General features: G+C 38.3%; 3 protein-coding genes across 3 annotated transcripts; 2 read left to right on the top strand and 1 right to left on the bottom strand.

Moving 5' to 3' along the window:
• The first annotated feature begins 25,190 nt into the window (after positions 1-25,190).
• On the top strand, positions 25,191-63,519 carry SUZ12 (SUZ12 polycomb repressive complex 2 subunit). Its single transcript, XM_068531194.1, has 16 exons — positions 25,191-25,700; positions 28,031-28,077; positions 28,162-28,226; positions 32,556-32,624; positions 41,501-41,550; positions 44,726-44,811; positions 46,577-46,808; positions 47,929-48,022; positions 52,196-52,301; positions 55,725-55,902; positions 57,349-57,440; positions 57,665-57,808; positions 58,289-58,446; positions 58,827-59,025; positions 59,519-59,598; positions 61,254-63,519. The coding sequence occupies exons 1-16, from the start codon at positions 25,427-25,429 to the stop codon at positions 61,597-61,599; spliced, it is 2,220 nt and encodes a 739-aa protein (XP_068387295.1). The 5' UTR covers positions 25,191-25,426; the 3' UTR covers positions 61,600-63,519.
• A 6,049-nt stretch (positions 63,520-69,568) lies between these two features.
• On the bottom strand, positions 69,569-106,473 carry CRLF3 (cytokine receptor like factor 3). Its single transcript, XM_068531201.1, has 8 exons — positions 106,274-106,473; positions 93,266-93,473; positions 89,994-90,081; positions 88,907-89,084; positions 86,865-87,087; positions 86,059-86,191; positions 71,933-72,045; positions 69,569-71,056 (listed from the first exon to the last, which is right to left on the bottom strand). The coding sequence occupies exons 1-8, from the start codon at positions 106,388-106,390 to the stop codon at positions 70,800-70,802; spliced, it is 1,317 nt and encodes a 438-aa protein (XP_068387302.1). The 5' UTR covers positions 106,391-106,473; the 3' UTR covers positions 69,569-70,799.
• LOC137755002 (small ribosomal subunit protein eS27-like) lies at positions 84,505-84,846 on the top strand. The gene has a single exon (XM_068530947.1). It carries the CDS (start codon positions 84,523-84,525, stop codon positions 84,775-84,777), a length of 255 nt encoding a protein of 84 aa, XP_068387048.1. The 5' UTR covers positions 84,505-84,522; the 3' UTR covers positions 84,778-84,846.
• Positions 106,474-109,233: the final 2,760 nt, after the last annotated feature.

Genomic DNA, 109,233 nt, shown 5'->3' with positions numbered 1-109,233 from the left:
ATGCATTTTCTGCAAGATATTGTCTCCTTTTATTCTGCTTTCCAACACCAAGAACCAAAATACAACCAAACCAGGACCTCCCTGGTGGCACAGTGGTTAAGACGCCGCTCTCCCAATGCAGGGGACCTAGGTTCCATCCCTGGTCAGGGAACTAGATCCCACATGCGTGCCGCAACTAAGAATTTGCATACCACAACTAAGGAGGCTGCCTGCTGCAACAAAAACCCAGCGCAACTAAATAAATAAATAAATATTTTTAAAAAAATACAAACAAGCCAAAGGGAAAGGATAGAGGATATTGTAAAATCATAGTAAACATTTCAATGAGGCGTAATGAAAATTGTAGGGGGTGCTAAAATGGATCAGGCTGTCCCAAACACTATGCTTTCAACTAGATTTAGTAAACCAGTGTGATACTGGTTTTCCATGTGCCAATTAGACGGCTGGTTAATTTTTAAATGGGGAGACATTTTTATTACTTAAAAAACTATACTGGCTTTGTGGACGCAATCTTTCAAAATATGGCCCTGGGTGGGTATCAGAAACTGTATTTTTTTTAGAAGAGGGAATCTTGGTATTGAAAAGTTTGGGAGTTACCCAAAGAAGAATCAATAAGATGTAGACCCTCCTTAAACCTTTGCCCAAGCAACTTAGCATTTCTAAGAGAACCGTCAGACAACCGAGCTTGAAAGCGACATTGCTGGTGTAATTACTAAACCTAAAATATTAACTACATGGCTCAGTTCTTTTTAAGTTCTGGAAGATGATTTAAAAAACCCAAGCGGGAGTTCTTGCTAGACCTGTTTACTTCAACATTGGCATTAGCACCTTGATCCTCCGTGTGATTTATTAAAGAGGAATATATACTTAGCAAGAGTTCCACCCTTGACCCTTGAGCCTTTCCTTTCCACTGGTCTCAGAATTTAGGCTAAGGTTGGCTTGATTCTTGATTCCCTCAGCTCTAAGACAAGAGGGAAGTGGATGTAAAACAAAGATGGAATTTCTTTGTAATAGGAAAGTCTTCAGGGGCCTGTGTTAACAGTAAGAGCAGGAATGCCACTAGAAAGTAAGGTCCATGTGGGCAGGGGATTTTTGTTTGTTTTGTCTACTTCGATACCTGGGTGCTTAGAACAATGCCTAAAATATAATAAGCGCTCAATTAGTAAAATCATGACAGAATAAGAAAATGTACTAAATGTTCTTTAGTTCCAAAGGAGTCAGCAAGCTCTGAGAGATTGTAATCTTTCCTTTCAAGGCAAATTTGATGGATAACTACATCAAATCAACCCAACTATAAACACTTTCCTCCCTTATTTTCAAATTTAGCTTCTATGTTTATCTTGCTCTAGGAATTATCATAACGATAATGGCAAAGCCTTCTTGTGTCTCTTCTGTATCTCATAATAATAGCTATCACTTATTTAGGACGTACTATGTGCCCAGCTCCTATGTGCACTGTTCTAAGTTTCTTATATATTAACTCTTTACTCCTATCACAAACATTTTAAAATATCAACACAAGAAGGAGCTCTTGAAGAGGTAAAAAGCACCTAATAGAGAAAGGCCAATACAGCAGAAGAAACTGTGTTTGCATAATGGCCACTAGGTCTCAGAATCCTTAGCTGAGCACACCTTCTAAGTAAGGAACCCAAGGGCCTGAGAAAAAGTGCTCTTGAGTCTGGAGTTCTAAGGTGTACCTCAGAAAGCTTGACATATCTTTAGTCCTTTATTTGACCTTTAAAATTCACCATAGATGTCAGATTAGTAAGCAGGTACGGACTGGTAGGGGGCACAAGGGAGCCTTCTGGGTGCTGGAAATTTCTATATCTGATCTAGGTGGCCATTATATGAATGTATATGAATATAAAAGTCCATCCATTGAGGTATACACTTAAGATTCATGCACTTGGGGCTTCCCTGGTGGCACAGCGGTTAAGAATCCGCCTGCCAATGCAGGGGATACAGGTTCGAGCCCTGGTCCGGGAAGATCCCACATGCTGTGGAGCAGCTAAGCCCGTGCGTCACAACTACTGAGCCTGCACTCTAGAGCCTGCAAGCCACAACTACTGAAGCCCACGTGCCACAGCTACTGAAGCCCGCACACCTAGAGCCCATGCTCCACATCAAGAGAAGCCACCGCAATGAGAAGCCCGCGCACCGCAGCGAAGAGTAGCCCCCGCTCGCCGCAGCTAAAAGAAAGCCCGTCCGCAGCAACAAGGACCCAACGCAGCCAAAAATAAAATTAATTAATTAATTATTTTTAAGTTATAAAAATTATTAAAAAAAAGATTCGTGCATTTTATGAAAATTATGCTTTAAAAGAAAAAATTAATGACCAGCTCTCTCTTTGAGGATATTGTTCTCTTCAAGAGCTTCAACTATTATTTTTAGGAGTGTGGCAGGGTCAAAATACTGAAACACAAAAGACCAAAGCCTTCTGCCTCTCTGAAAGACTTCATTTGAATTTTGCATTCTAGCCCACAATAGATTAGTATTTGTTCGAATATAAATTATTGTGGGTTTTTTCCCAGCTTGTCAAGTAAGATTAATCCCACAAAGATGTACCCTGCTCACCCCACGTTAGAGAAACACTTGGCCCCATTGCAATGCTCGCGAGACAGTTTGGAAAATAGTAAAGAGGGGTCTCAGTTAGGGTCCCAAGACAATCTTTTAAGGAGTCTGGCAGATGAACAATAGCCAGATGTTTGCAAATCAAGTTAAAATTTCTATTATGGCCTTCAAATTATTTAAGTGTTAATTTCAAAGTAAACTTGAACTCTTCCCTAGAGTATTCATTGTCACCTCTGAAGATTAAGTTCACCAACAGCTCAGTGGTTAAAAACAGCAGAAAAGGGCTTCCCTGGTGGTGCAGTGGCTAAGAATCCGCCTGCCAATACAGGGGACACGGGTTCGAGCCCTGGTCCGGGAAGATCCCACATGCCGCGGAGCAACTAAGCCCGTGCATCACAACTACTGAGCCTGCGCGCCACAACTACTGAAGCCTGCGCGCCTAGAGCCCATGCTCCACAACAAGAGAAGCCACCGCTATGAGAAGCCTGCACACCGCAACGAAGAACAGCCCCCACTCACCGCAACTAGAGAAAAGCCGGCGCACAGCAACGAAGACCCAACGCAGCCAAAAATAAATAAATTAATAAATTAAAAAAAAAAGAAAAAAGAAAACCAGCAGAAAAGGGAATTCCTTGGCAGTCCAGTGGTTAGGACTCGGCACTTTCACTGCTGGGGCCTGGGTTCAACCCCTGGTTGGGAAACTAAGATCCCAGAAGCTGAGTGGGGCAGCCAAAAAAAAAAAAAAAAAAAAAGCAACAACAGCAGAAAAAGAAACGTTCCTCTCTTTTTTTCATTATTATTATTGTTATCATTATTAGGTAAAGAGAAGTACCTACTTTCAGTGATAATGAGAGGAGAGACACCTGGAATCCCATCCCCCTACCTTGTTCAAAGTCCCCTGCCTGCTTCTCCCGCACAGAGAACCCTGGTAGACTTCAAAGTCAGAGCAGAAGTGATAGACAAGAGTCTGGTCTTTGATGCCTAAGAACATCGTATCCCTCAGTCTGATGTGAATGCAAAGCATCTGTACCTTTCAAACCTTTCATGTTACCTCACGTTACTAACAACAAAGCTGATAAGTTTGAGGTGACACACACTACACACATTAAAATATTTGGAACCAGGAACTTTTCATTTCTTTTTTTTTTTTTTTTTTCATTTCTTTTTCTATCATATATAGCTTCTTTTACTTTGTGAACCACACTGGATAGTAAATTACTCTGGCACGCAGCCTTGTCAGCTTGCCAAATTTCAGCCGGAGCAAGTTTTTACAGCCGGGCTAATAAGCCCTGAAAATTAGGAGGTAAGTATAATGGAAATAATGACATGGTCTTTAACTGCAGGAGCCTAGAATGACAACGTGAGAGTCTAATAGATTCTACTTTTCAAAGTTTTTTTTTTATTCTAGTGAAATCCTTTTTAAAAATTTTAGGTTCTTCTAGTTCAAAACACATGTAAATGGAAAGAGTTTCTTTTAATTGGTGAAAAGCATTTTTGTGGTTTTTTTCCCCTGTGGCTTAAGTTATTGCTTTTTGCAAACTCGAATAAAACAAAAACAAAAAGAAAACCAAGAATATGGTAGTCTGAGGATAACAACCTACTATTAAAACAAACTAACATCTTGAAAAAACATGTTCGGAAATGATTGGCTTCCAGGATGGGGCCTGGCGATTGTTTGTGTATGAATACATTTCATCAAAACCATAGCTGATTAGTTACATCAAATTTTTTTTCAGTTTGCCCCCAATCCAGATAGAAACCCCAGTCCCTGCTAAGTAACTTTCAGGTCTTTATGGAACAAATCTTCAAAAGATGGAAAATTAATATCACATTTAATTTTTATCGCTGAAAGAAACAGGTAGTATCTATTGCAAGGTAGTATCCATTTCTCTAAATTTAATTCTTACATCCATTCCCCTTCACAGTTTACAAATGACAAGGAAAATTCTTTTTCCCCTTCTCGTTCTGCCCTCCAATTAGACCTGGACTGATTAGCTTCAGCATTACATGCTCAGTCCCAAACTGTTTAAGCCAAGAAGAGTTTTGGAGTTGTGTTGTGTGTATGTGTTTTTTTTTTTGACTATACTAAAATAATATGGCCTTGCTCCAAAACTGCCAGCTCTCTTATAGTTCCCCAACTATACTGTGCTGTTTTTTTTTGTTTGTTTGTTTTTTAAATTTATTTATTTATTTATTTTTGGCTATGTTGGGTCTTCATTTCTGTGCGAGGGCTTTCTCCAGTTGCGGCAAGCAGGGGCCACTCTTCATCGCGGTGCGCGGGCCTCTCACCGTCGCGGCCTCTCCCATTGCAGAGCACAGGCTCCAGACGCGCAGGCTCAGCAGCCGTGGCTCACGGGCCTAGCCGCTCCGCGGCACGCGGGATCCTCCCAGACCTAGGGCTCAAACCCATGCCCCCCGCACCGGCAGGCAGACTCCCAACCACTGCGCCACCAGGGAAGCCCACTGTGCTGTTTTATACTTCCATTAACACCCACTATTCCCTGTGCCTGGGATGTCTTTGTCCCCTTATCCACTCGGCAAATTTAGTTCATGAAAAAAAAAAAAAGGAAGCCTGCCCTTAATGCCCCACCATCCCATCATCACCACCAATTTGTGTACTTATGTATATACATTTATATAAAGGGCTCAGTCTTCCTGTTTTGTTTTGTTTTGTTTTTGGCTGCACCGTGAGGCTTGCGGGATCTTAGTTCCTTGACCAGGGATTGAACCCAGGCTCCAGCAGTGAAAGTGCCAAGTCCTCACCACTGGACCGCAGGGAATTCTACTAAAGGGTTCAATCTTTGAATCTCTTTTTCTCCGTTCTCACTAATTCTCTAGGTCCATAAAACAAGAAATTTATCCAGGTCCGTAACATCAGATGTCATCTTTCAGTGCTGTCCAGTAGAACTCCAGTGATCATGGGAATGTTCAACATCTGCACAGTCCAATACAAGAACCTCAAGCCTCATGTGGCTGTTGAGTACGTGAAATGTGGCTAGAGCAACTGAGAAACTGAATTTTTAATATCATTTAATTTAAATTTAAATTGCCACATGTAGCTAGTGGCTGTCATATTGGACAGCATAGATCTATGTGACTTCCATATTTCTAACACCAGTTCATAACTGTCGCCTGAACTCCAGACTCATGCCAGTATACCCAACTGCCTACTCAGTATCTCCACTTGCAGATCTTACAGGCATTTCAAAATTAGTACATTCAAAAGCAAGCTACTGATGTTCTCCCCCAGTATCTGCTCTTGCTGTAAACTTCTCCATCTTGGTTAATGGCAATTCCATTCTTCTAGTTTCTCAGACCACAAACCTTGGAGTTGTCCCTGACTCCACATCTAATTCGTCAGCAATTCTCTCTGTTCTACAGAATATAGCCAGAATATGACCTCTCCCCAGCATTACTACTGCAATCATCCTAGCGTACACCGCCATTATCCCTCACCTGGATTATTGCTAAAGCCTCCGACTCTTGTCTCCCTGCTTTCTTCCTGGCCCTCTTGAGTCTGTTCTTAACAGGAGTCTATTCTTAAGAACAGCCAACGTTATTTTGTTAGAATATAAGTTGGACCACATCACTCCTCTGCTCAAAGCTCTGCAGTGGCTTCTTGACTCAGTGAAAACTAAAACTCTTTCACAAGCCTAGAAACTTCCTACGATCTGGTTCCCTGCCCCTCCCTTACCTTTCTGACCTTATTTCTCACCCGCTCTAGTTTCCTCCACTGCAGATACATTAGCTTCCTTGGTATCCCTCCACAGGGCAATGCAGGGCCTTTGCACTGGCTATTCTCACTGCCTGGAATTCTCTTATGCAGATAAATTCTTGGCTCATTCTTTCACCTCCGTCAGATCTTTCTCAAATATCACTCTCTTGGGGAAACTTTTCGTATTTAAAATTGCAGCGCCTATCCTCAACAATCCTTAATTCTACCTTCTTGCTTTTTTTCCCTCCATATCACTGATCACCATCCAACATATTACAGTAGTGTTTATTATTTGTGTCTCCTCAAGCTGACACTGAAACAGAAGCTCCATGGGGCTGACATTTTTTGCTGTTCAATCTCCAGGGTTAGGCACATAGTAAGTGCTCATTACCTCTTTGTTGAATAAATGAATGAATATTTGTGTGGTTTACTACTTAGTTTGTGCTGTAACTTTTTTCTTTAATCTACGTCTACCCTTTGTAATACTGTGACTTCCATGACAAAGAGAACAAATATTTTATTTATCTTTGAAGTTCCTAAAACCTAGCATTGGAAAACATTAGGTACTCAGTAAACATTCGCTGAAAAGAAACAACTGTACTAACACATACTATCTAAGAGTCACTCGCAGAGTTTAATATGCCCAAAACCCTTCCTGCAGGAAACTGATCTACCCACAGCCCCTTTTTTCTTACCACCTGACCCTGGGCAATTTGCCACTACTGCTCAGACCACAAGTAAGCTCCTGACTCAAGAACAACCCATCCATTGGCTGGCCAAAAACCTATAATGTACCCTGGCATGAAAAGATGAACTGAACTAACTTAACTCTCCCTCTCTGGATTCTGAATTAAGAAGTAAAAAGAGAATTATGTGATGGGAACGTGTGAGTTAAAACAAAAGAGAATCCAAGAATTAAAGATAGGAGCTTGAGGAGCCTGGCAAGGCAAAGTTGTAAGGAAGCAGAAACTGCATTAAGTAGAAACTATGAAATATAGAAAAGGTATACAGAATAAAAGGGGATGGGGGAAGGAACACAGTACCTAGGAAAGAGTCACTGAATCACATTAATAAGAGCGCCCTGGAATGAGGATCCACAGACTCCGGCAATTGAAGTCCCATTTGAACTGTTTTGAGTCCAGCACTCTTGAAATTCTGGGCCCCTTCTCGCTCTCTGTGTCACTTACGATAATGCCCAATTGCTTGAGGTGCCTTAAAGAGATTGTCTCTGTAATTTACAACCCTCAACCTAACTAAAATGCCATTCTTGGTTCATACAGTTGCTGTCACCTGTCAAAGAGTGAGAGTATTGCGTTTTCGTATTTTTTACCAAATGATACACTTGAGATGTTCTTCAGAGCCTTTGGCAATTGACCCTTTGAGCTTTGAACCTTTATTAGGAGGCACGGGGACGAATGTTCTCTTCAGAGCCGTTTGGTTTCCCTTAAAGTCACCCTCCTGTGGCAAGCCAGGATCCACTTACACTGTGAATGTACCTTGCTTTAAACAGATTTGAAATTCTGGATTTACCGCAATAGATTATTATGGGGTCACTTTTAACAATCTTTTATTTATTTATTTTATCAGAAAAGTCACGTACTGTTAGAAATTCAAAGGCCATATTCTTCTCAATAGTGAGGATTTATGAACCACAAGAGAGCCACAAACCTCAAGTTCCCTTGCTACATTTCAGGGACTACCATTGGCTTGGGTACACACAAAGCACCCAAGGAAAGGCGCTTTCTGCTTCAAAGACTTGGTCACAATCTTTCTCTTTTTCCTTCTCCATGAGTAGCCCTCCCCCATGGGTTCACACACCTGCCACTACCCAAGGAAGCCAGCTATTTCAAAATGCATTCGCTACTTTGCTCAAGGGGCAGTGGGGCATAACCGTTAAGACAACCAGCTTTATTTTGAGTACATTTTGGCAGTATCTACCAACATTTTAAACATGCATGCTTAAGGCCCAGCCATTCTGACATCTACAAATCTATCCTACAGAAACACTAACGAAAACGCACGAACATATACATATAAGCAGGGTCACTGAAGCAATGTTTGTAATAGCAAAACATTGGAAAGATCCTACATTGTCTATCAGGGAAGTGGTTAAATGAATTAGAATACGTCCATACAATGGCATACTATGCAACTATGAAAGAGAATGAGGAGGGTGTTATGTAATGAGATGGAAATAGGCCTATGACACGTTGTTAAATCTAAAAAAGGCAAGTTGGGCTTCCCTGGTGGCGCAGTGGTTAAGAATCTGCCTGCCAATGCAGGGGACATGGGTTCGAGCCCTGGTCCGGGAAGATTCCACATGCCGTGGAGCAACTAAGCCCGTGCACCATAACTACTATGCCTGTGCTCTAGAGCTCGCGAGCCACAACTACTGAGCCCGCGTGCCACAACTACTGAAGCCCGTGCACCTAGAGCCCGTGCTCCACAATGAGAGAAGCCACTGCAATGAGAAGCCTGCGCACTGCTAGAGAAAGCCTGAGCGCAGCGATGAAGACCCAATGCAGCCAAAAATAAATAAATAAATAATTTATTTATTTTTAAAAATAAATAAATAAAAAATAAAAATAAAAAAGGCAAGTTGCAGGGCTTCCCTGGTGGCGCAGTGGTTGAGAATCTGCCTGTCAATGCGGGGGACACAGGTTCGAGCCCTGGTCTGGGAGGATCCCACATGCCGCGGAGCAACTGGGCCCGTGAGCCACAGCTACTGAGCCTGCGCATCTGGAGCCTGTGCTCCACAACAAGAGAGGCCACGGCAGTGGGAAGCCCGCGCACCGTGATGAAGAGTGGCCCCCGCTTGCCGCAACTAGAGAAAGCCCTCGCACAGAAACGAAGACCCAACACAGCCATAAGTAAATAAATAAATAATTTTTTTAAAAAAAAGGCAAGTTGCAGAACACCAGTTATTGTATAATCCATTTTAAATGTGTGTATGTGCGTGTTTGGAGCAAAATAGAAAGTTAGGAGGATTGCCCACAAAACCATTCACACATTGGTTACCTCTGAGAAGTGGAATGGGGACTTTCTACCTTACTATATTATTGAGCAATATAACAAAGGTGTATTATTTTTGTCATTTTTATTTAAATAAAACATTTCAATAGAGAGAAAAGAAAAATGAAAGAAGAGGCTTCAGAATCAAACTCTGGTTCAAATTCCAGCTGTATCATCTTTTTCGGGTTATTTGGGATATTAAAACAAAAACGTGCTTTATCTGATTGGCTTCACAGCAATGGCTTGAAATACCTCAACTTTTACTTTACACATTGTTGTTTTTAAACACCAGAGAAGATTCTGCCTTAAGGGACTTAGGATCCGTTTTTCATGTGAGGAATACTTTTTGTAAGGTGAGTAATTTCACTCCTTAAGTTATCTGTTTGCTAATAAGGTACTCATAATAAAGAGGGCATATTCTGTCGCTTTCGAAAATCCAGCTCCCTTTTCTCCCCTTCTCACCCCAAGCCTCCACAACCTGGGAGCTGTCCAGGTACAAATTAACATGTAAAAAGACCTCTAGTTGTTCACACAAGCAGCTCTATTATTGCTCTCTCCTTTACAGCCTTGGTCTGCTCAAAAACCCACATTCAAATTGGATCACATCCACTCCAGCCCTTCCGCACACAGGTATTGTGGCAGAGAGGCTGCTTTTGGCTACAAACCCCTTTATTCATTCTAAAATAACTTCATTCATAAGGTTCATTGAACAACTAGCTTGTGCCCATCACAGAGTCTGACAAAGCATTTTTGCCTACCTGTCACACTAATCCTTACTGAAACTCTGTGGGTGGGTGAAGCTTCATTTCACAGATGAGCAAACCAAGGTTCCAGAAGGTGAAGTGACTTGCCCAAGTTCACACAGCTAGTAAGTGGGGGAGTCTGCTGGGAAATCTAGGCTTACTAAAGGTCACCAATGGTTCTTTATCTTTTTTCTTTTTTTGAACTAACTAGTTTTAAAAGTCAAATAGTACTCTAAAACATGTAAAGGAAAACAGCCTTCCCCTACCCCACACGTCCCCTCTCTCCTATTCTAACGCGCCTGTGCAACCACGTGCAACTTTTTCAGCTCTGCCTACTGGTTTACCGCCAGATTTCTAAATAAACGCATGACCCGTGTGTTGCTCAGATTTAACCACGGTGTAACCAAAACGCCACTCTACCGTCCACTCCCTCTGCTCGCTCTTGGTTCCCGGGGTCACCCACCCCGCCCAGCTTGGAAATTCGATCGGGGCCCCTCTCTTCGCTCACTTAGTCTCCAGCACCTCCGCTGCGGTAACTAGGCTGGCCAGGGCCAAGGGACCACCATCGGGACCCGGACCGGGATGCGGGCTGAGCTGTCAGCCTCCTCTGGCCCCGCCCGGGCTCACCCCAGACCCCTCGAGGGCTGCGGACTGCGCTCCGGGCGGTGGTCGGTGTCTGTGAGCGAGAATCGGGCGGGGGCGAGGGCTGGGGTCGCAGGAGAGGGTCAGGGTCGGAGGCCCAGGGCCTGGCCCGGGGGACGAGGATCCGGGTCAGCGGGCGAAATAGGTCTGGGTGGGGGGCCGAGGGCCGGGGTCAGGGGACAAGGATCAGAGTCAGGGATGGAGGGCCCGGCGGGCGCGGCGGCAGAGGCGGGCGCTGGAAGCGAGGCGGAGCGGAGCGGGCGCCTCCCCGCCCGGCCGCGGTGGTCCTCGGGGGGATCCTGCCGGCCGTCGATAGCGCGGCCGCAGCCCCGCGGACAGGACGCCGCCCTCCGCTCCCGTCCGGTCCCCGCGGCTACTCGGCGCCGCAGCCCGGGCCCAACTCGCCAGCCCTCCCCTGCCGCCCGCAGGCCGTTGTCCTCCCAGGCCACGGATTCCCCGCGGGAGGCGGCCCGGGTCGCAGCCGGCGCGGGGCAGGCACCGGGGCTCCGGGTTTCCCGGCCACTCGGGCCGAAGGCCGCCCCTGAGTTCGGAGTCGAGGGTTGCACCCCTGTCCCTTCCTCGGGGGACGAGGGTGTCCACAATCCCGCAGCCTTGCTCCAAACAACCAAGCCCTCCATTTTTCCATTCTGGCCCCGTTTGTATGTCCTTTCTCAGACTGAGGGGGTCCAAGACTTGAGCAGTTTCTGAGGAAATGTCCTTTGTTTATGGAGGGGGCAGTCTGTTTCCCGTTCAATGTGGTATCCTCTTACCGGTCTCTCACCAACTCTGTCCCCTTTTCTCCACACCCACTCATCCTCTCCACACCGTGGGTTAAAGAAATTTTTAATTTACTTTATTATACATTGAAAATACTTCTCACAGTGGGTCTGAGTAATATACTATGATTGTATCTCCTGTCTAGTCCCTGGAGTTAATCACTGTCTCAGTTCTTTGTTAAGCATTCTACATGCCTATCTCACTCATTTTTCCCCAAACTGTAAATCCCCATTCATTCATCAGGTTAAATACGTCTATTTTGTTTTTTCTCGGGAATCTTCCCCCCATTCCAATATTAACTGTTGCTCACTAAGCCAATTGCACAGCTGTTGTTCTGGGCTTTCCCTTCATCGTCATCCTGGGAATTTTCCTTACCTTTTTGTCTGAGTCCCCTGTGTCCTGGATCCCATGTCTTGTTTTTCTCCCTCGTTTTGGTGCAGCACATCTTCTGCTAGCTTCCTGAGAAGGAGTGTAAAGGAGGTAAATTTTTTTTGAGATCTTGCATGCCTGAAAATATCTGTATTTGACCTCCTCACTTGATTGAAGTGATAATTTGTCTGGGTATATAATTCTAGGTTGGAATTCATTTTTCCTTACAACTATGAATTGTCTTCTAGCTTCCAGTTATCTCAACAGTTATTGTTGAGAAGTCTAATGAAATTCTTACTTTTGTACATGACCCATAGTCCTTTGTGTATTACTGTATTTTATTTCTGGAAGCTTTGATTATCTTCTATCTTTGGTGTTCTGAAAATGCCCAATGATATACCTTGATATACATCTTTTCATTCATTGTGTTAAACACTCAAGGGCCCTTTCAATTTAGAAATTCTTACCCTTTAGTTCTGGAAAATTTCTCACTTAACTTTTTTTTTTTTCCTTGCATTACTCATTAGATCTCTCCCCTCCACACACACATACTCTGCTCCACTCCATCCACATGTCTTCTCTGTTCTTACTTTCTCACATTTCTGTTATCTGTACATCAGAATCTCCAAATAATTCTAATTCTCTCATCTTTTCTCTTCCACTTCTCATGTCTTTTTTTTCCCTACTGTCTGCAGATTTCTTCAACTCTATTTTCCAAACTTTTCATTACCCCTTGGTCAAGTTTGCCTTCTAAACAATGGTGTGCTAGTAAATGACTAACAACCAACTCTCCAAAGGCAGGGTGTGTGTGTGGGGGGCGGTGGAGCCTTGATTGGTAGTGCTTGCCCATTTTCAAAGTGTAAGTATTTGCACGGTGGCTGATTTTAAGCTACCAACATTATACCACTGAATGCAGAATTGGGAAGAGAAGCACAATAGTATATCATTATACTAGTATTTCTATAATATAGATACAAGAGACAATCTCAAGAGCATAGGTGATAATAAAATATCAATAATAAAATAATTTGGAAGTGATGGGTTTTGAGTATTACTTTTATTTTTAATATCTATAATTTTAACCTTATATAACCTAATTTTAAATAACAACTGTGTTTAACAAATGGCTTACAAAATTCCTCAAGATCCACCACTTGGCTCTTGCAAGCTGGTATGAGCCAGTTCCTGCAAAAAAAAAACTAACACAGCATTGTAAAGCAACTACACTCCAATAAAAACTAATTTTTAAAAAAGGATGAATAATATACATTTCCTTTCTTTGATGTACTCCCAGTGTAGTAGGAGAAGCAGAAACCTGAATACATTCTACAGAATGTGATAAGTACCTTTAAAAAGGTATGTACACAGTACTATAGGAATGTCTAGCAAATGACTAATTCAGCCTAGGGGATCTACCAAGAAAAAACTCAGCGTGTTTTTCCTTGTCTTCTAGGTCTACTAGTGGGTCAGGTTTTTAAATTTTATTCAGCATTATATACTTTTCTCATCACAAGCCCTAAAGGTAAAGTGGAGTTTTCATTTTGAAAAGTGCTAGTGTATTTTTTTTTTTTTTTTTTTTTTTAGCTACAAGAGATGTCCTCAGAATAAACTGCTGGTTAATTCAGTTAAGTGCACAAATTTTAGACTGAACTAATAGAGGATTTTTTAAAGCTATCTATGTATGGGAAAGATAGGAATATTAAAGTATGTGATGCTAAGTTTCTGGACCATATTTACATGTATGAATAGAAGAAATGTCATAGAAATAATGTAAAACATAAATGGAAGTAATAGAATATAAGGCAGTGAATGAAATAAACTTAAAAGTTGTAACTGAGCTATAAGAAGCTTTCCAGAAATCATACAGGTAGAATTTCATAGGACTAGCAATCTTCTTATCAGAGGATCACAAAGATTTGTCTGACCCAAAATATTTGAGGCTATGATCTCATGCCAGACTGAGAATAACTGATCCAGCGGAATCTTCTAATTGTGTAAAGAAATAGGCCCAGAAAGTTGAAGCGACTTTTCTAAGGCTATGTAGATGTTGGTTGAGCTAGGATCAGAGAAGCTAGGTGACTTGGCTCCCACTTCAGTGTATCTTTCCCTTTAAATACTTTCAATATTTACCTAGGGGCAAGCTCTGATGTCCACCAAGCAGCGCTGAAGCAACTTTATGTAGATATATTCATTTTTTGTTAATTAGTTCAACAAACATTTATTGAATGCCTTTTCGGCAATAGGCTTTAAAGATACACAGATGAATTAGATGTTAGCTAATAGGGTAGACAAGCACATACACTATGGGTAATTTATTCTATCTGGCAAGATTAGGCAGTATTTTCATGTCAGAGATGACATCTAAGTGAAAATGATAAATGTGCAGAACTTTGATGAGGGAAGGGGGGAAAGCATTCCAAGCATAGTAAGAAAGTATAGAAGTGCTCATGGAATAATGCTGAAACCAGTATGACTGGAGAGCAGGCAGTATAGCCAGGAATAGAAAGAGATGAAATATGAAAGTAGGAAGTGTTACAGGCCAGGGTTCTTGGCCTACCCCAATCAACAAAAATTGACCAGAGGCCAGACAAGAAATTCAGGCAAGGCTTTACTGGGGCCCCTGCTGCACCAGGGGGGAGTGAAAACAAGTAACAGTTTCCCTTGCTTGCTGGCTCCCTGAGTGGGGGCAAGCTTGTTCCTTATACACGGTGAGGGTAGGGGTGTGTCCATGAGTCGGGCCAGAGGGGTGGCTTAGGTGTTTTGCTCACCCCTTAAGTGGTGTTGTGTGCAGAGGGCATGCACAGTACCTGGCTTTTGCTCCCAAACCTGTTTTTGCTCTAGGCTCTTCAAAAGTGGTAGTTGGGTTTTTTGGTCTCTTTGTATCTTTTGGATCCAGAATTTGCCCCAGCTGGGCTGCATGCAGTCCCATATAGTTTCTTTGTATTTTATTGCTCGAGGAGAGGTGTGTCCATGTGCAAGCACTGCAGCACTGCAGCAAAAGGTCCCAGGTCCCAGCCTGTCTCAGAAGGACTCTGATTTTGCAAGCCGTTTTCCTGAGAAATTAGGGATATTTATTAACTTTGCAAAAGGCTCTATCATAGTGTTGTTTGAAGCAGGATTCAGTAGCTTGGGCACTTGAAAAAGTCTTCAAGACTCATGACTTTCCAGACCACTTGCTATATGCCATACTCCTCGCTGAGATACTCTTGAATTCACAGTGTCAGGAAACATTTATCCCAGAATAAAACAAGTTCCCCAGCTCTGTTTGGGGTTTCATGGTGAAGTTCCCTCTGTTCAAGATATATTTTTTTCTCCCTTCTTCTGCTCAGACACTTCAGTAAAATTTTAAGATTTCCAAGAAATGAAAGCTAGCTTCTAATGAGAAAAAAAAGGAACTCTTGAGTATATAATTGAGTATATAAGAAACATAATTAGAATCAGAAAGATATAACTGATACTTCAATTTTCCAGGAGCCCTTAACGTGAGAAACCTGAAACATGCCCCTTATGATGCGGACTCACGTTAAAGTAAAGAGGAAGCCCCCAGTCTGGAGAGTGAGCTCTGCCAGGAAAGAGGAAGGATAACTGAGAAGTAGAACTTCAACTAGTTTGCTGTCCCCATTGCCTCTTTCTCTCAGTGTTTGCTGGGAAGGGCAATGAGCTGTGCCACCCTTCCTTTTACTGGGGGATTTGGTTGTCATCTCTCTCTTCTGTAACATTTCAAGTTTCCCGGGAAAATGAAATTAGTTCTTTCTAGAGCATATGGCTGATTCGCTTTCTTGTGCAACAGAAACTAACACAGTATTGTGAAGCAATTATACTCCAATAAAGATCTATTTTAAAAAATGAATATAATGTTATATGTCAATTATAACTCAATTAAAAAATAAATTAAAACCTGCATATTGCAAAAAAAAAAAGGTGGTAACACCTGTTAAACACATAAGTAATTATATTAACAGTACCATCTGGGGCTTCTTGGGGTAAGTGCTCAGGAAAGGGAGAGAGATTGAAAAGAACATGACTACTACTATTGGAAAGCAAACATTAAAATAAAAGAGGGACTTCCCTGGTGGCGCAGTGGTTGAGAATCTGCCTGCCAATGCAGGGGACACGGGTTCGAGCCCTGGTCTGGGAAGATCCCACATTCCGCGGAGCAACTAGGCCCGTGAGCCACAATTACTGAGCCTGCGCGTCTGGAGCCTGTGCTCCGCAACAAGAGAGGCCGCGATAGTGAGAGGCCCGCGCACCGCGATGAAGAGTGGCCCCCACTTGCCGCAACTGGAGAAAGCCCTCGCACAGAAACGAAGACCCAACACAGCCATAAATAAATAAATAAATAAATAAAAGAAATAGAGTCAGAGACATCAGTACAAACTCAAGTTTAGCTTAATGTAATAGAGATGACAGGCAGAAATAATTACAGATTTGTGTGTATGCACGTGCTAGAATACATACACATATATCCTATCCACTGAGAGGGCCTAGAAGAAATGACACCTCAAAAGCTATGAGCACGCCCAGCACCCACATCTTGGTTTCTCCATCATTTATCATAATGAAAGGAACCAGAGCTCCTTGGAGAAATGGCTGCTCTAGGACTGGGGTAGGGAATATACAAGATGAGGCTGGCACTTTGTCAGAGTACAAGAAAGTAAGAAATTGCTAAAAGCAAAACACAAATGATGGTGCTATGTCAAAGGGGCAGATCTCCCCAATGGCCAAAGCAGCAACGATCTGAACAACAAATTAAATGATATAGTACTAGATATAGCCCAAAGTATCCAAGTAAATATCCATAAATAAATGATTGAATAAATACAGAAATGAGGGAGAAGAGTCTTCTATACAGAGGAATTGTATATAACTTACAAAGCTACTCCCCCATCAAGGAAGTGGAGCTTAATTCACCACCACAACCTCTATCACCACACCTGAGTGTGGGCTTCACGTGGGGACTTGCTTCCAAAGAGTAGAGTGGAGAAGACTGTGAAATACTTAGTTGGTCTGGTGGCTAAGGTTAACATCACCAATGACAATCATGTTGATAGCAGGTACCCTGGATATGAAGTGGTGAAAATGGCACTTCATCTCTGGAATCTTCCTCCCCAAGACCCATAACCCCACTCTATTAGAAAAACATCAGACAAATCCAAACTGAGGAACATTATACAAAATACCAGTACTCTTTAAAACTGTCAAGGTCATCAAAAACAAGGAGAGTCTGAGAGCTGTCACAGGCCACAGACCAGAGGAGACTAAGGAGCATGAGGACCAAAAGTAATGCGGCTTCTTGGAGGATGATAGTTGGATTGATAGGTAGACAGACATAGATGATTAACTTTGTGTGTGTGTGTTTTCTTTTCTTTTTCTTTCTATCTTTTCTTTCTTTTTTTTTTTTGCCGCGAGTGGCTTGCGGGGATCTTAGTTCCCCAACCAGGGATTGAACCCAGGCCCCTGCAGTGAAAGCGTTGAGTCCTAACCACTGGACAGCCAGGGAATTCCCTAGATGATTAACTTTGTACACAACAGAAAATATCCATATTATTGAAACATCCATGGAACATTAAAAATAATTGACCATTTGGGGCCCTGAAAAAAAGACTGGGGACTTCCCTGGTGGCACAGTGGTTAAGAATTTGCCTGCCAATGCAGGGGACATGTGTTCCATCCCTGGTCCGGGAAGATCGCACATGCCATCATGGGGCAACTAAGCCCGCGTGCCCTAGAGCCCACGTGCCGCAACTACTGAGCTCGTGTGCTGCAACTACTGAGGCCTGCGTGCTGCAACTACTGAAGCCCGTGCGCCTGGAGCCCGTGCTCTGCAACAAGAGAAGCCACTGCAATGAGAAGCCTGAGCACCGCAACGAAGAGTAGCCCCCGCTCACCACAGCTAGAGAAAGCTTGTGCGCAGCAACAAAGACCTAACACAGCCAAAAAAATAATTAATTAATTAATTTAAAAAATAAAAAGAGTAAAGGTAATTAAAAAAAAAAAAGACTGAACAAATTCCCAAAAGCAATTTATACAGGCCTTTTTTTTTCTTCTTACCATAGTGTAACACAGAATTAATAGAAGATTGGTTGAATAAATTATTGAATATTTTTTAAAAGGCCTAACAACTTATTTTTTAACATTCCTGTCTGTGGGCAATTCAGACTGTTCAGATCCTTCTGTACTCTCAGCGTTTTTTCAGATATTTTTGTTTTAATCTGTGAAAGAGGATTTTTATATTCTTGCATGATAAGTACAATATAAACTTTCCTTTTTCATTTCCCATTCTAAATATTGTGCAGTTCACCTTCTTACCGGGCACTCTTCTACATCATTTGACATGTTTTGAGCTGAATTTGTAACCCTTTTTTGCTCCATTGGAGAAAAGATAACACTATTTGCCTTTTGTTTATTGATCATTTAGGAACCAAAAGTAGAACCCAAGTTTTATGATTTTTACAGAAAAGGAACATTAGGATGAATTTAACTTTGGTATAGCACACTAGAAGGTGATTTCTGTGATTTTCTTAGAATTAAAGAACGGGGATAACTTTAACAATAACCTATATCAGTGTTTCTTGATTTTTTTTCCTCGATATCTAATTTGATTTTTAAAAAATTCCTATTCCCCTACCCCTGTAACCCATGTCTATCTTTCTAGGGAGATGTGCCTTAAGAACACTGATATATGGAAAACTGTCTATCTCTTCATGTACCCACTGATAAAGAACTTTATTTTCACTGATTATAGGGTAAAAACTGCAGATAGCTTTGTTTTTGCTTTCCAAAAATAAAATTATAATGTGGAACATGATTTTCCACATTACACATGATCTACCTTCAACTTCCAGGGATTCTGTTATAGACAAAAATCACTGGTCTAAATCAATCCTTAATTTTATATTTGAGAAAAGAAAGACCAGAGAACTTAAATAACTTTCTCAAACTCACACTGTGAAATAATGACCAAGTCAAGTCTCCATTGATAGTATAATGTTCTTTCTCCTAAGTTTGTTGCAAAGTGGAACTTGAGGAAAACAACAGATTTTAAAAATAGAAATAGAGCCAGAAGCATTTCTCTCCTATTAAGAAAACTCTCTTTGAAGAGTACTCTCTGAAGAAAGCCCAACCAAATTAAAATTCGCCTCTGTGTGTTAATTTTGATCCTGATACACTAAAAGTACAGAAACACTTTACCTTGATATGAAGTTGAAGTGCTACTCCCCCAATCGCTCTCTCTCATCACTTACAATGCCTCTGTGATAGAAAATGGTTACAGAATTCTGAAATCTATTGTCAAGTGCTTTTCTGATCTCAAGGAATTTTTTCCAGGCACGTAGAGTACTAACTATCCCAGTGGCAACATGTAAGGTCTGTGTTGTTCTATCAAAAAACAGCTGCTAAAGCACTCTGTGGTCTCTTCAGGACACCTCTCTTATTCAGCTCAACCATGAGGGTGGCAACTTTCTCAAATTAGTCATGTGAATAAGTTATTGTAGGAAGCCATGAGTATGAAGAAAAAAAGTAGTTCAACCAGGAATAATAGCAATGTTTCCCCAGGGTCTAGTTCCACTGAATAGTGTGCAAGCAGAAGTAAAATTCTGAGTAGAGTAAGGTGGATGAGGACTTTTTTTTATGAAGTACATAAAAAACATCCTAAAGAATACTGAATGTATAAGCTAAGAGGCAGCTTTTCCACAAATATTTAGCCCTATAGATTCTCTCTCAGCATACACTTAAACCTCCTGTGTGATCTTGGCAAATTAAACTGTGGAACTCAGTTTCCTCAGGTGTATAAAAAGAGGCTTAAGCTAGATACTATCTAAGTTTCCTCTAGCTATAAAATTTGTTTTCATATAATAAATTAATTTATAAACAGTAATTGCTAAATGTATCCTTCAAACAAAAACCATACCATGGAAAGAAGAACAATATTTGTAAAATGACAACTAGCTAAAAATAAAGACCTGTATCTCTTAATTTGTTCTGATTAAAAGTAGTAATCAGCAATTGTAAAATGAAGGTGAACTTATAAACTTTAAATGGAAATCCAGACTATACCATTATTATGGAAGTGGTATAATACCTACTTTGTTGATATTATTTATGAAGAATGGTGACATAGTAATGCTCTTTTTTCCTCAGAAAATGAAGGAAACATTTAGTTTGGAAACAATCAGTTCACACAAAGATAAGGGGTAACAACAGCAAGACTGAATTTTTTTTTTCTGGGCAGGGCATGCGTGAGATATACACAGATTTTTTTTCATCTATATTTCATTACTATTAAAGTAATCTTCATTACTCTTAGCATACTCTTGTTTTTAATGGTGTCAAATTTTGAGGTGAGTATAGCCCAGAATACATTATTAGTGTCATTTTAGCTCATTGTTTCTCATTATCAGGCTTGGGAAGGTAGCTGAGTGTAATGCGGTGGTTTTCAAAAAATATTTTTTCAGCAAGTAGATCCATTATCTTCAAACAAATTATACAACACATAGAAGCAGAACAGCTGATTGAAGATGAACGAAAGGGGAAGCAGAGTCCACACTGTTTCCCTTGAGGTAGCTTTTTGAAACTCTGGGGCTTCCAAAATGCTTCCTAGATACCTTTGTTATACTGGAAAACACATGGGGTTTTGAGTCCCCTGTAACTGGGTTCAAATCTCAGCTCACCCACTTAAAAGCTGTGAGATGGGGAGAGAGTTACTGAATCTCTCTGAGATTCAGTTACTCGTGTGTGAGAGGCTAACAATAGTAAATAACATAACTGTTTATGATTGTTGTATGGATAGAATGCTCAATAAATATCAATTCACTCCTGCTTTTGTTTAAAATTAAAGATAAAACCACCTGTCCTATAGTTTTAAAAATGGGCATAGTAGCTATCTCCAAATGTAGGCCTCCCAAAATTCAGGTTTAGATATTTCCAATTTGTCTCAGGTGGTTTTTCCTCCCTCAAGTTATTAGTGTCAAGTTTCTTTTTGTCCCAGGGGTTCTAACTATGCCTTACTAGCACCCTTATTATATCTAGTTAAACCTAGATAAACACACACACACAAATCAGGGGTTTATTATGAAAACCCCATAATACACAGTGAACGTTCCATGGTTCTCATGTTTTTCTTTTCTAGACAAAGGAAACAAAAATGTGCAAGCTTTTGATTTTAAATTTCAAATAGAACTGTTAAAATTGCTCTTTCACACTAACTTTTATTAGTAGGTTATTAGTATTTTTACTTTGGAGGCCGTTCCTTTTTAAAAATCAAATTTGATTATATCTCTCCAAGAATTTATCAGCAAATATAACTTCAGTTCCCTCAAAGCAAGACTTAAACATATATTTTTTTCTGATATGGCTTTTGCTGGCTTAGACTCAGTGCTTAATCTTAAGGTGATGGGAGTGGATGGAGGATAGAAAGACACTATACAAGTAAAAAGGAAAACTGAAACCTAGGTTATTTTTCAGCAAATGCATTCAATACTGATGATCATTCATTCCAGTACATCAGAGGCAATATTTATTAATCTTTCTTGACCTAGAAATGACACGTGCAGTATTTTATATCTCTAAAGCTCTCCAGTTTCATGGCATGATGGTCAAGAGTGGGCTCTGGAAGCAGATTGTTTGGGTTAGAATACCAGCTCCATTACTTATCTTGTGCAAGTTACTTAACAAGGCTTGCCTTTGTTTCTTCATCTATAAAATGGGAAAAATAATAGTTACTAACATCAGAAGGTTGGTGGGAGGTCTGAATGAGTTGGAATTGTTAAAAGCTTAAAATACTGCCTGGCACATAGTAAGTACTTAATTATTATTATCAGTATTTATATTTATGCACTGGTGTCCATTCCTATTTATCAAAACTCACTGGATGAGCCCCTATTCTATGCCAGGCACAGTGACAGACACCTCAGTTGCTAAAACAAATCACCCATCATCCCTGCCCCCAAGAGCTTACAGCCAAGTAGAAAGAAAAAGACTTGATGCTGTGACACCAAGTTGTAAATCTGTATCAAATTCAGGGGGTCCCTGAATTTAGAGGAGAAAATAAATTACATCTTTATGTACATTAACCTCTAACTGAAATTTAGCATTTCCTTCAGCTACTAATATAGGTGACAAATCACAGTAGTGTTAGCAATGCCTGCGGCTTTGTTTCCAAGAGAAGTTAGATATTTTCATATCACATTACACTTCTTGTAGGTATCTCAAAATATTATTTGCCCTCATCACTGCTTTGAAATTATGATAGTCATAAGACTGACCTGCTGCTAGATCTTATTTAGGAAATTTAAAAAGAAGCATCTATATTAACACATCACAACTTTTTTGGTTTCCCTTATAATCCAATACATTTTATATTTGTGCATTTACAAAAGAAGCTTTCATAGGCTTCATCAGACTGCCAAAGGGGTCCATGGCACAAGAAAGGTTAAAAATCCCAGCACAGAAGTCTGTGTAAGGCCAAGTGGGGACACTGATGAAAAAGGGCACAATAGGAAGGAGTATAAAATGATTTTTTTTTTGGTAAGAGAAGCTAAGTGGTTCTCAGTTTTTAAAACATACTTAGAAACAGTCAACTTGAGGTACTAAGGATAACTTTATTCTGATTGCAAAAGTGCATAGAAATTGAATTTTTAAAACCTGGGTCCAGGGACTTCCCTGGTGGTCCAGGGAAGCGGTTAAGACTCCGTGCTCCCAATGCAGGGGGCACGGATTCGATCCCTGGTCAGGGAACTAAGATCCCCTATGCTGCATGGTGCAGCCAAAACCAAAAAAAAACAAAAACCTGGGTCCAGCTCACGGCTCTGCCACTAAATGAGCAAATCACTTAACCTCTCTGAGACTATTTTCTCTTCTGTAAAATGAAAATAGTGCCAATTTCATAGGATCATTATGACAAAGTGAGGTAATATACATAAAAGCATACTCACAACTATAAAGGTCAAAACGATTGCTCTTCTTCTTTCCTTGCACGTGTATCTAGTCCTGTGCTAGGAAATATAAAAGAAATGAACAGTTGCCTTTGCTTTTTAGGAGTTTACCAATTCCAAATATGCATGAAGGCAGAAACAAACAAAACCCTGGAAAGCAATTCAAATTCAGTGTGAGTTAGGGGACTAAACATACACCTGTCTTTGACAGTGAATTGGCATTGAAAGTCTCAAAAACTGTTGCCCCACCAAACTTAAAAATAACAACACAAAATAAATAAGCTGGCCACAGAAGTGACCAATACTGAGGTGATATACAGACATTTTACCTATAGGACAGAGTCTGATTAAGAATACTGTAATGTAACCAAGAAAACCCCTCAATTAATTCTAATTTGTCCGAGGGTATAAGGATTTTTTTTTAGTGTTCTACATACATTCTCCACAAAGGAGAATACAAAAAGGGAGAATTTGTTACTATGCCCCTCGCATAGAATGGATGGCTTTGATTCTCACGACCAGTACTGGTAAGCGACTGTACGTTAAAACCATGTCCATGCTGAAGCCTAGAACGCTACCATGGCATTCCTAAAGGAAATACCCTTTAAGAACCTCCCAACTCCTTTGGCTCCATTTTTCTGTTCATCAAAGATTTATGATAACCTGTGACTCGGTCTTTTTCTTTGACTGCACCTGTATCTCCACCCTCCCCCCACCCCAAAGAAGAACCCTGTATCAATGATGAAGACTGGTAGTTCTGCCAGTTACATTTACTGTTAATTAATAAATTAGCATTCTGGTTTATAATTTGATATCTTGTGATTTGCTTAAGTGCGCTTTAGTTCTCCAGACCCTGACTGAACTGATGAAACTTCATTTTCTAACCCTGTAAAGCTAAAGATGAGCACTTTAGCAAGATCTAAAACCCCACAAGCCTCTAGGGGTGGCACTAATCAGAGAAGGCTTATTTGAGAAGTCTAAAGAACAAAACAAAACCTCTTTTTTTTTTTTCTTGGTAGGGGGAGATTTTTTTTTAAATACTGAGTACAGACAGTATAACAAACAAGAGAGCATTCTGAACTTTTTGTCCGACTAAAAATATAGACTGTACTTAAAAATCAGCAACAGGTATACCGAATTTCAGATGTGTTCCTGAAATGCCAAATTTTTTACTACATGCATCATTTGTAGAGCTCACTTTCTTAAGTAGCAAATGCATTGTAAAATCAGCACTTTGGTTATTTAAATAACCATTCCAAAGGTGCTTGCTTTGTAAACAGAGTTTTGAAGTGAACTATAAAGGGCTCAAAGCAGGCATTTAAAAAATATTATTGAAAGTATGAAACGGCTCTGTGTTTACAGATTGGAATTTTTGAAGATAATGTTTCATTTTAATGTAACACAAGATTACAGGATTTGATTTGGAAGAACATCCTTAGAGATCATCTTGTCCGACCTGAAATTCAAATCTTGAAGAGTATTAGCTCAACTCCAAACCCGTCCGGGCCTATGCATCTCTCTTTTTAAGCGAGACCGGCTAAACACCGGATCCCCTCTCCAGTTTTTGAGCGCAAAATGAGCAGGTTCTCAAGATGGGTGTAGGTACTTCTAAGAAATCATCCAGTTTGTCCCTCTGGCCACTCCTGTGGTGTCCGGGAATCAAATATCTAAGGTTTGCTTCCAACACGTTGAGAAGCCACAGCCGCTCTCAGTAACGATCCTGATGCCTCACCGCACCTACAGAAAATCCTTTTCCTCATTTGGTAGGACATTCCTGCTCCCTAGAAATCGCTCCCTTTGGTGGAGCCCAGCGGCGTCCGAGAGCAGCAGCCGCAACCGCTTGGCTGCCCCCAGTCCTCTCCAGGGCTCGCTGGGTGGGATTCGGCCAAGGGTGGCTTGAGGCACGTGGTGGCGAGGGGACCGGGGAAGAGATCCTCGCCCTGCGAGCCCCTCAGACCAGAAGCGACCCGACCAACCCCCAAGCAGGCCCCTTCCTGTGAAGTTAGAGACTCGGTGATCCGGCATGGATCTCAGTTCATTTAACAAGCCCCTCGACCCCCCAGCACCCGCCCCCCCGTTCCTCAGAGGCCCGCCTCTCCTCAGGGGTCCTGTATCCCCCGGGGGCGGCGACTGACGACGCTCAGAAGGCGAGAAACGGCTCCCTAAGCCGCTCGCTGGGTCCCTCTCTCCCCACAATGCACCGGGGCCAGCAGGAAGGCCGCTCCGACCCCTAATTTTCCCGCGAATTCAGTTCAAAGAGGCGGCCGGGCCCGCGATCGGCAGCGCGCACGGGCCAACCAAGCCGCGCCTCCGCGAGAAGCGCCTCCGCGTGACTGACGGGGGAATCCGCGGGCCAACAGGCTGGGCGGCCGGGCGGCGCGCGCTCCCGCCGGCCAATCAGAGCGCCGGGCGGGGGAAGTGGGCGGAGCGAGGCCAGGCTAGGGTGAGCGGTCTCCCGAGCGGAGCGGGGCTCTCAGGAGGAGACACTTTTTTTTCCTCCCTCCTTCCCTCCTCTCCTCCTCCCTTCCCTTCCCCTCTCCTCCCCTCTCTCCTCCTTCCCCCCTCGGTCCGCCGGAGCCTGCTGGGGCGAGCGATTGGTATTGCCGGCGCTTACTCTCCGGGGCCGCCCGGCGGGTAGCTGGCGGGGGGAGGAGGCAGGAACCGCGATGGCGCCTCAGAAGCACGGCGGTGGGGGAGGGGGCGGCTCGGGGCCCAGCGCGGGGTCCGGGGGAGGCGGCTTCGGGGGTTCGGCGGCGGTGGCGGCGGCGACGGCATCGGGCGGCAAATCCAGCGGCGGGGGCTGTGGAGGCGGCGGCAGTTACTCGGCCTCCTCCTCCTCCTCCGTGGCGGCAGCGGCGGGGGCCGCGGTGTTACCGGTGAAGAAGCCGAAAATGGAGCACGTCCAGGCTGACCACGAGCTTTTCCTCCAGGCCTTTGAGAGTGAGTGTGTTGAAGGCTTTGAGGGCAGGAATCCCCCCTCTTGCAGCGTTAGGGGGCCGGGACACTCGTGCTGGGACCCCCTTCCTCACCGGGAGTCGGTTTGATTCGGGAGTGGAGGGCGAAATTGAGGGGGCCGTTCCGCCTTCCGGGGTTACGGCTCGAGGGGGCCCGAAGTCTAGGGCCTTGGGGGGAGGTGGACTAGGGGGTCCAGGTGAGGTTCGTGCCTCCCCGAAGATGTACACGCGAGCTGAGGCATGGGGCCCCGCGTTGAGAGCAGGCTGCTTTTTAGGTGGGGAGGTCACAGTTGGACTGTGCAGTTGGATCTACCGTCAGATCCCAGGACTAGTTCTTGCTTTCTTTCATGCCTTCCGTACTCTGGAAGTACAAGGCTGTCGGTTGTAGGTTTAGAGGAGCAAAATTAAGCCTGTGAAGAGAGGAGTGCAGTAAAATCGACCAAATTGTCAGTAGTCTGAAATGCCTTCGCACTAACTTGGTGCATTAACATGGCACCTTTTGATGCTCTACACCTTTCACATCTTTCCACCCGTTTCATGGGTACGTAAACTGAGACAGGCAGTGTTTAAGCATCTTATTTCTCTCTAGACGATCTCGGAATTCTGCCCGTTTGTAGTTGTCTTAATTTCGGGACATTTTTCTGATGTCAGTTTCTGTTTTTAAGGTCTGTTTCGAGGGCAGAGCTACGACTTAATTTGGGAAGGGGGGCAAGGTGTCTGGAAAGAAACAATAGAATATATAAGAAATATCATGACTATGAGTAATCTGAACTGTTCTTTAATGAATATTACATCCTGATTGTTTTCCTCTTTGCTTTTGTATGGATGTTGTAATTTGGATGACCTTTAATAGCTAGATATCTTACAGAGAGACTTGAATAAACTCAGCTCTACCACTCAAGGTCTTTATTTACAATTTTTTTGTGGCATATGTTAAGGGCATGGTATCAGCTGTTCTTGGAAAGATGTATTACGTTGTTTAATACCCTTTCATTCTCTCTCATTAGTGCTTCATGAAATTCTAATTGGAATTTAATACAAGGAATTTCGGTTTTTATTGAAATTAGTATTGAACCTGCTTGAGAAAGATTCACATTATTCTAGCCTTTGCTCAATATACTTTCAGAAATCTGGAGAGGCTTTCAGTTGGAAATATGGTGGAGAACTAAAGCATAGTGATGACAGTAAACATACATGTTTGCAGCCTTTCTAAAACATCTCATCTCCTTTTAGTTTATTTGAAACTAAAACTAAACTAACTGAAGATTAAGTGGAAATTTAAAAAATTCTTTCCAAACGTTGTGAGAAGACGAATCCTGCAAGAAAGTTTTAGCTGTTTTGCTTTTTTGATGAGTCTACTTTTAGAGAGATGAACTGTCATTAAGAGTTAGATATGGTCACAAAACAACTTGATTCTTCTCTAATATTGATCTTAGTTTCTGAGAAGTTTATATGCTTTGATGTATTTACTAATATAGTTAGTCATATTAGGTCATTTTTATACTGCTTTATTTAAAGAAACATAATACTAACAGGTCATTAATGTAACTGGTATTATGGTACTTGTATATAAAATATTTTCTATCTGTAACCTAAGTCCTTTATAACAGATTTTAACTAAACAGCATTAAAAACACTTTGGGAATCTATTACTTTAAAAATATGTGTTGAGGTAGTATTTACATACTGAGGTAATATTTACACTGAGCAAAATAGAAACTTGAACTATAACTAGCAATATTCATCGAAAATTTTAGCTAATTTATGTCTTGGATTTCACTTTGATTATATCTGTATTAGGACATCTATCTAGGTAACGGTTTTATTCCATTTCGGCTGACTACTGTACAGACTTTTGAAAAGACCAGTTAAAAAGTGAACATTTTATTTTGTTATTTGGCTTCAATAAAGAGTTCTTTTACTGAATCCAACTACCTCATTTTAGCTACTTTTTAGAAGATGGGCTATAAATAGTTTAAATTAACTAAGCTAAATGAATATAACTACTTCTTTTCAGTTCTGCATACAGACTAGTTTAAAAATAGCTACCTTAGAAATGCAAGGTTTAAGAACTAGATTGTAGAGAAACTTAAGTTTAAAGTAAATGTAGATGCATTTTGTGAATGTATGCTATAGATTGAATGTCTTTTGATCTAATTGTGCATACTTATTTTCTTGATGTAAATATTCACTACATAGTTTCCATAATAGGTTATTGGTTTATATTGGTTATAACATGGGCTGGGTTGGTATTTTCTTAACAGCTTAAGTAATGAGTAAATTTAGATAACTTTGGATTTTGTTTCTGTTACCTAGAACCAACGCAGATCTATAGGTTTCTTCGAACGCGAAATCTTATAGCGGTAAGTAATCAACAAAATTTACGGATACTATTTTTTTGCTAGAATTTCACCTATTTAATTTTAATATTTTAACTTTTTTTATAGCCAATATTTTTGCATAGAACTCTTACTTACATGTCTCATCGAAACTCCAGAACAAACATCAAAAGGTACATTTTATGACTCTTATTTCAAGTTGTTCAAACCATGTTAAAATTTTGTTTGAAAGTATGATTTCTAATGAAAGATTAAATATGAAAACTGAGGTGAAAGAGTGAATTGGTTGCAAAGTGATTTTTAATAGTATCATTTTTGTAAATCCCAGTTGATTGCCTGTTTTTTCCTAACAAATGATTTGTTAGTGGAGTAAATGAAGTGATTTTACTGACTAATGTTTTTTACTCTGTGCTGATAGTTATTTTCAAGTTTGGTAGAAGTTGAGGATTTAAATATTTACTAAAGGGCTCATGGGAACTATCTTTGATACATAAATTTAACAGTTAATGTCTGAATATTTCTTATATTTTCTAACAATAAAGAATTCACTTCTATGATGATAGGTTCAGAAAGTCTCATTTTATATCTTTGGTGGTTGTCTTATTAAAAGGGAAATACTTTTGCAGTCAGTAGGAGGAATGTCTTTAAAAACTTCTTAATCACCTAGTCTTAAAGTGGAATCTGAAGGTGTCGGAGAGCTTGTTTTTGCTTTGTAACATTTAACCATATATAATTATAGAATGGTAGTTTCTTGTTCTGCACCCGTGATTATTTACTGAGCATATCATGTGAACAACTTTAAATTAAGGGAGAGAACCTCTACTAAGCATTTGGTATTGTTATAGTCTTGACTTAGTAAAACCATTAAGCTTTTCAATAAACTTTGAAACTAAACTCCTTTGGAGACTCCTACTGGTTATTAAATAAGCACCGTGTTTTTTACAGCGAGACATAGTTTAGCTTTGTAGATATATCTAGATGTATTTTGAAGGATTGAAACGTTAAAACTATTTGTCATCTGGTAATCTTTCTGAATCTAGAGAGAGAGAGAGAGAGAGAGAGTGAGTGCATTGCATTTAACGGGTGAAACCTGCCAGGTGCCTAAATAACTAGGAAGAAGGTGATGGATTAGGCAGCAGAATTATGTCAGCTCTTTACCTGTCTACTCTATGCCAGGATTCAGGAAACTTTTTCTCTAAAGGACCAGATAGTACATATTTTAGGCTTTGTAGTCCAGAAAACGGAATTGAGGATATTAGGTAGTATGTAGGTACTTATACAGAAAGAGAAAACGAATATCAACAAATTTTTTTATTGAAGTGAAATTCAAAACATAATAATTGAGTGCAGTGTTTTCTTTTTTTTTTTCCTTTTCTTTTTGGGGGGGTGGGGTTGCTGCGCGGCTTTCGGGATCTTAGTTCCTTGACCAGGGATTGAACCTCGGCCCTGGCAGTGAGAGCGCCAAGTCCTAACCACTGGAGCCAGGGAGTACAGTGTTTTATAATACGTGCCTACGAGTGAGAAATGTGGGATTCTTTTATTTTTGCTGGGTGGGGTGGGAGGGATAACATTTAGCTTAATTGGGATTTACAGTTAGTATTCTCTGCTATCAAATCACTTGCAAATGTTTTATCTGTAAAAACCATTCTTAGCTTATGGGCTGTGCAGAAACAGACAGCAGGCTGGATTTGGCCAATGGTCCATAATTTGCAGACCCTTGATTTACTCTGTAAAACTAGGAGAATTTGATTAAGTAGTAAACTTTTTCTTTTAGTATTTTTAATATGGAAGATCAGTTACCATCTAGAGGGCTTCCCTGGCGGTCCAGTGGTTAAGACTCTGTGCTTCCACTGCAGGGGGCGCAGGTTCGATCCCTGGTCAGGGAACTAAGATCCTACATGCTGAGGTGCGGCCAAAAAAAAATTTTTTTTAAGTACTGCAGTTGTCATCTACAGTGCTGCCCGATTTTAATTTTAAAGTGATAAAAGTTTTTACAGAATAAATTTGAGTTTAATCCATAAGTGGATTAAAATATATACATCATGTTTGTTTATTAGACTATTTGACTGCCTCGTTGTGGGATACATTTCTGTTGTCTGCTAATGAGTGGAGGCAATTTTAAAAGCATGGCAGTAGAAATGAACTTTCTTAATTTAGTACCCCTTAGGTAAAAAATTGTCCTTTGGGACAGTTTCGAAGCAGTTTGCCAGCCAAGAAACGTATACATTCCATTGAGTTTACTTCCATGTAAAAATGCATTAGGAATCACTTAATTCTTTTGTTGTATGCCTGGCGTATATAAAACAATAAGACTGATTTTTAACAAATTATACTACAACTTAATATCTTCAGATGAGTGCTGTCCTTTTCAAAGTAGTTGCTGAATTTGGAAGGTGATGAATTCAGCCCAGTGATTGTGGTCTTTGTTCCAAATGTTTTTGGAACTGCTTTTACAGAATTGCCTTTAGTCCAATCCCTTTGCTCAGAATGTTTTTGGAACTCCTTTTGTACTGTTACACAACAACATAATATTCATTGTTGGAGTACACTTATCACTCCTTTTGAAGTTGTACAAGCAGGTGTAACATTAAATCTGATATATTTGTTAAACTTGCCTTTTACTTTAGTTGCACTTCATAGAGGTATTCAGCTTCTGTAGGCTGACACTCACTACACTGGCAAAGTGGAAATACTGGTGAGGACAACGGCATCTTTTATTGAATCCATTTTAGTAGGTTTTATGTAAGCTGTTTCTGAATCCTCCCCAAAAAATTTCTTGAATTTTAAGAATATTCTCCTTTATGATGACCTTTTGATAACTATTTCCCTTGTTAAATCTGAGCTACAGTAGCAGTACCTTTCTAAAGAACCAGAAATACTTGGTGTTGGGAGGTGGGGCTGCTTTTGTATAGTTGCCTATACAGTTTGTTTTGTTTTTCCTAAGGAACGCTGGGTTACCTGTATGATCTATTCAAATGGTTGTTAATACTCAAGTTTTCCTATGTACAACTCCACAAAGTTGGAAGAGGTGAACCTTGTGACCTACAGTCTTAACTTTTCTTCCTACAGACAGGGTTTCTTCTTAATCGTTACACAAAGATAAACATATTATTCTAAAAAGTTTTCAGTAACTTTACAGCCCTCCTCAGTAGTACATTTCAGTATTTATACCGAAAAGTTCTTTGTAACTAGCCTAAAAGAATCCTACATTTTTCTTCTTTCTTCTCTCTTATCTATGGAGATTGAAAATGTATTGCCTGCCATCCTTCATAAAGAACTCCTTACTATGCTTTATTGGGTGAAACTTTAATATTGAGGTTTTCAGTAACTCTAAAGGTAAAGAGAGAAGCTTTTTTATAAAAAAGATCTTTTGTTAATGGAGGCTCTTTATTCACCTGAAATATAGATCATATCAATTCTGCTCTTCCTATCAGTGTTTTACTACAATGTATTTAAATTAACATTTTTCTACTGATAATTTTTATTATAGCAGTTGAGTACAATAGCTGTTTTTGAGGAATGAGCATATTAGTAATTTCTAATATCTGAATTCAAGTTTTACAAGAATACATGAATCTTTCCAAGTTCTAAATTTGAAGAAAATATATGAGTATAAATAGAAATATTTGTTTCCAGTTAACATATATGGGTCTAGTTTTTCAGCCTCTAGAAAATGTATATAGTAGAGCACCTTAAGAACTAAGATGAGGCTTGTTTTAGAATCCATTCATTCTTAAATTGCTTGCTAGGGGTGTGGTTATTCTTAATATAAGCTTCTATTTTATTGGAAATTACTTTTTTCTCTTAAAGTTGTTAAGTTAAAAGCTGATAATTTTGTTACGATTTGATGGGTATGTCCTTTAAACTTCAAATTTTTTTCATGATGGTGACAACCATCTCTTTAAAATGACATACTTAACTTTAGCCATTGCTGCTAATCTTTGAGGGTGTTTTACTAACTTCATATTTGTTTTATGGAATATCCATATTTGTCAGGTTACTTAATGGAAATATGAGTGTTTCAAAATATACATAATTTGCATTTGTTTGGCTCAGTCCAACAGATGCTTGAACACCTACCAAGTATAAGGCAATATGCCAAGGACTATGTGGCTTTCCTTGAAGAAAACAAATCTCTGCCCTTCAGGAGCTAATAATCTAGTAGAAATAAAATATTTATGCAAGTTTCACATTGAGGAGACTAAATGTCAAAATAAATGTAAACCAAGTGCCATAGGTAGGGAGAAATCACTCTGGTTTGGGAATAATTACAAAAGGTTTTGTGGAAAAGTTAGCATTTGAGATGGGACTTGAAGGCTTGTTTGCTGTATTACAACATACACTGTCTCGATAGTATTCATTGTTACGGCTAACCATCCCATAATTTATCTTATTATAAATAAAATCAGATCTCCAACTTGCCTATTATAGTGACAATAAAGTGTAATCTGTTTGTTTTTCCCAGTTGAGAAGTGATTATTTTGTTTATCTGTTTCTTCCAGGAAAACATTTAAAGTTGATGATATGTTATCAAAAGTAGAGAAAATGAAAGGAGAGCAAGAATCTCATAGGTAAGATAACCTGTAAGTTTACATTAAGTGACATACTTGAGGAAAGAGGAAAAAGTACAGTGATCATTTTCCTAGTGATCACCTCAATATTGTAAGGAGTTAGAATGAACCTTAGATGTCAGTTTGTCCAAACTCATACACAAATCAGGGATTACTTCTTCTGTAGCATCCCTGGCAGAGAATCAGTTCTTAAGCCTCATCTTGAATATCTCTAATGCTGGGAACTCACTGTTTTCTAAGACATTTCTGTTCATTATTGTTTTTCTCTACTACCAATTTCTTGCATTCTGAATCAAAGTTTCTGTAACTTCTGAGTTAGTATTAATCCTACTACCTCATCTAAAGAATGATGGAGACTCATTTTTATGGTATACTCAGTGTATACGCTAGGTGCTGTGCCAGGTGCTTCACAACATCACATCTCTTCTAAGTAATCATCTACAATTCTGAGAGAGGCTGTCTCTTTTTTTTTCCCATCTTGTCCTTGCTCTTATTTATATCTTTCAGGCAAAATATTCTTAACTTTAGTTTATATTTGAAATATGTTTATCACATGATAGTTTCAGAAACCTGGCCCTTTGGATGGAATCTTCTTATTGTCTGTTTTCACATATGTTACCCAGAACTAATCCCTAAATGTTCTGACTAGCCTAATATCTGCCTAGGCTACACAGTATGCTTCTATTTATTCTTTCATACATAAACTAAAGAAAGTTGAATATTATTCTAAAGAGAAACAGGGACTTGGGTGGTATTTGTTTATTCATTGACTACTTTTAGGAAGAATGTAGAACTAAAAATACTAGATTTGAAAAAAAATGGAATTAGGAAAATTGCCACATGGATTTTTCTTTTTCTCTTGAAGTTTTAAATCATATCTTACCAACTTAGATAGGATGTACACTGACTTAATGATGCTTCATTTATACTTTCTCATTTTTGTGACTAGTATAAGATGTCATTTTTTCAATTGCTTTTATTTTAAGTTCGCCTTTTCAATTAGGTTATTTTGTTACTGGAATTTTTTTATTGCATTTTAAAATTTTTGTATCAGTATCTCGCAGTCTTGTAGGACTGAAGTGTAATTTATATTTCCATATCTAGGCAATCTTGATTTGTAAATAAACTTTGATAATCCATTCTAGAGGCTGAGATCCCAAATCTTTACCTAATCTATTATTGCCCAAGGAATACCTTACAATACAGGTTTATAAAGACTGAGAATATTCCCAGCGCATGCACTCTCTATTCTTTTCTTGAATTTCTATTCCAGATATTTGGCTGTTCACCTACCCTGGACAGAGCTTTTGGGATCCTCAGGGCCTTTTTAACTTAAAGTATAAAGCTGTAGTCAGAGCCTGATCTGACATCCTCACTTCTTTTCTCCTAAACACCTTAATAGTTTGCCCTCCAGGTCTTTCAGGGCTCATGTGAGAAGGAAGAATGAACCAAGAAGAAGAAAACTTGACCCTTTTCTTCATCTTCCCCATCAAGGTTCCACCTTCATCACTGCAAAACCTTACTACTATCTCATTGTGACACTGGCTTTGATAAATATTACAGAACTTCCTTTATAGTGTGTGTTGTGAGGAAGATAGATTATACTGGTCAGTTCTCTCTGAATAATCACTCACCCAATAATTATATTTCTTTCGACCCAATGGGTTCAATAGCTGGGCCAGTACTATAACAGGGGTATTGTTAACCAACTCACAGAAACATCAGAGGGTTGCGTAGAATTTCTGCTTGTCATTTTGAAAAACAACTTTTTCATTCTTTAGGATCTAGCTGGGACCAGTGAGTTGGTCATTTCAACACCCAAGATCTCTTTTTTTTTTTTTTTTGAGACAGACCTAACTCTGTTGGAGCTGACCATGCTTATTTAATACCCAGCGAGGCACTTTAGACCCAGGAGGTACTGAGTTACCGTACTAGGTGCTTCAACCGCCCACATCTTTTGAATGTCTCATTGTTGCTCCCCGAGTCACTAAAATTAATTGAGAAATTGCCTCATTTTAAGTTTACCCCCAAGGCCCTATATTCTTAAATTTCTTCAGTGTATTTCTCATCTCAAATTAGGCATAATTGGTTTAGTAGACCAATACGTCTACTAAACTTATCACATAGGATTGTAAGAAGTTCTCTAGACACCAGTATATAATGCCAGCATTGTAAAACTTTACTTGTAAAATCTATGGGCAAATTCTCTGAGAGAACAAAATAAACCTTTGTTGTTCCATGTCGTTAATTAGTAGAGATTAAAATCTTAAATCATATACAAAAAGGTATTTCCATCTATATTTTTATTCTTTACCATCTCAAACATAGAGATCTTGTTCAGTTTAATTGGATCCTGGGTCTGTTCAGTAGCTACTGTCTGGATGTCTTCCACTGGAACTCATGTTCTTTTAGTACTTCCACAGTTTTAATGTCTCCACTCTCAGACCCAATGTATTTCATTCTCAAAGTTCCAGGAGAATATCAGGATACCCCAAATTACTGTAGTACTACGGCCCAAAGCTTAGAACAGTCAAATGCCTGACCTGTTTATGACAGTTGTAGTGACTTACAAATAAAACCAAATTCCTGGCATTGTCTGTGCAAAATAAAGTTGGTGTTCCAGGATCTTTTTTGTGTTTTATACTCTAGATCTATATTTGTCTTACTTGTCGCAAATAATGGCAGAAATTTATTAGGGGAAGGAGCTGATAGAAAAAAGAAACATGGGACATTTCATGGTTTTCACTTCTTCAAGGTATCCATTTGTGACCATAGACCAGAATTGCATTTGTAACCTTAAAACTCAACCATAACACCCACCAACTATGAAGATTGTTTCTTTTCTTGAACAGTGGCTTCTGAAAACTCCACAGCAATTAGCAAATTTTAGAAATTCATAGTGGTCACACTATTTGACCAGGTTTTTCACATACTCTAGTGACCAGACCTCTAGTCTCCAGGTTTTTCCTAATCTTTCTCCTTGCTCTTTTGGTGTGGTTATGTATATTTAAAATATTTTTATTTTCTTTTTAGAATTTCTGATATCATGCCTTATATTCTATCTTCTCCGTCTCTTGTTTCTGGCATGCCAATATATTGTGGGTTTTTAATTTATTTTGAGTTTTGACCAAGCACCATGGTTTATTGGTATAAATCTCTGATCTTTCTGTAGTTTTCTGTTCTAGCAGGATCCCAGGGGGTCTCTTGGGCTATTAATCCTACCAATTTTGGAATTCTCTAGTCATAACTCTTGTCTTCTAAGTGCATCTCCACTGACTGAAAGGTATCATGAAAAGATTTCCAAATTGGAATTGCTTCCAAAAGTATTTCCTGTGGTCAAATTAGAAGCATTTCCACTTAATTATTTTCTGTTCCTGGTCCACTGTTAGTAGCTGGAGAAATCCCCTCCAAAGGTAGCTGAACTAGAATATCTACTAGATATATTTTCAAACCTATGTTTTTAGTAGGTTGATAAGGTAAAGTACCTTTCATCACTTTTTGTTGTTGTTATTACAACCTAAACTTTTTTTTATTTTAATAAATTTATTTATTGATTGATTGATTGATGTGTTGGGTCTTCGTTTCTGTGTGAGGGCTTTCTCCAGTTGCGGCAAGCGGGGGCCACTCTTCATCGCGGTGCGCGGGCCTCTCACCGTCACGGCCTCTCCCGTTGTGGAGCACAGGCTCCAGACGCGCAGGCTCAGCAGTTGTGGCTCACGGGCCTAGCTGCTCCGCAGCATGTGGGATCCTCCCAGACCAGGGCTCGAACCCGTGTCCCCTGCATTGGCAGGCAGACTCCCAACCACTGCGCCACCAGGGAAGCCCCCAACAACCTAAACTTTTGAATTAGTAATCTTCCTTTTATCGTCTTTTTGTACTGTAACAAAGTCTTGGATTTTTTTCTGGGATTCCCATTTCCTTAGTGTACCATGTCCCAGACACTATACTAAGTCCTAGGGGATATAATGATGAGCAAAACAGATGAAGACCTTGCCTGTATGGAACTTATCGGCATTTAGGAGAAAAAGACATAATTGTATAATAAATATAATTATAAAATAAGTGCTGGGAAAGAAAAGTACACATAGGGAAACTATGGATGTATAAAGCAGGAGAATCAGCTCTTGTTTGAGAGTTGGATTTGGGAATAGTGATGTTCAATGAGGGCTTCCCTGAAGAAATGAGCTGAGATTTGAAACATGAATATAGGAGTAAAATGGGGATAGAGGGTGAGCAGATAGGTGATTCTCGATAAAGCGAATATTATACATAACCTCATTTGAGGCCAGAGTAGCTGACTAGAGAGAGTAGGGAGAGTGACATTTGATGAGGCTAGAGCAGATGGCCATGACCAGATAATGCAGAGCCTCGTAGGCTATTTAAGGATGTTGGTCTTTATCCTAAGAAAGCCATAAATTATTTTAAATAGATATATTGCATTAATGGTGTTTCCCTAGCCACCTCTTTTGTAGATTTAGCTGCATTTTTAAAACTTCAAGCTGCTTTTTAAGTTGATTGTATGTCTTTTCCACCATAATAAGATCTGATGTCTTCCTCCCCTTTCTCTTTTTTTTTTCTTAACAGTTCTGTCTTGATTGGAAGTTTTGAAGTTGTTTTCAAATCAGCATCTTTTCAAACTTAAGTTTTGTTCGTTTTTCAGAATCTGGGCCATAGATTTCTTTGTACATACCTACTCCTGAAGATGCCTTATCATTCACCACTGAACGTATAGGATCCTTAAAATCTAAGTATTTAAGAACAAATTTTTTTTCCCCAAAACAATCATATCTTTATTGACTTTCTTTTTTCCTGAATGCAGTGGCTGTTTTTTTTACTCTTAAAGAAAATAAACATCTTTTAGAAACAACTCGATACATACAGTCTTCAGTATGAAGCAATGTACTAATAAGAACACTAGTCATCTTAACATTCACAGTTTTCATATATATTATGTATATGTATACATATATACACTGTATAATGAGGCCAGATATAACACGGCCAGATAGGAACAAATTTTTAAAATGTTCCTTCTTGTATAATCTTTGGCTTTACAATAATCCCTTTATGTTGTGTCTACAATACTTCTGGGAGGTGATTCATTTATATGTAATGGACTCCCACCCCTCATTCAACTTTATCTTCTCACTACAAAGTGTTCTCATCCTTAGGTCTGAACCTGGAAAGAGACATTGGATTCCAGAATAATGGGCTTGATGCAGTCACCAATTCCTCAGCTTTCTAATACATCGTAGCATGAAATGTAACACACTGTTATTAGATGCCAAATAGCTTATCATCACACTTGGGCTATTTTGAGGTGATACAGCCATGACCCTAGAAATGAAGCCTTACACCTGCCACTATCAGATTAATGTGTACAAATTCAAGGCACTAATCTTGGTTTCTTTCCTGCATAAAAATGTTGGTCCTTCTGTGGGATCTGGCTGTTCTTAAAATTTGAGTTTCCTACATGAATCTCATCTCAAAATGTTAGTCCCTTATGAATTTAAATTTACTTAACCTTATTCTGCAGACTTCTTTAGAATTGTCAGGTACTTGTGTTTAGAATCTTATCCCCAAATTTCACATTCCTCCTCTAGTTTCCTATTGCCATGTTGCTTGCTTCCTAAGATACAGATAGGGAACACATCACAAAGATGAACCAAATCCTTATCTGATATCTTACCTTGATCATCTAAGCTAGATCCTTTGCTGCCTAAAACTAAATAGGCCTGACCATGTTTCTTTCTTCCCTTCTTCTCATTCCCTTCTTCTGATCCAGTTTAACCAATTAAGATGTAGACACAGTAGCCACAAGAGAGGGAAGAGGGTAAATCAGAAAGGGAAAGAAAACTGCCCTTTTTCCTTGGATTCAGCCATCAACTAGGCCTCATTGTTACATTTTATTCTAGATACATATCAAGAGTGTTTACTTTTGGGGAGGGAAGGAGGAGGGGAAATTGTGCATAGCAAATCACATTCCCATGTTTGTTTTTTAAGTTGGTTAATTGAAATTTGGAATTCCTTTTCTCAAAGAAACTTTATAATGGTGGCTGAATGTGCTTGCCATCTTATTTAACTTACAATGTAGCATTTAAAACTGTGTCTCAGACCATCCTTTGGTGACCTTTCTGTTTGTTTTTAATTTCCAGTCCTTTGTAGATGGATACTTTTGTAAATGTACTGATCACATACTTGGATGTTGTGGCCATGTTAAATTTTTATGAAAGTGGTTAAAGTCTTATTCTCAACTTCTTGCCTTGTTGTGGAATGGTAACAGTTTCCCGAATGACCTCAGTTTGCAGACCACGTTTTGAATAACACTAATTTAAAATATTTTCTGGGGTAGATCAATGCAAGGTATTTCTGTCATTTCACAGTTGGAACTTAGAATCGCATTCCCTATAAAAACAATATAAATAATATTATAAGTACTACAGTATAATGGGTCCTGATCCCTGACCTTAAAAATCTTATTACTCTAGGGAGGACATCATTATCCTTTTGAAAATCATTTGTTGAGTGCCTTTCTGTAAGACACTGCTAGGTGCTAAGGACACTGATATGTCAAAAGAGAATGTGTGTGAAAAAATTGTGACAAAGTGGTAAATACAAGTGCTTGTAAAGGAAATTAAGCTCTGGGATGTTTGGGGATGGGTCTTTGTAGAAGAGGGAGAGGGTATTTTGATGGATTGTTTAGTGTTTTATCCAAGCCTCACAATCTTGAGAGAGGTTATCTCCTCATTTTATAGATATCAGGTCACAGCTAATAACTGGAGCCAGAATTCAAACTTGGATTTTGTCATCCTATTCTACTTTCCTATATATGGCTTTAGTAGAGGTAAAAAGGAATGGGAACCGTATTACGGACAGCAGTTAGACGAAAGATTTCACAGTTGGGGACCCATTAGAAAATTGGAGAAAGGAATGATTCATACAAAACCATTTTAAGAAAATTTACCTGGCCTTAGTATGTAGGTTTAACTGAAGCAACTAAGAATAGGATAGACTGGTTGTGACTAATGGATTATCTTCTAACATGGAAACTGTAGAATATTTCTCTCTTTCAGTTTTGTTTTGGAGTTTCACCAATTCTGCATTGTGAGGTTACATTTATGGAACAGTTTTGATAGGAAAATGCTAATTATCTTTTAGTAAAATGGCACGTAGATTTCATAGATGGTAGATATACTTTTTAAAAATCAACTTTGGGTATAATTAACATTCAATAAAATACACTCACCCTAAGTATATAGTTTGAGTTTTGACAAATGTATGCATTCGCACAAGCATAACCACGATTAAGATATAGAACATTTTCATTACGTTGAAAAAGTCCTTTGAGCTCCTTTACAGTTGATCCCCTTAATGTACTTTTTTTTTTGAGGTATAAATTATATGCAGTCCAGTTCACTCTTTGGTATATAGTTCTGATGCATTCAGTCAGGTAACAACCACTACAATTAAGATAAACCCTACAGATTCCCTCATGCCCCATTTATAGTCAACCCTCCCCCTCCCCACTCCCGCTGTGTTTCTGAAATGTATCTGATACGTGTCAGAAAGTAATATACATGAATTACCTGTTTTCAAGAATCCCATTTTATTTTCTTGATACTTAAGTTATAATTGCTATTCTTAGTTTTTCCTTTCTATGTTTATGCTTTCTAACTCCGCTTGGACCCTTACACTTCTACTCCGCCATAGTCATTTTGTTCTCTACTGATATCCTAGCATACTTTTCTTAGTACTGTTCTAGAAATGCCCTTCAGGACCCCCACCCTGTAGTTTTTTTAGCATACACTTTCATAGATTACCTCACTAAGAAAATAGAGGCATCCTCACATCTTCTGTTGAAATATCTCACTTACCTCCTGTTTCTCTAAGAAGAAGAGTCCTGGGCAAAGTTACAAAGCTAACCTCTTTATAATATGTCCTCATTTCCAGTCATTACTTGTTCCTTAACGCTCTCTTGCCTCAAAGTCTTTACATAACTCTTCCCCTCTGATTATAAGAATGTATAGATTGTCACCATCATTTAAAAAAAAAACAAAAACATACCCTTTATTGATCCTTATTGCCCTTTTACTGCTATTTACTTTGATTCTTTAGTAAATTTCTTGAGTAAAAGTACTGCTTCCCTTTTCCCAACATCTGTTCTGGAAAGTTATGAATGGCTCCTGATCACGAGATAGATTGCTCTTTTTCCAGTTTAAAGGTACTACAAAAGCCTGTTGATGTTTTTGTTTATTCTATCCCAACTTAATAGTTTTTCCATTGGTAGTAAATATTTTTCAAAACAAAAGGATCATTATAGTTTATGCTTCCTTTTCATTGCTTCTAAAACTAAAAGTGAAAATGACAAGTTGAAACAGTAAATTACAAATCTATAGCAGATTTGTAATTGTATATTTCATCCCTAATTGAAGTAGAAGTGATGGTTCTGCATCATTTGTTAGGAGGTTGAAATTCCATAGCTTGAAAATACTCAAACACTTTTGCCTGGATTCAGCTACCGTTTGACGGGTGGGAAGGGAAACCTGTCCCCATTTTATAGGTAGAACACTAAAGCACAGTAAATTATCTTGCCTCTTATTTGGTGGTCTGTTATTTTCTGCTTTGCTTCTTTGGTGTTTGTGTGTGTGTGTGTGTGTGTATGTATGTGTGTGTTTTTAATGTGTATAGACACACTATTTTGGATGTCATACTTAACAGGGAGAGCATGGAGTCATGGGCTTGAACAGAGTTAAGAATTAGACAGCCAAATATTTATAAATTAGCTGAAGTAGCTTTGATTTCAGTGTTATATTTTAAAGTTGAGGTTATTTTTATTATAGAATATTAAAGTGATAAAATTTTTTTGTTCTGTTTAGCTTGTCAGCTCATCTGCAGCTTACATTCACTGGTTTCTTCCACAAAAATGGTATGTACTTAAACATATTGGCATTCTAACAACAAAACACCTTTGTGACTGAAAAAAAAATTTGCATGTAAATTCATAAAATTATATTTAATGGAAAAGATGTTGATGTTGATAATTTAATTTCTCTTTAGTGGATTTCTCCAACAGTTTCAATTATTGCTTTATTTGGTCAGTGGTGGGATGTGGAGGAGGTAACTTGCAACTCATTAAACTTTAAAAGTAGTAGTTCTTAAATTTTAGTGTGTGTAGAAACGTTTTGACAGTTTGTTTGAAGTACGTATACCTGGATACTACAGGGACTCAGATCTAGCAGGGTTTTGGTGGAGCTTAGAAATCTGCATTTTAATAAAGCACCAAGGTAATTCAGAAGTAGGTCATCTGAGGAACAAGTTTTAAGAAACTCTGGCTTTAAAAAAAGAATGTGTCAACATATATGTGTGTAACTGAGTCACTCTGCTGTACAGCAGAGGTTGGCACAACGTTGTAAATCAACTACACTTCAATAAAAATAAATAAATAAGAAACTCTGCCTTAAAAGTTTTTAAAAATTGTAGGTAGACTTTATACATAAGGTTGTGTACATCGCCTGGTTTTCTTATTGCTGTCTTGCTGTCCATTTAAGTTTTAAGTAGATTTTTAAATTGTTAAAATAATCAGTGCTGTGTGGGATCATTCTTGAAGGTAAACGTTAGCTTCATCTGGCTCATATCTAAATAGATGAAATTCTGGCTCTTACTGCTCAACCGTACCTTTTAGGGCTCTAAGTATTGCAGTTTAAAAAACGCTGTGTAACATTATCTTACCCAACTCAGAGCCATCATTCCAAAGATCCTAAGTAGAAAATAATGGGAAGGACTTGTAATGAAATTAAATTTCTTAGATTTTGTCATTTCTTATTTCCAACGTTTTTCGAACTTTAAGTTATAAAGACTAATGATGAGAATTGTAATTAATTGCCTTCGAACCTGGAATAGGTGAAGAGTCTCCTGAGTAGAGCCCTTTCTGCATAAACATTTTGAGTATTTTTTTAATACAATAATAAAACAACTGAAACAACCACTGCTACCAATGGGATATATCAATGTGTTAGATATTATATAAAGAAAATTATATAGTCTTAAATGTTACCTCATTAAAAGAGGTGAAAGCATACTGGGTAAAGTTTCAGTTGGTTTCAGAATGGATAAAATGCCTCTAGGCTTGTCCCTCTTAAATTTGTATGTGTATCCTTTAATAATCATGTAATGGAATAAAACCTTTATAAGAAACAGGTCAAGTTGGTCATCCTTGGTATTGTTTAGTAAGAAACAAAGTTTAATAATAAGCAAAATGGTTATATTAGAACAGTTTGATAACTAGTCAGGTTTTTAATGTAAGAAATTTGAAGTCTGGTCATATCTGTATTAGCAGCTAATGTAACTTTACTTCTAGTTTTGCCTTACATCTGGTCTATTTTTTTAAATAGAAGTAACCTCAGTAGCATTTTCATGGTTTTTTTCCTCCTAAATCATTTATAATCATCTTGTAGAGTTCATATTTCTAATCATTCATCATACTTGGTCTTCTGTGATACTTAAAAAGTACATGAACTCTAATACTTTAGAAGCTTATAATTTGAATTTTATAGGTTTGTTAGCCCTTTGTTCTCAGGGACTTCTATAAAACATATAAATTATTCATCACTGAAATCATTGATGGATATTAATCGAATAATATTTACTAATTAATATTATTTGATTAATTAATAGTAATTGAATTTACTTGAATTAATTAGTTGAAATTAACTGGAACATGGTACGATAAACTTTTTTCCCATCTACATGACAAAAAAGTTCAAAAATTGCACAAATTCACTTGAAATTTTTTTTCTTGATATTACTGAAGTAAATGAGAAAGTAAACTCTGTTGATACTTCTATTTCCAGAAAATAATTTCCCATTTTAACTTTGAAATTAGTGGAAGTTGGAAAGAAGCAGATATATTGCCTCCCTTGTCTATTCAAGGTATATTCGTAGTTTTTTTTTTAAGAAATAATATTTTTAAGAAATCAGGATAGAAAAGCAACATCACAATCCCTAAAATATGATTATTTTTTCTTTTGTTTTTAAATGAAGACTTTTGTTTAGCAATTACTACTTGAGACTGCTTAGAATGAATACACAAAGATTATTAGGGTACTATTTTCATGGTGAGTATTGTTCAGAGAGTATTTTTGTTACTGCATTTTAGATATTCGGTTATTTTTTGGTATGTTAAATTATTTTTATCCTGGATGCAACTTTCAAGAGACTGATTGAAATGTATTTTATGTATACACCCTGAGTAAGAAGAATGTTTTCAAGTAGAAAGAAGTATTGTCCAAAATCTCAGAACAAAAATTATTTTATTTCTGTATATGTTTATGGATTTGTCTATAATATATAGAGAACTATATAGAAGTACATAGTAGTTCGATATATTAGGAACTTAATGATGAATGAATGATTAAATATTTAAGTTTTTTGGACTATTAATGCCTTTGGGATTAAAGACAAGCTGTAGGGAAGTATTCTGGAACCTTAATTTGCAGAAGCCTTTGTTAGTTCATTGATATAGAGAATATAGACTATTACTTTAAAATTAAATTTTCTAAACATTATAAACCAAGAGATTTCCCTAGGTAGTAAATAATGTCTTGATTTTTGCTATCCCATTTAGGCATGTAAGTTTTATGTTTAATATTTTTTGAAAACTTTTTTTAATCCCTTTGGTTATGTTTTGATCAAATCAAAGAGCCTTTTAGTTTAAATATCTGAGCATTCAAAATGAAATGAAATATGTAAAATAGTAACCAGTTCAATTTAAATGTATCTTAAACTAAATAATTTTTCTAATAGGTTTTAGAAGAAGGAAAAAGTTTTTTAATGTTTATTTTGTGTGTTACCTCTCCTGAACTGTTTCATTTGCGCTTTCTACTAAGAAGCCTTAACTGTATTTGTCAAATTTGAAACTGATCTTGGGAAAAAGGAATGAGTAAACTTCTGAGAAGACTTCATTATAGGAAGTCTTTTTTGTAAATTCTCAGACTTCTTAGGAAAATGAATACTATTTTTTAAAAATAGATTTTAATCACTTCTCGGTCTTTTGACTAAGATCAAGTGTAAAATAGATTTTAAAGTATTGATTTTCTATTTAGATAAGCCATCACAAAATTCAGAAAATGAACAAAATTCTGTTACCCTGGAAGTCCTGCTTGTGAAAGTTTGCCACAAAAAAAGAAAGGTAATGTATAGGATGATACTGGTAGATGAAATGGAATAATTTTTTTCATTGAATATATTTATGCATATATATCGTTTATGCATATAAACCTTAAAAGCTTTTAAATATGTTGATGGCTGAATTGTAAAACTGATAACCTCTTTTGCCAACCTCCCATATCTTCATGTTTTTTCTAATCTGGCTATAGGTATCTGCATAAAACTTTCTGTTACAGGAGTATGACAGTGAAGGGAAGAAGCTATCTTTTAGCATCTTAGGAGATAAATTCAGTTGCTTCCTGCCACTCCAGTCTCTTAGCTTATTTTTTTTAGCTATTTGTACACATTAATGTTTTAAATAAGGGCTAAGAGAGAGTTTTTCCCAAAAGGATTATCTTGTAACACTACTCTCAGGCAAAGAAATTTCTGTTTCTAGCATTATCAGCCGTTAACTTATAAATATATTGCTTCAAATTTTTATTTATAAGATGAAATCATTTCACCATAGAAACAAGTATTATGGTGGTTAAATTTCCTGGGCAACCCACCAAAGCCAACAGATATACTTTTAGTAGCCTTAAGTCCTTGGGTATTTTAAGAATGGGAGGGAATTCCCAGGCGGTCCAGTGGTTAGGACTTCTTAGTCCCACTGCAGGGGGCCTGGACTCGATCCCTGGTCGGGGAACTAAAAGCCCACAAGCCATGTGGTGAGACCAAAAAAAAAAAAAGAATGACCTGTATAGAGGTTCTGATTGCTCATGCTCTTCCAAAATCAATCACAGTAAGGTGATATGGTGAAAACTGTGCTAGAGCATTGGTATGGAATAGACCAAGGTGATGGGAGACAGCAGTGTAAGTACATGTTAAAAACTCTATAAAGTTAGTTAATAATACTCCACGCTCCCACCCAACCCCCATACGCAAGAAGTAGTGATGTGAAAATTCAAGATAATATTAAGGCAAAAAAATGCCTGTAACTATAGTATGATCCTTTTTGTGTTAAAAAAAAATAATAGGCATAAATATTTTCTTCAAAGGATATATACAACCAATTGCTAATATTAGTCTTCTCTGGAGTATAAGACCTGGGGGGTGGAGGAGACTTTTATTTTTCTCATTTTATATTCTTGTAGAGCAGAATTTTAAGACCATAAGCATGTATTCTGTTTGTTTTTAAAAAGAAGTTACCTAAAATAATGTACTATATTTTCTTGTTAAAAAGGTCTTCTGCATCTTGCAATTTTTCAACTTTGCTCTTTCAGCGTAACTCTAGTTATATAATTACAGAACATTACTCATAAGATGATTAATGTTACTTCTTATAAACTATTTCAATATATGGATTTACTATTTCTCAGTGTTGTTGACAGTGGGGTTATTGTAATAATCTTTTTTCATTTCTAATAGTCCTATCAGTCATTTTGTTAAAATAGAATATTTAAGGGGAAAAGGTTAATTTGCATGAGTTGTAATATTTTAAGCATGGTTTTAGTTCTATATTTCTAACTTAAAACTTTCAGATGACCATCAGCTAAATATTAGATATACTATTATATCATTATTTTCATTATATTGAGGATATCCTCAATTGTGCTAATATTTGAAAGATAGTTGATCCAAATTTTCTTTTTGCTTCATCACAATTTTTAGACGTATGGTTAGAATTTTAGCATGCCATTTGGAAATCATGGCCTATACCATATTTCCTATAGCTGTGATTAGAGGTTTTATTGTAATTCTTACAATTGCATATGCATAAATAAATATAATAATCTTTGCCTTTGCAGGATGTAAGTTGTCCAATAAGGCAAGTTCCTACAGGTAAAAAGCAGGTGCCTTTGAATCCTGACCTCAATCAAACAAAACCTGGAAATTTCCCGTCCCTTGCAGTTTCCAGTAATGAATTTGAACCTAGTAACAGCCATATGGTGAAGTCTTACTCATTGCTATTTAGAGTGACTCGTCCAGGAAGAAGAGAGTTTAATGGAATGATTAATGGAGAAACCAATGAAAATATTGGTAATTTTTATTTTAATAATTTTACTAGATTTTGTTGGAGATTAAGGTGATCAGTGAAAATGATTGAACTAATACATCTTCATAGTATTCATAATTGTGTACAAAATATTTCTTTTTTTAGTTATTTTCATATTTAGAGGAAAAAATGGCGCAGAACTAGAAATAAATGCATGAGTTCTAATAGCATGGCCTTTATTTATTTGCAAATCTCTTATAGTCTAATGAGATAATTAATTTTATGGTATATTGGCCTTGCTTTTAGACTTTTGGCTATTGTGCTGTACTAGGTATTTCATCTGTAAAATTCTCATTGTTGTACGATGAAACATTTCATGCAGCAAAAAAAAAAAAAATGTATATATGTATATATTGAACACTGGATGGAAAATACTGGTATTTAAATTAGTCTCTCAGCAAACAATGAATTCATTCCCCCCTCAACATTTTATTGTGAAAAATTTCACACATACAGAACAGACAAAAGAATTTGGTAGTGAACACCTATCCACCTACCACTTAGAGTCTACAATTAACTTTTTATTATACTTACCATACATGTATCCTTGTATCCTCCCAACAGTTCTGAATCCACCTTTGAGGTAATCATTCAAACAACATATAGGTGCTGGGGACACAAAGATGATTAAAAAATCCAGTCCCATCTTCCAAAGGCTCATAACCTAGAGTATGGAGATAAACATAAAATATAATTGCAGCTAAATGATATGTGGTATAATAGAGGTATTTGTGAAGTTCAGGGGAGAAGCACCTTGGAAGAAATAATCTTTGAGTCTTGAAGTATCCTTTGAAGTTCCTGGAAAGTAACCATGAATGAGGAGGGTTTTTTTCTCCTTGCCTAGCAAGAAAGATCATTCTGAACAGAAAATAACATTTGCAAAAATGTGGGGTTAATAATGTCAATGAATATCAAAAAGTAAGGACATACGCATAAGGCTGAGACATAAAGTTGAAGAGTGTTTGGATATTATTATATTGCAACTTAAGTTTATTTGTACCTCATTTGGGATAAATGTAGTATGTTATGTGGAGGGACTATATATCATAAATATGATGTTTTTGCTTGAATATTTGATTCATGAGAAATGTTTGTCAAATTCAGATGTCAATGAAGAACTTCCAGCTAGAAGAAAACGAAATCGTGAAGATGGGGAAAAAACATTTGTTGCACAAATGACAGTATTTGATAAAAACAGGTAATGTTGATGGACAAGCAAGGCTCCCATGTTTTAGAAATGTTTTTATTTTGAAGCAGAATATAGTGGTGATATTGTTTCTTTGCCTTTGTTTCTCTTTATTCTTATGGATGAAAAAACAAATTTGCAAATACTGAACTTTTCTCTTTATCACATAGAAAGCAATAAACACAGATGAGGAACTATTTGAACGGCTCAGTTAAGATTGTTTATTCAGCAAGTATTTTCTGAGTGTCTCCTCTTTGTCAGACACTGTTTTAGGCAGTGAGAAGGCAACAAAACCCCTGCCCTCATGGAGCTTAATTTCTAGTGGAGGAAACAGACACCACCCCCCAAAATTGTATCAACTAATGTCACTTAGTGGGAATGCTGTGAAGAAAAATAAAGAGAATAAATGGTGGTTTTGTAGAGAAAGCCTCTGAGAAAAGGTCATATTTGAGCAGAGACCTGAATAAAGTGGGCCCCATGCAAATCTTGAGATTATGTATTTACTAGAGTTAAGGAAGAAAAGTGTGTGTAATCATTGTGTGGCTCTGTGTGCATTTGGCACAGGGTAGCAAGGAACACTTGGATTTATAATAATCTCTGCAGTTTTCATTTGGGAATGAAACATCTTAGTGCCAGTAAAAGAACCTCTGGGAAGCAAATACAGCATTCTTTTTTGATAGGGTTGGAGGATGAAACCTAATGATTTCTTGTCTTAGGCTGCTCACTGGTAGTTAACCCTTAGGTATAGGAGAAAGAGCCAAGAAAAGCAATTAGTGTGTTTCTCCTGCTCTTTGAAAAGTAAATTGTTGCCTTAATGTAATCCACTTATTAGCCACTAGGGTAAAGAAAGGTTATAGGGCTTTTAATGGGAAAGCAAAGGTGATTAGGAATAATGCCATGGATTTTGCTACCATATTGTCTTAGAGTATATCACTTAATGTCGCTTAATGTTACTGGCAGAAACCAATATAGTGTTTTTTTTAAAGTCAGAAATTTGAATGTGGATCAAAAATTTAAATGGAGAACAACAGAAACATATATGCTAGGAGATAGGGGTTGTGTCTGTGGGAGAAGCAATTAGGCTGTTGTTGCACACTGGCCTTCATCAGTGTTGGTAAATGTTCTATATATTTTAGGCAGCGTGAGGGGAGGGGTACATTATATTCTTTTTAAGAATTCTTTCTACCTTATATTAACATATTCCTTGTACGTTAAAACAAAAAAACTGCTTTTTTAAAAAGTACCAAGAGGAAATCATGGGAGAATTTTCCCGCAACTTCTTTTGAAAATTTCCAAACCTATAAAAAAGTTGAAAGAACAATACAGGTAGTAATTAATACCCATGTACCCTTCACCTAGATTTATCAGTTGTTAACATTTTACCACATTTGCTTTATTTGTGAGTGTATTTTTGTGACAAACCATTTGAGGGTTAGATCATGACGCTGGATTTCATTCCTTATTCATAAACACTTCATTCAGCGTGTATCTCCTAAGAGCAAGGACATTTCCCTCCATAACCACAGTACGCCTATCATATTCAGGAAATTTAACATGACACAAAAAATACAATACTCTCTCCCCAGTTTCCTCGATAATGTCCTTTTCTGTTCCCTACTCACCCCATTCAAGGATTGCGATCTGTCAGTTGCCATATCTATTCAGTCTCCTTCAGTTTGGAACAGTTTTCCAGCCTTTTTTTTTTTTTTTTTGCCTTTTGTAACAACACTTTAAATACAGGCCTGTAGTTTTGCAGAATGTCTTTCAGTTTGAACTTTCGTGATTATTTCTTTATGTTTAGATTCAGGTTAAACATTTTGGGCAGGAACACTACTTGGTGATGTGTTCTTTGTGCACATCACAGACAGCTGATACTAGGTTTGATCGCTTGGCTAAAGTGGTGTTTACCATATTTCTCCATTGTAATGGTCCCTTTTCACTTTAATTAATTAATATGCAACCTCTGTAATAATTAATACATGAAACTGGATAAATGTCCTTTTTCTCCCAACAGTCTTTTTTTTTTTTAACGCAATAGTTTAGCATCCATTGATGATTCTTACTTGAATAAATTATTCTATGGCGGTGGCCACATGGTAACTTTCTATCAGTTCTTCCATGTTTGGTTTGTTGGCATTTTTCTGTGAAGAAGAGCGTTCCTTCTCTCAACCTTTTTTTTTAATCAGTATGGATTAATGAATTCCACTTTTATTCAGTCTGTTTTAACCTATTGATGTTGCTATTTTAATGCTCAAATTGTCCCAAATTTGGTCAGGAGGAGCCCCTCCAAGCAGGCTCCTAAGTCCCTTTGACTTGTTTTTATTTATTTATTTCCTTGTTTTCTGGAATATTCTAGATATTCCAGGCTTTACATTCTCCTTTTCCTACCTCTGCTCTGGAATTGGCTATTTCTTCAAAGGGTCGTAGTTCCTTTCAGTAGAGGAGAAGTATTTGCCAACCAAAATCTGAGGAGTTCGATGTTTTAAAAATTCTTTTTATAATCTCTGAGAAGCTAAAGTCTCCTTAAAGAATGACCAAAATTCAAAAGCCATATTGAAAGAGTATGAAATATGGAGTGAAATAAAATAACTTCTTCTGAAAACAAAAACGCCATCGTAAGCCAAGTCAAAATAAAGATGACAAGTCAGGAGAAAATTAATTTCAACTCATAATATATAGATAGATGCCTCATTCCTTTAATATAAAAAGATTATACTAAGTAAAAAGAAAAACACCACAGGCCAGTAGAAGAATGAGGAAGGGATATCGTGAAAATGTTTACAAGAAAATATATATGGTTTTTAAACAACTAAAAGGTAAAACATCTGAATATAAAAGTACACTGAGATGTCATTTTTTCACTTACCAGTTTGACAGATATCAAAAAACTTGATAAAGCACTGTTGATGAGGCTGTGGGGGAAAAGGGCCTCTTCATACACTACAGGTAGGAGAGTACATTGGATTGTAGCTATCACATGTTCAGCCATAAAATAGAATATTATGTAGCCATGTAAACATGCATGAGGAAAAGTCTTTTCCATTTTAGAAGTATACTAATGTATTACCTATTCAAATTAGTAAATAAAATTAGCTTCTAAAAATATTAAGTTGAACAGCCTTGTTGATATATTATTGAAGTAGAATAAATTCAGTAGCACAGCATAAAGACAAAAATTCTTAAGGCTCAAAATCATTCGGTGTTAAGAGTCAGACTTTGGAGACAGATTACCTGGATTCTGTTGCTAGCTCTGGCTACTTACTGTGTCATCTTAAGGCAAGTTATTTAACCCTCTCTATGCCTCAGTTTCTTCTTCTGAACAATGGAGTAATAGCATCTACTTCATAGAGGTGTTGGGAAGATTAAATGAACTCTGTAAAGTCTTTAAAATAGTGCCTGGCACATAGTAAGCACTCAATAAATGTCAGCTAATACCACCTAACAGAATTTCTCTAAGACTGATGAAGAGATGCCAGATTCTTGATATACAATTAATTATTGAGTATGGTTGAAGAATGGTATTTAGGTTAGTAGTGTTTAATTGTATGGAAAAAATAACATAAACTATGTATACACACACAGATATGTACACACACATTAAAACTATACTGTGAGTATGGGTAGAATTTAATCGCTTCTTTGATTCAACCAGTATTCCATTTATTCATTCACCTGTGAAATGTTTATTGAGCACCTATATGTGCCAGGTGCCCCCCAGGATCTTACAGTTAATTAGTTTACTGGTCAAGTATAAAAGTCAAGAATTCTAGTTCAAGTACTTACAGTAGTTAAAGATAACAGAGACGTAATTTTTAGCGGTTCCCTAAGGCAAGTATTATAACACCGTTGTTACCTCGTTTTTAAAGTATAAAGCCTGCACATATGCTTTATACTTAACGTTTAAAACTTAGCAAGTTTTAAGACCTTAGGCATATTATACTTTAAATGTTTAAAGTTATATCTGAGTAGCTACAGTAATGAAATAATTCTCTAGTAATTATCAGTACAAATCATTAAAATTTCTTTTGTCAGGAATGGAGTGTAGGTATATTTTTAAGTCTTGTTGGGTATGTAAGCTAGTTTATAAATTTAATAAATGCTTTTTAGTATAAATCTAAAGATGTAGAATTTGTGTACTTACAATAATACTCAGGTTACTTTAAAGTGTATGTGTTTGTCTAACAGGCGCTTACAGCTTTTAGATGGGGAATATGAAGTAGCCATGCAGGAAATGGAAGAATGTCCAATAAGCAAGAAAAGAGCAACATGGGAGACTATTCTTGATGGGAAGGTATGGACTACTTAGAAGACTGAGCACGTTATAGTTATGAACTCCCATTTTTGATTGATGTTTTCTTCCCCAAATGCAAATTCACATTGGAAGGAATTCATGTTGGAAGGAAGAGTCCTTTTTTTCATACTTTGAAAAACACAAGTCAAAATTATCTAGTCAGAGTATTTAATGGAAGGCATCATCCTTGGAACCAGACTGCCAGCTTCAAATCTCCACTCCTAGCTATGTGGCATCTGGCAAATTACTTAATCCCCTGTGTGTCTCGGTTTTCTCATTTGTGAAACGAGGCATAGAATTGATGGATTAAATGAAATAATTAAAGATGCTTAGCACCGTGCCTGGCATAAAATAAGTGCTCAATAAATGTTAACTGATATTTTAAATTCCATTCATAGTAACAGCAGGTAACATATGACTAATAAATTTATCAAGAAATCTTCAAATCTTAGATGAAGCAGGCTTAAAATAACTCTTCTAAGAGACTTAAAAAAATAAATAGGCATACATACATTTCTTGGATAGGCAGACTCAGCAGAATACTAATGTCATTTATTTCTAAATATATTAGATCAGTGTACCAGCACAAGCAAAATCCTGATTTTTTTTAAGCCTTAAAAAATTAGTCTCACGTTAACCTAGAACAATATGTAATAATACTGAGGAAAATTATGGAAAAGTTTTCTGAGAACCTTTACTTACCAGATAATAGAACATAGTATAAAGTTAAAAGAACTTAAATTTATGGTAAAATCTTAGCAATAGATAAGCACATCACTGAAGCGTAGTCTTGAAATAGTTTCCTGTATATTTTGAATTTATGATAAAATTGGTGTTCGATCTGTGTGGGAAAGATAAACTGTTCATTATCCATGTGACAGAATTGGTCTTTAGCCATCTGGAAATAAACTTAGACCTAATAAATTCCAGAAGGCTCATAAATGTAAATGTGAAAATTAACACTATCTAACTTCAGAAAAAAATATAGGTGAATATTAATGTAATCTTGCTATGAGGAAAGAAAGCCCTTCTAGGTATGCTACAAAAGCTAGAAAGCATAAAATAAAAATGACTAATTAAAGTGAATCATATACTGCACAAATCTAAAGTTAAAAGCAAATGATGGACTGGGGCTAATATTTGTAACATACAAAAGGCTAATATGAATATGCAGTTAATAAAAACATAAGCAATCTAATTAGAAAAAATGGATAAAGAACAGTCTGACAGTTCTTAAAGCAACAAATATAGATGACCAGTAAGCTTTTAAAAAGATATTCAACCTTACTAGTATTCAAAGATATGCAAACAGAATCAGAGATACTACTTTTGACTACTAGTTTGACAACAGTTTAAAAGGGTTTGACAGTTTCTAGTTGGAGACGTGAGGACACATGCTCTCAAATAATGCTTTAATGTAAGAATAAGTTGGTATAACCTTCTTGGAGGGCAGACTGGCGATACGAATAAAAATTTTAATTGTGTATATAATTATTAACCGTTTTATGTAACAGTTAATTTTCATTCTACAGTTTTGTCACAAGGTAGTAACTGTTTAACTGAAAAGATGTAGATAACAAATCTTGCCTGTAAATTTTAAATAGTGAAAAATTGGAAACGCCTTAACTCTAAAAAGATAGCCATTGAAAAGAATACTTTGACAAGAAGATTTCCATGATATTTAATTTTTATATAATAATACATCCCCTTTTTATAAAATTAATCATAATAGTGGTTACCTCTAGGTGATGGGATTTTAAATAATTTTTATTTCTTTATACGTATCTACAGTGCTTGAATTTTCTGCAGGTATTTATTATCTTTCTGTTTTAAATTTCTTTTTTAAAGTTTGTTACGTTTATCCATGAGAAAATAAGGATTATTATATGAGTTGTTGGGTTTTCCCAAGAAATTGAGGCAATATGAAATGGGTATCCTTTTAAGTCAGGTCATATAGATTTGCTTCTTTTTAACAGCTCTGTGTTATTCTTTTAAATAAATGTCCCATAATTGACTAAACTAATGTACTTCAGTGGATAATTTGATTATTTTAATTTTTTTTACATTTTCAAAAATGTTGTAGTGAGTTTACTTGTATTGGGTTGACCAAAAAGTTCATTCAGATTTTTCCGTAAGATTTTAATGGAAAACCCGAACGAACTTTTTGGCCAACCCATACATGTATCTTTTTGCATTGCAAGTATTTTTATAAGATAAATTCCTAGATATGGACTCACTGTATCAAAATTGGTTTATATGATTACACTTTCACTTCATTCCAGTCTAAAAGTATAGTTTTAAGAGGATTATTTGTAATAAAGATGTAGAGGGAGATTAGACTTGTGTGGCAGTAAAAATAAATAGGAGCCCATTGAAGGTTTCTGTAAAAGGGAATAGCATGAAAGCAGTCTTTGAGAAGATTATTTGGTCTCCTGGATATGGATTGGGAAGTAAAAATTAGAAGCTGGGAGAGCAGCTAAGATACTGTACTAATAAGATAGTAAGGATCTATACTTGATGATTATGTAAGAAAAGCAGAAGCAAGAACAGGGGTCAAATGTAATTCTGAAATTTTTAGTTTAGGGTCACTAGTAGACTGATAATGCTTGGAACAAAAATAATTGTACCTGAGAAGGAAAGAAAAGGTAATACATTCACGTCTAAAAACATATTTTAGTTCAGGGTGACCTTGATATCCAAGTGGCAGTGTTTAGAGCTCAAGTATAAAGAATGGAGAACCAATTTGGGATCATCTGTCTAATGGGTAAATCCTTGAGGATGGGTGAGAGACTCGGGCATATGGCTAAATGTTAGCTAGGAATTAAGGAGGCCAAGAGAAGAGTGGTTTTATAAGTGACTAGAGATGGAGGAGGAAAGACAAGATAGTTTAGTGTCCTAAAATCCAAAGAAGAGAAGTAAGGGCAGTCGTTAGTGAAGCTGAGAGAAGTCAAGGAAAATTACTAATTGTTTTAATAATCATTCAGTTTACACAAAAAAAGTAATTGGTCATCTAAGAGAGGCTGCAGACCAGCAGGCTTTGGGTATCATAGTTTTTTTTTTTTTGTTTTAATTTTTTAATTAACAACAAATAAAAATTGGAATATTTCTCTTGGAAACTTGGAAAAAGATCTGAAAATCTGGGTGTGTTGGGCCATTGTTTGTATGGGGCAGCAGTTCAGCAATTGCCAATAAGTAGTCGCCTCTTGTAGACAATCTGAGCCCTCCAGTACTACAGGCTGTACTGCACTATACATTTACTTTATTTGCCTGGCCATCCATGTAGGCATTTGGGGTTTTTAAGGAAAAATCTGTTAAGTCAAATTCACATTAACATGTCATAATAAATATTTTCTTTTTACTCCTACAATTTCTTTCAGTTTATTATTTGGAATCTTCACTGTTTTCATGTTTTTTCTTTTTAAGAGACTGCCTCCATTTGAAACATTTTCTCAGGGACCTACGTTGCAGTTCACTCTTCGTTGGACAGGAGAGACCAATGATAAATCTACAGCTCCTATCGCCAAACCTCTTGCCACTAGAAATTCAGAGAGTCTCCATCAAGAAAACAAGCCTGGTTCAGTTAAACCTACTCAAACTATTGGTACGAATACTTTGCTGTCAAAATAATGCTTTGCAGAGTTAGGACTTAGGCTTTAATTTGTTTGTGTTTTGCTCCAGTAATCTTTGGGAAATATTATTTGACTTATTAGGCATATTATGAGTAAATTAGGGTTCCCTATTATTAGTCCTTTATTCAAAACCTTTGTGCCAGATGTATGTGGGAATTTTGGGGGATTTTTGGTTTTTTTAATTTTAGAATTGTGGTACAGTATATAGGATATATGCCATATACTATATAACACCTCCAAATGAGGTTTATAGATAGCCTTATGTCCGTTTAGGGTTTTTCCATTAAATAAATTTGTCTCAAACTCATGAGAAAATGATTGTTTTTCAGAGCTTTTTAGATGTTGGAATTGCAGCTTTAAAGGGCTTTGGAACTGTATGCTTTTAAAAATTCATATAAACATTTGTTTATGTTATGGAACTGACTTCATTATTTCAGAGTGTTTGTACAATTTTAGGGCTGGGAAAGGATCATCATAACCTGAATTTTACCAGGTTAAATTTTGCAGTAAATTTTTAAGAGGAAAAACATTTACAAATTGTAGCAGTTAGCTCTGCTGAGTTAAGGCCCAGGTTGCAGTATTCTTTCATTTTGTTTATCTGCGTGATAAGAACACTGTCCTTGACCTGAGAGCATCCGTATGTTTTTATCTAAGACTGTTTAAGAAGGCAGAAGGCTTAAGACAGCTGTCTTTGACATATACCACTCATGTCCATTAATTGTGTGCAGGTCACTGTAAGAGTCAGATTCAAGAGATAAAAGAAATGACCCATGTCAGAGGAAAGATTTCCCAAGTAAATTGTGGTCTGGGCACTTCTCAAAGAATTCTGTGGCCAAGTAGATAAAAGAGTTTCAAAGAAACTGAGAAGAAGAGTTTTATACAAAATTGTACATATGAAATGATTACTTATGTCAGGGGAAATAATTTTTATTTTTAAGTCAGTAAAGTAATACACCAGAATTATTAACAAATGATTATCTTTTGGATTTGGAATGATATTAGTGCAATCACTTTAATTTAATTTCTGTTAAACCAACATTTAGTGGATATCTGCTCACTGCTGTGCACTGGGAATACAAAGTCCAATCAAAACTATACTCTGACCTCAAAGTGCTGAAAGCATTACAGTGACTACATATAATTACTTGGGGTTATTTTTAGAATGTTTTAGGACATTATACGTGGTTTATAAAGGAAAAAAAATGGCTCCTGCCAATAAAGACCTTACTATCTGATTAGGGTTGCTGATTAAGGGGATTGTTCCCCTGAACATCAGTTGAGGGTGAGAACAAACATTGTATTAAATACCACAAGAAGAATTTTGTGAAACCTTTATTGTTTAATTATTTTCACAAGATATATTACTTCACTTTTAAGAAGCAAGTATTTTTATTAAATATAAAAGTATATGTTTTCAGCTGTTAAAGAATCGTTGACTACAGATCTGCAAACAAGAAAAGAAAAAGATACTTCAAATGAAAACCGACAAAAATTAAGAATATTTTATCAGGTAAACATAGCTGACCCTTCTTTTTTAAGTAATCACGAGATGCCTTTGTTTTGCATGTTATATCTGAAATATTTTGGCATATTTAAATAAAAAGAATGCCTCTGACTTGATTTTCCTTGTAAATTGTTTTAACTATTTTTAAAGGTAATATTGAAACAAAATATCTTGAGATATGTAAGGTGGAGATTTGCTGTTCTTCTTTTTGTTTTCTGTTATTTTTAAAGTTCCTTTATAACAACAACACAAGACAGCAAACTGAAGCAAGAGATGACCTGCATTGCCCTTGGTGCACTCTGAACTGCCGCAAACTCTACAGCTTGCTCAAACATCTTAAACTCTGCCATAGCAGGTTTATCTTCAACTATGTGGTGAGTGACTTCCATCTTTTCTCACTCATAATATATTATACATTATAATACAATTTGACTTTCAGAAATTGTACTTTGTGCAAAATACCAAAATCTCTACACTGATGGATTGCTTATGCATGAATTAACAGTGAATGATTCAGAGTTTATGTATATTTGCACAGTACACCTATAATGACTCACATAATCCTCACACCAGCTCTGAATTAAGCGGTAATTTCCTTATCCTTGCTCAGTCAAGAAATCATTTGTACGAAGTTACCAAGCCAATAAATGGCACAGCCAGGATTTTAACACAGATCTTTCTGACTCCAGGTCTTCTGACTTCCTGTTCACCATGCTGGTATGCCTAGCGTATTTTAGTTTTTGAAACATTAAGAACCCCAAGTACTTTTTAGTTAATTAAGTTGGAAGGATAGGTATTTAAGTTAGGATAATTAATATTTTCTTTTCCTAAACACCTTGCCATTTTTGTTACAGTATCATCCAAAAGGTGCTAGGATAGATGTTTCTATCAACGAGTGTTATGATGGCTCCTATGCAGGAAATCCTCAGGATATTCATCGCCAACCTGGATTTGCTTTTAGTCGCAATGGACCAGTAAAGAGAACACCTATCACACACATTCTTGTGTGCAGGTGGGTAAAAAGGTCATACAACAAAAATTTATTCTGACTTCTGTTGATGATGTTGGAGGAATAAAGGGAAGCCAGACAAAGCTACATTTAGGTGGGAATCCTTATTTCAGTATTAGCTAAGTCTGGGGTGGTATACTGCTGTATAACCCTCCCTTGGCTCCTGTTTCTACAGAGGTTTTCTCACTTCCTCCTTACAGCTTTTTCCTGTGTTGTTAATGTTGCTACTGCTCTAGTGGTTATAGGGGGATGAAAGTGTCTCCCAGTGGAAGTTTGTGTGTGCATACCTAGGTAGAAACCTGTAGGAATGGAACGTACTCTATTTGGGGGCTGTGAGCCTTCTCTGTGTTACTTAACATTACATCAACATTTCTTTTCATTAGGCCAAAACGAACAAAAGCAAGCATGTCTGAATTTCTTGAATCCGAAGATGGAGAAGTGGAACAGCAACGAACATACAGTAGTGGACACAATCGCCTGTATTTCCATAGTGATACTTGTTTACCTCTCCGTCCACAAGAAATGGAAGTAGATAGTGAAGATGAAAAAGATCCTGAATGGCTAAGAGAAAAAACCATTACTGTAATTATTATTATTGTTGTTGCTGTTATCATCATCATTATCATTGACAATGACTTTAGGATTTTATGATTTAAATGATTTTTGTTTGAAAACTAATAATTGTTTAATATGAATTACATTTTGATTTAGTGTAAAGGAGCTTTTTCTAAATTAAGGAATTCAGGAATCTACAATTTTTATAATTGTGTCATTGTAACAGTAACCAACTAAAGGAAATACAGATTTTCTTCTTGTGCTTCTGTATTGTGTTTTTTCATTTTATTTAAAGGTAACTATTGTCATAACTTAGAATTTCCCTTTTAAAGTTACTACCTAAATAGATGATTTTAAGAAACATTGCCACTTTACTATATAAATAAGTTGTGGTATTTTTAGTTGCAAAAACTTCTATTTTTGACATTCTCACAATTTTTTCTTAGAAATACCAATTATACTTATTCTGTATCTAATAGATACTTTTTCTTTTTCTCTTTTTTCTTTTTTTTTTTTAAAGCAAATTGAGGAATTTTCTGATGTTAATGAAGGAGAGAAAGAAGTGATGAAACTCTGGAATCTCCATGTCATGAAGCATGGGTAGGGTATTTCTAAATTCAAATATTCCACTTCCTTTACGTTCTTTTTGTTGCTTCACATTCTATAAATCTGTTAGAATCTTACTTAAAATTCTGTTAATTTAGATATAATTTGTCCTAAATATCCTAATTCAACTATTATAAAGAAAAATGGTTATCCTCAAAGAATGTTTAAGGAAGGTGCTAGCTCCATCTAACAGCAGGTTTTTATTTAATGTGTCCTTTTTTTTTTTTTTTAAATAATAATCCAATTTTTATTCCTTTTATTGCTAGGGGATACATAAATAATATGCCATGTGCTACACACCTGGAATTCCTGGAACTATTTATCACACTTATTGCCACAATTTTTAAAAATTGCTTAATTATTCAGAATAAAATATAAGCAGCTTTTCTGATTTCTTATTACCATTTCATAAAGCTCAAGGTAGAACAATCCTTATTTCTCGTGTCTTTGTAGCTGAAGCATTGTTTTTCCTGCAGATCTGCTTCCTTCCCTATGTGAACTATTTACCTGTCAGTACATATGTTTTTCTTCTCTACCTTCATTAGTATTAGATCCTCATATAAGGCTTTCTTGTATGGCACAAGCATGTAAGGTTTTTTCATTTATAGTTAAATAAGTGGGAGGGGGCACTTTTGTTTCCTTACTCTTGGGGAGTGAAGAGTCGGTACATAACTTCTAGTCCAAATGTCTGGGTGCATGGCCTATAGCCTTTTTTTTGTAAACTGCCTTGAGCTAAGAGTAGTCTTCACATTTTTAGTGGGTTGTAAAAAATTAAAAAGAGGAAGACAACAGAGATCACATATGGCTTGCAAAGCCTGAAATATTTACTATCTAGCCTTTTACAGAAAATGTTTGCCTGATCCCTGGTCTAGTCACTAAAATGCAATTATGAGTAAAGTATGTATATGGAGGCTTGCCTGAAATTTATGTTTTTCCTTTTGTCCTGATATTGCCAGTTTCAAGGTAGAATTTTAGATTACTTAATTGAGTTCTGTTTTAATTCCTGATCCAAATCTGTTAGCATAACAACGACTGGGTTCATGATACACTGGCATTACAGACTGGCAGGTATTTGGTAAACTATTTGGATTTTATCAGATCTGCAGGCAGGCTTTTACAGGCTCTGTTAGAGTCTCAGTTTCAGTGGGTAACTGAGCAGCCTTCTCCTATTTGGTTTAATTTGCTTCTCTCAAATTTTATTCATTGCTTTCCACCAAAACAATCACACTGTACCACATTTGTTGTGACATCTTCATCTTTTCAGAGGTTTACCATGAACTGAAAATGTAGAGGAAACACTGCTTCTGAAATAGGAAACTGAGAGAATAGTTAGTATTATATACTTAATGAAAGTGGTGCTGGCAAGAGAAAATGTTTTATACTTTTAACTGCTAACTTCCTAATTTCGTTAGGAAAAACAGAAATGACATCTATTTAAGCTCTGGTTAAATTAAATTTGTTTAAATTTCTAAAACTGTAAGCTCATTCAGTTGATTGAATCTCAGATTCACTATAGTTTTACTACTTGTTAAGTCATCACTTAACTGGATTTGGATATAGTCTTAATGTTCTATAATGGTTATCACTGTGGCATTTGACAGAAATGCTTTGTATTGCTATTGATGTTTTGTGTTGTTTTTATTAAATAGGTTTATTGCTGACAATCAAATGAATCATGCCTGTATGCTGTTTGTAGAAAACTATGGACAGAAAATAATTAAGAAGAATTTATGTCGAAACTTCATGCTTCATCTAGTCAGCATGCATGACTTTAACCTTATTAGCATAATGTCAATAGATAAAGCTGTTACCAAGCTCCGTGAAATGCAACAAAAATTAGAAAAAGGAGAATCTGCTTCCCCTGCAAATGAAGAAATCACTGAAGAACAAAATGGGACAGCAAATGGATTTAGTGAAATTAACTCAAAAGAGAAAGCTTTGGAAACAGATGGTGTCTCAGGGGTTTCAAAACAGAGCAAAAAACAAAAACTCTGAAAAGAAAAGGCCTAACCCCATGTTATGGACAAACACTGAAATTTCATTCTAGGGAATTCAGCCTCTAGGAAGAGTCTTGTTTTTGTTTTTAATCATAAGTTCCAAACAGGCACTGTCAGATGAAGTAAATGATTTCAACAAGGATATTTTTATCAGGGTTCTATTTCACTTCATTATGCAGCATTACATGTATATCAGTTTTATTGATGTCATTAAAACATTCTCAAGTTTGAGCATGAAAAGCAATACTTCAAAGAAAGTATTTTTAACTTTAACAATTGTCTTATGAAATATATTGACTTGATAATCTAGAAATTATTTCATATATTTAAATTATGTTTTTTTGCAGTTGTGACTGGCTGTTTTTCTACTTTGTAATTGTGAGACATTTTCTTGGGGAGGGAAAATTGGAATGTGATTCCCTTTTTTAGAAATTGAAGATTTTTGTGAAATTATGTTGCATTACTATTTGCAGTCAAACCTTGATCCTTGATTTTGAAATCATTTGTCAATTTGGAATGAAAAATTACGACATAAGATATTTTACATGATGTAAGTTCATTTTACAATTTAAAAATAGCACTTCTTCATCTTATGCCTGTTTGAGAGCATGTTAATTTTTCACATTGTCGATGGTGAAATGTCATGTTGGCTTATAAGGTTACTGACCATCCATTTGTTTTTATGTGGATAATTTTGGTGCATTGCTCACCCAGTATATTTTTTTAAACTTGAACATTTTGCTGGTTTTTTTTGTTTCTTGTTTTTCTTTCCCAATCAGGTAATCACATGGAAAATTCAGCTGTCCATATCTCTTCATTAGGATTGTAAACCAAGGGAAGAATGAGTTTGAGATTTTTAAGATGCCACTTTTGAGGGAGGAAATGTTCTATAAAAATGAACCAGAAAATGATAATAACTTTTTTTTTTCTTCACAAGGATGTCTTCGTAATGTATTTCACGATTAGAATATCCAATACAGATAAGCTGACTTGAATCGTTTTGAGCAATTTTGCCCTGTGTTATATGTGTCTTATGCACATATTTGCAGTTGGATTTTCTCCAACAGAAAGTGGTTTCACTACTGGCACATTAACAAGCACCAATAGAGTTTTTGGTCCAACTCCAAGCACTGTGGTTGAGTAACATCACCTCAATTTTTTATTATCCTTAAAGATAAATGCATTTTCATATTCTTTATTTATAAAGGATCAATGCTGCTGTAAATACAGGTATTTTTAATTTTTTTATTTCATTCCACCACCATCAGATGCAGTTCCCTATTTTGTTTAATGAAGGGATATATAAGCTTTCTAATGGTGTCTTCAGAAATTTATAAAATGTAAATACTGATTTGATTGGTCTTTGAGATGTGTTTAACTGTGAGGCTATTTAACTAATAGTGTGGATGTGATTTGTCATCCAGTATTAAGTTCTTAGTCATTGATTTTTGTGTTAAAAAAAAAATAGGAAAGAGGGAAACTGCAGCTTTCATTACAGACTCCTTGATTGGTAAGCTCTCCAAATGCTGAGTTACAGTAAACTCTGATTATGCCTCTGGATAGTGGATTTCGAGCATTTTTCTCGGGCTTTAATTTGCTAAAGCTGTGCACATATGTAAAAAGAAAAAAAAATAGATTATTTTAGGGGAGATGTAGGTGTAGAATTATTGCTTATGTCATTTCTTAAGCAGTTATGCTCTTAAATGCTTAAAAGAAGGCTAGCATTGTTTGCACAAAAAGTTGGTGATTCCCTCCCCCAAATAGTAATGAAATTACTTCTGTTGAGTAAACTTTTTATGTCATCTTATAATAAAAGCTGAAAAAATCCCTTTGTTTCTATTTATAAAAAAAAAAAAATTCTTTTCTATATGTACCCTTGTTAAGAGATTTTGAAGAAATCATGTAAGATGATAAAGCATTTGAATGGTACAGTAGATGTAAAAAAAAAAAAATCAGTTTAAAAGAACGTTTGTTTTTACATTAAATGTTTATTTGAAATCAAATGATTTTGTACATAAAGTTCAATAATATAAAAGCTGTATTCTGTTTTGTTTTTGTCTTTTATTATTATGCATTGTCAATACATGCACAAAAATTTGGGCTTGGCTAGGATAGTAAGGATCCAAAAAAATTACACCCATCGGTCAGAGCTAATAAGAAATTAAGAGAAAAATTAATGTGAAATCCTGCTTTCAGTTCTAGTAACATCAGTTGCAACTAGTGTATTTATGGTGTATTACATAAAAAATATTTTAAAATTTATAGTCCAGAGTAATGTCAATATTAGTTAACCTAATGTTAATCCATCTTTGTTTTTTTCATTTTCTTTTGAATGAAAAAGAATTTATCTTGGCCTTCAAAAAGCCCATAGATTAAGAGTGGGATACAAATGATAAAGTAAAACAATATATAATAAAATTGTATACTACATTCTGTGAGGTCAATAGTTTGTTGAAATTAGAAGAGTTGAGGGAAACTTTACAGAAGTGTTGACAATTCCACTGTGCTTGCTTTATTTACAAGTAATAGCTTGCCTGTATACATGTTGCTTTGTATTCTTTGAGCTGAGCACCCCTCTGCCTCCAAAGCTCACTGTGTGTGTTTCTTTTAAGCACCTGTTTCCCTTTCATTAGACTGCTAAGTCAGTCTCACTGGCCTTAGTACTGCCTCATGGTCTTAGTTGGTATTCAGACATTTGCCACATGAACTGAAGGCTTTACATGCCATGCTAAGCGACTGGATTTCAGGCAGTAGGAAGTATTTGGAGATTTACTGCACAGACATGACACAAACCCATGTGTTATATAGGTGAGCCATGGTTACAAGAATTTGGGAGGGGAGAAGCTCTACGGAGGGAGAATCGCTAGGATGCTGTTGTAGTCCTCCAGGTGAAATATCCAACTACTATAACACTTGCCCGTCGTGAAGGTAAGTGCCCAAGATGTAATCACTGAGTGTTTGTTTCGGTGTGAAGGAATGAAAATGAACTAATACGCAGTGACAAAGCCAAGGGAGGAGAGTTTCAAAAAGGAAACAGTAGTGCTGTAACAGAAAATGAGTACGATATCACCTTCAAGGGAGTTTAGTGATAGAAAACAGGTTTAATGAGCTTAGTAAATGGAAAATGAGTTGGAGAAGTTCATCATGAAGATGTGAAAAACGGGGCCATAGGAAGAGGGAAACAGGCAAAGGAAGAGACTGGGGAGAGTGGATGGGAAGGTTGAGCATGTATACTGAGGAAGACACAGAGAAGACCAAAGATGCAAGTTACCAGAAAAAGGAAGGAATGAGATCAAGAACACAGATGGATTTAGCTTGTTAATAATACTGTTGGTAAAAAATGGGAAGTGGGTACTCGGGACATTTCTGGTGGGAAAATAAATTTGTACAACCTCTGGAGAGAGCAATTTGGTACGTCCCGTTAAAATCACAATGCATTTAACCTTTGCCCCAACAATTTCATCTTCAGGAATTTAATCCTACAGATAAACTGGAACACATGTAAACTGACAAATTGTGACCACTGTTGAAAAGAGCAGATTAGACACAAGTCATCAGTAGGAGACTGGTTAAGTAAGTTATAATCCATATAAGTGGAATATACAGCCATAAAAAGGGGATCGGGAAGGTTTGTTTTGAACCAATGTGGAACAAATGCCAAGATGTAAGTTCCATTTTTTAAAAATTTGAAAAATATGCCCATTTTTGCTTGGGTTATAGAATATGACTAAAAGGATACACAAAAGCAACTGCTTTCAGAGAAGATGGCTGGATGAAAGGACAGATAGGAAGGCAGCTTTTCACTGTGCCATTTCTGAAACAATGTACTGCCTATTTTCTGTAGTTCTTATATTTTAAAAATCTAAAGAAATAGATAAGGGAGTTCAAGAAGAGGGATGATTTCTCACTGGGAACCAGGTATAATGGATAAGTGGTTAGCACAGAATTGGAACATAGTAAATTTGTGTTAAGTAAAATGGGAAGTTCACTGTCAAAAAATCGTTTCTAAACATTCAATTTATATTTTGTTTGTTAATCTAAATAGTATGCTGATCTTAGAAAAGGAGAAATACATGAGGTTTTATTAACTATACCAAGTACCATATTAAAACGGATCACTGATGGTTCCCAGTTGTTGACAGCGTAAAAATCATGCTCTTCCTCCCTGATCTGAATTCACTAAGTTTTCAGTCTTATCTCTCATGTATGCAGTCTCCCCTCCAACCAGGTGAGATACCAGAGTACAGCATGGTACACACCATGCATTCTGGTGTTCTCCGTACATAGTCTACAATCCAGTTTCTGGAGCATATTCTATTCCTATGTACTATTTGTACAAGTGTAAGGTTGATTTTTATACAGAGGTAAAAATTCACTCAAGTACATTCTTAGGCAAACAAGATTGCTACTTAAGTGTCACATGGATGAATCACGTTATGAAGTTGGTTCTAGAGAACAGGGTGGATATCTCCTGGACTACTGTATTTCATCTGTTCTCTTTTCCCATTTCTGACTACCATCCTATCCACATGGCAAAGCTTCAACCAGGGGCTACCTGCGGGTGCACCATCTCCTGGAATCATATTTCTGTCCATGCTACCCCATTCTTTTTCAGAACCCAAATAGCTTCCACCTGCTCTTGTAGCATGCTACCACTAGCAGCCGTTCTGTCAATCATCTGTGAATGTGTGCCAGCACTTGTCCCAAGCACTGGGAATGAGAAGTTGAATAAGACTCAGATCCTGTTTCAAGGATTCTCCCAGTCCCCATGGATCAAAACTACAGTCACTTCTTTCTCCTCCTGTCCCTAAACAATCATTTACCTCTTCGCTAGATTTATTGCTCATTACTCCAGAGAAGGGGTGAAGTTATACAGATATCAGAATAAAACCTTTTTATATTTTGAGACAAATTTATGAATCACCTAATACAAGTACCTAGAACGTAACAGGGGTCCAACAAATCTTAGCTTCTTCACTAAGTCAACTAAGATTTTCTTCTGAACGGATTCTATCCATCCCTATTTCTCATTTGGGGGGCTGGTTCTTCTGTGCAGCCCTGTAGGGAAAGGACCAAGGGTGCCATGTGGGTAATTAGCCTTAAGGAGCCTTACTTATTCATTAAATACTTCCTGGGCGCTTGCTATGGCCTTTGCCTTAAGCTAAGCATGAGGATACAAAGATGAATAAGCCCGACATTGTTCCTGTCCTCATGAATCTTAAATTCCAGAGAGGGAGACATTCATTCATGTTCTAGTAAGCCATATTTCCAAGTGTCTAATCTCCAACTGGTGCCCTGAGACATCGGGTAGTGTGGACAGAGGGTATCGTGGTAGAAGAACTGATAGTCGATAGCCTTGGATTTGAATGCCAACTTTGGTGCCTTTGCAGCTTCAAAACTCATAGTTACTTAACGACACTGAGTTTGTTTCTTCAACTGTAAAATGGGATTAAAATGCCCCCTTCAACAAGGGATCTAGCACAGTAACCTGCTCTTGGTTACCATCACTGTTTCCTTCCCTACGGCCACACGGTTTTGCCAACTTCAATCCTCAGCTCTCACCTCTAAAGAAAAACCAGATGCTTGGCTCCCTCTTCCACAAGCTGTTTTAAGAACATGGAGAAGTCTCCTGAGATTACATTAACAAAGTCTAATTCTCTACAAAACTGCAAGTTTTCTAACATTGCCTTATGTAAGACTAATGAATAGAAGTGACATAGAAAGGTCACTTTTCATTTAATCAACGTGAAATTCCATGAGAGATAGGCTTTTGTGAGAGATTAGTTTTATTTTGCTGAATATGGTTTTTGTTTTTTAAAAAGAAAAGTACTGGTCTTAGTTCAAAAGTATTCATCAGATGCCCATATATCAGGAAATGTAGGGTAGTAAGTAGATCCCAGACTTTTGGATTTCATAGACCAGTAATATACATTCAAAATTTTTTTGACTTTTTGTCAGATAAGATTTATGAACAAAACAAGCAAACCTGACATCTACTGTCACTTTCATGTTATAGAAGGACACAGTGCAAAAAGAGCAAGAAGGATAATTTCAGAATAAAGGATAGTCTTTCAAAGAAAATTTGGATTTACAAAAAAAAATTACTACAGAGACTGGACTTTTAGTTACTTTGGAGCAGTTATTCCCAAATCTGCCTTCATAATACAATAATTTCATTTCTTTAAAAAAAAAAAAGTGAGCGCCACTAGTACCAATTAAATCAGAATTTTTGCTGTTTTTAACAGCTCTCCAGGAAATTCTAACGTGCAAGCAGGATTGAGAATAATTGCTACAGAAGATACAAAAGCTCAAGGAATTTATAATCTAGTGGGTTTAAAGCAGGTGTCAGAAATTCATGTACCCATAGGGTCAGCAGTTAGATGAGCTATATATAGCTGAGTGTTATACCAACCTAGGAAGACAGAATAAAGAGAAGATACCACAGTCTTCCAAAGAGAAAAAACATACAACCTACAAACGAATGGGCACCAGAGCGGCATCAACTTTTGGTTGTATCCTAGGTGACAACAGAGCAATGCATTCAAATTCTGAGGGGAAATGATCTCCAACCTAGAATTCTTAATGAGTCACAGTCAAATGTAGGATAGAATAAACAGATTTTCAGACCTCTACCTCTCAAAATATTTACCTCTTGGGCACCCTTTCTCAGGAAATGGAGGAAGTGCTCCACTAAAATAAAGGAATAATCCAAGAAGGAGGAAGACATGGGACACAGGAAACAAGTAATGCAGCAGTGGATATGAGCTGAGCAAACTATCCATTCTGGCACTGGTTGATTTACATACGTATGGAAAGTTCTGAGCCAGTTTAGGAGACACCTAAATGAGTGTGTGACCGTCAATCACAGTTGTCACAATAGTTTGCTCCCAATAACTGAATAAATCTCACTTCTTGAACTAAATCCTTCATATTTAACACAGGACTAGATGCTTACTCTGCTCCCTCTGCAGGAAAACCCCTCATAAGAGATGGATTTACCTTTCATCTCTACTTCTATTTTTGTTTTGATACTAAAATCTATTATACAGCTTCAGAATTTATGCTTCTGAGAAGATGGAATAGCATAATTTCCCTATTCCTCCTGCTAAGTACAACTAAAAACCCTGGAAAAAAATATAAAACAAACATAAGAAGATTCTGACAGATGGCCGAGGGACCTCAAAACTCAAGGAACTCAGTACTGTGCGTTCCTAGGGTTCTCTTGTCTTATGTATCTCAGACTTGGGGCTGAAGAAGCCAGCAACACGGAAATACCAACAGACACAGACAAAAAAGCCCCAACAAAAGCCTGCTCTCTGTAGCCAAAGGACCAGGAAAGGGGCAGCCTAGCAGGTCAGAAACTTACAGCCAACCACCACTCCACTCCAGCCAAACACCATCGTCAGGGCTGAATGGTGGTGGCCCACAAAAAGACATGTCCACACCAGAACCTGTGATAGTGATTTTATTTGGAAAAAGGGTCTTTGAAGATATAAATTGAGGACCTTGAGATGAGATGATCCTGGATTATCTGACTGGGTCCTAAATCCAAGAGAAGTGTCCTTTTAAGAGACCAAAGGAGGGAATTCCCCTTTGGTCCAGGGGTTAGTTAGGACTGCCGCGGCCAAAGGTTCAATCCCTGGTCGGGGAACTAAGATCCCACAAGCTGTGCGGCCCAGCTAAAAACAAAGCCCAAAGGCCATGGGAAGACAGAGACTGGAGTTATGCAGCAGCAAGTCAAGGAATGCCTGCGGCCACCAGAAGCTTCCAGAGACAAGGATTCTCCCCTAGACCCTTTGGAGGGAGTACAGTCTTGCCAATATATATGTTATATATGTATATATAACTTATTCATTTTATATATATATGGATCCCCCCACTTAAAAGTGAAGATGACTTTTCTCCCTCTACTTAAAAAATTAAATCTGAATTAATTAAATCTCATGAAAGAAAAAAATACACACATATACCTTTTAGTTTTTTATTTTGTTTCAGACAGTTGGACGAGGCATCTACATTCTAGCACATCTTCTTAACAGTCACTAAGCAAGTGAAAAACAGCTTACTTATAATATAAAAAGGCAAGGGGAAAAGGTCATGATTGTCTAATAGGGAACTGGAATCCCCAAATAAATTATCTCACAAAAATATCAAACTTGCTTTTCCACTTTTCTACTGTTAAAAATGAAAAAAAAAAAATTCACATTAAAGAAAAAAGATCTTAAGCTGTTATATAGCAAGATAATCATTTTTACATCCTAAGTCCTTCAAATAAATATTTTAAACAAATTTAAGTTTTCCAAAAAATAGGTCAAGTATTTACCCTACATTTGTTTGGTCCACTAAAAGACCATTTATGAAACTGACATGAAACTGGACCACAGCTCAGACCCTAGGAAGAACGACATGCGCATCACTGAGGCTGGATATGCACCTGTGCACATTTCAAACATGGGACATGGCTAACACGGCTGTGCATACTACTTCCATAAGTAGTTTTACCCTGTAAAAACCCTCTAGCCTATCGTGAACTGAACTGCAAGGAAAGAACAAAAGAACATACCTTGCCTGTTGTAGACATTTGCTCAGTAATTTTTAAAAATGCAAAAATTATCATGCTTTTGGGACTTAAAGATTACTGAACATGAGATAAAATTCAATACTGCTTACAAATCCCTGAATATGAAGAGCATATTCAACACTCCTGTGGAGAACACACAAGAGAGTGTATATTACAGCGTACATGGTGGCACATTCTACCTGGTCTATTCTTGCCTTTTCATTCTAAAGTCTTGGATGGCCCTGGATCTTTAAAAGATAGAGATTTAATAAAAAAAAAAAAATGTTACGTTACATTTTTGTGTTCTTACAGCCAACTTGAAAAAGAAGTAACAGTGGAAAGGTACATAGGGCTGTCTATATCTCCTCATACTTTTAAAAGCCAATTTGATTTTTATTGTGATGTGATATTCCAATTAACACTATGCTAAAAATAAAATGGACTGCATTACTGTTTTGTCCACAATATTCACGCCTCTTATTGCTAAGATACCGGAAAATAAATCCAGTAAATAATTTCTGTTTCCAATGACTTAACTGAGAGATGAATCTAACGATTTTTTAAACCAATGACAACTGAACTGGGCTGAGGAAAGCTATGTGAAACCCCTGCAAACCCAAAGCCAATCATCTGAAAATCTAGAATACCAGCACTTTCCACCCAGGATAGAAAAATGAGCATCCAAAGTAAAGAGAACCACAAGACTGATCGAGCAACCAATCAAACACCACTTCTCTGTTATTTGAGCTAATAGTTACTCGAAGCTTGATGTTTCCGCCTTCGTTATTATTGCTGGATCCTAGAGTCACAGCTTCAATGTCAAATGTGACAGTGGACCCAGAAGTAACTGCGGGCAACTGATTAGTCATTTCTTTTCCATTTACAAAAACTGCACCTAAAATGTTAAGGTAAAGAGTCATTCATATGTGAGCAATAACTAAGAACGGAAACAAGATTCTAGATTATTGGTAATACAGCTAATTTCCTAATTCAGATAAAGAAAACATTTTGGAATGCCAACTGGTCAAAGATAATGCAGTTAAATATGTTAATTAACCCCCATCCCCAAGGCAGAAGAAGAAGTTAAACCTTTAATAACATTTTAGAGTTCTGGTCCAGGGTTCCACTCTTTTGAAATACAGACCATGAGTTTCCCATATGGATGGCATCAAAAGAAACTTGACTCCTTTATAAAATTACATCCTGTGGAACAACAAGATTGTTTCACATGGAATAAACAAGAATCTTGTGCTACCTACTGTTTGACCCACACAGTAAAATATTAATACATCTTGGTAGTGATTTTTAAAAGTGTGATTACTGCAAAGTAAGGGACCAAAGAACACTACAGATGTAAACTCTCTCCCCGTTTCCCTAATCTATGCCGAATTTATGTTGTCTAATCTATGTTGAATTCAGATCACCCAGGCACACCGAATCCAGGGGTAAACCACCTGGTGAAAATCCCAGCTCAATCACCTCCAAGCTATGTGAGTTTAAGCCAGCTACTTCACCTCTCTGTGGCTGTTTTTATCAACTACAAAATGGATATAATACTACTCCTCACTTCAAAAAGCTGTTAAAAGGATTAAATAATGTATTATTTTTAAAGGGTATAGAGTAATGCCTAGTACATAGCAGCCACATAGATATGCCATTAAGACCTAAACTTTTTCATCTTCTGCTATAAATGTGTGATCTTGAAACTGATTCAAATCTTACTACAGTGAATCATAGATTTCAAAGAGAACGGCAGTAATTTCCCTCTTACCATTTGTACTAATGCAAACTGCTTGATCCCGCTGCAGGGAGTCATATCCGTTCTGTTTTTCTGCACACACTCCTATACTGTCTCTTCTGTCTGGCTGTCCCACAGTTTCAACTCTGTCAATGAGGTAGAAAGGTCATTTAATCTTTTTTTCTTAACGTGGTATCTAATGCTTAAAAAGAGCCATATCACCACAACTACTCTTAAGAATAGCTAACAATGATTCAGGCAGGACTTCCTAAATTCCAGGCACTGTTCTAAAAACTTTGTGTCTATTTATCTATCTATAAATCATCTCATTCAATTCACATAACAACCCATGATGTGGGTGCTATTAGTATCATACCCAGTTTATACATGAGGAAACTGAAGCACAAAAGAAAAAATAAGGTTAAATAAACTGATGCTGATCACCTAGCTGAGTGGTGGAACCAGGACATGAACTCAGGCATTCTGACCGCAGAGTCTATGTTAACTATTTATAACTATGACAGCACATTTCTATTCTATATTCTGGCTCTAGACGTGTAGAAAATGTGTCATATTTGTCATTACAATGAATGTGACCATTACTGCCATCACCTAAACCTTCAATATGAGAGTCTATGCAATGATTAGATTACTATTTACCAAGAATTTAAAAACAGACATTATCATCTTTTTAAAAAGAGGATAATATAGTTATGGACATATTTTGGTTGCAGAACTTCATACATAGAAAGTTTAAGCATTTCCTTTTGTGTTTTAGACTCAAATAATACATCATCATGTACTCTAGAAATGGGAAACTTAGATGTAAAGGTCAATCTACATCCCTGTTACCAGGGTCATCTTTCCCTGCATTCCAGAAAGCCAGACTTTGCAAGGACAGGAAAAGAAAAATTAGCACGGAGCAGAATGTAGCTTTATCAAGGGAAGATGAGATTATTTATACTCAACGTGGCCTCAAAATGTTTTTCTTTGTAAAGTGGCAAACATACAGGTTCACAATAAACATGTGGGTGGGTTTCTTAAGTCATTTCACTTCTAAACCAGCAGCATAAAGAAGTACGGGGAGGAGGAGAACGACATCAGCAAACACAGCAGAACTGTACGTCCTAGGACTCATTCTACCACAGAAACACCACTTTCAAAATGATATACGGACCAAAATACCTTTATGAGATTTCCAGAATCCAGTTAAAAAGTCCCAAAGGAGCACAAAGCTGAAAACAGCTGCACTGAAATGGATAAGAAGAGCAATTTCACTTGCCCCACGTCAACCCCTCTTCCAAGCTACCACAGTTTGGTGCCAGGCAAGAACAGCCCAACTCCTGACTTTTCCTTCAGAAAGGAATCACAGGAGTGGAGTGTGCCTCCAGCGTTCTAGCTCTTTGGAAGGTTGCCTGAAGGACGGGTTTCTGACATGCCTCATTTGGAGCAATGACAGAACTGGCATAGCATGGATGCCTGAATGCTGCAAAGACCAGAGAAAAGTGAGGGGTGGCATCCTGCAGGCAGTGCAATTTGGCATGGGAGGGAAGGAGAAGAGGAAAACTTGCTTCTGGTGTGCCAGCTTTTCACAGGGCTGCTCAAGGGAATGGTATCTGTCTCGCCTCATGGGGAGCCAGCATACTCTGGATGCCTGGTGGCCCCTGATTCCAAGAGAGAGCGAAGGCACCCTGCTGCTGGAGCACCAGAGAACTTGCAGTGCCACAAACAGGCACCAGAGGGAGCAAAAGATTATGCGTGCCTAAAAAACCAGCAAGCCTCTCTAATTGAGAAATTGCACACGCAAGCCCAGAGAAGTCACATCCCGCCAGAAAAGGTTTCAGAGGCCCCCCGGATCTTTAGCTGGGCTCATGTGTGAGAGTCTTCTCCTGTACGAAGCCAGGCCATAAAGATTTGGAAAGGTGGCTGTTTTTCCATATGTGCAGATCCCAGCACAAAATTATGAAACATGAAGAAACGGGGAAACCTGGCTCAGACAAAAAATAAAAGAAACAGATCTTCAGAAAATTATCCTAATGAAATAGAGGTATATGAATTATCTGACAAACAATTCAAAATATCCATCATAAAGATGCTCTACAGGCTCAAGAAAATGAGGCATGAACAAAATTAGAAAACCTACAGAGACAGAAAATCTTAAAAATAACTAAACACATTTTGGAACTGAAGAATATAATAACTGAAAAGTTCATGAGAGGAATTCAATATCACACTTAAGCACTGGAAAGAAACATCAAACTTGAAGACAGGTCGTTTGAAATAACGCAATCAGAAGAACAAAAGGAAAAAAGAATGAGAGTGAAGAAATTCTAAGAGAATTATGAGAGAAGAGAGAGGAAAAGGGGCAGAATGTTTAAAGAAATAATGGCTAAAAATTCCCCAAATTTAGGGAGGGAAATGGACTTTCAGATTCAAGAAGCCTAAGGAACTCCAAAGAGATGAACCCAAGGAATCACACTGAAACTCATTACAATCAAATTGTCAAAAGTCAAAGACTGAGAATTTCGAAAACAGCAAGAGAAAAGTGACTTGTCATGTACAATGGAACTCACATAAGACTAACAGTGTATTTCTAAGGAGAAATCTTACAGGCCAGAAAGGAGTGAGATAATATATTCAAAGTGCTTAAAGAAGAAAACCTACCAACCAAAACTACAATATTCAGCAAAATTGTCCTTTAAAAATGAGAAAAAAATAAAGACATTCCTACATAAACAATAGCTGAGGGAGTTCATCACCACTAAACCTGCCTTATAAGAAACGCTAGAAGGAGTTCTTCAAGTTAAAACAACAAGATACTAAACACAACATGAAAGTATGTGAAAATATAAAGCTCACTGGTAAAAGTAAATATATAGGCAAATAAATACTGTAATACTTTAACAGTGGTGCATAAATCACTTTTAATTTTGGTGTAGAAATTAAAAGACAAAAGTGTAAAAAATATAACTATAAAAATATGTCAATGAATACACAATATGAAAACTATGTAATTTGTGACATCAATAATAAGTGTGGAGGAGGAAGAAGTAAAAGTGTAGAGTATATGTATTCAATTGATGCTAAGTTGCTGTCAGCTTAAAATAGATTGTTATAACTACAAGATGTTTTATGTAAGCCCTAGGATAACTACAAAGAAAATACTCATAGAAGATACACTAAAGAAAATGAGAAAGGAATCAAAGCACATCATTACAAAAAAACCAGTGAAACATGGGCTTCCCTGGTGGTGCAGTGGTTAAAAATCTGCCTGCCAATGCAGGGGACACGGGTTTGAGCCCTGGTCCAGGAAGATCCTACATGCCGTGGAGCAACTAAGCCCGTGTGCCATAACTACTGAGCCTGCGTTCTAGAGCCCGCGAGCCACAACTACTGAGCCCACGCACCACAACTACTGAAGCCCACATGCCTAGAGCCCGTACTCCGCAACGAGAAGCCACTGAAATGAGAAGCCTGGGCACCGCAACGAAGAGTAGCCCCCACTCACCACAACTAGAGAAAACCCACGCACAGCAACGAAGGCCCAACACAGCCAAAAATAAATAATTAATAAATAAATTTATTTTAAAAAAAGAAAAAATCAACCAAACTACGTTGGTTTTTTGAAATGAGCACCAAAACTGACAGACTTAGCTAGATTAACTAAGAAAAAGAAAGATAACATACAAATAAAGTCAGAAATAAAAGAGGAGACATTACAACCAATGCCAGAGAAATAAAAAGGATTATAAGAGACTCTTATGAATAATATATACTAAGAAATTGGATAATCTAGAAGAAATGGATAAATTTCTACGAATATACAACCTACCAAGACTGAATCATACAGAAACAGCAAATTTGAACAGACTTACAACTAGAAAGTAGATTGGATCAGTAATCAACAACATCCCAGGACCATCAGTAAACAACAGCCCAGGACCAAGTGGCCTCACTGGTGAATTCTACCAAATGATTAAAGAAGAATAAATAACAAACCTTCTCAAACTCTTCAAAAAAAACTAAAGAGGAGGGAATACTTCCAAACTTATTTTATGAGGCTAATATTATCCTGAACCGAAGTCAGAGAAAGACACTACAAGAAAACAAAACTACAGGCCAACAACTCTGCTGACAATAGATGTAAAAATCCTAAACTAAGTACCAGCACTGTTGGTGAGAATGTAAATTTGTTCAGCCACTATGTAAAACAGTATGGAGGGCTTCCCTGGTGGCGCAGTGGTTGAGAATCTGCCTGCCAATGCAGGGGACACGGGTTCGAGCCCTGGTCTGGGAAGATCCCACATGCCGCGGAGCAACTAGGCCCGTGAGCCACAATTACTGAGCCTGCGCGTCTGGAGCTTGTGCTCCGCAACAAGAGAGGCCGCGATAGTGAGAGGCCCGCGCACCGCGATGAAGAGTGGCCCCCACTTGCCGCAATTAGAGAAAGCCCTCGCACAGAAACGAAGACCCAACACAGCCATAAATAAATAAATAAAACTAAATTAAATTAAATTTAAAAATTAAAAAAAAAAAAAAAAACAGTATGGAGGTTCCTCACAAAATTAAAAATAGAACCACCACATGATCCAGCAATCCCACTTCTGGGTATATAGCCAAAAGAATTCAAGGCACTGAGAAGAACACAATATTACTTCTATAATATTTCTGCTGAAGATGCATAACCTGAATCTAACCACCAGGAAACAGAAAAACCCAAATTGAGGGATATTCTATAAAATACCAGACCCGTACTCTTAAAAAATGCCAATATCATAAAATTTAAAAGAGACAGAGAAACTGTTCCAGATTAAAAGAGACATAACAAATGAATATAACACATGATCCAAGATCTTTTTTTTCTGTAAAGGACATTAATTGGGACAACTAAATCTAGTAAGGTCTGTAGGTTAGATAATAGTATATCAATGTTAATTTTCTGATTTTGATCATCTCTTTTTACAAAATACTCACTGAAAATGATTTGGGAAGAAAAAGTAGAGGACTTCCCTGGCCGTCCAGTGGCTAAGAATCCATGCTTCCACTGCAGGGGGCATGGGTTCAATCCCGGGTCGGGGAAGATCCCGCATGCCATGTGGTGCAGTCAAAAAAAAAAAAAAAATGTAGAGAGAAAAATGATGAAGCAAATATTGAGGCATCTGGGTGAAAGGTATTTGGGAATTCTCTGTACTATTCTTGCAATTCTTCTGTAAGTCTGAAATCATGTTTATAAAGATTTTTAAAATACACAAAATACTATATGGATAAATATATACATAGAGAGAGAGATGTGGGAAACACAAGATACCTGAATTTTATCCCTAACATCCCTAATGTTGTTTCCTAAAAAATAAAAACCTGCTAATATTATTAATCATAGATGGAGGACAGCAGTTACTTGTTTAGTATTGTGTAATGAAAAATATGGCTTGATCCTGGGAGGTAACCTTTAAACCACTGCAATTTCCCAAGTGATAGGAGTGTCTTTGTTATTCATGGCGGGTCCCTCAGACCACACTTGATAGTTTATGCTAATGAGGTGCTCAAGGTGGGCCCCTAGATAGTTTATGCTAACAAGATGACTCAGGATGGGAACAGGTCACCCCAGAAAGACCAATCATATGATTACAGGGTTGAGGCTTTGAGCTACATGATGTCAGCCCATTCTCCTAGGAGGGCAGGGGAGGTGGATATCGAGTTAGGTGGGGAATGATTTAATCAACTTATGCCTCCACAATAAAATCCCAATAAAAACTCTGGACACCAAAGCTTGAGTGAGCGTTCCTGGTTCGCAATACTCTTTGAGTACTGTCATGCCAAAAGGCCTTGCATCCCTGAGATGTATGCTTCGTCTTTGGAATCCTCCCAGATCTCACACTATGAGTTCCTCCCTTTGGCAGGTTCTGATTTATATCCTGCTGCTATAATAAAACTGTAATCATAAGTGAAGTGCTTTCTTTCTTTATTTTTAACATTTATTTATTTAGCTGAGCCAGGTCTTAGCTGCAACACGCGGGCTCTTTTAGTTGCAGCATGTGGGCTCTTAGTTCCCTGACCAGGGATCAAATCTGAGCCTCCTGCATTGGAGAGCGGAGACTTAACCACCCGACCACCAGGGAAGTCCAGTGAAGTGCTTTCTTAAGTTCTGTGAGTCATCCTAGCAAATTATAAAACCTGAGCGTTGGCCCTGGGGACCCCTGAACTTGCAGCTGGTATCTGAAGTGAGGGCAATCTTTTGGAGGACTGTGCTCTCAACCTTGAGTTTGGCTAGCTCATTGCAAGTGTACGTTTTTTTCTGTGATTAAACTTTTTAAGTAAATAATTAATGCAAGTAAAATTTCTTGAAATTAACTAAAATCCTGGGAAGAAGGAAAAAAAACTCCTTATTCGAATAAATCACAAAATTGTTCCTAAAAGAATCTTACTTGAAAACAGCATTTGATAAATAAGACAAGCCTGGCATTAAAAGCTTATAAAAGTTTCTCTGAATATAAAATGAACCACGAAAGTAAAGAGCTAATTTGCCTTAACACAGAATTATTTTCACAGCTCACTAAGAAACAGAATGGAAGTTTAAAATCTTTGAATTTTTTCCCCCCTTTGGCCACACCACACGGCTTGTGGGATCTTAGTTCCCCGACCAGGGACTTAACCTGGGGACCCGGCAGCAAAAGCTTCAAGTCCTAACCACTGGACTTCCCTCCAGGGAAGTACCTAAAATCTTTGAATTTTTAAATTGCAAGACAAGTAGTCAGGACATTATTTCCTAAAAAACTACCCAAGTGGTTCTCTCACATAAACAAGTCCTATAAGAAACTCTGCCATAAATCATCCAAATATAAAAAGTATATAAAAAAAGAAAAATGGTATACAAAAGAATTCACAGTAGGGTACAGTGACCTTGGAGATACAATTAATAAAAAAAATCAATTTATGCACAAGTTGGTAGGAATGCATCCATTGCATAGAGTCATGTAGAAAGTTCTAGGTGATAATTTTTCTCAAAGGTAAAAGTATTCTGAGAAAGAACATGGTTCAGAACAAAAAGGAAAAATTTCGATGGCAGAAAGAAAGCTAATCTATTCCTACTACTCTGGCACTTTGGCTAACTGACTGGATTTAAGTGGCAAATTCTCATATAATCTCAAACTTCCTTCTTCTCACAGTGAACACCTGGAGCAAAGATCCAAAAATTCAGTTGTTTGGCTAATATATCATAATATATTATGAAAAATATCCAACTTTATGATAAATATAAGAAAGAAAATGAAAATATTATTATGTTCTACAGCTAGAAATTAGGTAAAAACAGGAATACTTAATACTGACAAGGATGCAGTGACATCAGTCAGGACCCTCACACACTGCTGGGAAGACTGCAAGTGCTTCCAGGAACACAGCTAGTTGGCCTGTGTCACTAACAGGAAACTAGCCCAAGGAATAAAGAATAAGCCATATGTCAAAAAAGAGGGTCATAGCACAGCTTGACTTGTCAGGAAAAAGAAAGAGAAAGAAGGGATGTCTTATCAAGTCATAGTAAACAAGGATTTTTGATATAGAAATATACTCCTTACTATACAAATCCTAAAATAGCTTTTATCCTCTTTTAAAATGAAACTGATAGTCTTATATCTATTATAGAAATTGAAAATCTTCCAACAAAAAAAATTCTAGGATAGCGAATTCATTGGTGAATTCTACCAAACATTTAAGAAATAATACCAATTCTCACAAACAGTTCTGAGAAATAAAAGAGGAAGAAATACTTCCCACCTCACTTTATGAGGCTAGCAATTACCCTGATACCAAAGACATCATAAGAAAAAACAGACAGATATCTCTCTTCTGAAGAGACATAAAAATCCTCAAAAAAAATATAAAACTTAAATTTAGCAACATATATGATGAATAATACACGGTCAAGTGGGGTTTTTCATGGGAATGCAAAGCTGATCCAATGTTAAAAAAATCTATCATTGTAACCATATCAACAGAAGAAAACCCATGATTATCTTAAAAGATATATAAAAATAATTTGACAAAATTAAACACCCATTTATAGATAAAACTCTCAGCAAACTAAGAATAGAAGGGAACTTCCTTAACCTGATAGAGGGTGTCTACAAAAAAACCCTACAGCTAGCATCATACTTAATGTGAAAGACTGAATATATTCCTGCTAAGATCTGGAATAAGACAAGGATGTCTGCTTTCAACACTACTATTCAAAATTATACTTCCTAGCCAGTGTAATAAGACAAGAAAAAAATTGCAAAACACTGATGGAAGCCATTTTTTAAAAAACTAAATGAAGACGGCAATTCCCTGGAAGTCCAGTGGTTAGGACTCGGTGCTTTCACTGCTGTGGGCCTGGGTTTGATCCCTGGTTGTGGAACCAAGATCCCACATGCCACTCAGTGCGGCCGGGAAAAAAAAAACAACAAAAAACTAAATGAAGGGTGACTTTCAGATTTACAGCTCTCCAGCCTGTCCCCCATTGCTATAGGAAGGTACTACCTTATAATATGGCTCTTCTGTGAAGCCACATCTCCTCTGACACTCAAAACCTAATCTGGTTCAAAAGAGCTTCTATTGCCAGACCTCAGTTCTCTTCAAAGGCTGCTTATAAACTACTGTCCACTGTCACCAAGGGACACAGTCCTTGCTTCCTAAGATGATGCACTGTGACTCCCCTGGACATTTTTCCCACCTTTTCTCTCTGCTTCCTCAAGAACACTCAAGCACTGTTCAGTCCTGGCCCTGTTTATAGTCTTAGGGTGGAGTCTTCTCCTTCTGGGACTGAATATTTGGAGATTTCTGAGACTGGCCAGCAAACTCATGATTTCCAGCCTAGCTGTGTCTTAGCGGGCCTTTACAGCTAATTTGGAATTTGAGTTTTCTGTATTTCTTAGTTCTGTTGAAAAAGTACTTATGGGTCCCTACCGCCCACCTCTTTATTTCTCCAAAAAGTTTCCAGTAGTCGAAAAATTCAGAACTATGGTGCTACTGTGCATCTATTGGTCCCCAAAGATCCCATCTCTCTTTTGAACCCACTCTAGTCAAGCTTCCCTCCACCACAGCTCCCCTGAAACTGTTCACGTCAGGGTCACCAATCCATGTCCACGCTGCAAACCCAAAGGTCAATTCTCAGTCCTTTTCTTATCTGTTGGGTCAGCAACATTTGACATAATTGATCGCTACTTCCTCTTGGAAACACTTCCTTTGCTTGGCTTCAAGGACACCACATTCTCCCACGTTTCCCGTCTACCTCACTTGCTACTCCTCCTCAGCATCCTTTGCTGGTTCTTTCCTCCCCAAAAGCTAAATGTTAAGAGTTCTCCAGTGTCCTCTCCCTATACTCATTCCCTGGCTAATCTCATGCAGTCTCATGGCTCTAAACACACATCTATACATTAAAAACTCTCAAATTAGTATCTCCAGTCTGGTCTTTTCCACTGAACTCCCGATTTGTATATCTGTCTACCCCACATTTTCACTTATATGTCTAATAAGGAACTAAAATTAATTTGTGAAAGAACAAACTGATATTCACCCATAAATAGGCTCCTCATAAGGCCTTACCTACCTCAGTAAATGATAATTCTACCCTAAGTTACTTAGTCCAAAAACCCTCAGGTTACACTTGACTCCTTTCTCATACCTCACAACCAACCTGTCAATAAATCCCGTCAGTTCTTCCTTCAAAATAAATCCAGATTCTGACCACTTATCATTACCTCAACTGCTCCATCCTGGTCCAAGCCATCATTAGCCGTCACCAAGATTAATACTGGAATGCTGAATACAGCTTTCCCTTCATTTCTGGTAATATTTTTGCTCCTCCTCTCCAGCCTCCTAAATGGTCTCCTTTCAGCCTGTACCGCTGTACAGACTATTTTCCACCCAGCAGCCAAAATGACTTGTAAACCATATGTCAGATCACATCACTCATTTGCTCAATGTCCTCCAATGGCCTTCCAACTCACTCTAAGTCCAAGCAGAGTCCTACAGGGCTAGACTGCTAGGATTTGAATCTCAGCATTACTATTAAGAATCTGTACAACCTCAGGCAGGTGGTTTAATCTTTTTACATCTCAGTTTCCTCATCTATAAAATGTGTCTACCTCCTGAGCATGTAATGAGGATTTATAGACATTAACTCAATACTTAAGAAGTAACACACAGTAGGGTTCGACAAAAGTGAGCTGGCTGTTATTATTTTGTAGACTAGCTCAACTCGTGAATTCATGAAAAGTCAAATGCAGAGCATGACTCCCAAGACTATGAAATGTAAACCTGACTTGGTTTTACTTGGTGAAGACTTTTGTTGGGAAAAGGAAAAAAGAAAAAGACCTCTGTATGTGGTATCAAATGTCCTCCTTATAAATGGGCACAAGTGAGCTCCAAAGGGGCAAGTCTTTGAGAAATTGAAAAAGAAATAAATATACACAGCCTGTCCACAAGAATGTCGTACTTTTGTGGGGTTCTGGCTATACTCCCATCTCTATAAAACCCATTCACACTCATTACTTCCTGTTCTTTATATTTTTTTCTCCTCCATATCTTTGGTTCTTGCTTTGTTTCTCCACCTGAACTTTCCTTTTCAGCCCTACCTGAGATAAAGCCTTCACCAACCCCTCATCTAGAAGTAACTCTTCCTTGTTCTATATTCCACGGCAGTCAGGATCTTTCTTATACTTTATAATTTATAAACTGCCTATTCTATGTTTAGATAAGATTCTAGTTTTTTCTTTTTCTTAAACTTTGCATTCCCAACGATACCAAGTACTGTAAGTACCACCTGAATGGAATGGGGTTGTATGAAACAATCAGCATCATTCACAAAGACCACAGGCGAGCAGAACTGTCCTTACAACTGTCCTTACATTTTAGAAAAGCAGTTTAAGACAGAAGGATATGGACAGGAAAAAAAAGTCTAAGGAATATTCCTTAGGTTACCTGGGAGGAATAGCTATTATATGTGAACATCCCAAAGCAGATATGTCTCCCTGACTTCATGTAATCCTCCCTCTACAAACAAACTAAAAGCTAGGGTTTAATATGATATCACTTGTATGTGGAATCTAAAATACGGTACAAATGAGCCTATCTACAAAACAGAAACAGACTCACAGACAGAGAGAAAAATATGGTTTAAAAAATAGTAAGATTGGGAAATCTTAGAAGCAAGGGAAAGCAGGAATGTTCAAGACAGGAAATCAGGGAGAGGCCTGGAAAGAGGGGGTTGCTAGCAGACCCGGGCACCACATGAGACTGGGCTCTAGAGACTGTTAAAAGCCGGCCAGTAACAGGTTCCTTTGGTGTCAGCAGTTCTAAGCATTCCAGAAACTTCAGCAGGGATCGACTGGGCTGAGCAACAGGGCAGGGCCTGCAGGAATATAATCTCCCTTCTGACTATGAGGCCCTCAAAAAGCTGAATAAAGTTTACCTTGATTCAAGCAGGCCTATCTGCCCCCAACCCCATGCATGAAGGTGCCTCATACAAACACACCATTCACATCCTCTGCCTTAACTGCCAATGCCTGAAATTCCTTTAAACAAGGAGAGAAAACATTTTCAATCCACATTCAAAGGAAAAATGACAAAAATGCAACGGTCTGGCTAAGATAATACTGAGCTTAAATAAGTTTCACTTAATCACCCTACCAAGGGGGGCCCCTTTGGAGGAGGAGGGAGGAACTAATGATTTATTGAGGCCGACTAAGTGTCAGGCCACAGTCCACAGACAGTACGTGGGTTTAAATCAATGTGTGTAATTTCCAATGTTGTAATCTATAAACATTTACTGAATGACTTTAGAAACAAACCTAAGTAGGTCATCTATCGGCCCTTCCCCTGTGTTCACAGAGGGAGAAGTTAAAAGTAAAAAGAGCATCAGATCACCATCACCCAGGGATAAAAATCGTAGAAGAGAGAAAAGGAAAAGAGTTGAGGATACAGTAGCGGAGAAACTATACATTTCCACACTAACTCAAATCATGTTTACTCTCCCATGAAAAAAGACAAATGAGAAGCAATACAGACCAGTGGTTAAAATTACTGGAGCCAGACTGGGTTTAAATCCTAGCTTTGCCACTTACTAGTTATATGACACTGCGTAAATGACTTCACTTCTCTGTGCCTCAGTATCTTCATCCCTAACATGGGTAACTACACCTATTTCATTGGGTTATTGTGAGAATCAAATGAGTTAATATAAGTAAAGTGCTTAGAACAGTACCTGGCACATAGTAAATGCAATTTAAATATTAACTGCAATTAATAATACTATGATTATTATTCTTATTATGATCTGAGGTATCTGGCCTGAATCTGTTAACTCAGGAAGTCCTATCATTATACAGAAGTACCCTGTTCTTAGCAGACTCACTAATGGGAGTATTTCTATAAACAAAGGGCATCAGCAGAGAAGAGGTTTGTTAGTACAGAAAACTCCTGATTACCTGGGGAATAATTAAACAGATGTTAGGTACCAGACTCCTCATTTCTCTTTGTTAGTTTTTTCTGGTTATTAAGTCATTCTTTTTTCATAACGTAACGGGTGAGAGGAGGTGTCAAAAATGAGACAAGGTTTCTGACGGTGACGACCTCCCCACGAGGACATGCCTCTCGCAAAGGATCTCCTTCATCCCTCTCCAGAAGAGGAGAAGAGGAAACACAAGAAGCAGCGCCTGGTGCAGAGCCCCAATTCCTATTTCATGGATGTGAAAAGCCCAGGATGCTATAAAATCACCACCGTCTTTAGCCATGCACAGACAGTAGTTTTGTGTGTTGGCTGCTCTACTGTCCTCTGCCAGCCTACAGGAGGAAAAGCAAGGCTTACCAAAGGGTGCTCCTTCAGGCGGAAGCAGCACTAAAAGCCCCTGGAATCAAGATGAATGGGAAACCATCCCAATAAACAGATTTTGGATACGTCCAAAAAAAAAGAGACAAATGGGATTTCCCTGGTGGCACAGTGGTTAAGAATCCACCTGCCAACGCAGAGGACACAGGTTCGATCCCTGGTCCGGGACGATCCCACATGCGGCGGAGCAACTAAGCCCGTGTGCCACAACTACTGAGCCTGCACTCTAAAGCCCACGAGCCACAACCACCAAGCCCACGTGCTGCAACTACTGAAGCCCTCGTGCCTAGAGCCCATGCTCCTCAACAAGAGAAGCCACGGCAATGAGAAGCCCACGCACCACAACGAAGAGTAGCCCCTGCACGCCGCAACTAGAGAAAGCCCACGCACAGCAATGAAGACCCAACGCAGCCAAAAATAAAATAAATAAATAAATTTATTTTTAAAAAAATGAGACAAAGCATAAACTAGTGCATTCTGATCATGCTGACAGTTCAAATGACTTGGCTGGTGGAGAACACGGCAACACTAGCTTAGATAAAACTCTCAGATACACTCCATGCCTTATACAACAAGGGACTGAGACCAAGAGGAACCTGGAACAAACATTCACAATAAAATCCTATGATCTCACAACTTAAAACTTAGAGGAGAGTTCGCTACACTGAGGTGTGTATGGTGAACATCAGACAAGCTGCACTTTTCTAAATGAAAACCGGGCTTTGGTTTTTAGGAAAAGCTATTTAGAAATAGGACCACAGAGAATACATCTCAGACAACATGAAAACGAGAAAAAGGAAATTTTTCTAATACAGGAAGAAATGGATGAAGAAATAGAAAATTAATTGGTGGCAGGAGAGGCATGCTTTCAATTTTATTTTACAGAGACTATATATATAGTATGTTTACTCTGATAGGTTGTCTCTCGCAGATACTTGCTCTTATTGATTCACAAAGAAAAAAAAAATTGGGGACCTCTGAATGCTTAAGATTGATTTTTGAGAGGTATTCTATTTACCAAGAAGAAAGAAGAGGTAAACACAGTGAATACACACTATGTATCAGGCAGAAGCAAGGCATTTTATACCCATTATCTCAGTTCATGCTCATAATAACCCTGTGAATACATACGAGAAAAGCGAAGCAAAGAGAAATAAGGAAATTGCTCCGAAGTAACACTACCTAGAAATGACGGAATAAACTCAGGACTGTTTTGATCCGAAGCTCATGGATGCTCTGTGCACTTCACTTACTGCCTAAGGCATGACAGACAGATCTTTTAATATCCACTTGCCTGAATGTTAATGTCTGCCCACAGAAGTAAGTGGGAGCGCTGGAGTAGAGAACACCGGACGATTCAGCATCATTCCGAAGCGCTATGTTTCTTCGACTGCTCAGACTGTACCCCTCAAAGCCAGCTGTCCACTCTTTTTAAAAAGCAAAGATATTGTAAATTGTTAGAATCTTTTGGGGAATATCTTCAACACAGACACATTAAATGAAACTTGGAAGTGGAAGACGCTACTTAGGGTTCATGGGCAAGTTCAATGAAAGGAAAAATTCAGTGACAGGGTGTCATGGTCAATCCTACAAATCACAAAAAAGATTTTAGTCTCTTCCTACACATTTTTGGCAAGGAAGATCAAATAAGTGTTATCTCTTACCTAATAAAATCACGTTTGAGCTTATTCCAACCTGATTAAGAAGTAATTAACCGAGTCTAAATCTTTTTAAAAAGTAATATAGGGGAGGTCAATTTTGGATCATAAGACTTCTAAGCAAAAGCCTCTATCAAGATATACGTTGAAGGTCTGGGTCAAATATTGCAGTCTTCTATTGCAATATTTAAAATCTTTGGTTTTAGGGATGCTTATAATCCTGCCTGGCACTGTTCGGGGACTCTGGAGATAAGAACGAATGAAAATTTCTCAAAAGTCACATGAAGTAATTTGAGCAGGAAGTAAAAGACATATTCCATGTTATTCTCCATCAATTCAGGGTTTTTCCTTAGCAAAAAGGGTTGTCAGTGTGCTGCCTTTAGCACAGGATACGTGTACTCATACACAGTTAAGCTTCAGGAGTGAGAAGGCAACAGCATACCATGAGGCACCAGCGTGGAATGACCTATCTGGGGGACACTCCAAGGACTCCACTCCTGTCGGCCATCTCCTCGGGCGCAGACTCTGAACTGATAATCAACATTTGGGTCTATGTGCAATACTATGAATTCAGTTTCAGAGCCTACATACGCGTCCTCAAAATGACTGGAAGTACATTTACGGAACTGGAGCCTGTAATCTTGGGCGGTAAAGTCGTCATCCACCTGAGGAGAAAGGCTTTACGTTAGGTAAAAGTCAGAGAATAACTTCTCTCAGCATCACTACTTAGGAAATTTGAATGGGGGCATTTGGGGCCAAGCATACAGGCCCACATGCTGAATACGGGCTCTTCTCAGGAAGGTCAGAGGAAATGTGCCATTATTATTTCCCTTCTTTTCCTTATTGAACCATGTGTTTTATAACCCCACTCTGATATGAAAAAAATCTGCTTCCTCTGAAGTAATGGCATGTCTTCTAAACAATTAATGCCAAAGATAAGACATTCAAAATTCAAAGACAAGTATCCCAAAACTACATTATTCATATAACCAAGAGAGAGCTAATATCTGAAATATATAAAGGACTCCTTAAAATTAATAGAAGACAGGGCTTCCCTGGTGGCACAGTGGTTAAGAATCTGCCTGCCAATGCAGGGGACACGGGTTCAAGCCCTGGTCTGGGAAGATCCCACATGCCGCGGAGCAACGAAGCCTGTGAGCCACAACTACTGAGCCTGCGCTCTAGAGCCACAAACCACAACTACTGAGCCCACATGCCACAACTACTGAAGCCCATGAGCCTAGGGCCCGTGCTCCGCAACAAGAGAAGCCACCACAATGAGAAGTCTGCGCATCGCAACGAAGAGTAGCCCCCACTCGCCGCAGCTAGAGAAAGCCTGCACACAGCAATGAAGACCCAATGCAGCCAAAAATAAATAAGTAAATAAAATAAAACAGTAAAATAAATAAATTTTTTAAAAAAATTAATAGAAGACAAACCACCCAATAAGGGAAATGGGCAAAAGACATGAATAAGCATTCTAGAGAATAAGAAATGTAAGCAGCCAAAAATATATAAAAATATTTAACCTAATTTGTAGTATGGAAAATGCAATCAAAACCCACAATGAGATACCATACTGGCAAAAATATAAAGTCTGACAATGCCAAGTATCGGTCAGGATGCAGAGTAAGAGGAACACATACACTACTGGTAAAAGTATACTCTGGGACAGTCACTTTGGAAAGAGTTTGGTATTTCCTAGTAGAGTATAGATCCAATACTCTAAGACCTCATAATGTTATGGCTAGGTATATGCTTTAGAAAAAAATCTTAAATGTGTACACAAGGAAACATGAATAATAATGGTTACAGCAAAAAAACTGGAAATTGTAGGTCCACAGATAGGCAAAAACAAAAAATTAATTAATTAAAAAACAAACCAAAAAATTGGAAAAAATAAAAATAAAAAAATAAAAAAATAAAAATTCCATTTAAGAAAATAGTTTCCAGAAGCTGACCACCCACCTCTGAATGATGTTATCTGTCAACAGCCAAGACATCATGACTCATCTGGACATGGTTTTTATCTAAAATATGGTAACTCACACGCATAATATGATTTAATACACAAAATTCTTGGCAATGCTGAGAGTGTGAAAAAACTATACTTTAAAACTTTATTTCAGAGGTATTAGTTCAGCGTTGAACAGAAAAATATCCAACACACAATATTCACTATCACCTTCTGACTTTTCTAATTCTGAGCGATCCTCAACTCACCAAGAGTTAAGTTTGGGAAATATGTGATGGGAAACAACATTTCGATACAGAGATTTTATAAAGTACCTTCAAAATTGTTTATCCCAACTGGAAGAGCTACCTCAGTTCAAGTTCCCTGTGACCTTAGTTGTAAAGCAAAGGGCATTTCTGTTCACAAAGAGAAGAAAATATTCAAAGGCAACTAATAAAAAAAAATCATAAAGGCCCCCAAATCTCAAAACCATAATGCTGAAGCCACTTCTACAATCCTGAATTACGTACCTTACACCATCGTACGATGATGCCTCCGGGCTTCTCTATCAATTCTTCTATCTGTACTGGTGGGCGAGATGCTACCGTTCCGTGCTTGAAAATATGGTCTTTCACTATGTTAAGAACTGAGTCGTCCAACTGAGCAGATAAGCAAGGCACATCAACCAGTAAAGGCACCTCTGGTAAGCTGAGGAAACAAGGCTCATGTGTTTATAAGGCTTTTAACTGAAAGTTAAAAATACAAGGGAGTATAGCCTTGAAAAACTGCAAATCACTATGCTGTACACCTGAAACGTACACAACACTGTAAATCAACTATATCTCAATTTTTTAAAAAATAACAAGGAATATTTTATTCATTTATTTTTGGCCACGCTGCACAGCTTGTGGGATCTTAGTTCTCAGACCAGGGATCAAACCCAGGCCCTCAGCAGTGAAGGCGTGGAGTCCTAACCACTGGACTGCCACGGAATTCCCCAACAAGAAATACTGTAGATCAGTCACATACTGTAACAGTGCAGAAGCCCCCAGTAAACAATGCTAATGGCAGTGGGGGTTTTGCAAGATATTACATAAAAATTCTCTTCCCAAATAAATAAAAGGAACAAGAGAAAATGGGTAGGATCACAATTGTCAAGTTTATAGCAAAAGATCTGGTTTACTGAGCTATGACTCAGTTTTGTTTGTTTTAATTCAAGTGTACTTGATTTACAATGTTGTGTTAATTTCTGCTATACAGCAAAGTAATTCAGTTATATATATATACATTCTTTTTTATATTCTTTTCCATTATGGTTTATCACAGGATATTGAATATAGTTCCCTGTGCTATACAGTAGGACTTTGTTGTTTGAGCTATGACTTTGTTCAGATTTTTTTAAATTAACAATTCTCTTACACATTAGGATTGTAGAAAATCGGTAGTAATTCTATACCAGAGATTACAATCACAACTATTTCATACTAGTAATACTGGTAATGGGCAGTGAAAACTTGAAAAATACATTCTCTATATCCCTGAATCAGAATTTTTAACAGGCAAAAAGAAAAAAAGAAAAGCGGACAGCTTAAGCCCAAGAGACACTAACTCTTTTACCTGTCCAACTGGATGTGTGAGGCCTTTTTGGTAAAGCTCCACAGTTTTTCATTCTGTTCTCCTACACCACCCAGAATGGCGATCTCACCTACAATCAGGAATAAGAGAACTAGTATAGGGAAAAATGGTTACATTATAAACTAATCAACACAACCCGTGTCTAAGCGGGTCTCTGGTTCTCTTGAAAACAATTCTTAAGTGATGTCACAAATTCCCCAAAAGTAAATGTAGAAACTATTTTAGGGACTTCCCTGGTGGCGCAGTGGTTAAGAATCCGCCTGCCAATGCAGGGGACACGGGTTCAAGCCCCTGCCTGGGAAGATCCCACATGCCGTGGAGCAACTAAGCCTGTGCGCCACAACTGCTGAGCCTGCGTGCCACAACTACTGTGCCCGCACGCCTAGAGCCCGTGCTCCGCAACAAAGAGAAGCCACCGCAATGAGAGGCCCGCGCACCGCAACAAAGAGTAGCCCTCGCTCGTCGTAACTAGAGAAAGCCCGCGCGCAGCAACGAAGACCCAATGCAGCCAAAAATAAACAAACAAATAAATAAATAAGAAACTATTTTAGAAACGGCTTTAAGGTTAAACCCAAGAGGAAAGGGGTACACAATGACAACATTCTGCCAGAGATGAAAGATTCTGCTCTACAAATGGAAACTTGGTTTGTCAACTAATTTTATGCAAGGCGTTAAGTCCCAGGGACCTCTTCCCATCTCCCCTACAGAATCTTTATCAACTCCAATAGGAGTCAGTGCAAATATTATCCTGACACAAGCAATAGGGTGAAGGGTCATATAAAGGAAATATTATATAAAGTCATAAGAAAATGATCAACATCTCTGTCCTTCCACAGCCCTGAAGAACACTACCAGAACTGTTTTCCATCTCAGTATATCCTGGAGTTACTCAAGTGTTTTGAGACCACATGACATGACCTTCCCCCTTACCAAAAGGAAAACAGACACACTGAACACTGCCTCAAAATCCTAAAAATTTCATAAATAAGTTTTTAATCCCTCGGGAAGGGAGGGGAGAAAAAAGTTTGAAAGTTAAAACATTTCTGAAGTATAAAAAAAAAAAAAAAATCAGATGCTGCAACAAGCATGTATGTGCCTCATAGGATTTATTTTCTAAATAAAAACATTGGTCAAGCCTCGTGGTGATTGGTATACACTCTTGACCTGTGCTGAACTGCTGCTGAGTTTGTTTCCAAATGCTAAGCGCCCAGGAAAAGACATTCTGAAGTCCTGCTAAAAAGAATTTTCTCAAAGGCACTGTTATGGTCAGTGGCAAATAAACACTTCTCCTTGAAGATAAGACAAAAATGTAATTAGCGTGTAAAGATAACATTAGTACTATATTCTAAGTGGGACCAAAAAGGGGACTAACTTCCAGCTGGAGTGACAGAGCTGGGAGCCAGCCACGCACACTTTTTATCCTATGCCACTCATAGCACTCATCGAAGAACCAATGGTATTTAGTCTCCTTCCCTGGATCCTTTTTCCTCAACTGCCCTTTAAATACTGGCGTCCCTCAGAGTCCCACCTTCTGCAGCCTTCTCTTCTCATATTGTACACTATCTCTTGATGATTTTACTTATTCCCATGGATTCAGAGGTGACATACACACCATTCACTGCCATATTGACATCTCCAGGTATGATCTCTCTCCTAAGCATCACACCCACATTCCCAACTCCTGGCATCTCCGGCACCTCGAACTAACATACCCCAAACCAACTGTCTAACTACCCACCCTCCCCCTTCATGTTCTGTGTCAGTCAACGGCACAATTAACCAGTCGTCTAAAATCACACTGGGTTGGGTCATCCTAAATTCTTCTCTTTCTCCTCCATCCTATAACCAGGCAATCACCAATCATCAACACTTACAGCTCAGTAAGATCACCATTAATTCTATCTCCAAAAAATCTTTTTATTTTATTTTATATTTATTTATTCATTCAGTCATTCATTCATCCATTTTTGGCTGCGCTGGGTCTTTGTTGCTGCGCGTGGGCTTTCTCTAGTTGCAGTGAGTGAGGGGCTACTCTTCATTGCAGTGCACAGGCTTCTCATTGCGGTGGTTTCTCTTGTTGCGGAGCATGGGTTCTAGGTGCACGGGCTTCAGTAGCTGTGGCGCATGGGCTCTGTAGTTGTGGCTCACGGGCTCTAGAGCGCAGGCTCAGTAGTTGTGGCGCACGGGCTTCGTTGTTCTGCGGCATGTGGGATCTTCCCAGACTAGGGATGGAACCCATGTCCCCCGCAGTGGCAGGCAGATTCTTAACCACTGCGCCACCAGGAAGTCTCTCCGAAAAATCTTAAAACCAGCTCTGCTTCATCTTCACCTGTCATCGTCTCCATCGCTTCCTATCTGACTGCCGCCACAACTTCCTCATCGGTCACTCTTACTTCCTTACAACCTCTAACACAGTCTCCAAACTGTGGGCAGTGTCGTTTTTTAAAAGTGCAAATCTGACTGTGTAACTCTGCTGCCTGAAATACTGCATTCAATACCTCCCAGATATGCCATTCACTTTACTCCTGACGTTACTTCTGCTTCCAGTCGTGCTGTGACCTCCTTTTCTTCCTTGGTCTGCTTGATGAATTTCTTCAAGCCTCGGTAGAACTCCTCCTATAGAAAGCCATCCTACACTCTTCCAGAGGTAAGCATTTCCCCTTCTGTGCTCCCATGAGGTCTTAGATCTCTCTCATCGTGTGTGCTTCTCTCACTGGGCTGTGAACCCCAAAGGGCAGAACTTATTACCTTTTTATTTAATGTACCTGACAAAGACCTACAGGAGGGAAGGAGGGGAGGTAGGTAGATGTGGAGACAGGAAGGCTGCAAGGCAAGAACCGGGCATGCTTTAACCAAAATAATTGACTAAAGTTAGGGATGTAACCACTGCAATTTCAGGAGTAAACACCAATCCTACTCCTTAATCTCTAAAAAGAACGATGGCATTAAATCCTATGAACCATTGACACTCTGAAAAATATGTGAACAGACTCAAAATGACTGTAAAATCACTGTGTTAACAGAACCATGAGAAAAATCATTTACTCCTTATTTTGTAAATGATTATAATTAGTACATTAATTGCACTTACTCTAGGATACCTCACTGTACACCTGTCATCCTATATCACAAACTGTCCCAAGGTACGAATAGCCTAAGCACCCCACAGATGGCAGGAAGCCTGCTGGAACCCTGAGATACCAGCAGTGTCAATCTGAATGTGCTGCGTTTAACGGGCTCCCTGGACTCCCCACCTTCTTGGACTAAGTCCGCTGCAGTGTTAACTCCGTGCTCTATCAGCTTCTGGCAGTCATCTAGTGGTTTAATGGTCTCCTGTTCAATGGTGTCCACCTCTTGCAAAAGGGTCACCAATCGCTCATCCAGGAGCTTCCCAAGGGTTCCTTTTAAATCATTAAAATGCTGTTTGAGGACATCTCTTGTCTGGGATGCACTCTCTTTGATCTGAAAAGAAATAACATAAAAACTCAGAATCAGAATCTCTAGAAGAAGCTAATCCACAGGCATCACCCCTAATAATCTCAAGGCACTACACAACCATTACCTTCCATTCAATGATAAACCAAATGTGATTCATTTGTGCAAACTTGCAGAATTCCATAAAGTTGGCCTTCAGGTGAGACAGAATGGTCCCATCATTCACAACTATGTCAATCTGGCTAAGTTAATTAAACACACCATGCCTCAATTCCCTTATTTGTCAAATGAGTATAACAATGCTCGCTTCATGGAGTTGCTGCAAGGACTAAATAAAAATAGTCTATGTACCACACTTGGTAAAATAACGGGCACACTGTTGTTCTCAATAAATAAATGTTAGAAATAAATATTATCTGCACAAAGTAGTTCTTGGAAATAATGTTTCAGTACCAAAAAAAAAAATTAAATTAAGAGGAGATTAAAATTCATTTTACTGAAAAGCAATAAAGAAACGGTAGATTAAAAAACCACAATACAGGGACTTCCCTGCTGGCGCAGGGGTTAGGAATCCGCCTGCCAAAGCAGGGGACACAGGTTCGAGCCCTGGTCCGGGAAGATCCCACATGCTGCGGAGCAACTAAGCCCGTGCGCCACAACTAGTGAGCCTGCGCTCTAGAGCCCACAAGCCACAACTACTGAGCCCACATACCACAGCTACTGAAGCCCGCATGCCTAGAGCCCGAGCTCTGCAACAAGAGAAGCCACCACAATGAGAAGCCCACACACCGCAACGAAGACCGAACACAGCCAAATAAATAAATAAATTTATTTTTTTAAAAAAAAGAATAGCTATTAAAAAAAAACAAACACAATACAAAAAAAAATCACTTCATGGACAAAATGCCCTCATTATGGTAAAAGAAAACTAAGAATTTATTCACCATCCAAAAGGTTCAGAGGAGGCAGAAGACAGATGTTCAGGAAAAACACACTTCTGGGACAATGACTTCATCCTTTTTCAGTCATGGTCCTCTTTGTGAATCTCAATGAGAGGTTTATAAACCTTCTTCCCAGAAAAATGAATAAACCCTACCCAAAAGAAATTTATTCAATTTCAGAGATTACAAATTCCCTCAGATCCCAACCATGGCTTGCTCAGAGCAGTAATTCTGAAACTTGCTTTGCAGAAGAATCACGTATCACACAATTGCATCCTATTATAGTTTAGATGGCAGGGCTCCATCCCAGAACCAGCTTGGAGAAGGGGCTGGGGGAGCGTATGGGCAGAGTTCTTTTTCACAAGCACACCTGTGACTCTGCAGCCCACACTTTGAGAAACACTACCCTAGGTCCACAGACCCCAGATTAAGAACTGCTGTTCTAGGAGATATGACAGGAAAATCTTTACATCTCAGAGATATTTTGAAAACAAGTCAGTTGTCTATACAGACACTGGATTTTTTTTTTTTAAGAATACAGATAACACACAATTCACTTTTTCTCACTTAACAGGAAAATTCTAACTATAAGCCAAACACTCAGTTGAATTAAAGCAAACTCATACTTTACTTTGCAGATATCATATTAGTTTCCTAAGACATGTTATGTTTACTACCCTAACCCTTTGCTAACTTGATCTTAGCAAGAGCATTTGATGTCCAAGAAAAATACACCAAGAAAAGAACATATCAAAATATGGATAAAGCACAATATTTCAACAGTTAATAGAGAAATTTAGAAAACTTTCTATTTATTCTCTAACACTAAAATTAAAAAGAATACAACACTGTTGTCCAGAAATGTTCACAACCATGTAAAAACAAAAGATGCCCACGTCTAAAGACTACAAAGAAACACAGGAAAAAAAAAAATGGTTTGATGGGCTGGGGTGGGGAGATCACAGAAACAATTTTTTCCCCTTTTGACATTAATGTAAGTTATGATGGTATTTGTGCGGTAATGAAAGAATTTCTTAAGTCATAAAGAGAAAGAGAAATCCTAATTTAAGTTTAATTGTTAACTAATATCTGTAAAATTACTAGAGAACTTCTAAACCCAAGTCGAAGTTTGAAAGAAATCAGGGGGCGGGTATATTCAAAATGTCCTTGATCTGGTGCATCACCAACTGTGGGATCCTTGAGAATCAGGCCCTAACATACATAGCACCTAGCAAATAAATGTTCAGTGAAATTCAAGTTAATCGTGTATGTTTTCAAGACCTTTTAAAAAGAACCAGGAAAAGAATGCCGTATGATTTTGATACATCCCACCTGGAATATCGTTAGAAATGCAAAATCTCAGGCCCCACCCAGAATTACTGGATCAGAAGCTGCATTGGTAACGAGATCCCCAGTTGATTCGCACAGGCCTTACAGACACCAGAATAAATGAAGACAACGTGTTGGAGCTCCCTCACCACGGGGAGGAAATTCTGCAGTCGAGCGCTATACCAGTGAGTCCTAGCTCCCTCTTCAACGGACACCGCACACACAGGAAGTGCATTGGTTAGGTAAAGTCAATTTCCTCTTTAGGAAGAATTCAAAAGCTCCTTCAGCTGCTGCAGAGCTCCACTACGTTTTGTTTTTGTTTCAGAACCTCAGAAAAAAAAGGAAGTGTGTGAGCACAAAGCAGTGAGAGGGCCAGCGAAGGGAGAATCTATTTCCAAATCCACCTCCCGCAATTTCATTGTAAATTTGACTCCTTTTTGTTCATAGATTCCCGACCACTGCTGTTTCAAACTTGACACTACCTTGGCATCATTTTCTTCTCCCTGAAAGAGTTCATAATTCAAAGCCACAGCCACCTTTAATTGGATCATGTAACTAATCAAGTTCATTCGCTCGGCTTTTAATAAAACTAATTTTAAAATGCGAACTTCACTGCTGAGTGAATTTCTTCATATTTGATGTGGTACCATGGTCCAGTGTGCTCACTGTTAGCTCATTCAATCTTCCCAACAACTCCAAGAGGTAGGTCTGTATTGTCTACGTTGAAGAAAGTAAAGCTCAAGGAAGTCAAATAACTTCCCCACGGCTTCCCAGTGCCAGAAACAGTGCGACTCCAAGGACCATGGTCTGTCCACTACACCAAGCTGGTTAGTGCTTACAGACCCCATTTTAAAGCATTCCCGTAAACTGGTAAATTATGTATTGGCTGAAGACATTTCCTGCTGCAACGTGTATTTCTTGTCCTTGCATAAAGAATCATGTGGTAGATTCCATATATATGTGTCAGCATATTTGTCTTTCTCTTTCTGACTTACTTCACTCTGTGTGACAGACTCTAGGACCATCCACCTCACTACAAATAACTCAATTTCATTTCTTTTTATGGCTAAGTAATATTCCATTGTATATATGTGCCACATCTTCTTTATCTATTCATCTGTCGATGGACACTTAGGTTGCTTCCATGTCCTGGCTATTGTAAATAGTGCTGCAGTGAACATTGGGGTGCACGTGTCTTTCTGAATTATGAATTTTCTCAGGGTATATGCCCAGTAGTGGGACTGCTGGGTCATATGGTAGTTCTATTTTTAGTTTTTTAAGGAACCTCCATACTGCTCTCCATAGTGGCTGTATCAATTTACATTCCCACTAACAAGGGAGGGAGACACAAGAGGGAGGGAATATGGGGATATATGTATACATATAGCTGATTCACTTTGTTATATAGCAGAAACTAACACAACATTGTAAAGCAATTATACTCCAATAAAGATGTTTAAAAAAAAATGTGGTAGACAACCACTCAGGGCAAAACAACTGTGATGGTTTCTAACAAAGTAAATTTAAGAAAAATACAAATGATACACAACTCAAAGTCTCAAAAAGGAAACTGTAATATACATTGTTTATGTTGATTAACAATATTCAGAACCAATTTTCTACTAAAACCTCTCCTGTAACAGACCATTAAATCTTATTTACAAAGTTTCCACTGCAGTTGACTCTTAATTCCAAAGCAACTGTATTTTTAAAGTTTTAACATAAGGATAAGTTCTCAAAATGCCAAAAAGTCATCAAGCTTATACATCGATACTAAGCCATGCAAAAGCCTAGTAAATATATACTTCACAGCCCTCCAAGACAACAGTGACTGATACATTTTCCTCTAGAGTTTAGCTACTAAAATGTCATAAAACCGACCTAGAATCTGATTTAAGACACCTCTGGTCTTAAGTGGCAATATACAGTTGCTCTATCTATAATATAACGCAACATAACATGTATGTGTTTCAGGAAATTAACTGGAATCTCCTCTACCTCCTCTGAAACATGCATTTTCATGACTTTATAGAAGAAAAGAATTTTTATCCTCCAAGTGTAATCTAAGAATTTATTTTCCCAATTGTTTTGCTTACAGGAAACTAAAACTATTTTTAAATTAGAGATTGGCTTTAAACACTATTAGCTAACAAGAACATAGGGATCAAAAACAAAAGACAAAGATAAAAAATAGTCAACTGAAATTGAAGAAGCTAACCAAAATGTTTCTTCTCAGTTCATATGAAATGTACTGCATTAGCTATGTGTCTTCACACTGACACCAAGACATTAGTCATTAAAAATAATAATGGCAATAATAACAATACAACAGCAGCTCCCACCTACTGAACACCTACTGTGTACCAGGTACTTATACCCATGGTCTCATTTAAATTCTACCACAACCCGATGAAAAGCTAGTCGAGTGGCAGGAAATCTGAACTGTCTGCTTCGTGTATGGACTCATACGTGCTGCTACATTTCCTTCTTGTCTCTTACAGTTAGGCTTTTTGTTTTTTTAAAAAATATTCATTTATTTATTTGGCTGCGCTGGGTGTTAGTTGCGGTATGCAGGATCTAGTTCCCTGACCAGGGATCAAACCCGGGCCCCTGCATTGGCAGCGTGCAGTCTTAACCACTGGACCACCAGGGAAGTCCCTACAGTTACGTTTTTTTAAAACATGCTTATTAAAACTTTCAAAAAGAAAATCTTGACTCTATCACTTGGTAGTCTGTTACATTAATGGCCCCAATGAACCACGAACCATGCCTTGTGGTACTCATATCCTCATGCAGACCTCTCCCTTGGAGAGGAGGCTGGGCTGGTGACTAGCAATGCAGTCACATGTGCATCGTTATAGAGTGGAACTGAGCTGTGCCAGCTCCAGGCCTCAGCCTTAAGACTACCTGGCTTCTGCACTGCGGGGGTTCCTGAGCCACTGCGTTAAGAAGCATGGCTATCGGGGCTTCCCTGGTGGTACAGTGGTTAAGAATCCGCCTGCCAATGCAGGGCACATGGGTTCAAGCCCTGGTCCAGGAAGATCCCATATGCCATGGAGCAACAAAGCCCGTGCGCCACAAGTACTGAGCCTGTGCTCTAGAGTCCGTGAGCCACAACTATTGAGCCCGCGTGCCACAACTACTGAAGCCCACGCGCCTAGAGCCCATGCTCTGCAATGAGAGAAGCCACCGCAATGAGAAGCGTGTGCACCGCAACGAAGAGTAGCTCCCACTCAACACAACTAGAGAAAGCCCGCGTGCAGCAACGAAGACCCAACGCAGCCAAAAATAAATTAATTAATTAAAAAAAAAAAAAAAAAGAAGCACGGCTATCTTTCTTGAGAGAACAAGTGGAAGGGGGAGGAGAGTGAGAGGGGTGGGAGGAAGAGTGTGGGAGGGAGAGAGAGAGCTTGGCATCCAGGCTCAGCCATGCCAGCATTCCAACTGAGTCCTGCTACTACTTAAGGCTCCAAACAGGTAAGTAAATGTTCTATCTTGAACATTCCAGCCTCAGCTGCCATCTGACTGCAATCACATGAGAGCTGCCAGCAAAATCAGAACTGCCCAACTGAGCCCCGGTTAACCCCCCGAATACTAAGCAAATGGTTGCCTTTTAAGCCATTATGCTTTGGCATAGTTTATTATGTAGTGACAAACAACCAAATCATGATAAAACAAATGTTTAATTCTTGATTATCTGCATTAGTGAACAGGGTGCCTATAATCATGACTACGAACAATCTAAAAAGAATGTCTGCAAAATCACACCCACAACATTCATAAAGGCATTCATTCTATATTTGTTGAGGTCTAGTGCCAGGAGCTGGGGTTATAAAGATGAATAAGGCATGATCCTGACCTCAAAAAACTGTCATTCTAGTAAAGGAGACAGTTGCATGCACACGTAACTATAGTAAAAAGTATTAAGTCCTTATGTAAGTGAGACAGCCACAAACTGCCATCAGAGCTCAAAAAGGTCATTCTGCTGGGAAAGAGAGTAGGAGACATTTAAAGAATAAGTTACCAGTTGGAGAAGGAGGGGAGGTCACCTTGAATAATAATAATATTTGGTGGTATTATTTCTATGGCTAATATTTATTAAGCCCAGGCATTTATGTCCCAGGCATCGTGCTAAACATTTTAAATACATTTCTCATTTTAATTCCCACACTGGCCAAGTAAAGTAGGTACTATCCTTATCCGCATTGTACAGATAGGGAAGTGAGGCGTCAGGAAAGTTAAGTTTCTCAAGGTCTCACACCTAATAGGGGCAAATGCAAAAAAAGTAAAATAACTGCAAATATAAATGATTCATGGATACCCCTCAAAAATAAAAGCCTGTCCCAGGAATTCCCGGGTGATCCAGTGGTTAGGACTCGGTGCTTTCACTGCCAGGGCCCAGGGGCCCGGGTTCGATCCCTGGTTGGGGAACTAAGATCCCACAAGTCATGCAGTGTGGCCAAAAAAAATTAAAAATAAAAATTAAAGGGGCTTCCCTGGTGGCGCAGTGGTTGAGAATCTGCCTGCTAATGCAGGGAACACGGGTTCGAGCCCTGGTCTGGGAAGATCCCACATGCCGCGGAGCGACTAGGCCCGTGAGCCACAACTACTGAGCCTGCGCGTCTGGAGCCTGTGCTCCGCAACAAGAGAGGCCGCGATAGTGAGAGGCCCGCGCACCGCGATGAAGAGTGGCCCCCGCTTGCCGCAACTGGAGAAAGCCCGTGTGCAGAAACGAAGACCCAACACAGCCAAAAATAAATAAATAAATAGATAGATAGATAAAAAAGGGAAATTCTTAAAAAAATAAAAATAAAAATAAATTAAAATTTAAAAATGTCTGTCCTACATTTGTTTGGGTTTAGATCACAAATTAGCCATATTATTTACCAGGTTTCTAGTAATAAGAACAATTCTTCTCTATCAAATTTAAATTTACATTACACTCTATACTGAAAAAAAAAATTCTACACAGAGAGAAACTGGGCTCCTCTGTGACACTCACACACTTTTTAATTTGAGGTTAACATTATAGATTCTGAATGCTTGTTTAAATTCTCATTTATAGCCTACATTTCAAGTGAGGTTTGGACTCAACAAGCAGCTTTCAGAGTGTCGTGTTTAAAGACAATTTGTGAAAAGACTTAAAAAAGGATGACTGAAAAGCCAATATAAATATGTGGTTTTTGCACACAAATATATGTGCAGCTTTTTTTTTTCCCTTGGTAGTTGATTATTTAGTGTTGCTTCTGGAGCTTTGCTTCCGGTATTTTGGCATATTTGAGTCAATTCATTTTCAGCCTACCACCAACAAATGCTCCATAAGTATCTATGTAATAGACTATTCACCTCTGCATTAAAAATTAGACTGTACGCGGGAAATTTTTCATAATGCTTATGATATAATGCTAACCAAAAGAAAACAAATATAAAGTTGCATATACAGTAGTCTTTCAATTTGGCAAAATAATATGTCTAGAAGGATACACCAAAATGTTAACAGTGGTTGTCTGTAAGGAATAGAATTATGGGTGATTTTCAGATTATTTCATCTGTTCTTGGTTTTCCCCAGCTCTAGATTTAACCTTTTCTTAGGACACTATAATAGGGACATTTTAAGTACTACTGCAGTAACAGATTATTTTCAAACAGATTTTTTGGACTGTTTTGAAACGGGTAACAGAAGGGGAAGTGGGAGATAAAAGAAGCAATAACAGCTTTCTTTTCTTTGCTGAGCTACTAAGACTTCCTGCCCTGGTTTTCTGAAATAACTTTTTTCCCCCAGCTGAGTTCTCTATCTGTTCCAGTCTTTAACTAGTATGCTACGTGTTTTCAAATCTTGTGAGCATAATGACCTATGGAGAACCTGGTATTGTACATTAGGAATATCAAAGTTCCTAATAAGATCTTCAAAAAATTATCTGAAATCAATTATTAAAAAACTGAAAACAAAATACCATGAGAGGGCTTCCCCGGTGGCGCAGCGGTTAAGAATCTGCCTGCCAATACAGGGTTCAATACAAGGGTTCAAGCCTTGATCCGGGAATATCCCACATGCCGCGGAGCAACTAAGCCCGTGCACCACAACTACTGAGCCTGCGCTGTAGAGCCTGCGAGCCACAACTACTGAGCCTGCGTGCTGCAACTACCGAAGCCCGTGTACCTAGAGCCTGTGCTCCGCAATAAGAGAAGCCACCGCAGTGAGAAGCCCGCGCACCACAACAAAGAGTAGCCCCCGCTCGCCACAACTAGAGAAAGCCCGCGCAGCAACGAAGACCCAACGCAGCCAAAAATAAAAATAAATAAAATAAATAAATTTAAAAAAAACACTATGAGAGACAAATGGTCACATTACAGATGTTAAGACATGCTAGGACAAGAGTTGGCTTGAGATTGTCAATTATTCACTTGTCTGTCACTGTATAATTATCTAAACCCATGCTATTTCAAACAGCGTTTTAATCTTGAGGAAAAACCACAGCAGTTTACAACAACACACCTATGGTTCAGGATAAACTACAAAAATCGGTAGAGAGCTGATGAAGAGTTAATGGTATCCTCTAAGGCACTGTGCCTCTATTTTTAATGTGCATACACATCACACCTGATGACGATTCACCAGGTCTAGGGGGGGTCTGATTCCTGCATTCTTCACAAGCTCTCAGGTCAGGATGACCCTGCTGCAGTCGTGGACCACACTTGTAGTAGCAACGATAAAAGGGACACCACTGCCCAGAGCTGGGCAGGGTCCTCACCAGTGTCTTAATTAGGCACCAGGATCTGGCCCTTTACTCTGAAAGAGCAGAGACTTGCTCTTGTCAATGCCCCTAGAGACACTGAATCACACTAATTAAAGGCACATGAAGGCCAACAGTTCATTTTAGAGTAAATTATAACTGTACACAGACTAGAATATTGGTATTTCTCACTGCTGGCACCTCCAGTACCTGAAACTAATCCCCCTTTGATACTGTACAAACATGGAGTTTCTGGACCTGCAAAGCTTAAAGACTAGGTCCTGGACAGTGGCAATGTCGTCAAACTAGTGTCACTCTTTGAGGCATATCTGACTGGCCAGCTGACATCACTATGTGACATCCTGATCAGCTATCTCTACTCACAACAAGCAGGAAAGTCAACCTGTAGAAATCAACAAGGGATGAACAATACAATGGAACTGAAATCTAAAAATGAATACACAAGAATTTAGATTTTTCCTATTTGTTTTGTTTTTAGGCGGAAGAGGCTAATGACCAGCCACCAAAGGAAAGAGTAAATCTGTGACAGCAGTGCTCTGTTGCCCTACCCACCGGATTTCTAGGACCTAGACGTACCTCTGACCCACAGAATGCACCCAGTGCATATTTATTGAGTAAATGAACAAATGAGTATTTAAGGAGGGTCGGAGTTAACTTCTTTGGTATTTACATCTTAATACCAAGGATTCCAGGGAGCTTATATAGAACTATTCTTAATGATTTCAACATCAGTTACGCCAGGCTGACTGTAAATATTATCTGATTTCCTGAAGACAACGAACATCTCTCTAGCCTTTAACTTATTCAAACAGTAAGAGTTACAGACTACCTTTCATTCCTACACAGAACTTCCTTTTCTCTGAAGACAGAGGGTAGGGCTTAAACTTAACCACAAGAAGAGAAACTGCTACATGCTGGCAGTTGTTTTTCACACTAAAAGATTGACAGTAAAAGACTGTTATTCTTGTTCCTTCTAAATTTTCGTAGCCATGATTTCCTAACAGGAGGCAAATTTCATGAGAGATTTTTAAAGGGTAAGAAACAAAAGCAAAGATAAAAAATATGCCAAGAGTTCTTGAAAAGGTTAAACAAAGAGTTACCACACGACCCAGCAATTCCTAAGTATATACTAAAAGAACTGAAAACATGTCTACACGAAAACTTGTACGTGAATGCTCACACCAACATTATTCATAAGAGCCAAAAAGTGAAAATAACCCAAATATCTATCAGTTGATGAATGGAGAAATAAAATGTGGTATATCCACACAACAAATATTATGCAGCCACAAAAAGGACTAAAGTACAGCTACATGCTACCTCATGGATGAACCTTGAAAACATTATGCCTAAGTCAAAGAAGCCAGCCACAAGGGGCCACAGACAGTATGGTTCCATTTATATGACGTGTCCAAAATAGGCAAATCCAAATAGAGACAGAAGGTAGTTTAGTGGTTATCAGGGGCTGGAAGAGTGACAGCTAACAGGTATGGGATTTCTTTTTGGGGTGATGAAAATGTTCTGGAATTAGTGGTGATGGCTGCACAACTTTGCAAATACACTAAAAACTGCTGAATTGTACATTTTAAGGTATGAATTTTATGGTATGTAAATTACATATCAATTTTAAAAAAATCCTGTGCCAAAAGGAAACAAAATCGGCAAGTAAAAAATATACACAAAGGGAGCATCTTTCCTCTCTGCTCTCTCATCCTTCCCTGATACAAAATCTTTGACTGAAAAGCCATATATTTTATGTAGTTATTCTGAAAATGACTGGAACCCTAAAAATATCCTAACCACTAAACAAAAGCAGCTGCTTATTTTGATAACATTTTTGTAACATTGACCTTCCTTAAAATGCAAGTTGACAGGGGACTTATTCTACAAACCCAAACGTGTACAACCCACTAGAATTAGCTTTGAGGAAGAATTAAAGCTTTTAGAACTAGAAGCTGTTGTAACTGGCACCGGCACAAAACACATTTCAGTTCACAACAGTATGACATTACTCAGTCTAGTCCGAAGGCAATGTCATTAGGAACCTAAGCTAATGGATGTTCTCTTAGTGTTTTCTGTTTCAAGCACAAGACAATGGTCCTCAAAAACAAAACAAAACCCCATACCAAACTCCACTAAGTTATAGGAAAGTATGTTCTGTCTTTAAATTTTTGGACATAGAATTTAAAAGAATGTAGGTTTGGAAACAATACTAAACCATTCAGGATGAGATCATACTAAATTGTTTTAATATGTTCAATATCACACGAGAAAGTAATCAGTACTTCTCCCAGGTGCTAAGCTCATTCATTTAGTATCAACTCTGTTTCTTAATCCTTGATGCAGTTAAACAATAGTCTCATTCATATATGACGTCTTAATTGGCTGCAATGTTAATCATATAATAAGAGATACTTTAATCTCTTTTTAAATATGCCCTAGATTTAGAACCTCTATTTCAAAACAGCAGAAGGAATAATGCAGATGTTTTCAAGTGGAAATCAAAATGAATATATTGGAAGGCCTTAAAAAGCATTCGTCAAATCAGGATCACCATATCTAGATCTTGCTCCCAGATTTGCTACTAAACTACAAAAGATGCCTGGCCTACATTTAAAATCTACAAGAATTTTTAAATGTATAAAACCTAAAGCGTGTTGAGTATCCTTAATGATGAGAATATCCGAAGGCACTGTTATCACAGCACTATTCTACCAGTTGTAATTTTCAGATTCTATGCAGCATGGGAGTTACTAGGATGACAATATATATTAATAACAAATGTGATGTTGAAAAATCCCACTCACTCAAATGATTCCACTCAGACGGAATCCCACTGACTCAAAAAGCACTTATTAAGCACCTGAATTAATAGTAGCTTGAGGATTATCTGTCCTCCTGCACATTGGCAGTGGGTTATATCTTTTTCTGTATATGTTCCAGGGCGCAGAGAAACCATGTGGCATTCCTTTATCTTTGATAACCAGGTCCCCATGGAGCAGATAACTGCCCTCACTTGAAAGTATATTTAGCTTCTCCTTTCAACACTCCTCTCTTTAAATCTGTTTTTCCATTTCCCTACACTTTTGTATCCCATCCCCCAGGGGCTTCATTTTCCTTCTTTTGCCCTTCCAACATGGCTTCACCTTAAAATCCAAACTCTCTAGAATGGGATCCCGCTACATGATTTTTTAATGCGTTCAGGATCATATGAGATACTAAGTACTACTCTGACACCAATTCCATTCATTTAGTGTTAACGTTACTACTTCTCCACTCCTCTGTCTCTCCTTAGTCCATCCCTTCCACTGTCCATTCCGCCTCCACTTTGAGCTCTCCCCAAGTCACTGCTACACATTTTCCTCACGCTCTCTAAAACCGCTCTCCATCCACAAGGTAGGTTTTCCAAAGAATCTCCACCTCCCCCAACTCTCTCAATCTTTACTACCCTCTGTGACGCCCTCGGTTTTTGCTCCGGTCCCTCACTCCCCCCAACCTCGGACCCCATCGCATCCCCGACACCGCCCCACACAGCTTAGGGAACGCTCCTCACACTCTCCCTCGATCCCCCAAATTTGCCCCTTCCTCTTAAGACCCCCGTCCCTCCCCCCCCCCCCCGCAGAACCCACCTCCCCCTTCCCAGACCCTGCCAGGTCTCCCGAACCTTCAGAGACGCTACCCTCCTCCCTTCAGAGTTTCCGGACACTCCCGCCCCTCGCAGCCCTCCGTGCCCTCGCCCATCTCCGGGCACCCCGCGCCCTCCCCCGGGCCCACAGCGCCCCTGCGGGCGCGGCCCTCCGACCTGCCTCCGCGCCTCCCGCAGCCCCTGCAGCCTCTGGCCTAGCTCCCGCCGGTAGCTCTGCGCCGCCTCCACGCTCTCGCGGGCCTCCTGCAGCAGCAGCTCGGGCTCCAGCTCCATCGTCCCCTCGTCCGGCCGCGCGGCCGGCGGCTGCGGACGCGGTTCCTGACTGTACCGGGCGCCGCCGAGCGGCCCCGAGCGGCCACGCGCAGGCGGAAGCACCGCCCCGCCCCGCCCCACGGCGGCCTTGATTGACAGCAGCGCTCGACTAGCGTCCGGGGCTCAGCTCCTCCCGCGCTGCAGGCCCAGCTGGTCTCAGCTCAGCTCCCGCGCGGCACCTGCCAGTGATGCTTCCTCGGGGCACGCATGGAGCCAGGGAAAGATTAATGACTACACCTCGCGAAGTGCTTCCCGCATCTTACCTTATTCTGGCCTCACTACCAGGCCTCCTTGCACCTCTATCCCACAGAGGAGAAAACTGTGGGACAGAGAGGAGAATTAACTTTCTCAAGCCGTCGGGATTTCAAGCCGTTGGGATTTCAACCCGGATGGGTCTTGAATCATCATTGTCCTACCTCCTTAGTAAACGAGCATCCCTGCAGTGGCCAGTGTTTTAGGAGGTTACTGTGAATCAGGCACCACGCTCACAGGGATCAGACAAAGGCCCCATCACCCAGAAGCTCGTAGTCTAATGAGGCAGCCAAGACAGAGGCCTAAGCGTGGGCCGGCGGTAGGTACCTCAATCCTGGCAGAACTGCAAGACGGATGTTATCAAACTTTCCTGTGTGGGCCAGGTAATTGAAAATGTGGAGCTCGGCGGGCCATAAGGCCTCTGTTGCAATATAGTGAGTAAATGGGCGTGACCATGAGATAATAAAACTTATGGACACAAATTTGAATGTCACATAATTGTCACATGTCACAAAATATTCTTTGCATCTTTTTTCAACTACTTAAAAAGGTAAAAACCATTCTTCGTTCAGGGGCCATACAAAAACAGGTGGTGGGTCAGATGTGGCCCTGGCCATAGTTTTTTGTTTTCTGTTTTTTTAAAATTTTTACTGGAGTATAGTTGATTTAAAATGTTGTGTTAGTTTCAGGTGTACAGCAAAGTGAATCAGTTATACATATACCTATATCCACTCTTTTTTAGATTTTTTTTCCATATAGGCCATTACAGTGTATTGAGTAGCGTTCCCTGTGCTATACAGTAGGTCCTTACTAGTTATCTGTTTTATATATCGTAGTGTGTATATGTCAATCCCAATCTTCCAATTTATCCCTCCCCCCTTCTCCCCTCTGGCCATAGTTTGCTGACCCCTGGCTGAGGTTGGTAGAGTTGCCTCCCCAGAAAACAAAAACAGAACACTGATTGTCTCAAGGTTACACAATGAATCTGTGCTAGAGGCTAGATTCCAGTTTTCCTGGGCCAGACTAAAGCTCTTTCTACCACATTGTTTGGTGCTAAGTAAATGACACTGGAAATTAGAGAAGTTTAGAAAATGAAGGCTTTTCTGGAGAAAATGGGAGATTATCTTTATCCTGAAGTAGCAAGGCACTCAGTAGATTCTCAACAAATACCTGTGGAATGAATCAAGGCATTAACTAAACAAAAAGGAGTAAGTAAAGGCACCCCAGGTAGGATTAAACTAAGGAAAGGGTATAAGGACTTGCAGACAGGAATATAAATGGATTGTGTAAGGAAGGAGGAGCAGACCACTTTGACTGGAGAGGAAGGACTGAATAATATATTGGGAGATGAAGTTAAGAGAAAAGTAAGGGCCATGGAGTTCAGGTTAAGAAGCTTTGACTTTAATGAATAGACATTAAAGATTTTTGCATGTGCAGTGACATTTGCAAAACAATGTTTTAGGAAGATAAATGATAGAGAGGTGGGACTTGGGTTTGTCTTAAGGTAAGGCAGGGGTTGGCATACTGTAAATTCTCAATAAATATTTGTTCAGTGAAATGAATATGCATGAGATAACTAGAGGGGAGTAAATAGGCAAAACTAAATAGCGTTAGTCTAGTTATGATATGATGGAGACTTGAATTAGGATGTTGGCTTTTATGGAGTTTTTGGGTTTTTTGTTTGTTTTTTTAAAAAATTTATTTATTTTTGGCTGTGTTGAGTCTTCGTTGCTGCGTGCGGGCTTTCTCTAGTTGCGGCGAGTGGGGACTTCTCTTCGTTGCGGTGCACGGGCTTCTTATTGCGGTGGCTTCTCTTGTTGAGGAGCATGGGCTCTAGGCACCCGGGCTTCAGTAGTTGCAGCACGCGGGCTCAGTAGTTGTGGCTTGTGGGCTCTAGAGCGCAGGCTCAGTAGTTGTGGCGCACGGGCTTATTTGCTCCACGACATGTGGGATCTTCCCGGACCAGGGCTCGAACCCGTGTCCCCTGCATTGGCAGGTGATTCTTAATCACTGTGCCACCAGGGAAACCCTTTTATGGAGTTTTGACAGTGAAAGCAGGGGGAAAGATAGGCAAATGGTTCAAGGGAACAGGAGAGTTTGGACACACATTGAGTCAGTAAATAACAGGATTTATTAATTGTTCTTGAACATGGTATGTGCTGTGTGCTCTCTAAAGCTAATTGAACAGAATTGGCTCCCACTCCAGAAAGCTTTACTAAGTGAAATTCAAAAAAAAAAATTAAAAGGAAAACTTCCATAAAGACAAGCTACCAATCTTAGTCTCATTCAACTTTATTTCCTTGACCTACTAACTGATGGGAGGCAGGAAATGTGTAATATATCCACACTACCCACAAAAATAACACGAAGAAAACTGAAGAAAAGCTGTAAAACTGCGCGCCCAGGCTCGAAATTTTTTTATTTTTTTTAACTTTAGAGCATAAGTTTCTGAAGAATAAATGCTCTGGTCAATAACAGAGAGGAAGATTGATCTAGATGTGATGACAGAAGCCAGCAGGCCATCAGACAGGGCTTTACAGAGTTTTCTGTTT

This window comes from Eschrichtius robustus, chromosome 20 (genome assembly GCF_028021215.1).
Source record: "Eschrichtius robustus isolate mEscRob2 chromosome 20, mEscRob2.pri, whole genome shotgun sequence".
In the NCBI taxonomy this organism is placed as follows: domain Eukaryota; kingdom Metazoa; phylum Chordata; class Mammalia; order Artiodactyla; family Eschrichtiidae; genus Eschrichtius; species Eschrichtius robustus.
This window is presented reverse-complemented; position numbering and strand designations above follow the sequence as displayed.

Bases quoted from the DNA above. Each gene is read 5' to 3' on its own strand.
- SUZ12 (XM_068531194.1), top strand. From the start codon at position 25,427: ATGGCGCCTCAGAAGCACGGCGGTGGGGGAGGGGGCGGCTCGGGGCCC. The intron at 41,551-44,725 runs GTATGTACTTAA...TTTTCTATTTAG, and splicing joins TGGTTTCTTCCACAAAAATG to ATAAGCCATCACAAAATTCA. The intron at 55,903-57,348 runs GTACGAATACTT...ATATGTTTTCAG, and splicing joins TAAACCTACTCAAACTATTG to CTGTTAAAGAATCGTTGACT.
- LOC137755002 (XM_068530947.1), top strand. From the start codon at position 84,523: ATGCCTCTCGCAAAGGATCTCCTTCATCCCTCTCCAGAAGAGGAGAAG.
- CRLF3 (XM_068531201.1), bottom strand. From the start codon at position 106,390: ATGGAGCTGGAGCCCGAGCTGCTGCTGCAGGAGGCCCGCGAGAGCGTG. The intron at 90,082-93,265 runs GTGGGGAGTCCA...TCCTGATTGTAG, and splicing joins AGCGGACTTAGTCCAAGAAG to GTGAGATCGCCATTCTGGGT. The intron at 71,057-71,932 runs GTAAGAGGGAAA...TTAACATTTTAG, and splicing joins AGTTTGCATTAGTACAAATG to GTGCAGTTTTTGTAAATGGA.